This window comes from Misgurnus anguillicaudatus, chromosome 7 (assembly GCF_027580225.2).
Source record: "Misgurnus anguillicaudatus chromosome 7, ASM2758022v2, whole genome shotgun sequence".
Lineage (NCBI taxonomy): Eukaryota > Metazoa > Chordata > Actinopteri > Cypriniformes > Cobitidae > Misgurnus > Misgurnus anguillicaudatus.
This window is the reverse complement of record NC_073343.2, coordinates 34,507,688-34,613,681: the sequence shown is the minus strand read 5'-3', so window position 1 is coordinate 34,613,681 and position 105,994 is coordinate 34,507,688. Positions and strand designations below refer to the sequence as shown.

At 38.0% G+C, this 105,994-nt stretch overlaps 6 protein-coding genes across 17 annotated transcripts; 2 read left to right on the top strand and 4 right to left on the bottom strand.

Moving 5' to 3' along the window:
• The first annotated feature begins 2,005 nt into the window (after positions 1 to 2,005).
• Positions 2,006 to 51,655, top strand: numb (NUMB endocytic adaptor protein). 3 transcript variants are annotated; one of them, XM_055172811.2, is made up of 11 exons: positions 2,006 to 2,223; positions 22,278 to 22,417; positions 31,484 to 31,558; positions 38,811 to 38,843; positions 40,978 to 41,052; positions 43,285 to 43,425; positions 45,069 to 45,273; positions 45,591 to 45,884; positions 47,512 to 47,655; positions 49,535 to 49,678; positions 49,769 to 51,655. In XM_055172811.2, the coding sequence occupies exons 2-11, from the start codon at positions 22,292 to 22,294 to the stop codon at positions 50,512 to 50,514; spliced, it is 1,983 nt and encodes a 660-aa protein (XP_055028786.2). In that variant the 5' UTR covers positions 2,006 to 2,223; positions 22,278 to 22,291; the 3' UTR covers positions 50,515 to 51,655. The 3 variants fall into 3 exon arrangements, with proteins under 3 accessions (XP_055028786.2, XP_055028788.2, XP_055028787.2); XM_055172812.2 differs by lacking the exon at positions 2,006 to 2,223 and adding an exon at positions 2,309 to 2,454; XM_055172813.2 differs by lacking the exon at positions 38,811 to 38,843 and having other exon boundaries at positions 2,007 to 2,223.
• Positions 51,656 to 54,712: 3,057 nt separating this feature from the next.
• On the top strand, positions 54,713 to 61,832 carry exd2 (exonuclease 3'-5' domain containing 2). Of its 3 annotated transcripts, none has more exons than XM_055172817.2 (9): positions 54,713 to 54,867; positions 55,370 to 55,747; positions 55,846 to 56,102; positions 56,469 to 56,595; positions 57,443 to 57,741; positions 57,828 to 57,934; positions 59,998 to 60,133; positions 60,312 to 60,674; positions 60,750 to 61,832. In XM_055172817.2, exons 2-9 carry the CDS (start codon positions 55,394 to 55,396, stop codon positions 60,964 to 60,966), a joined length of 1,860 nt encoding a protein of 619 aa, XP_055028792.2. In that variant the 5' UTR covers positions 54,713 to 54,867; positions 55,370 to 55,393; the 3' UTR covers positions 60,967 to 61,832. The 3 variants fall into 3 exon arrangements, with proteins under 3 accessions (XP_055028792.2, XP_055028789.2, XP_055028790.2); XM_055172814.2 differs by having other exon boundaries at positions 55,370 to 55,762; XM_055172815.2 differs by having other exon boundaries at positions 54,736 to 54,824; positions 55,370 to 55,762.
• A 1,439-nt stretch (positions 61,833 to 63,271) lies between these two features.
• On the bottom strand, positions 63,272 to 72,343 carry LOC129417924 (uncharacterized). Of its 4 annotated transcripts, none has more exons than XM_055172807.2 (14): positions 72,211 to 72,343; positions 70,842 to 70,982; positions 70,657 to 70,702; positions 70,500 to 70,542; positions 70,150 to 70,215; positions 68,552 to 69,976; positions 68,209 to 68,424; positions 67,643 to 68,120; positions 67,293 to 67,432; positions 67,036 to 67,097; positions 66,791 to 66,939; positions 66,613 to 66,707; positions 66,253 to 66,355; positions 63,272 to 66,118 (listed from the first exon to the last, which is right to left on the bottom strand). In XM_055172807.2, exons 3-14 carry the CDS (start codon positions 70,695 to 70,697, stop codon positions 65,403 to 65,405), a joined length of 3,534 nt encoding a protein of 1,177 aa, XP_055028782.2. In that variant the 5' UTR covers positions 70,698 to 70,702; positions 70,842 to 70,982; positions 72,211 to 72,343; the 3' UTR covers positions 63,272 to 65,402. The 4 variants fall into 4 exon arrangements, with proteins under 4 accessions (XP_055028782.2, XP_055028783.2, XP_055028784.2 ...); XM_055172808.2 differs by having other exon boundaries at positions 63,272 to 66,115; XM_055172809.2 differs by having other exon boundaries at positions 66,253 to 66,352.
• A 2,666-nt stretch (positions 72,344 to 75,009) lies between these two features.
• On the bottom strand, positions 75,010 to 79,934 carry LOC129417930 (ornithine decarboxylase). Of its 2 annotated transcripts, none has more exons than XM_055172819.2 (11): positions 79,776 to 79,934; positions 78,293 to 78,427; positions 77,709 to 77,842; positions 77,392 to 77,565; positions 77,120 to 77,292; positions 76,821 to 77,037; positions 76,653 to 76,736; positions 76,407 to 76,569; positions 76,199 to 76,320; positions 75,895 to 76,109; positions 75,010 to 75,774 (listed from the first exon to the last, which is right to left on the bottom strand). In XM_055172819.2, exons 3-11 carry the CDS (start codon positions 77,808 to 77,810, stop codon positions 75,636 to 75,638), a joined length of 1,389 nt encoding a protein of 462 aa, XP_055028794.2. In that variant the 5' UTR covers positions 77,811 to 77,842; positions 78,293 to 78,427; positions 79,776 to 79,934; the 3' UTR covers positions 75,010 to 75,635. The 2 variants fall into 2 exon arrangements, with proteins under 2 accessions (XP_055028794.2, XP_055028795.2); XM_055172820.2 differs by having other exon boundaries at positions 76,199 to 76,317.
• A 3,748-nt stretch (positions 79,935 to 83,682) lies between these two features.
• On the bottom strand, positions 83,683 to 92,686 carry LOC129417974 (ornithine decarboxylase 1-like). Of its 2 annotated transcripts, XM_073869786.1 has the most exons (10): positions 87,199 to 89,460; positions 86,818 to 86,951; positions 85,910 to 86,083; positions 85,656 to 85,828; positions 85,360 to 85,576; positions 85,197 to 85,280; positions 84,951 to 85,113; positions 84,765 to 84,875; positions 84,464 to 84,680; positions 83,683 to 84,332 (listed from the first exon to the last, which is right to left on the bottom strand). In XM_073869786.1, the coding sequence occupies exons 2-10, from the start codon at positions 86,917 to 86,919 to the stop codon at positions 84,263 to 84,265; spliced, it is 1,311 nt and encodes a 436-aa protein (XP_073725887.1). In that variant the 5' UTR covers positions 86,920 to 86,951; positions 87,199 to 89,460; the 3' UTR covers positions 83,683 to 84,262. The 2 variants fall into 2 exon arrangements, with proteins under 2 accessions (XP_073725887.1, XP_073725886.1); XM_073869785.1 differs by lacking the exons at positions 85,910 to 86,083; positions 86,818 to 86,951; positions 87,199 to 89,460 and adding exons at positions 91,770 to 91,943; positions 92,361 to 92,686 and having other exon boundaries at positions 83,686 to 84,332.
• LOC129417972 (ornithine decarboxylase 1-like) lies at positions 90,296 to 91,706 on the bottom strand. Of its 3 annotated transcripts, none has more exons than XM_073869787.1 (6): positions 91,516 to 91,706; positions 91,217 to 91,433; positions 91,040 to 91,123; positions 90,800 to 90,962; positions 90,611 to 90,723; positions 90,296 to 90,541 (listed from the first exon to the last, which is right to left on the bottom strand). In XM_073869787.1, the coding sequence occupies exons 1-6, from the start codon at positions 91,575 to 91,577 to the stop codon at positions 90,311 to 90,313; spliced, it is 870 nt and encodes a 289-aa protein (XP_073725888.1). In that variant the 5' UTR covers positions 91,578 to 91,706; the 3' UTR covers positions 90,296 to 90,310. The 3 variants fall into 3 exon arrangements, with proteins under 3 accessions (XP_073725888.1, XP_073725889.1, XP_073725890.1); XM_073869788.1 differs by having other exon boundaries at positions 90,611 to 90,720; XM_073869789.1 differs by having other exon boundaries at positions 90,611 to 90,717.
• Positions 92,687 to 105,994: the final 13,308 nt, after the last annotated feature.

Below are 105,994 nucleotides of genomic sequence, written 5' to 3'. Positions count from 1 at the left end.
AGCTTTGGCCCTGGAAGTTATTTTTCACAATAAAGTAACTTTACATATAGCTAGACTTCAGTATTTATCATATCATAGAAAAGAACATATGCCATTGTGTGTAAATGTATGAATCCACTGGCAGTTAAATGTTTGCACACAATTGACTGAATTTATTTGTGTCATGCTCTTTAAAATATTTCTGGCTTCAGCCTTCATTGCTTCAAAATTGTTTGCAGACTCAAAAAATGTGCCTAGAAATTTGACAGACAGCATCCAGCACACATGGGAAAAGAACTCTTCAGCAGCATTCTGGGACCAGCAGTACTCCAGGATTAGCAGCATTCCAGGATCACAAACAGCAGCATTCCAAAATAGTATCTTTAACTTCAGAATCAGCAGCACTCAAAGATCAGCAGCGCTCCAGCATCAGTAAGACTTTAGGATTAGCAACATTCCAGAATCAGCAGCTCTCCAGGATCAGATGCACTTTAAAATCAGGACCAGCAGTGCTCCAGGATCAGCAGCATTCCAGGATCAGTGGCAATCCAGGAACAACGGCATTCTAGGAACAACAGCATTCCAGGATCAGCAGCATTCTAGGAACAACAGCATTCCAGGATCAGCGGCATTCCAGGATCAGCAGCGCTCCAGCATCAGTAACACTTCAGGATTAGCAACATTCCAGAATCATGAGCTCTCCACGATCAGGAGTACGGGATCAGCAGCACTGCAAAATCAGGATCAGCAGCGCTCCAGGATCAGCAGCATTCCAGGATCAGTGGCAATCCAGGAACAACGGCATTCTAGGAACAACAGCATTCCAGGATCAGCAGCATTCAAGGAACAACAGCATTCCAGGATCAGCAGCATTCCAGGATCAGCGGCATGCCAGGAACAGCAGCGCTCCAACATCAGTAACACTTCAGGATTAGCAACATTCCAGAATCAGCAGCTCTCCAGGATCAGCTCATTCCAGGATCAGCAGCATTCCAGGATCAGCGGCATTCCAGGATCAGCAGCATTCCAGGATCAGCGGCATTCCAGGATCAGCAGCGCTCCAGCATCAGTAACACTTCAGGATTAGCAACATTCCAGAATCAGCAGCTCTCCACGATCAGGAGCACGGGATCAGCAGCACTGCAAAATCAGGATCAGCAGCGCTCAAGGATCAGCAGCATTCCAGGATCAGCAGCACTCCAGGAACACGGGCCCTCCCGGATCAGCACCATTCCTGGATCAGCTCATTCCACGATCAGCAGCATTCCAGGATGAGTTGCATTCCAGGATCAGCATCATTCCAGGATCAGCAGCACTCCAGGATCAGCTCATTCCAGGATCAGCAGCATTCCAGGATCAGCTCATTCCAGGATCAGCAGCATTCCATGATCAGCAGCATTCCAGGATCAGCTCATTCCAGGATCAGCAGTATTCCAGGATCAGCGGCAATCCAGAAACAACGGCATTCCAGGAACAACGGCACAATGACACTCCAGGATCAGCAGCACTCCATAGCTGTTATTTTAGTGCTGGGCAAAGATTAATCGCATACAAAATAAAAGTGATTTTTTTGCATAATATACGTGTGTGTGCTGTGTGTTATTATTATGTATATTTAACCACACACACTCATATTCATTTCAGAATTGTTTTATTTATAATTTTTTATTTATAAAGAATATATAAAAATATAAATAAATATATATACACATTGAAATGTTTTTTAAATACATACATGAATGTGTGTGTGTATTTATAATAATTACACTCAGTACACACTCATGTATTATGCCAAAAATCACATTTATTTTGTATGCGATTAATCGCGATTAATCTTTGCCCAGCACTAGATTAATCCATCAGTGGTTCACCCAGTCGATACAAATCCGTGTTATTTAAGCAATGACACCGTCTGCAAGTACTGTACACAGTAACTCTAGTCTAGTATGCTGTTATTGATTGTATGGTATCGTGAAAGCTCCTCCCAGGCCTCGCGCTGATGTTGTGAATGATTCATCAGAGCTCGTGTCACAGTGTGACGCCGCCCAGCGCGAGCTCAGGGCGGGCTGAGGGTGAGAACTCAACCCGGCGAGTATCGACACACACGGACAGGAGGGCAGGGGGAGTGCTCCAGACCGACCCGAACGAGTCTTTGGGAATACAATATTTCATTTTATTGATCGTGGTAATCTGTGAATTCCTCTAATCGGATACGAGCCGTTCATCTGAGTCGCTACTGAACAGGTGAGTCGATTCATCTTTACCTCCGCATATTTGAACTGACACTGTGGTGTTGATGATGATGATCACCACCGTAGTTATGATCGTTTTAATGATGATGATGATAATGACGAAGACTTTGTGTAATGATAATGATGTTGTTAGCCAGCTAGCGAGCTAACTGACGGTTTGACTTTGACTTCATAACGTAGCATCCGGCTGCTACGAGTCAGCTGCTAACGAGCCTCGTCTGAGGTAAAAACGAGCAAAAGTCTTGTTTGGTGTTGAGAAAGCTGTCTGAATGTGTGTTTTTGTCGATGGTTTACCTTTATTTAATATGATCGTAGGTTTGGACTATTTGCTGAAGAGTTGCTAGCTTAGTTAGCCGGTTAGCAGCTCACCTGCCACTGAAACACTTCATATACATTAAAAGTCAACTTTACTCATCTCTCCTATTACAATGAAGCCTAAAGTACGAATTTTCCTGTTAGGATTTGTCTCAAAGTTTTATTATTGGGTTGTTGATATTTTGTACTAAACTAAAGCCATACATGCAGTTAAACCTGGTAAAGAAACTAATCATTGACATTTTTAATAGTCTTGTTATTACTTCTCATGTTAATGCTTGGTGGAGGCTTATGGAGATAAGGTGATCCAAATGATAAACTTGATGTTTTTTAAGGTTGCTTATACCTGTACAGGTTAATTAATTGACCCTAAACGACCCTTGTATGTGTCTGTCACAGGTTAAAATGGTGGTTTAGAGTAGATCTGGTTGTTGGTGGTTATGTGTTAGATTACATAAGACTAATGTATGCCATACTAACTGGTCTGTCAACCTGTCATTATGGCTTCTTATCACACCTGATTTGAGTCTTGGACTCTGATCTCACCTGCTTAGAAACTATTGCAGTTTTGAATATGGAAATGAAGTATGATCTGCTCACAAAGTTTTAACACTTTAAATGTCTGCCATCTCTGAATTGTGTGCAGATTGACGGGAATATTTGCTTTGTGTGAGGTCAGAAAGCTTTTGTTGTAGGCTACATATTCACCTGGATTGGTATGAGGGTTTGGCTTTCCTACGAATTGCGATGGCATCCGGAAACAACTACCTGTATGTCCAGACAATGAGTCATTAAACTGAACACTTACGAGATAAAGTCATGGCTTATTTTCTTATAGATGCTAGATTTACGAGATAGAAATCAATAGGCTCTTATTATCTGTTTATTCAGGTAGGGTGCGTTCTTGCAGTACTAGTCTGTCTAACCTAACGGTTAATCATTATCTCATCCTAAACTCTGTACCCTGACTGGTATGCTTCATTTTGTTGATATGGTCAGAATCATGTTTTCATATGGCTGTGGTTGAGATCGATTGATTTTAAGACATCGATTAATCAATAAACTCAATTATAAAGACTTTGTGGTGTTTTTTTAAAAGCAAATGGACTCCCGGTTCTGTGTGGATGGTTAGGTCTTCCCTCCATTCATGTTATTTATTAGGACTGTGTCGACTCTGGTTGTCTGTTTTATGTCAGTGTTGTAGTGAGAGGTTGAATGGCTGTGTTTCTTCACAGGGCTGCTGTGTGTCCTGCTCTCTGACATCACATTCAATGTCAATTCATTCATGAAGTGTTATCGGTAAATCTGGCCATTAAAGTCGTGCACTGAAATGATGCTGGAGAATGTGCTCGGCCAGTGCTTTGCGACTCTCACTCATAAACGTCCATATGAGCTGTTTTATTTTAAAATGATATTGTCACTTTCTATTATTTCATACTTAAACATAGTTAAGAGTGATATTTTACATTAATACACTTTTTACCATCCAAAGATATTGAATCAAAAGCACTACAAGCTTATTTGAATGTAGTTAGATGTCAGAAGGAATTAAAATTTCTGTGCCGATACTGATATTTGATTGTTTTGACTTCTACCGATATTTTTGCTTTTTAATCCTTATTTCAAATGATTATGTATGTTCTGATGCACCAACATGAATTTTTTTTTGGGCCAATACAGATTTTAACAAAGGACTATTGGCCGATAACGATATATTGAACACTTGTATGCAATGCTATACAGTTGGCCTATTAGCTAGTTTATTTCTGCATCAAATTATTTTTACTGAACATGGATTGGATCTGTTTAACATTCAACTGACAAACATAATTAAAAGTAATATAAAATGCAGCGATTTTTGGCCTTTTTTCGAGATTTTGAAAAAAGCCTGGACCACAGATATTTTCCCGAAATACTCTAACCGCATGGCTAATGTGAATGAGTAATCTCTCACCTGATTAACTACATGATTTACTATTGAATTATTTTAATAATAATTATTTAAATTGATGGATTATGCACCACAGACATGCCTTCACGCAGTTAATTAATAAACAACCGGCATCTGCCTTTCTCGTGCTATTGCCGATATGCTGATGGTTTCAAATTCATCAAAATCGGCCGATACATCAGTGCATCACACTAGTATGTTGTGAAATCCTAGAAGTGCAGAAAGTATTTACATCATACTGATTTTATGTGCATTTTGAAGCATCGCATAAGAAATGAGTAATGGAAATGCCAAATTTCGAATAAAAATCCCTTAATTCGCAAAAAGTTTTACGCTTGCTTGCGGTGGTTTTTGACTTATGCCAAAAAGAGTAAATGCGAATAATGGGAGATGGAAAGTGTTTGCTGAATAAATTCTGATTTAGCGAACATTAAACCCACATGACTGATCGTCTTGCTGTATCAGCTGATAATGTCTTTATCATATATGGTGCTTGACGTCGTCGGGATGCCCTTGCTCCTTGTGCCTGGGGCCAAGGGCGTGGCAATCAAAGGGGCGGGGCGTATGCGTCTGCGTCATGAGGAAAATTAAAATATTTTAATAAAATAAATAAATAAAATATTTATTTTTTAAAACACTCAAATAAAACTTAATTTTGAAAAAACTATGACAAAAAATGAACACGTACTAGATTATTAATGAATTAAATGTTTTTACCTCTAACAGGAATAGCTGCGTGATGAAGTGAAACTAAAAGGTTAATAAACACAAACTGAAGCAGATGTCTGGCGAACGATGATAGATGAATTGTAAAAACTGATTATTTACCACTATTAATTACATTATCTTAAAGGAGTGTAATTACTGTAGCATGTAAATAATGCACATAAATAAAGTGAGCAAGAGCGCTCAACAATTATATCTAATCAACAGGCACGTGAAACCCTAGCAGGTTGCTCAAACAACAAAATCACCAGCTAACTTACTTTAAAATTAGAAGAACTATAGACTAATACAATAACAGCCTTAAATAAACCCAAAACATAAGTCAACTTCCAGTTTTCACTGACACGCGTATTATCAACTGGCTATCCTTCAAACATGACGGACCACTTCTTTAGCTCATTTCGGCCGTGTGAAGCGCGTCTGCGATATTCTCCAAGATGTTTTATTAACTGGCTAGTTAGCCTCCAGACAGTGATGGTCCGGACCACGTCTTTCTCCTTTCGGCTGTGTGGCGCGCGTCCCCGCATGCGGTGTCATGCGCGTACGCGCTATTCTTCGAGATGCACTTGACGGCCTTTTGCGCAGCGATTTTTATTTATTTATTGACAACCTAGTTAAGGCGGTAGGGTTACCAAGCTTAGGCATGCCACCTTAACTGAAATATGCTGCAGGAAACCCTGCTAAAGGGGGTCGTACACCGGACGAGAAGTGCCGCATCGCACCATGAATCTAAAAGCATAATATTTGACCCAAATAGTTAACGATTAACATAGGCTGCTAATATTTGGCATCTTGAAGTAGACTTTGTCTGACTAATCTCGTGCTATTTAATGTACACATCAGGTGTGCGATGCCTGTGACTTGTTTTAAACGTGACGCGGCACATCTTGTCCGGTGTGCGACCTCTTAATTTGTGTTTGTTTGTTTTCTGTTTTTGCACATTTTGAAAAGATTCGCTTTACGTTTCGATGGAAACCCAGCTATTGTCACCCAATTTACAAATAATTTCTGAAAATTGGCGATACCAATTATAGGCCGATACATCTGTGGATTCCTAAATACCTTTTAAAGTATTGATATTTCTAAATAGATCTCTTATTCAGATGGAAAAAGTAGCTATTTTTAAAACTTTCATGTTTTTAAGAAGCATATCTTTCCCAGAAATGAGCAGGTTTAAGGAAGCAATGCTGTTGGATAAAAAAGGGCAATTTTATATTTAACATCACTTCTTTAAGCAGCTGTCATTGCCAGATATTTCTTCAGTTTTCCACCTGCTACTGGAGTTTGGCCTGGTTACTTTACTGTTTTCTGTGTAGGTCTAATTGAAAGACTCTGTCATCACCACTTTACATAAAGCCTTATGAACAAGCAGAGTTATGTGAATCATAGTCTCAGGTCTGATGCTGATGAATGTTTATGCTAATGGAGACATTTGTATCTTTACAAATGCATCTGCACTCAGACCCTGAGCCTCATTTAACAGAAAAACATTGATGATGCTGTCTGGTGTTAATGAAAACTCTTGACTTTAATAGTGTGTCAAGACCTGACAGAAAAACTCACCCTAATCTGCGTGTGTCGTAACAGGAAAAATTAGCCAATCGTACACTTAACATTTAATCACTGTGACATTCCTGTGAAACGTATCATTGCTGACGTTTTGCATGCAACCGCTTTACAATGAGCTCTTGACATCACAACTCTGGTTAAGGGCTGCCCGGCCCATCGTACAGTGAGTTGGGTTCACCAAAAATAACAAGTCTGTCACCATTTATCTCCCTCGGGTCAAAAATATAGGCTATGAGTTATTTTATCCACAGAAGCAAACACAGTTTGTGCACTTTACAGATCTTCTCATGCCAAGTGTGTAAGGAAGAGCTGAATGTAAGTTGTTGTTTACTGAAAGTCTAGATTTACCGATGTCAGATGTCACTGGGTCACTCGAGTCTTGTAACCTGACCGAGCTTGAACATGTGAATGTGTTGGTAACTACGACAAACGGTGGGTAAAAAAAATAAGTGGGGGATACTTCTTGTGCTTTTCTCTTTTATAGCATGGTCTATAGAAAAGAGCAGCATCTAACATCTCCTGCTTTGAAACATTTGTTTGGCTTAATGTAAAAATTACTCACACAATATGGAAATGCTTGGTTATCAGGATAATAATAATGTCAAGCAAGACTGTTGCAGTAGATGGAGTCTAAGTCTTCATGCATTCGATCTGTTTATCACAGCCATGTGCTAATCTGTAACCTGTGACACGATGTGATACAATATCTTCTCAACAACCTGCACACGTAACGTCCTGTGGCAAGGTTCTGCTTGCGTTACCTTTTATAACACCGATGACTTTGACTCTGATTTCCTGTAACATATGTGGTCGGTCGGAGGGGGAAATCAGGTTCTAGTCTTCAGCCGAGCATCGCTAGACCTTTTCAAACATTCGCCTGTGCTTTGTGACTTGGCTTGGTGTCATAAGTTGCCTCAATCATAGCTGAGCCAAGGGAACTTGCTAAAGGCACCTTGCTGTCATGAAATCTGTTCTTTCTGGCCTGGAATTTGAATGCCGCCTGTCGCAGGAAGCTCAGATTGAATTGTGCAATTGTGTAGCACACGTCCTGTGTTGCATTCGCTTTACAACAGTTTTGATGTGACTGCTTTGAGTGTTGTTTTTGTAAGTAAGGTGAAGCCAGGACGTTTACGCTGAGAGCGCTGCTGTTTGCAGGTTGTAACATAAGTGTCATCATAGGTTATTTGTGTTTAGTCATCCTAATTTTTGTCAAACGTGCATTTTGAAAAGCAGCCCAAGCCTGAACCTGCTTTGTCAGCTATAGATGATTCAAACATGAACACACATAAGCAGAAGAACGTGTTATGCTGTGTGAGAGAAGCCTCCCTCAGATAAGATGAGAGTAATGTGATGTGCATTCCTTTCCCGAGGAGGAGGGGACGGCGACGGAGAGCTTTTCCTACGGCTCTCATCTGCCCTCGCGCATTCCGGCTTTATCAGTGGTTTGGGCCGGAGAGATGAATCACATCGGACAGTCTGTGTCTGTCCGAATCTCTCTCACTCACGTCAGTACTGCGGTAAACCTCAGATTCAGCAAGCGTTTCCACTGGACGGGTGATGTCACTTTTTATGTTGCTACGTAAACTTCTGCAAACAAACATGGGGCAAGTCGATCCTAGTCATCGTTCCTAGAAAACATAAAAAAACTTTAATTCAAGGAATAAAATCTAGGGATGCTGAATGACCCAGCCGAATACCAAGCAACAGAACTTTTTTTCATTTTCATAATTATTGTGCCAATTTACTTGCCACTGCATAATTTTTACTAAATTTATTAGAGCCCGACTGTCCGATAACTTGAGATTTTTGTTACTAAACTGCACAGTATGCACTGCAAACGCTTTATGAAATGCTACCTCTGACTAAGAACGCATTATTTTACACTTGTATAATCTTTTTTTATTTTGAAATTTTAAGAGCAAGAAACATATATTGAAATGTTTCCATTCAGATTTGTAAATCAACATGTATAAATTGCTGTTAGTTAATTAATGGGGAGATCATCGAGAATCGAAGTCGAATCAGACTGATAAAATGAATCGTTATATTAACCGATGCATCGAAAAAATAATCGCTAGGTTAATCATTTAAAAATAATCGTTTATCCCAGCCCTAGTGCCAAGAGAGGTCACATAAAGAAGACGTTTAGTCCTGAAAATGTAAATGTTTATTTTTTGTACATATTTCCTGTATTTTCTGTTTGTATCTTAATAAAATAGATTGAAAAAGAAATATAGATGGGCATTAAAACTTCTAAAACAACAAGTCTGGTGGTGGTGGCCTAAGACTTTTGCATAGTACTGTACGTAACGTTTTTCTGCGTTATCATTTTAGCTTTTCTTGTGTTCCCCTTGTGGCCGTTTGGTTTACTGTGAGTGACGTCGCTTCCATATACAAACACGCCCTATACTATAACCACACCCCCAACACTGTGATTGAGTTTGTGTGTAGGCATTGGAAACGCAAATGCAAAGAGGATTGTAATTTCATTTCAGATTTGGCAGGATCCGTACGTGATGCCAAAATAAGTGAAATAGCAAATGGTTAATTGAAATATGGTCGTAACTCGAAAGACATAGGAAATTCAATGGCAAATGGACTTTGATTTTCCATTTGAAATTTGGCATATATTGTACTTTCGCGAAACGTAAATGCAAATGGTTTGCATTTGTGTTTGAATTATGTCACAGTTTTTACTAGGGCTGTGATGATGCATCGCGTTTCCCATTAAAAATATCTGTCTGAAATCGATTCTGAATCGCAAGGCTACGATTCTGTGTTTCATGCACAACTTGTGCGTGTACCCTGGCTCTGTGATCAGTAGGAAGTCCTTATCATTCTAAAATCACTGAGTTTGAGTCGTTTATAATGTGCATTTAAAAAAGCAACACTCGTCAAAGACAATCATTCAAAATATTCTTTATTATCATGAAAATACCTGAAACAATCTAAAGAACAGCGATATAAATATGCTTTAGACATTTTCTGGATTAGCGTTTGTAATGGTACTCCTTCTGTGGAACAAATGGCGTTTCTGCACGAGAGCGCCCTCTGGATTTTGGGTGTGGCGGCATTTCACCATAATTTATTCATTGGGAAAACACGTATTTGCGCGATTAATTGTCACAGCCCTAGTTTTTACAGCCACAAGTAGGAAACGCAATTGCAAATACAAATTGCAATTCCTTTTTAATATTGTCCACAAATCATTTCATTCCTTTGCAGCCCTAGCGCTGGTTGCTATTTGATTGTGTTATCAGTAAAATGTATTCATTCTTTTTTAGTTACTTGGGACAAAGACCGAAAATGCGTTTTTTTGCTATTTTTCCAACCCGAATAATTTTGATTGCCGAACGTTTGGTGCATCCCTAATAAAATCATCACTCCTGACAAGAGATTCTTGTGAATACTTTTATTTCAATCAGACACAAAAATAAGCTGTAGTGCTGTACATCACATCATAGAAATAGAAATGGGATGTTTATTAAATGAATGTGCATTAAGTCAAGCTATATGACCTTGTTGCTGTCTTTTCTCAACTGTGCTGCAAGCTCAGTGAGGGATTTAAGTCTGTTTGAAGCCTTGCTTGAAGTCTTCCCTTGAGAAGCAAACCGAGTCTTATTTGAGTTTCATTCAGCGGCCTTTACTCTGATAGAGCTGCTGTTTATAAGAACGTTTATCTTCTAAGCTATCAAAGCACCTGTACAGTCTGTGCCAGTGGTTATTCATCTTTTTTTGCTTAGCTGTGATCTTCTCATGCAATACAGTCGCCATTGTCTTGGGCGACAGACAAAGAGTCATTTTAAATTAAAGGTATGAGCCTACAGACCTACAATTGGTTGAGTCGAGTGTCACTCGTGATTTAGTGATTCGGGTTGAATGTTAAATACGCCGGGACTCATCGAGCGGTTGAACTGGTTAAGCAGGTTGTGATGAAATTCCCTGCGCAGGTTTCAGGTAAAACACTGTGAGTCACGTAAGCTCCTGTTACTCAGTATTGTCTTTCAGACAGGAAGAACGTCTTACACCCTCAAGCTTCTCTTTATCTGATTTTATTGAATTTGATTTGTTCCCTTTATATTACCTGAATGCTTGGAGAAAGGAAACAATTAGATTACTTCTTACACAAAACCTGACTTTCTGAACCTGCACGTATTCAGTTCTTTCTTGGGTCAAATTTCACCCTGAAGTCAACAGGATTGATTTGCATTATATTATTTTCATTACAAATATTTATAAAATATTTTGTTTCTTGTAATGCAGTGTGTATTTTTACTGTATCACAATACAATCTTTGTAACACAATGGTTGTTTTAATTAAATAAGCAAAGCCGGTAAAACTGTAAAAAATACTTTACCGTTTCCCACATTACAGTAGCCTACTTAAAAAGGGAAAATATGACAAATCAAAACAATTTTACAGTAAACAACAGAGTTATTTGTCTTTCAGAAAAGAAAGATGTTTGTGTGAAATATGATCCAGACACATTCACTTGTGTGTGTAATCAGAAAAATTGCTTTCTTCATTTGAGTGAATGGCCCATTGTAATATGAAAGGATTAGGTGGCCTGCTGGTTTCAGGGAGGGAGGTTCATGCTGGATGTGTCTGTGATTTTAGTCACAGGTTTCAGATGTTTGTTGCTGGACTATCAGTCTGAATAAAACATGAGCGGAGGAGCTCCGGTTTCAGCAGACTTCCAATAACTTTATAGTTGACTCTTACAGGACCTGCACTATCACTTTCTGAATTAAAGATAACCTCTAAGTGATATCAAACTAAGGGTCACTGACTTTTGATATATTTTTACAGCGGATAACAGGAACAAGTTTTGTTATCTGGTGTCACCTTTCCTCACTTCAGTTTAGAGGACAAATAATTGTATGCCATTTAAAAGTTGTCAGACAAACTCCCTTTCTTGTTCAAGGATTTGCAATGATGCACCTAATAGCATGTGAACTTTAAAAAGCTTTTAGTCTGTGTATAGAGTAGGGCTGCAAAACAATTAATCGCGACTAATCGTTCGCAGAATAAAAGTTTTTGTTTACACACACACATATATACGCATGCATGTATAATAAGAATCTAAGGATTTATAATTATATATACTATTATTTTGCAAAAGATTATTTGTGATTAATTGTTTTGCAGCCCTAGTATAAAGCATGAAAGTTAGTAGTATGCAAAGTCTATGTAGAGTCTATACCATTTATATATGATGTGATCATGTTTTTCCTCACATTATTGCATTAACACCTGTTTTTTTCAAGCAATGTCATTGCGATCCATTTATGATATACCCAGTTCTGATATTGTTATTATGGCTACAAAATAAATAAACTTAGAGTTTCGTTGCAAAATTAGAGAATTTTTCAGAAATCTTGATTTTTGGTTTTGCTTTCCAATTAATATCAATTCAACTGCAGTTGGTTTGTTTTGATTTAAACCTTCATAACTTAAAAAATACAGCTAAAAAGCAACATAAAACAAAATAATAACATGATAACATAAACATGTTTTGACAAAAATGTTCGATTTGCAACAAAACTCTTCAAATAGCTTTTATATAAATCATTTTTACAATTATTTTGAAAAATATATATTTTATTATATTTTCTTATAATAAAATACCTTAACCAGCGAATACAATTTGTGTACAGTTACAGTATATTTAAATAGCAGCATGTCATTGGATATACAAGTGTTTGTGAGAGATTGCACAAGTTGTTTGTGTAGTGTATAATATACAAAAAAGTTTCAAGTATCACAAAGTTCAGAAGCAGCCGGTATATCACGGCAAATATTGGTTGAAGGTCTTTCAGCATCAGCCTGTTTTAGTTGCATTTTATATGGTGTGTGAACAGCATCAGCAAACAGTATTTGTGATATACTCATTAATTCCTTAAAATATAATGATAAAAGCAAAAATATTCAGACACATGAGAGTTTGTGTGTGTAAAAGATGATTCGCTCTTAAAGTCTGTGTCAGCTTTTTAAAGCATCAGAGTAAGGAAACTGGGTCAGTGTGCGTCATTTAGCAGCTATAAATTGAATCCACTTTCTCATTCGTCCCTGAAGGTATAAGGATCAACCAAAGCTTTCTGTCATTATATTTCATTAGAATTTTTGCATCCGGTTAGAAAGATTTTCAGGCGTTCTCAAAGTCATCTATTTATTTTTGTGTATGTGTGTATCCAGTATGATATAATCATATATTGGCATGATTTACGTTTCAGGAACATATCATTATCTCATTTTTCATGGACGTGGTGTTTAGAGGCATTTGCATGTGAGCTCCTCAATTTAGTTCTTTTCAATTTTAATGTTGAGATGTTGAACAGGAACTGTCCTGTCTTATGTTAAAAGATGTGCAATAACTTCCGATTAATTCACATGAAGTCGTGAGTGTCATAGTGGATGTGTACAGACCTGCATGACACAGATAACAGTGATGGGCCATAAACATGCATTCACTTTCATTTAGATATGCAAATGTTTTTGTCTTTCAGAGCTTTTTAATCTGACTCATAAATGCTTTATCTGTTCTTCCATGTATCCATCTCTGTCCCCACAATAGTAGCGTAATGGTTGGCAAGGCCCATAATGACATTTTAGCCTGCCAGACAAAAAAGTGGTCATTGAGAAATTTGACTGGTAAACATTTCCATCTATCAGCCGGTCTGATTTCTTTCCCTTTGGCACTTGAAAAAGCTTGGATACGCACAAGATCCCTTATAAAGTGGTATGAAAAATTGGACTGGTAGCCCAGCCCAGAGGTTGTAAAATTGGATCTTGTTAGGGCTGATTTTTCACAAAAATCTTACACTGTAAAAAATATCTGTAGAAATTACATTATTACTGGGTATTACTGGGAACTAGCTGCCAGTAACTTAATGTAGATTTTACATTTATGTTACTTACTGGCAACAGTTTGTTCAAAGTTAAATGAACATGAAACATTTTCAGTCTTTATCTTCTACAGTAAGTTACTAGCAACCAGCTGTTGGATTTCCTGGTTTCTTTCCTGTAATAATTATGCTTTGCATAAAGAAGATATTTGTGAACAAAAAGCACCTTTTGCATAGACAGTTGCACTATTTTCAGCTTCGTTCTCGAGAGTTACTTGAAAAAAGAATAAAGCGGACTTGAGCTGTGATCCAGTGAACATGAGACTGTTGCCTTCAAAGATCGTCTGTTCTCTTGATCTTTAACACAGCACACATTCACAGGTGACTGCACACAGAGGCACAATTTGTTAATGTGAAGTGTCACTTGGTTTCTTTGGATTTGTGTGGATTTAGCTGATCATTAGTGGAATTAACACAGATGAAGACATGACAGACCCACTGAGAGCCTCTCTGAGTCTCTCTCTCTTTTTCTCTCTTTCAATTTAAAGTACTTTATTCATTGTGTTTAGTTATAATAATATTGCCAAAGCATTGTACATAAAACGGGTAATGACAAAAAAAGATTCAAAACATTACATAATAAATATTAAGAAAACATAAGAAAGATGAAAATTGAGATGCAGCAATATGAATAATTTCCACCGATAGCCGATTATTCATACTGATACTGATAGTTTAGTGGTTATATTAACTTGCATTAACTAAATTCTAAAGTTTAACTTATCTGAATGTTATTCATTTATTTAATGACAATTAATATTGAACATTAAACGAGTGATTTTTTTACATTTTCTATACACAGAGCTCAAATTTATTGCATTTTCCTGTTCTCCTTTTTATTGACGGAATATATCGGCCATGTCTACTGGCTGGATGCACCGATATATCAACCAATTATCGGCTTTGGCTGGCAAAAGCAATTTTTCTCACCAGTTATCGTTCGATATCGATTATTGATCGATATATTGCCACAGTTCTAGGTGAAAATGTGCTAAATGTGTAGATGGATTGGGTTTGATTTTGTACTTTTGAAGGCAGTGGTTTCGTTTGTTTCTAAGGATGATGAACAATACATTTGGCAGCTGATGGGTGACTGTTTTTGATTCCCTTTTGAAAAGCTGGAAAATTGTGGCATGAGGTTGAAGATTTCTTTTCTCTCTCGCTTCTTTATATTTACCACATTTACTCTCCCTTGCTTTCTGTATTGTGGAGTTTAAATCGATCTGACAGCAGATGTCTCATGAGCATTATTACTAAACTGCAGGAATCATTCTCTGTCAGACAGTCAGTAGATCATGTTGGTTATTCAACAAGTAGAGTAAGAATAGAAAAGATTTATTTGTATATGACTTGCAAATGAACACATTTTCCTTATACATTGCTGTTGAATCTAGCTGGCATAAGTAAGGGAAAACAATGGTTGTTATCACAGAAATAAACCCTGACAATGTGATCTGCGAAGTATCACACTGTCAGGGCTTATTTCACAATAACAACCGGCTGCCTGTACATTATCCCGCTTATAACACGGCTATTTACCTCTGAAGCCATTGAAACACAAACAACAGTGCTAAATGCACACGCTGTTTCTGTGTGAGTGGAGCGCGCAAGCTGCATTTCCGCTGCTCATTAAGCTCATGAACGTTTTGCTGGTTTTTGGCCTTAAATACACATATGTATCCTCATAAACACAACGATTTAGGTCTTAAGTGAAAGTAAACAGTTAAAAAAGCTAACGCACGTGTAACAGTATATTGGGTCCGGAGTGACTTTGGTGTTAAGGGGGAAGTTACCAAATTTTTCTCCTGTCTGTCACTCATGCTAATCAAACAGCATTGAGAGAAAATCTCACTGCTCTTGACTTGACTGCTCTTGACACTTTCTAACCTTTAATCAGATATATAATTATTTATTATCCTAATTTCATCACTGACTGATTATCTTCAGTGAGCTTGAGTTTTATTTGTTTTGTGCTTTCTTTTTTATGCTTGTATAAGTTTTTTATAGTGATGCACCGATGTATCGGCCGCCGATATTTATCGGCCGATTTTTGATGAATTTGAAACCATCAGCATATGGGCAATAGCACGAGAAAGGCCGATACCGATTGTTTATTAATTAACCACATAAAGGCAATGATTGCATGTCTGTTGTTCAATTAAAATTATTTAATGTTCTGTTGTGCACTATACTTAAGCACCGACAGAAAACCTTTGTTGAGCTGTCTCAAATGTCTTGAACAATAAAAGAAACAGACTGCACTTTAGTGGGGGGAAAGAAGTCCAACTTTTTTTTGAAGTAGCAATCGGTATCGGCCAGAAGTTGTCTGTTTAAATCGGTATCGGTCAAAAAAATCCTATCGGTGCATCCCTAGTTTTTTATGATAATTATGGAAATTCTATGGCATTAAAGATGTTAATAACATAAAAACCTTATAAACTTACTCTACCCTGATATATATCGTTACCATGATATAAAATGAATCCTATCGGGATATAAGATTTTGGTCATAAAAGACATATATTTATATTTCATTTTTGTGTAATATTTAACTGTACTCATTAAAATTATTTGCAGCATCCGGGTTACCATGTGTTATTTGTTTTGAGTGGTTATCTGGGAATTACAAATGGCCAATCAGAATCAAGCATTCCAACCAGCTGTGTAATAAGACATAATAATATTTATTTTTTTCTCATAATGTAGCCGATTACTTGCAATAGTTTTTGATGAATTGAAGTAGTTGTTTACAATTACAAATATTTGCAAGTCCTATTGTGTGGGGTTATATTTGCAAGTACCAAATGTGGGTTAATGCAGGTGCATTCATATGCTTGTACTTTCTTCATTGCCAGAAGCACCCAATGCAAATGCAATGATCATCAGCATATAAATGCTTAACACAAACCTCATTATAGCCTGGTAAGAAATCTGACGATAGGGTACAAGGATCATTTCAGAACCCTGGACTCATTTATGACTTGCATTGAGTGTGGCTGTGAAAATGTTTTGCATTTGCATTAATGATGTTCATAATAGTGTTAATGGTTTATAAATGGAGAAGTGTGAAATGCTCAGTGAAGATGCTAACTCTTTTTTGTGTGTGTTTGTTTGTGGATTTGCTCTGCTTGGCTGTAATTGTGTGTTTCTAAAAGCGGCTGTTTGTCAGGACTGGTAAAGAAATAGAGCAGCTCTTACACAACATTCAGCATTCAGGCCGGCTTCCCTCCTCCCATTCAACCCTTTTCACTTCATCTTTATCAGCTTCCTGTTACCTAATATAACACTTGATGATGGAACCAAAAGTGCTAAAATGCTAACTTGCTTCCGGGTTTTGCCAACAAAAATATGTCATCCTGCGGCACTCGATAAAAAATAAACAGGGTGTGACCAATTTAATTTAAATTCAATTCAATTGGATCAAATTCATAGATATTCATTTTCAACAATCTTGGTGTAAATATGAATGATTCAAGCATGGATAAGGTTAGTGCGCACTCATGCGAATAGACACAAACTCATGCGGGGCAATGTGAATTGGGTGGCACGGTTGCTGGGATAAAACTAGGGATGCACCGAAATGAAAATTCTTGGCCGAAAACCGAAAAAAGCAAACCAAGGCCGAAAAACCGAAACACTGAAATAAATTTTTGTGACAATTATTAGTACAACTGCATTTATGGCTATCACTGTGTACTTACTAGGGGTGTGTGACGATCAAAAAAACTCACAGTTCGAATCACATTACAGTTTTTGAGGCACAGATCAGATTATTTTTCCGACCATCAAAAAGCGGGTAGGAAAAATATAATAAACAATAAAGAAATTGCAAACATTTATAAAAAAGAACAAAGTTGTACATTTAATAAGGTCTGAAATTAGCATTAGGTACAGAAATCAAATTAAATGAATCATAACACAATAAATTAAATATATTATTATTTTTAGAGCTATTTGTCTCTTTGTCATGGAGACATAAAGAAATGTTTTTATTAGAAAAAGAATACTGTGGAGATCATGTTGTTTATATGTACCCTGTCAATAACAGAGAGATTTTATGTTTGCTTGTTTTTTTTTTTTGACGACTGATCACCGTGAGTAAACCGAAGTGCTAGTGCACAGATGGGAGGACGCGGTTGATATTCATTTTCGGAATGACGCGATATGGGTGGGGCGTTTGCCACAAAAACATGCGCTATTCGCCTTAAACGCATCTTTGCCCAAGCTGAAAATATTCAACTCGGGTGAAAAATTTGCATGACACGAAGTTTAATCCCACGAGTAATCTAGAGCAAGTAACGCGATGCCCCTCGTTTGGTGTGTACGTAGTATAAGAAATCTGGTGTGAAATCAAAATATATTCTTTTGTATCAGATAGCACATACATAAACAATATTGCACATAGCTACAAAAATGTTTTTTTCAAACTGTCAGTGAGCCTCTGTTCTTGTGGTATATAGCTTTAAATTAGTGAGTTTTACATTGTTTGGCGACAGTTTAACAAGTTGATGTTTGAAAGTGACTTGTAGTTCAGATAAGCCTCATCACATGATGACTCTGTTTTCCATACACACACATTTGCCTTTTTCATTTTTCTTTAAAGTTGCCCGTTTGCCACCAGTCTCACTTTCCCACGTACACTCCTCAGAGAGACAGAAACGTACAGACAGGTTTATTAGAATTAACACTGACTGTGGAACGACCAGACGTAATTTCTTCTTCAGTAAATAGTAAAAACAGAAGACGACACTAATGGTTGGGTGATCAGGATCATGTGATAAATGAATAACCCATGTGATGTACAGGACTCCAGAGCTCACTGTTCAATGTAAACAGGACTGAAGATTTAATGATGAGATTATGATGATGTCACTGAAGATGAGATGATGTGTGGAGGCAGAAGCCTGCAGAGATGTGTCCTCGAATGCATAAACCATCTGACCCAAATACAGACCAGCAGAGAAGACCTACTGAAGTTTTGTCTCTTTCTGTCTGTCTCTCTCTCTCTCTCTCTCTCTCTCTCTCTCTCTCTCTCTCTCTTTCTCATCTTCTGACAGTAGATGAACAGGATCATTGGCAGCAGCTCTGTCTTTTGATCTCAGATACACAAACAGTAATCTCTTGTGCCTATTAACAGTTTCCCCTTCATTTCCTCTGCCACTCTGAAGTTTTCTCACACTGAAAGTGAATGTTGGCCATCAAGATTGCATGCAAAACAATGCATTTGTATGAATCTGCTCGCTGGGAACAAATATTTATATGCAGTAGACAGAAAAATACTTTCTTCTGAGTTCATTTATAAGTGTTGGGTCAAGTGTCTGAGGTCAGGGTTTGGCTGGTTAGCATTAGCAAGGCCTCATTGAAGAGGTCTTATGCTATCACTTTTTAAGAACTACAGTAAACAGCTTGAAGGAACTACAAAGCACTTCCTTAGTAAATTTTACAAAATATGTAATTATTTAAATGTTTAAATATTTTGTTAAAGCATGCACACACACAGGAGATGAGGCCTGGTTGAGCTGCTTCAGAAAAGAAAAAGAAGAGTTGAATAAAACTGGAATCTATGAGCATTGCATTATTGTATTTTAATAGCGCACAAGTTTTAAAGGGATAGTTTACCCACCCTCATGTCGTTCCAAACTTGTAAGGCCTTCGTTCATCTGCGGAACACAGTTTAAGATGTTTTAGATTTAGTCAGAGAGCTTGTTGACCCTTCATTGAAAATCTATGCACGGTATACTGTCCATGTCCAGAAAGGTAATAAAAACATCTTCAAAGTAGTCCATGTGACATCAGTGGGTCAGATAGAATGTGCTAAAGCATCCAAAATACATTTTGGTCCAAAAATTTAAAATATTATGACTTTATTCAGCATTGCCTTCTTTTCCGCGTTTGTTGTGAAGCGCATGCGTGAGACTAAAGTCACGTGACTGCAGTGACGTGGATGACGTGTTATCCTCAGACATGTGTGCAAAGTTTTTATTTTCTTCAAATTACAGCATGCATCTCTCTTAGACTGTAAAAGAAGCCCAGGTGCACAAAAAAAAAACAGCTGGGGTGCACCAGATAACACGTCAGCCGTGTCATATATATAAGTATGATTTTACCCTGTGGTTAGTTTGGTGTATTTATCAGCATGTGCCTGGCAGGCAGTGGCACTGGGGTAAAATCTGTCTTTTAGTCTATTGGTCCGTGATGTGATGAACCTGAATTGTTTTTCACAGGGCAGCAATTCAAACAAGTGGTGTCCAGGGTCTTTTGGGATGTTTGCTGCCCTTCTGAGGTTTCTTTAGGGAAGGTAGAGGGCAGCCGATGATTAATCACTCCCTGGAGGGCTTTCTTCTCCACCACTGAGCTGCTGTTGTATCACATAAAGATGCAGTAGGTTATCTCACTCTCGATGGAGAAGTGATAGAAAGACACAAGCAGTTGCTCTTGCAGGTGGTTTTTCCTGAGGATCCTCATGAAGTACAGTCACTGCTGTGTCTTTTTGACTGCTGCCGACTGAGGGGTTATATATAAGTAAATGTCCTTGCTCTTGCAAGCTTTAGAATGTTAAAAACAGGGATCAGGGAACTTCTGACTTTAAACCACCAAAAAGTGATTAATAGATTAATAAGGGTCTTCTACAGGTAATTGAAATGATTTTGTAACAAATATGTCCATATTTTAAACTTTATAAGCTATAATAACTAGCTTTTGGTAACGGCACCATCTTATGCTACGTACACACCAAATGCGGGGCATTGCGTTACTTGCTCTAGATTACTTGCGGGATTTAACTTCGTGTCATGCAAATTTTTCGCTCGAGTTGAATATTTTCAATTTGGGTGAAGATACGTTTGAGGCGAATAGCGCGTGTTTGCGCGGCAAGTGCTCCACCCCCATTATAATGTTATTTGCATCGCCCCACGTGAGGACGCGTCTGGTGCATTGACTTTGTATGTAATCTGCTCGCGCAAATAGTTGAACTCGCGTCTGTTGTGAACCCACAGTTAGACTCAAACGAGAGTTTTTGCCTAGTGAACGTTCGTTGCCATGGGTACATTGAGCAGTGGCTCTTGTGAATCGCGTCCAAGATGGCGTAGTTACTGTAAGCTAGTTATTATAGTTTATAAAGTTTAAAACATGGATATTTTTCTAAAAATATCGCATTGATTACCCGCAAAAGACCTTTATTAACCCCATGGAGTCGTGTGGATTACCTCTGTAAAAGGATGGATGCACTTTTTTGGGATTCCTAAATTGGGATTTGGAAAGTCAGAAGTTTTCCTGATCCCTGATTTCTTCCATTGTAGGCTGGGAAAAGCAAGGACATTTACTAAAATAACTACAAATGTGTTGGTCTAAAAAACACAGACCCTGTTAATGTGCAGTGGTGTGTGATGCAGATCTGTGACCAACTGACCAATCAAATCAGTCTAAGCATTTTGGGGGAGATTTTGAAGGGACAGGAGCTCAAGAGAGACTGCAATAATTTCAAGTATGTGAAAAATTATGTTTAAAACGTGAAAACCAGTTCTAATACATGTTAAATGAGACTATTTTAAATATTTTAATTTCCACTTTTATTCTGTTGCCTTATGCAATCTTTAAACTAGTGTCATTCTTCTCTGCTGAAATGCAGATTTACTCTTTACTGTAAATGCACCTTTTTTTTTGTACACTAAACAGATATTTGTTTCACTGTCTGTGAGATAAGTTGTGTCTTTAGTTCTAGCCAAAGTCTCAGGTCTGGTGTTTTAGTAGTTTGTTTGTGTGTTTGTCTTTCAAAACACACATTATACACACAAGCTATATTTGGCCCAGGTTTAATGCTAATGTTGTATTGTGTTTGAGCAGTTTCTCATTGGCTGTGAGTGTGTTTGTGTCCTGACTCACTGATTCAAATGAGACTCATGTTGAAATCTGAGCTGATGTTAAGTTAAAATGAAAATTTTGTTGAGGTTTTTGTCTTTGGAGAATGTCCTGCATGGCTTTGATAAAACCTGTCTGCGGTCTGACACGGCAGGTGACTCGGTGTGCATGACCACTGTTTTTGTGTCAGCTATGATTGTATTTGTAAACAAAGTATAGGATTACTGATATGAACATGTACCAGGTCACAACACACTGATGTAAGCTTTGAGCCAATCATAAATATCTGACGGAGATAACGTGATTTTTCCATACTGTTAAAAGTCGTCTTCACTGCTTTTTACTACATAAACAAGTGCAAGTTAGACATCTTAGACTGTTGTTTGTTGGCAAGGTCCATATGATACATGGGTCACAATATGATATATCACAATATATTGTGCTACGGTACTACAATACATACCACTTGGTTTATTATGTATTGATATAATTTTTTGATATCTGTATTATATTGATATCACAGCAGACAAATAAAAACGTCCAATCTATTAGCTTTTTACACTGCTCTGTTATTGTAAGGTCACTAGTAGTTACATCATTAAAAATGTGATCATAGTCGGTTGCTTTACTTGGCAGTCAGATTTCTTCCTGTCCGTGTGGCTGCTTCTTATTTTCTGGCTGTTATCAAGCAATAACCTGTCCATATATTTCTCTGTGTGCAGGAGGAAGTGAAGCGATGAATAAGCTACGGCAGAGTTTCAGGAGAAAGAAAGACGTGTATGTGCCGGAGTCCAGCCGGCCGCACCAGTGGCAGACGGATGAGGAGGCCGTGCGAGTTGGAAAGTGTAGCTTCGCTGTCAAGGTAATAAACTCGCTCGCACCTGCAGCTGTCAGTCATCTTCACACTGCTAATGACAGACAGTACAGGAGCTTCTTGTTAAAGGTGTCAAAGAATGCATTGAAATAATATATTAAATTGTTTTCTGATATCTATAGAAGGTCTGTGACTTTATTAAGTGCAAATATGGCCCAGAGGATTTGTTTTGGAATGAAATGGTCTATTGTTGCCTTATTTGAGGGGGTCGTGGGTGATGGTGTTGGGCTCTGCTCTGATTGGCTGTTTCTCGGAGCAGCTGCTTTAGTGGCTCTCTGTGTGTGTGTGTGTGTAAACAGATCTTATGTTTGAGTCTGTATCAGATGAAGATACAGATTTTGAGGAATAATCAATTGTTTGGAGATTGTTAATGGACGTTTCTGAGTGGTAAGTTTGTTTGTGTTTTTTCAGTATGGACCTGCAAAACGTAACTGTGGCGTCAGCGGTGGAACTTCAGCCTAGGCGCTGGCGTGTGGCATTAACTAGTATATAGCGCTAATGCAGCAGTAATAACATTGTACATAATTGAGTGTTGGGGCATACATCTGGACTGTAACGTCACAGTTGGTGTTATATTGAGATTGGTCTGTTTTCCAGCGGTCTTTTGCATGTATGAGGTTTACATAACAAGGAGGAAACAATCGTGTTTGAGGCTCATGATATGTCATTACCATGTGCACAACTCTTATTATTCATCTATACCTACATAAATACAGTTTTAAATTCTACAGCACCTTTAAAACAATCTGTCTGTTACTAATTTGCTGACTACAGGATTTCATCACATTCAGGCAGATCTTATCTTTTGGAGTATGTTAGTGGTTTGATTTTGTTATCAAGCTGTAAATTGCAACTGACACACATGTATTTTATTTAACATATCAGTCATCTACCCACAATTCCACAGAGAGCGTCGCTAGAAACCACATACTGAGCATTAGGGCTTCACTTGTCTTATAAAGGAGGGGTTTCTTCAACTCCCTGTATTTAGTCTGTTTATTATTCTTTCACACTAAATTGATGGCCTGTGCTGAGTTAGGGAGGGATAGTTCACCCAATAATGAAAATTTTGTAATTAATTACCCTCATATCGTTCCACACCCTTAACACGTTGATTTTCAGAAGACAAATTAGGAAAAAAATCTTTGAAAAATCTTTGAATACATTTGAATATTTTTAATGAAGCGACAGGAATACTTTTGTGCGTAAAAACCCCTCTGCTTTATTCCATAATTTCTTCTGTTCTGTGTCAGTCTCCAACGAATGTTTACAAGAGCACCACACAGCATGAGGGTGGTGCTAACTATGATGCTTGCATATGTTGCTGATGCAGTATACGCTGTTTTGACGAAGAAGATTCACCTTGTAACCGCTCTTTTAAATGCATGTTGGAGACTGACACGGAGGAAAGAAATGATGGAAAAAGGTCATTTACATGGACTATATCAGGGTTTCCCGCAGAAAATGTGTTAGTTAAGGTGGTAGGGTTTGGCAGGTGTGCTGGGCCTGGGACGTGGCAATCAAAGAGGCGGGGCGTACGGGTCATGATGAAAATTTAAATTTTTTTATTTAAAACACTCAAAACTTAATTTTGAAGAAACTATGACAGAAAATGAATACATACTAGATTATTAATGAATTAAATGTTTTTACCTTTAACGGGAATAGCTGCGTGATAAAGTGAAACTAAAGGGTTAATAAACACAAACTGAAGCAGATGCTGTAGAACGTCAGTCGAACGATGATAGATGGCGCAAAAATGAAAAAAACTGATTCTTTCCCACTATTAATTACATTATCTTAAAGGAGTGTAACTACTGTAGCATGTAAATAATGCACATAATTAATGTGAGCAAGAGCGCTTAACAATTTGATGTAATCAACAGGCACGTGAAACCTAGCTAACAGGTTGCTCAAACAAGAAAATCACCAGCTAACTTATTTTAAATTTGCAAGAACTATAGACTAATACAATAACAGGCGTAAATAAACCCAAAACATAAGTCCACTTACAGGTCTCACGGACACACGTTTTATCAACTGGCTATTCTCCAGACATGACGGACCAGGTCTTTCTCATTTCGGCCATGTGGCGCGCGGGCCCGCTCGCGGTGTGAAGCGCGTCCGCACTATTCTACGAGATGCATTTGACGGCATTTTCTGCAGCATTTTTATTTATTTTTTTTGGACGGCCTAGTTAAAGGGCCATTTACCCGATAGGAACATTAATCTTTATGGAAAGTGAGTCATATTTGTAGTCAAAATGTAACATAAATGTAGAATTGTGTGCCTATTTGACCGAGAAAAGACAAAATGTGACTTTAGAGCACATTTGTATGAAAAACTACAACTCCCACTATGCACCACAATGCACAGCACTGCAAGCCACTCCCATTAATCGGAACACGGCTCAGATATGATATTGTGTACATAAATGCCACGTTAGTAAAACAAAGGAAATAGCCACCACCACTGTGTCTGACAGACACCAATCATGACTTACTTTTAAACGTGATGTTACATTGTGGTACACACAATAACACTCTGGCCTGGTGTGTAGCAAAGTCTTACTCAAACAGTAACGTGCGGTTTCAGATCCGCAGTACAAATGTCTTTTCAAGTAGTTAAAAAAGGGTATGCATTTAAAATGTTTATTTAGTTTTACCCATTTTCTTTTTGTCTCTTGTTTACTGTAATTACATCTGTGTAATATCAGCCTCACTGCTCTCACAATATAGACATATAAAACACCGCTCAGATATGCCATTGTGCATATAAATGCCACCTTAGTATAACAAAGAAAATAGAAGCACTCACTTTAGTCAGACGTCCGTTTTTACCATGCATCCTCCACACAAACGCGTCCCCTGCACAATATCTCCACAGACGCGCTGCCTCAGCTCTTGGAGCTTGTGCTCGTAAACCGAAACACGTCTTTGAAATAAGCACGCGACCAGAAACATTCACAAAACAAACGTTCATTTCCTTATCTGATCCAGAAATCTTAAACCGAAAGCACACAGCGCGAGTCTGTCCAAGCTCATATACTCCGCAGCGCGTTTGCTCGTCGAAGCCGAAGCAAACGCGTATGTGAAATAAACATGTCCAAGCGCGCAAAGTTGCTCTCTTGCCTCGAAACCTTCACCAAACGAACGTCAATATTCTTATCTGATGCAGAAATGTTATAAAGAAGCCACACAGCGAAAGAACAGGCAAGCTTCTCTACGCAGCAGAGGCCGATGGTTGCGGTGTCTTCCCCCGGCTCCTCTACCCAGCCGACGCCCAGGCTCCGGCTTCTCCTCGGGCTTCTGTTCCTGCATCTGCCTGAGCGCTTTGCTGTATTGTGGCTCATAAAGGTGCAATGAACAGCGGATTAGAGCATCACGCTTGCAAAATCACCCTCTTCTATATTATATTGATTAACTTCCACTGTTATTGTAACATGAAGTCTGACTCGCTCCACAACTTCTGTTTAGCTTAGCTTAGCATAAAGATGGCGGCTGATCGTTTTTTCCCGTCTGTGTTCGTATATTTTCGTAAGTCCCACCCACTGATCTGTAATTGGTCTGAAGCGTGAGTGGGTCCCACCCATAGCCCCCACCTTGGAAAAATGAGGAATGAGTGTCTGTAGTCTTTCACACTCAATAGAGATACAGGATTTCCTACTTTCAATGACGCAAAATGACGACTTTTACATCATTGAAAGAAGGAAGTGCCTCACTGAAATCAGTATTTCTCCCCTCTCAGGGGAAACTGAGGGAATGATGCACGACCATTCAAAAACATGACTGGGGTTCTAACGGTACAAAGCTTAATGCAAATGGGTGAAGTTTCCCTTTAAGGTGGTAGGGTTTCCCAGCTTAGGTGGGCCGCCTGAACTGAAAAGTGCTGCGGGAAACCCTGTATATTAATGATGTATTTTTTTACCTTTATGAGCCTTGAAAGTTGTGAGTTGTGTTGCTGTCAAATTAGGGGTCAGAAAGCTCTCAGATTTTATCAGAAATACTTTTATTTGTGTTCTGAAGATGAACAAAGGTCTTACAGAGACTTGTATTACATTTTGTAAAATAGGCATAATATATGCTCTTTAAGTAAAACTTCTACTTACTTTTACTTGAGTAAAAGCAAAAAAGCACTAGGTGTTTAATGTAATATATAATGGAATAAACATTAAAACTTTAAAAAAAAAACACTAATCAAGTATAGATTATTGATAAAATGTACTTGAATAGAGTAAAATTACTCGAGTACTGTTCACCTCAGTAACAATAAAGATTTGAAGATTTGATGCTAAGAATTGTTGCACATTTAAGATAATTAACAGGTTTTTTTTAGGAGAAGAGCTTTTTTCCAGCCGATGAACTATAAAGCATTGACAGGCAATTAAAATGAGCAACTTCACCGCACAAGATTAGACTTTACATAACATTATTGTCCATTGGTGTATCATTATAGCTGTCATTCATGATGTAAACAGCCATTTAGTGTTTTTGTATGTGTGTATTTCCCACATTCCCTTTCATGATCTGAGCTTTGGTTTTTCCACCTCCACCTCACGTGTGTGTGTGTGTGTGTGTGTGTGTGTGTGTGTGTGTGTGTGTGTGTGTGTGTTTGTGTGTGTTTGTGTGTGTGTATTTGTGCGCTCAGCAGTGAGTCGCTGTGTATTTCATGGTTCTTTTGTTTAGTTGAGGTGCTGGTGAGGACGGTGACAGCCAGTGAATCTTGTGTGTTTTGGTGCATAAAATCAGTGCAAGATAAACAACAGATCGTCGTCTCTATAGGCTTGGGAACCGAGCTCAAGTTCTCATTTAAATCTCGTTCCATTTAAAAAACACACAAAACCTCAAATACTTGGCCACAGTCAGTGTCTGCTTACAGGAGCCACTCCAGTACTGTCTGTATGATCGAAAACCAAAGTCAAACTCGATGTCAATGACTAAATATCAGAGATGGCCACTTCCACAAGACCGGAAAGTCTCATCACAATTGTCAGGAGATTATTTAATAAACAAGTCTAATTGAATTTTGAAGTCATATGTCATTTCCGAATCAATTTGGTTCACGTAAAGGTTAAGCTGTGCTGAGGACTTGCTTGTCAACGTGTAGGCAGTGGAGAATCTGCTAAAATGACTCGATGAATAACTTGTTGCCCATTTTCCTGCTAAATTATAGCTCTGTTTTTTATACAAAGAATGGAAAACTGCTCTCATGGTTATAGATGGCTGGTTTTCTCATTTATACTCAACACCTGGTTTAGTTCCAGGTTATAAACCCTGTCAGATGTAGACTACCTTAACTTCATTTTGCCATCTAAATGAAAAAAGTCTAAGCATCAGTCAATTATCTCACTATTGAACTCAAGGGGACAAAACTCCCTCCACACTTTGAGAATTTACCTCTCAATGTTTATAGAGGATTTCTCATTACTTGATGCATTACTTTGCATTAGACTTTAATTTATAGTTGTGCGAATGGTTTTACGCCATAGTAGGTTATGCATAGGCTGTGCATAGCCTTAAATTTTTTTAACAATGCATCCGTTCTATGTGTTCCGCAAGCACTGTGATTGATTCACTAGAACCCCTCCCGTCAATATCTGTGTCACATTTCTTCATAGGCATTTCAGCTTGTGACGGTAAGAACAAAGTGGGCCAAGTTGAGCAGTAATTTAACCCAAACTTTAACAAAAGTCGCTGTCTATTAACCTCCATCCCTGCTGGTCTTTTCAAATCATTCATGACAAGCTGCTGCTTCTTCGTTTGTGGGTTTACTGGCCAAGCTGCTTCTTCCTTGGCTGTTGCATTGCTATTGTGGGTTATATGCATTGATACTGCCTACTAGTGGTCTGCATGTGTAATTGCACATCAATGTGGACGACAATGCAGAAGCATATATAAAAACCGACGTGTAGCCTACAGCATTGAGGCTTCAGCGTAGGACATACACACAACTATAATGTGCCCTTACTTGACAATATTAAAAGACAAAAAAAATGTATATTGTATAAAAGGTCTCATTCACTAATAATTACGTACGTTTTTCGTATTAATACGCACACTTGAACTTCTCACAAAAAATTTCCGCATAATTCACAACATGTGCGTACGTACATGAATTTGTTCTTATAGTTGTTCTTAAGTGAATTTGGAGTGTTCTACATGAGCGGCTGCGTACACAAGGTTGGTAATTTGCATAAAACACACCCAAACCAGCTCCATATAAAGGCTTTTCGCAGCGCTAGTCCACAGAAAACTTTAGAGCAGTTTGTCATAGAAGCAAAAGGACTCGAAAAGAAATCCATGATCATATTTATTATCTGTAATGTTCCGTTTTGCTTTGCATTTTTTATTTGGGAGGTTTTGCTGTCGCTGGAGGAAGCCAGTGCTGTCCACCGACCGGAGTAACATTTAAATAAGTATTGGATGCGTTAACAAATATGACATTTAATTATATGACAGAGACGCGCATCTGTATCTAAAATAAAACAGACAGGAGATCAAGTGATTGACGTACTCATTACATTTACATGACGTTTACATGGGTGATTCTCACGAAAACTTGGTTTTAAAAATGTCAAGCATGATAATGTAAAAATTGCTTAAATATACTTTTTTTCCCACCAGACATTGAAAAACAAAGTCTGGAGGAAATGGGAACATTAATTTAAAAACTTTTACTTATCATTTAACACTTTTTGTAACATAATTTAAAAAATTTGTCCTAAAAAATCTCATTACCGCAACAGTCAGAAAACATCAACACTGACATATTTTCAAAATGACATGACAAACCTGAAAGAACATAATTTGGAGATTCTGCACATGCATTTAAAATCAAAGTATTATGCTTCTATTAATTAAATTAACATTTAATAAGCATCTGTTGCGGTAATGATAATCAAAATGTCGTGTAAGCATTCTGACAAGACAATATTTCAAATTAACTGTAAAAAAATGATCTTAACTGGTAGCCATCTAGAAGAAACTGAAAAATCAAAATTTATTAAAATTATGTATTTGTGCTTAAACTGTTCTAAAAAATTGTTGCGGAGGATGAGAACATCAGGCATGGACACATCATTTTCCTAATTTTTCTTCATTATTATTATACATGAATATTCAGTAAATATTTTTTCTGTCATCTAAAGTAGTCTAGCAAAACATCCATTTATTTTTTATAAATTACAACATAACGCATGTTCAAACCAGCCGGACACATTGCGGTAATGAGAATTTCAGCAGAAAATGAGATAAAATTTACAATTATAAATTCTTATGTTGAAATCACACATTGTGCAAGGTAGAACACAGTATTGTGTTAATTCTGAGGCTTTTTAATGTTACTATATTACACATTTTAAAGCTAAAATCATTAGTGCCGTGATGTTTCAATGGTTTCGTGAGAATCACCCACATAAGCCATTAAGCAGATGCTTTCAAATAGAGATTTAAAAAGTGAGGAAGGAAAGCGTGACTATTTGTCATTACATTGATCTTCTTTATATGTTTAGGAAAAATAAGTAGGCTATAGTAATGTATAATATAATGTATATAATAATAATATAGATCATGTATAATAATATGTAATACAGAAAATATTCTAATATCAAATATAATCATGTACAATTTATATATCAATTATCATACACATAATTGTAGCCTATATTTGATTATAGTGTACGTGATTATTGCGTATAAGTGGTTTTAGGTATTGTTGAATTTTTGTGTACCTTTAGAAGACATTTTGATTAAAAACTTTTTGTTAAATCACAATTTGTTCGTGAAAACATCCGTACGCACATCTCACGCACAAATTTGTGTGTACGCATGCTTAGTGAATGAGACCCAATAATTGGTAATACGGTGGATAGAGGAATGGTAATAAAATTAAAGAATATCAAAGTAGAACAAAGCACCTTAAAAGTCCCCACAACTTGAGTCTTCAGCATGTGATACAATTAGGGATGCTCCGATCGATCGGCCAATAATGCTTGCTATGTTTCTCAATGAATTACGGTGAAATGCTGCTACATCCAAAAGCCAGGGGGCGCTCTCGTGCAGAAACTCAAAATGCGCTGTAGACGAAGAACAATACACACGCAGCTGTGATGACACGCAGCTCCATGAAATGGCTGAAGGATATATTTATATTGCTGTTCTTCAAACCTTTTCAGGTATTTTCATGATAATAAAGAATATGTTTAATAATTATGTTTGACGAGTGTTGCTTTTTCAAATGCATGTTATAAACGACTCAAACTAACAGTGATTTTAGATCGATAAGGACTTACTGATCAAAAGCCGTAGTACATGAAATACCTGTAATAAGATCGGCTGTCCGATTCAGAATAGTGATCGGCCACGTATTATTAGTGGAGATCGGCATTGATCAGAGCATCCCTAGATACAATGAAAACTTGTTTTCGCCTGTCACATGACCGGTTGGGTTGTTTGAATAATTTATTAGTTAGCATTTTGATAACACAACACTGGAAAGAGCATCAAGAATAATCTCCTTTTTATAGAAAAGGCAAAGCCAACAAGGGGCAGTAAATGAAAAATTACTTTTATTAGTTTGGCTAATAGATCTCAATATAACCATCTGGTCAAAAACACTGTCGATTGCTGTATTTTCTAAAGCAGGTGTACATATGAACACCTTGTAACACAAGCCCGGCTCATATTTGCCTTTGCTAGTCACATGTTGACAATGGCTTAGGAGCTCTGGTGGTCTAAGACCAGTGTGTTTTACTGGGGGAAAGGGCAGGACTTCCTCTCCGCACAATAGCTGCCGCCTCCTCGCCTGACCTCGGCGCTCCCAGGAGGCTTTGAGGCGAGACACACTGATGTCTTCTGCGAGAGATGGGTGTTGTGGGTAGGGGAGGGCGCCGCTGTTTCCGCACATTGAGCGTTTGTGACCACTGGTCCGGTAGCTCCAACAGGAATAGTTGGGAGTGAGTGACCTCTTCCTGCTGGAACAGGAAAGAGATTGAGTCTCAATAGTCTGACAGTGTCAAACCTAATCCTGCTATGTCTCTGTTTGTTCTCTTTGCAGTATCTGGGACACGTGGAGGTGGAGGAGTCTCGTGGCATGCACGTCTGTGAAGAAGCCGTCAAGAGACTGAAAACGGTAGGTATCCCAACGGTCACCCTAGACTTCATTCATCTGTCACAGATCAAGTGCAGGGTCTTTTCTTTTGTACTGTTTTCATCTCTGAGCGTTCTCTTCCTCCACTGACGTCACATCTCTTGTTCCTACACGACACAGCGTGCGGTGGACAGTAAAGGATCTATTTAAAGTGTGCCTGTCTTTTCCTGCTGTTTTCTTCCTCTTCCGGTCATCTTTGAGCTTTACGACCTTTAACTGCCAAATTTGGGCTGGTTTTGGATGGTGGTGGTTTTGTTAATTTCTCTTACCATGGGTTCCCAGCAGGCGCATTTGAGGCGTCAAAATTGTATGTACCGCACCTAGTTTGCCGCTTGAACAGTTTGAGTTACTCGTTTCATTTGCGCATGAAAGCCGAGCGTGAAATTCTAGTTATCGAGACATTCATGCGGAAATTCGCGTCATGGGAGTGGCTTCTGCGACTCCTCTCGCTTTCTGTAATCACGTCACTACTAGAGCAAGCTCCTGATTGGTTAACGAGGCGCCTCTTTCCCCCAAAGTAAATATTTTTCAACTTGCGCGTTTGCCGCGGCAACGCTCAATTCGCTCCATTCGCATGAACTAGACGGGCAAATGAGGCAGAATCACGTCTACCTCGCCACGCGAAACATCTCATTCGCTCCGCGAGACCTCCAGACGCGGGTCAAATTACTCGCGTTTGACGCCTGTACCGCGGCTGGTGTAAACGCAGCATTAGGGACGGCCCTTTAAATAACAGATCATTTTTTTGTCTGCGCGTTTTTGAGTAAGAAACAACGTTATAGATGTGACATTTCTCTGCTATGGATGTGAGAATTCTGAAAGCTCCACTTATTTAACCATGAATATATTTTTTTAAGTTTTTGATAAAAAACTTAAACTGAGACATTGCACAGGGTTCCCACGGGTCCTTGAAATCCTTGAAAGTTTGTGAATCTGGGGGAAATAATTCAAGGCCCTGGGAAGTGTTTGAAAATATACATACATAGATACAGGTCATTGAAAGTACTTGAATCTATTTTATGCAAGAAGCTTTCTGGAAAAAATCCATATTATTCCCTGTGTAGTGTAGGATAATGTTAAAATTCTAGACTTTTAAGCACACATGCTAAACTGTTCACTTTAAATGTTTATATCTTCTGTATGTGAATGTTGATTCATATCAAAATGCTTTTTTGCATAGTTGTGTTTGACACATGAAAACGTCTCGGGTTATGTATGTAACTGTTGTTCCCAGAGAAGGGAACGAGACGCTGCATCTCCCTTTCCAGACTTCCTGCGTCCCTGTAACGCCGTCTTTGGCAATATTTCAGATAGCGATATACTTCCTGGCTCTTGCGTCACCCTGTCTTTGTCATTAAGTCTTACCATTGGTCGAATTTGATATACACATTCAGATGCACTTACCTCTGGAGGCCCCCAAGTGTCACCGCAATGACGCAGCACGAGTTCCCTTAAAAGGGAACTGTAACAATGTATCTTAAAAGGTAACACGGTGTAACCTTGCTCTCACTTGAAATGTGCCCCCACATTAAGTCCTTGAATTTGAGGGTATTGGACCTGGAAAGTCCTTGAAAGGTCCTTGAATTTGAAGTTAACTAAGGTGTGGGAACCCTGTTGCACTTTTAAATCACCAAATGTTGACATCTTGAAATATCAGTACGGTTAAAAACATTTGGTAGAAACGTTTTTAACCGGATGGAATTGCTCAGGAACCAATTGTTGTAATTCGTCACATCAGGTGTGTCAGACACTTTAAGAGAGAGACTCTAACGAACACAATGTAGTTACAGAGTAAAGTATTTTGCGTCAGTCTGGCAAACTGAGTTGTTGTACATGCCAGAGACGCCGCTCTCTGACGTTAGTGGTTGCTGACTCAATGATCTCAGCTTTAAGAGCTCGTTGCGCAGCCAGTTTTTCCAGCCCAGAACCAACTTCACTTTGGTTGAATTGTGTTGTTTTACTGGCACTGTGTTGGGGGAAAATGGGCAAAGATTTGTGACAAGACCTCAAGATCTGGACCTCTTCAATCATGTCCCCATCCCATCTACTTAAATGGACAGATGTTAGTTTCCTCTCTCGACAGGACAGAGGAAAGGCATTCCAGATTATTCGCACCTCCACCCGGGTTAAGAGCTGGGATGTTTGTCACTAGTGATGTCAAAACATGAGCTTTTGTTATTGACTAAAATCACACTTGCTCTTTGATTATATGCATTTTTTTATTATGGAACATTAAACCCCCAACAAGTATAACTTTTATTGCAGCATTGTTAACATGCATTCTTACTTTAAACTTAACATAAGCTAAAAGATTTAGGAAGGTTCTTGTATTTAAGTAGGTGCGATGAGTAGACACCAACGTTTTTGCCAAAAGTGTGTACACCATGTCAATACTTCCCAGTCATTTCTCAGATATACAAAATCAAATAGTGGATTTAATTTGCTTCTTCAGTAAACAGAAGTCCAGATGAATGCTTTATTCAGCAACCCTTCCTTTGTGAGATTAACTGAACTGAAAGTTCACGCTCGGCATGCATGCACCCCGCCTTACCTAGAAAATCACCTTGTGATCTTTGATGCCATAGTAACAACTTCACAGGAAGAGGGCAGGGCACACATGTGGCGTAAGCACTTAGACGTACATATTTTAAAATAAACACGTTCTTTTTTGTTGGGTTTTAAAGAGCACCTATTTTATTGTTTAAAAACCAAGTTATTTTGTGTATTTGGTGTAATACAATGTGTTTGCGTGGTTTATGGTTTAAAAAACACATTATTTACCACATGCCGTACATTTTTGTAGCTCCAGATTTCACTTAATTCCTGAAACACACAGATTTTGTACAAAACTCATCGATTTGAAAAGCGCTGTGTCCCTGATTGGCCAGATATTCTGTACGTTGTGATTAGCGTCAGCCGGAAATGTGACGCTCCTTACCATGTTTAAAAGATTTGGTCACAATGCAATGCTAAGAGGAGTTAACTTACAGGCTGTGAGTCTAAGCAGGAGGAATTAGGATAATGTCGGTCTTTACTACATCACCAATCCAAGAGAGTAAACTGTTGACTACAATCCGTGTGTTTGTTGTAGTCCAAGAAAATTGGAGATGATAACTCGCGTCATCGTTTACTTTGGCATTTGTACCTTTTGCATATTGTTAACATGAACTAATACACACTTACACACCAAAGGAAATGAAAATTCGTGAATCGGACAATAGGTGCTCTTTAATTCAAAGTCTTAGTTTAACAAGCGTGAACATTTCAATCGCATGTAATTGTAAAATCAATTGTGCTCGGTACATCACACATTAGATCAATAGACGGAGAGTAGGCGGTCTTTGTGGCTGCTGGAACACATTTGACCACATGAGCACCTACACAAAAAAGCAATCTTGTCGAATGTGTTTTCGACTACCTCTGAATGTGCTCGAAAGTGAAAGAGCTCAAAACATATAAGACCCAGTTTACACATTTATTTAGCTTCGTCCACTTCCGATCCGATCGACCAAAACATCACCAGGTTTAAACAGGGCCTTAGATAAAGCCAGGATTAGGCCTTAGTTAAATTGTGACATTTAAGTAGCTTTTATAATGTGATACTTATTTACTTATTGATACATAGCAGGCACATTCACTGTAACCAGCTCTCAGACTAACCTTATTATGTCCAAGACTAGTTATATTACCATTACTGTAAACTATGGCTGTCATTAATTAATCACGATTAATCGCATGCAAATAAAAAAGTTTGTTTTGCTTAATATATGTGTGTGCACTGTGTGTAATTATTTTATGTATATAAATACACAAACATTTACGTGTGTGTGTGTGTGTATTATTTATTTATTTAGATTTTGATTTATTATTTATACATAATATAAAATATAAAAAATATATATACCACAAACAAAAATAACTTTTTTTTTAAATGTATACATGTATGTTTGAATTTAAATACAGTATACCTAATAATTGCACACAATACACACATATAATGCGAATACACAAACTTTTATTTTGTTTGCAAAAAAGATTAATCTTTTGAGGGCTACTGTAAACTAAAGTAGTTTCAGGTCAAGAAGTAACTTGACTCCACTCTCTTTGGTCACTGTTAGATGAGATTTCCTCTCTCTCACCCGTGTGCATCTTTATTGACGTCATACACTTGAGTTTGTTGTTTATCATTAGTGTGTACACTGCACGTAATGTCCTCAAAGTTACCACAATGAAAAATTTATCACCACAATAATAAATGTAACTCACCTTCACATGCAAAGTGCTGTTTGAGGATCTAATGCCCTCGAACTTCCATGTCCATGTATTTGGGGAGAATTGCAAATATATACCCTGAGGCAACGTTTCAAATCTAGTGAGCTGCTTTGTTATCTACGGCCTTCACAGGCAGCATACTAACCAAACTGGATCCTGATCAAATAATCAGCAGTCATGGATCTTAGCGGTGATGAGGTCATGAATATTAATTAAAGGTAATGCATAAATCATGTTAAATACTATTGCATAGAATGTAAATTGACTTGAGGTTCTTTGATGTAAATTAAAAAGCCTAATAAATACCCAGTACACAAACATATTCAGTTTATTTTTAATGGGATTTTAATTGGAAACTGATTGAAATGATCCAAATCATAAATTGTTTCCATTCTTTATTACCTCTAGGTTTTTAACTAACCTTGTTATAGTGCATTCTAGGTTTGCATAAATTTGGGATAAATGTGCAGGATATATTATAATCTGGGCTGATATGTGGTACCTCATAGGCAATATAAAATTGTAAAGTCATGTTCATGTTGGTATCGCGCGGATGTTTTATTTAAATACTGTCTAGCTGGACAGTTTACTGGGTTTGGGAGCAGATCTCAACTCATCCTTTGAGTTTCTTAACTATCAGAGCAAATGCAGTTTATTTCCATAAACTGTGGATTTAAATGAAAATAATAATAAAAAACTGTGCTTTTTTCAGGGCTCGAAATTAACTTTTTTATTAGGTAGCAATAGCACTGGTGCTCCCAAATGTAAAAGTTAGGAGCACCAGCTAAAATTTAGGTGCATCCAGGAGCACCAGAACTTCATCATCTTGAAGATTAAAAGCTTAAACAATCAAACCTGTTCTTAAATTATTTGCCACACACTTGATTTACAATATGCTTGGCCCATTTAAACAAGTGCTTATGATAAAACGTGTAGATTCATGAGGCCTTATAATAAACATTTACTGTTATTTTAAATTATTTATTTTAAATTCAGTTATTGTAATATATTATAAATTATAGTTATAACAGTTATACATTTATTTTCAAAAATCAAACAGCATGTTTAATAAACTCAATGCATAAAATTTAATCATTTGTCTTTTCTAAAAAAATAAAAACAAAACAAATTACTTTTCTTAAAAAAACGTGGCAACTTTGTTTGAATTAAAAATTAAGTACAAATCTTTTGAGTGTAATTATATTACTTAAGATACATTTAAATAATATTTAAATACATTTAAATAATATATTTTATTTTTAAGATTTTAATATACAATAGTAATATACATTACATTCAACGGACTTTTATTTTGATGGGTCGTCAGTGTGTATTTGACGATCACATTTCTGATCGAACAATGAAACGGTGAAATCTTCGTGAACTTTGACAGCAGCTCTGAATATGAACAATTTTGTCGCGCCAACTAAATTTCAGGAGCATATGCGACCAAAATACGGTTTTACTAAATTTTAACATGTTGCGTTAAACGTTTGTTTAATGCATTAAACAACTGTTGGTGCCTTTGATTGAAATAAAGCCAAACAATTATATCGTGCAATCTTGGATCTCATATTTTGAGCTGTCTTGCCCAGCCCTACTGCCATATTTCTTTTTCCTTGTTTATTTCCTCTTTGGTTTCACTTCCTGTTATTTGTGTTCTTCCTGTTCTCTTCCTCGGTACTTGTAGCGTCAGCAGCTGTTTTTTATCTCCATGCAGCGCTCCTCTCATTGTTTACATTATGTACTGATGGTAATGCATTGTGATGTTTTCTTCTTTTAAGCAGGTTTGTTCACATGAGCGTCTCAATCCACTTTGACCCCTTAACCTGTGTTTCTAACCCAATGAGCATTGCTTTTATGACCTCTTGCTAACTCTGAACCTCTTAACTTCTGCTTGGTTCTGTGAAACACCTTTAACTGAAGTGATGTGGGCTCGGTGTATAATGGTTATGATTACATGAACTGAAAGCTGAACCTCATTTAAGAGGTTTGAGGTTGAGGTAGATGTGGGGAAATGAGCCTTCGGTTAATGTTACAGTGACCACATACACACCGCTTTAATAGTGAAGAGCGAGTCGTTACACACCATTATGTGCTTGTACGGAAAACCAGATTCACTCCCACTTCTCAAAAAAAATAGCGGCACTTTCTCAGCATCTCAGAAACACGATGCCAACAACTACAGATGCATTTCATTCAAACATTTCAGTTGCATATCATTGCATACAATAATAAACTGTTAGGGTTACGAGAGGATTATAAAGCTGTAGTGTGTATGTGGCCAGCGTGTTTCTGAACTCTTCACACACACATCTATCTCAGATTATGGTGTTGGATGCGTGTGGAAGGAGTTTTTGTTAATGACTCACTTTAGGAAGTCATGTGATGTCATCAGAACCAATGCTGCTAACCACCTCCTGCTTTCATCACTAACATATGATGATGACATGAAGCGGTTCATCTTAGTTCTGGTCCTGTGACCCACAGCACTGCACGTTTGGGCTTTAGCACACAAGATAATGCAGACTAAATAAAAACGTGCAGAGCTGTGAGTCCACCGGAACGGAGAACCGCTGGTTTAAAGGGACAGTTCAACTACAAAATAAAAGTCTGTCGTTATTTGATCACCCTCATGAAAATGATGACAGAGTGTGTATTTAGTGAACTGTTCCTTTAAGACTATCGTATGAATTAAACTCACATAGTAGAATAATAATAATACACCTAGAACATTAACAAACACAATGATGGCACAAGTGGTGAGTCTGATATCTGATTGGTGGGCTGGAGTTGTGATTTCCCCATTCATGTTTCACAACCCTGTCATTCCTAATCATTGAAACCTCGGAGACCAAAGTACACCATCACAAACTCACAAAACATTGTGCCTGAGTTAATCTGTAACCCTCTCCTGCGTTTTCCTCCCATCCCAACATCCCATATCAACCCTCCATTCCAGGACAGAAAGTTCTTCAAAGGCTTCTTTGCAAAAGTAAGTGCTGCAGCTGTGTGCATTTATGTGTGCAAAACATACTCTACGCAAGTACCTTCATATAGATTTTGGTTATTACCAAAATGTGTAGTACTGCAATTTCTAACAAGGATCCATTGCATTCTCAGTGTCGCCTCAAGAGGCGCTATAGCAGAGATTAGGTTAAGTGTAACTTTAAAGGTGCCATAGAATGAAAAACTATTTATGTAGGCATAGATGAATAATAAGAGTTGTGTACGTGGTAATGACATATCGTGAGCCTTAAACACTATTGTATGTAAATCTCGTGCATGCAAAAGGCCGCTTGAAAACAGACCAATCTCAACATAACACCAACTGTGACGGTACAGTCAAGATGTACAGCCCAACATTAAATTAAGTACAATGTTGTTACAATGCTAAAAACAAAGTTGTGACTGTTGAGTTAGTGCTATATGCTAGTTAATGCTATATGCTAGTGTTTAGGCTGAAGTTCTACTATTGACGTTAAAGTTATGTTTCACAGGTCCGTACTGAAAAAAAAACACTCAGAAACGTCTATTAACAATCTCCAAACAATAGATTATTCCTCAAAATCTGTATCTTCATCTGATACAGACTCAAACATAAGATCTGTTATATAAATGACTGGATTGGGCATAACGTCACAACTGTGAAGCTACCGTGCCGCCATGTTGGTATACCCAAACATTCTATTAATTCAATGGATGTGATCAGATTTTAATGATAAAACATCACTTTACTAGTCTTCGTTTTATATCTGAAGTTACCTTGTACATTATTACAACACAAACGTCCTAAGCTGTAAAGCGGGTGAATTTAAAACATGATTTTGAATGGAAGTCAATGACGCTCTCTGCCGGTTGGGTATACCAAGATGGCGGCTCGAACTCTGCGCTGGCTTCACCTCACGCTGTTACATTAAGCGTTCTATGCGCAATCTAGTCATTTATATAGATTAGTGGTTTACACACACACAGAGCTACTGAAGGAGCTGCTCTGGAAAACAGCCAATCAGAGCAGAGCTCAACATTATTATTCATGACCCTTTCAAATAAGTTAATAATAGACCATTTCATTCTTAAGACAAATCCTAGGGTTATAAATAGACATGTAAAACTGACTCTGGATCATTTCTGCACTTAATAAAGCCACAAACCTTGTCTCAGAGAACAATTGAACAGATTATTACAATGCATTCTTTGGCACCTTTAAAGTTTAAAATGAGTGTAAGTGTAAAATTCCTTTGTTGTCTCATGTCAATTACAAGGGAGAAAGGCATTATTTAAAATAAGAATTTCTCTGGATTTACAAATCCCTGGGAACTTTTGGGATAATGAAAGTTCACAACTGCATTAAATATATGTCAGACTATGCAATTTTATTACAAAAATTGTGGCTTTAAAAGATTAATTTTAGATTTTTCTTGTTAAATTCAAAAAACAAGAAATGATCTGTGATGATTTTATCTCTGCATGCAGACATGCTGAACACTGTTAACGGAAACGACTGAGCCGTATTGAGTAAAATGCAGAAGTAGTTTTGCAAGTAATCCATTGCTTCATTAAAGGTTAATTGTCGCAACAGGCTCACATGTCATGTATGGGATGCGTTTTTGTTAGCGTGCTTGCGTACAGTATGTTTGTGGCCTATACATGTGCAAATGTTTGTTTGCTTTCCTTCACACTAATAGCAGTTTGCTCTTAAAAAACTACTGAATCAACAGGAGACATGGAAAGACTGGACAACTTATTCCTTGGGTGTGTGTGTGTGTGTTTAGTGTTGTAGTTGAGTCGGAGTCAAGACCGCAGCTTTATCTGGCCTCGGCTTAGACTCGGACTCAACACTTGATCTCCGGTCTTGACTTGGGCTTGACTACAACGCGTGTGTGTGTGTTTGAGTGTTTTACTCTCTTCACTTTTTTATTACGGGTAAATCACTATACAGTATGAGGAATTGACACGTCTAATGTAAAGTTCTGCTCTAACAGATCAAACCTCAACATTTTTTGACTTTTATATTTTCAGGTGTTGTAGATGAAAATATTTTTGTCTGAGGGTAAATGGCATCAGCAGAGGACAGTCAGCTCTCTTTCTTTTTCACTATCTGATTGTCTTTCTATCTCTCATTACAGTCGGGTAAGAAGGCCATACGGGCGATGCTGATGGTGTCTGCGGATGGCTTGAGGGTCGTAGATGACAAGACGAAGGTATTGACCCCTGTCATCATCATGTCATTGTGTTTGCTGTAATCACAGACCTCTGACTGTCAGTACTGCAATGTTCATCAGTCTAAACTAAATCAGATTCTTAATATTAATGATCACTCATTGAATTTTAATATTGTAGTGGTTTGCTGCTGTTTGGTTAATCTCACAGAATCTGTTGAAACAGGGCTGTGATTTTACTTTTTGTACCAGGCTGTAAACATCAGTGTTGGCGAAAGTTACTTTTAAACGTAATGCATTACAATATTAAGGTACTCCCAAATAAAGTAACTCATTCCGTTACTTACTTATTACTTTTCATGGAAGGTAATGCTTACGTTACTTTTTAGATATTTTTGCGTTACTTTTTTGTGTCTGAGGCTTGATCACTTTCAGGCCTTGCAGGTGTTTTTATGACTGAAATGTTCTGCATTCAGAAATTGCATATTTCATTACAAAAATGTTGAGCTCTGGCCTGCCATCTCAGTTTCTGACTCAAACTGTTCCCACACAGGCATGTTTGATTCAGTACATAATTTTTTTAATCAAATTAATTAAACTGAAAAGTAACTTGCATTACTTTTTAAAAAAAGTAACTCAAATTTTAATGTGTACATTTAAAAAAATAATGCATTACTTTACTCAAAAAAGTAATATTATTACGTAATGGAAGTTACTTGTAATGCGTTACCCCAACACTGGTAAACACATTATTTTCTACTGTAAAGTTGGACATTTTAACATGAAGGTCTATGGGAATTGACTTCCTTTTGGAGCCTCAAGTGGCCAGTTGATGAATTGCAGTTTAAATCACTTCCGTATTGGCTTCATCAGAGAGATCGGAAGGTTGCCCCTCGGTTCTAACACAGTGATAAAAATGAACACAATGTATGCTGTCGCTTTGGATGAAAGCATCTGCCAAATATCTAAATGTAAACGAAAATCATGTATTGTATTATACTAATGAGAATTATCACTGAGAATAATCAGAATTACAAATATCCATGTATGAGAAATCAGCCTAATTAGCATATACATAATATCTTCTTTTGTGTTCATCAGAAAAAAGAGACTCATATAGGTTAAAAACAACATAAGGATGAGGAAATGATGACATAATTTGTATTTTTAGGTGAACTTTAACCCAGGCTTAGTAGGCGTTACACACATCCTGTGTTTTTAGGAGCAGGTGAATGAAGCTGAACTCATGTTCATTTTTTCTGCCCTCTGCTGGTCAGAGTCTCTTATTGCTCATCATATTGACACCAGGCTTTTGTGTCTCTGCCCTGTTATTTGTGTCATTAAAATCATCTTGCATAATATAAAGAACATCCTGTGAAATATAACATTGATATCTTTAATATTGACTAAGATGTCAATGATTGAAATCAAACATGAGCCTTCAAACAGACAGGGTCACATTTGCCTAAAAATGAATTGAGGACATTTTTATTTTATTTTTTGTGGCTCAATGTGAATCCTCCACATCACCACATGAGTGTGTATCCTGGATTATTACACGGCTCTCTGGAATGCTTGATTCTGATTGGTCAGTTGAGACATTTGCAGGTTCGTTCTTTTCAAATAATAACCGCTCCAAATTAATAACGCATAGCCGGACTACTTGCACGAATAAAATCGCTCCAATAGAGATTACTGTCTGTTTGGCGCCATCTTGTGACAAACACTCGACAACCACGACAAGACACAGACATCTTACTGAGACCGAACTTGACAAAATAGAGCATGACAGCTACGAAGCCAACACACAAAAAAATACAGAATGGGGATTAAAACTTCTCAAAGACTGGCTAAAAGAGAAAAAATGGAGACAGACAAGTATGAAGCAGCGGCTTCGCGTCGGGTCCTGATCACACTGTCGGGGCTTATTTCCCAATAACTACCGGCTGCCTCTACATTATCCCTTACTTAAGGTCTAATAATAACCTTTTCACTTTGTGAAGAGTTAAGTTGACTGAAAACCTGAGGGTGTTTGTGTGTGTTTTTTTAAATGTCACTCAACAGTGAAGAGTTTAACAGCAGAATGTTAGAAATCCTAAAGAAGTTACTGCCCAACTGTTGAGTATTTAAAGCCAGTTGTTACTCAGAAGTGTTAATTTTGGACTTTGTTGAGTCATTTTATTATGCTGTAAAATAAACTGACTTCACACAAACAAAATGAAGCAGAACCTCGTATGTTTTATGACGATAGTATTTGCTTGCTTGTGTTTTCAGGACCTCATTCTGGACCAGACAATAGAGAAGGTATCGTTCTGTGCACCGGACCGAAACTTCGAGCATGCTTTCTCCTACATCTGCAGAGACGGCACCACTCGCCGCTGGATCTGTCACTGTTTCATGGCCATCAAAGACTCGGTGAGAACTCTCATTAACTTCAATCCCAACAGCACCTGTAGAGAAAAGCTCGACTCTTACCAAACACCTCATCCAAACTTAGATCTTCTGAATCAGGTGTTTTTGATGGAGGTCTTCAGGAGCAGGATTGAAAACATCTGACGTATTCTGACCTCTGCTTGAACCCAAACCTGTTACTCTTGTCTGTGTGTTTTCTCTAAACATTGTAATAGGTGACCTTGTTAGCAGTAAACATTCAGATGTTTCTTGACAACCTAATGTTTCTTCAAAGCATGCTGATCTTTTTTGGCAAATTCAGTTGTGGCAAACCATCAGTAGCTGAATTAGGGTTGCAAAATTCCAGTATTTTCAGGGCTGGGAACTTTTCATGGGAATTAACGGGAATATATGGGAATTAATGGGAAAAAAACTGGGAATTAAAAAAAAATTGCAGAGTTGCCTATAACAGGGAACTTAAATTTAGTTTAAAAAATCTTGCAGCATAATTTTGTTTGAAACAACAAGATTTAATTGAATTTTAGTTTTTGATTTCTACCCTGTACATTTCTCGGTCACATGCACACAGCACACTGCATGTACTTACATTCTCCCATAACATGCACAGGTCATTTCTTGAATCCTACACACCAAATAATGTCAAAGGGTCCATTTCGCATGCATGCACATAAATAACATACATTTGTGCTGTGTGTAAGCTGTGTGCACAGCAGTTTTCTGTTATCATGCAGAGAATTACTGTGCCACCCAAAAGTTTGGACACATTACTTTTTTGTGTTTTTTTTTGTGTGAAGTCTCCTATGCTCATCAAGCCTGCATTTATTTGAGCAAAAATGATTTAACATTTGTATTACCTTGCATGCATGTTTGCTTATGACCAAACAACATTTTTATTTATGTTTGTATATGATACAATCTATGGAAATTTCCATAAATTCTCTTAAATTCTCGTTAAGTCTCCTATTTGGAATATTTCCAAAATTCCCCAGATTAGGTTTCCATGGAAAGTTTCAGAAGATTTACTGGAAAGTTTCCGCCCCTTCGCAACCCTAAATCTTTAATTGAATTCACTTCAGTCTAAAGTCCTGTTAGACTCATGACCTGGTTGTGACCGCCCCATTTCAAAGATATCCAGCTTTAAACAAACACACAAGCACAACTCCGCTGCTACCCGGATGAACAAACTATATCCATTGTTTCCATAATGCTGGGTTCTTTGGGAAGCAAAGAAGTCAGAATGCATGAAATACCGTTAGACGCCCCCCCCTTTAAGTGGGAAAAAACTGGGCCAGCAGTAATTATACTGTTTAGAGCTCATTATACACAAGTGTTTACTCACTGAATGTTGTTTTTGACCCATCAGAGTCAAGTATCCCAGAGAGCCGTATAACATTAATATCACACTCCAGCCGTATATCAGCACAGATGATGATCACAGTCATTCTCATGTATGGCCAAAAAGCACAATTACACAAGTATGACAACAGAAAGATTATAAAATAGGACATTAATACCAAGCAGTGTCCTACAAACCATGTGTGTGAAGCTTCTTTATGTCATGGATTAAAGATCTGCTAGTTTTCAAGATGATGTAAGTGTATTTAGATATTTGTGATAGAGTATTTACATTATGCTTTGTGTTTTAGGGCGAGCGTCTCAGTCACGCGGTGGGCTGCGCGTTTGCCGCGTGTTTGGAGAGGAAACAGAAGAGGGAAAAGGAGTGCGGGGTCACGGCCACCTTTGATGCCAACCGTACCACTTTCACACGGGAGGGCTCCTTCCGCGTTACCACGGCAACAGAGCAGGCGGAACGAGAGGAGGTCATGCGACAACTACAGGATGCCAAGAAAGGTGTGTGAGATAAGATGTGATATATATATATATATATAGGAAAATTGTTTTTATTTATATATATTTTTAATTTGTATATCTATATATAATATGAAATCAAAATCTAAATAGTTAAATATATAGACACATATTATCAACTTTTATTTTGTATGTGATTAATCGTGATTAATCTTTGGACAGCCCTAAAAAGAGATTTTCTTAATCAGGAACAAAAGTGTCACTAAATCACAGATGTTGTGTCCTGACAGACTCTTCCAAATTTAAATTTCGCATGCAAGAAATAATTTAAAACCTAACAGGCCATCTTTCTTTCCCAGACTCGGAGGTGATGTTGGGCAACTCTTCTGGCGGTGTGATTAACCCATCGGTCTCCCTCGTCGGATCCAACGGCTCGTCCTCGTCTCCTCCTCTGTCCACAGCGGGTCCTCAGGATAACAACCCTCACGCCATCCCTCGACGGCACGCCCCTGTGGAAGTGATGGCTCGCCAGGGCTCGTTCCGGGGTTTCCCGACGCTTAAAACCTCACCTTTTAAACGGCAGATGTCACTGCGCATGAATGAACTGCCATCCACTGTGCAGCGCAAGTCTGACTTCTCGATCAAAAACACTGGTGAGCGCTGATGTACACGCTGCAGAGGTCACATTATGTGGTTTGTTGTTATAGTCCTTGCTTGATATCTTATAGTCTTATGCAACTTTCTGCAATTATATCCACCTCGATTGTTTTGTAGATGATTGTTCAGATCAGTTTTATACTTTTATCTATGCAAGAAAAAAGATTGGTGAAATATTTGATTCCGAGTCCAGGGACACAGATCGCTCAATGCATCATTACGTTGGTAGATTGTTTGCCTGTGGCGGCCGGTGACTTCTTTTTCGAGGGTGCACGATGCAAATCTCGTCAAAAGATGTATTTAACCTGTCGTGTGTGGCTCGTCATCTCAAAATATGTGTTTGGCGCGTCATGTGAACCATGTGCAACATGCGTCGTGTCAAAAAACATGCCTGCTGCAGGTGCTTGGTAGGGTTTTTTGACAAAATAGACGCTCGCGTTTGCCAGATACTCACTTAATCCAGTCCCTCCAGAAAAACTTGATCGCATGATTTAACGTATAATGAGCCAAAGTCCGTATATTTGTGAGGGGGACTACCCGCACTTTCTCTACATAAATTGCTGATTTCCGTGCTCAAAATGTGCAGGGCTTGCATGAGTTCATAATCTCTGCATTTTTGTAGCAAAAATCACATATATCTTAGCAGAAAGTTAAAAATTGTTGCATTTACCTCACATGAGCGCAGCCATGTCTCCTGTTGCCATGGAAACGTTATGAAGTGACATGATTATGTGACGTGAACATCATTGAAAAGCAGCAAAAGCTGAAAACAGTTTCTGCACGTTCCCGCAGTTTCTGCACGTTGCAGCAGTTTCTGCACGTTCGCGCAGTTTCTGTTTCTGCACGTTCGCGCCGTTTCTGCACGTTCCCGCACGTTCCGGCAGTTCCCGCACATTCCGGCAGTTTCCTCAGGTTCCCGCACGTTCGCGCAGTTTCCGCACGTTCGCGCAGTTTCCGCACGTTCGCGCAGTTTCCGCACGTTCGCGCAGTTTCCGCACGTTCGCGCAGTTTCCGCACGTTCGCGCAGTTTCCGCACGTTCGCGCAGTTTCCGCACGTTCGCGCAGTTTCCGCACGTTCGCGCAGTTTCCGCACGTTCGCGCAGTTTCCGCACGTTTCCGCAGTTTTTTCACGTTCCCGCAGTTGTTGCACGTTCCCCCCATTTCATTGCATAAAATTGCATAAATATCCTGCATATTCCATTGCATTTTTTAAGAAAATGTGCTGCAAGATCAAGGATTTTTGCCCGCAACAATCACAAAAAAACTCTGCGTTTTTCTGGAAGGACTGATAATCTGTCTTAAGTGTTAAGTTAGTGTCTTTTTACACTAAAAATTTTTTTGTCTCTAGTAAACGTCACTTTTATCATAAACCCTTTTGACGCGTGTGTGGCAGGCTCATATTTTGACATGATTCATGATGCGCATAGGTTCACATGATGCAACTAACACATATCACCGGCCGCCACTGTTGTTTGTCATTATCAGACTCGCTTTAATGTCAATGTAATTCGTTATGTAATGTAGATTTTATCCTGAATAAACGTACTGTTTCTTGTTTACTGTATCTAACATTTTCACTGCTGGTTTCTTGAGTAAATGTGAATGTGTTGTTTGGTTTGTCAGTGATGGAGGTGGAGTGTGAAAGCGACAGCATCAGCTCTCTCTGCACTCAGATCACATCTACCTTCAGCAAACCCACAGAAGATCCCTTCTCATCCGCACCCATGCCTAAACCTGTGTCCTCACCGCAGTCGCCCTCTGTTCCAGGTCAGCTGCACTCTTACACTCATACTCAGTTTTAGCAGTCAGATGGATTCATGTTTTTTGGTATAATTGTGCAGATAGAATGTTAATCGAGAAGCAAATGCATTCATGACCTCATTATTAGTCTGAATATGATTTCACCAAGTATGACGTCATCCTGAATATCAATCAACAGCAGGATAGGTTAGAGGCTTGTATGCTATTCTTTTCAATCATCTGATTTTGGGGTTATGGTTTGGGTTGACAAAGATCCAGTTGATGACAGAGCTATTTAAAGGATTAGTCCATTTTCTTAAAAAAATAAAAAATTCAGATAATTTACTCGCCACCATGTCATCCAAAATGTTGATGTCTTTCTTTGTTCAGTCGAGAAGAAATTATGTTTTTTGAGGAAAACATTCCAGGATTTTTCTCATTTTGATGGACTTTAATGGACCCCAACACTTAACACTTTACTCAACACTTAACAGTTTTTTCAACGGAGTTTTAAATGACTCTAAACGATCCCAAACAAGGTATAGGGGTCTTGTCTAGCGAAACGATTGTCATTTTTGATGGGAGAAATGGAAGATGTGCACTTTTGAACCACAACTCCTCGTCTATCTCCGGTCCTGTGACGCGCCAGCGTGACCTCACGCAATACGTCATTACGCCAAGAGTTCACGGATGACGTATGTGAAAGTATGCCCCAGTGTTTACAAGTGTGGAGAAAGAGGACCGTTCCTACGTTGTTGTATGTCAAATGATAATAATTAATATCTTTGTGTCAGTTTATTGTTTAAAATGGTCCGCAAATGTGCATTTCATATATGTAACACGTGACCTTTCTACGTCACTACGCAATTAGGTAAGGTCGTGCTGGTGCGTCAGGACTGAAGATGGATGAGAAGTTGTGATTTGGAGATGCATGTTTTTTATTTTTTCTGGTCAAAAATGACAATCGTTTTGCTAGATAAGAGCCTTTTGCCTCGTTGGGATTGTTTATAATATAATGATTTTTAACTGAATTAAAACTGTTAAGTGTTGGGGTCCATTACAGTCCATTAAAGTGAGAAAAATCCTGATATGTTTTCCTCAAAAACATAATTTCTTCTCGACTGTGGTGAGTAAATTATCTGGATTTTTTTAAGAAAATGGACTAATCCTTTAACTAGTTAACCCAATTCACACGACACTTTGGTTCCAGAAAATTGTGAACAAGATGCAGAAACAATGCCGTAAGGGGCGTGCCGTAGTAAGGATGTGTGTGTCATTGCAACAAGAAGTTGTGGTTCAGCTCTTTGACACGGGGATTTAAACGCATTTAAATTTAATCAACATTCATGATGAGAAATGTCTGCAAACTTGACTAAAGAACAGAGATCAGGGAGCTCATCACTATCAACGCTGAAGTTGAGATCATTCACCAGCATGACAGAACAGCGCATCACGCGCTCATTATGATCATGTCATAAACAAACATGCACACGCAATGTTTCTCCAGAAATAAAAATCACGGATAATTACCAAACTTCAGACGCTGTGGAAAATCTACCAAGTGCAGGGCTTTAAACACGTCAAGTGTCTTAACAGGATCTTTACGGTACGTGTGTGAATGCACGCACAGATTTGGAAAATGATTGCCGGTGTAAAGAACCAAAAATCAAATGATCCCAGATGCATTTTCCATAATATCTGTGTGAAAAGGGCTATTCTTAAAAAAGCGGTTCTCATTTTTAATGCTGGGGACATGAACACTTCACATTTTGTATGTTATCCTTGTCCAAGGTGTGCAATGTTTTGCATCTCACTAGAACAAAAATAGTAAATAAATAAATGTGTGTGTGATTTCTGATCTCTGTTTTTTGTGTCTTTCTACACATGCTGTCATCTGTTGCTGTAGTGAATGGCACAGCTCCTGCCTTCCCGCCACCCAGCGTCACCGTAACGGTTGCTAACTCTCCCATCCTACCACCTCCTCTGCCGGTCCGAGAGACTAACCCCTGGGGCAAAACCCCAGCACCAGCCCCTACGACGGCACAGACGGGTGAGAGCTCGGAGCTTGCTAACATAGTTTTACAAATACGCTATTTTGGTGTTATCTTACAAAATAATCGTTTTAATGTTTTCTCCGTAGGGGTTGAATGGCCGAATGCCGCACCTGCAGTCAACTCCAATCTTTCCCCATCTGTGACCTCTCACAAGCGCACACCGTCTGAAGCAGACCGCTGGCTGGAGGAGGTGACAAAGTCTGTGAGAGCCCAACAACCTGCCGCCACCGAGACGCCTCCTGCCCCCGTGCCTGCTCCTATGGCATCAGGTCCTTCTGCACCCTTCATGTCCGCCTTACCTCCTGCGGTCCCCGTCGTGCCCCCGCGCCAACCCGCGTTTCACGCGCAGGCCCCGGCTTCTTTCCCGGTGTCCAACGGGCTCCCGTACGTCCAACCGAGCTTTCCGGTGGTCGGCATCACACCTTCGCAGATGGTGGCCCATGTGTTTGGTTCTGCCACACAAACTCAACCCATCGCGGCGATGCCCGTCCAAGTGCCCGTTCCAGTGCCCCAGACGCAGCCTCAGTCATCACCCTTTTCCACCCCGCCCTTAGCTCAGTTCGAAACCCAAAGCGCATGCAGTGCATTCGGCAAACCGTTCTTACCTCCGCCGTCAAACGCCACCGTGCTGCAGCCGCCCAAAGCGAGTGCCGCTATAAACGGCGCTAACAGCTGGCAGTCACCCGTGCAGTCTTCAGCGGCGCAGCAACCGGTCGATGCTTTTGAGGCCCAGTGGGCCGCCCTGGAGAGTCGATCGCAGCAGCGCACCGCTCCCTCCCCTACGAACCCCTTCTCCAGTGATCTTCACAAGACCTTTGAGATTCAACTTTAAGGACTAAGACTCACAAACCGACACTGAAGGACAACACGTTGGATGTTAGTGGAGGGACAACAAAAGGGGATCGGCCCTGCGAACCACTTCAGCTCCATATCTCCATATGTATGTTTTGTTTGCTTACCCGTGTCTGTTTTACATCCGTGATAGAGACGAGGGCGTGGATGGATGGATGTATGTTGAAACATTTTTAAAACAAATCTTTAAATGACCCGATATTGTTCAGTACTCCCTTTACACCACTAACTCGTCTCACAGCGCCCCCTAGCAGCAGGCTGGATGACTGCTCCCTACCTGAAGGACGAGGCACTGAGGATCTTCGAGGTTCTTGTAGAACTTCACAATTCGAAGAGGATGAATGCCAAAATCTTTATTTTTATGCATTAAGTATATTTTAAATAGCTTTGAAATTTAACAGAAGAGCTGTAAATAATCTTTCCAAAGGTGCAGGCTTATTTTGTGTGCATACTGGAAAAGAGCATATATATATATATATGTTTGTGTGAAGGGACATTTTTAATTTCTTGTCTCTTTTTCAGTTTTAGTCTTATGGCCATCTCACATAGTTTGGATGTTTTGTATGTAGATAATCAATATGGACCCAGCGCTGGGTTTAAAGACCTTTAAATCAAGCGGGTCCCAGACAATGTTGTTATTTTAATCTTTTTTGTTACTCATCAGTACTTTTATTTCTTTTACTCATATATATATATATATAATAATTTTTAGAAGGTTTTTTTAATGAATTTTAACACTATTTGACAGTGTCTGTCAAGCCACTTTAATTTGTATTTTATTTGGATAAAGAGAGATATCTATTCATGATAGCACAAGCACTGTACTCATTGATCATTTACCCACTTAATGTGGTCTTTGGCATTGATGAGCTTCAATCTCTGTCTGTAAATGACCTGTGGCTCCAGCCAAAAAATGGTTCCGGTTAGATTAACTATACCTTTTTTTATTTTTCGTTTTTTCACTCGTCCGATCAACCCTTTTGTTTAATCAGACATGAAGATGATTTGGTCCTGTTTTTAGGTTTTCATTCCATTTTGTAAGTATTGCATTGTATTCCAGTTCTTTACGGAAAAATTTAATCTCAAAGATTGAATAAAATGTTGGTGATAGAGGAAAACAATTCAGTGTGCTCAGTTAATGTACACTTTTTTTTTGTTTAAATTAAAATATGAAAATTATTTAGTCACCCTTATGTCAGATATATATCACTTTCGCAGATAAACATTTTATATCAAAATGCTGTAATGTGTAGGACTCTTTTAGCAATAAAGATATTGCACATCCATTTATCAGGGTTCCCACAAGGGTCAAGGAATTTCTGGATTATAATGGAGTTTTAAAAGGTCTTCCAGACATTGAAAGTTAAGGAATTTTATACTTTTTTGTTCAAGTCAAGGAATATCAGGGATGATTTTTTGTTGCTTTAAATGTTAAGTTTCCATTCATCAAAATGTAATCCGCTTGTTAACTTGTGACACAAGGAATATCATTTCTGGGTTCGAACCTTTGCTTATGTCTAGTGAGACTACAATTTAAACGGCTGTTTATTGGCATTGTTTATTAATCTTATGTATTTAAGCTACATTTTTATAAACTCATGGTCTACATTATCCAGGCTCACGGCATCCCGGACATAGTCATGGAAATTCAGCTTATTAGTTAGTGAGAATTCGAGGAATTTGACTTTGAACTTTGAATGGAAACCCTGATTTATCATACACATCAGCACGGTAAGTTTATAGACCTTAGGTGTCATACATAAGGTCTACCTATAGACCTTAGGTGTCATACATAAGGCAGTGTCCCAATTAGCCCCATGTGCTTTCCAGAGCTTTTTAACCCTGTATAAGATTATAAAAATATTAGTTTGTTTTCTGCTGAATAAATGAAGCCATATACATCTGAGATGACATGAGGGTGAGTCAATTATGAGGTAATTTTCATATTTGGGTGAACTATTTCTAAAACATTCATGTTTCATGACCTACAGAGCTGCTCACCTGTGTTCCTTATATAAATGCTGTGGTAACAAACAGTGGCTAAGACAACACTAAAAATGAGAAAAATTGCTTAAACCCTTAACTGGTGCTGTCACATGAGTGGGACACCAGAGTTTACTTTAATATTTTGCATGTAAATTTGAATCTATCACAACAAACTATATATCGTTGAAAAGGTCAAAGAATTTAGTTTTCATATTTCAAACCGTTTAAGCAGTAATAATAATGCAGTGACAGTAATTTATTAATTTGTGACAAGATTTTGCAGCTACCCGTTGACACCTAGTGGTCGTTGTTGTTAAAACCACTAAAAGTTTAACACAAACCTAATCATTTTATGTATAAAATATATACTTTATTGCATTATTTGTATTTATTAAAATAAATGTAAACTGCTATAACAATGTTCTATTTAATATTTTCACCTCCAGACACTTTTGTAAAAAAACCTTTAAAGTTTCTTCTTTGAAGACTAAGATTAGGCTTCTAGACAAAAAAATGCCAGTGTTATATTAGTTTGAATGTGTACATCATTTTTCACCCCCCACTAAAAAATGACTGCACCAGTTAAGGGATTAAAGTGTGAATTTGAGTTTCTCCCATTGATTTTTAATTATATTGGGCGGAGTACTGCAGGAAGTAATCTCTGACGTCACGCACACGTCACAGTCCGTTGGCTTCAGTATGAAAATGTGGCTAAGGTAAAAAAAAAATGTGGCTAAGGTGTGGCTAAGCGAGACTTCACTGGCACTGGAAGAAGCAACAGGGCTGCGTTCAGCCCCGACAAAACGTTGCACAACGTTTATTGAACTTAAACGGTGATGCATTGAACACCCTTTTGTGATGACGCAAGAGTTGCAACTACGGTAGCTGAGAGGCCATTCTTTGTGTTCTTTTTTAAATGTTTCTGAAGCCTGATGAAATCGTTATAAATGTGTGTTTAATACTGTAAAATACCCTCGATGTTACAGTCACTGACCTTGCCGTCCAGAATGAAAGACAACATTCCAACTTGAACCCATTGAGCGAGCTGTCTCTTTACTATCGCGTGGTTTTATACATCTTGCCGCTGATTGGGCTGACATTTCTGACACACCCACCAAACAAGAGAAAACGCTTCTAAAACCTGTTGCATTCCGTTGCACAACGTTTCAAGGAAACATGTCGTTCAACCCGGAAACCGTAGCAAAAAGATGCGCACCGTTGTGAGATTGAACGTGCCCCAGGATTCTCGTGAACGCGCTCTCTCAGTGTCAGTGATGATGAAAGCTGCTCATTTGAACCCGGAGTCAGCTGCGAAGGTTTACTGCTACCTTTAGAAATCCGACTCAGTCTTACTGAAATAAAACATAAAACTTATTCCCATTAAAGTCAAAATTTAGACGATAAAATTCACAGATAGATCTCTGTTAAGTACATTTGAATATTAAATCCATCAGTTATTTCTATTTATCTCTTTTATACGTTTATCCGTGACATTTAAGTTTTAATTGAATTATTATTCAAATGGCAACTATAATGTAAATAGCATTAATCTGAATGGCATATGTTTCCTTTCTCAGCACTGGGGAAAATTGACCAATCGCAGTCGTTGCTGTTTATTAAATGTTTATAGATTTTAGATAGAAGTCGTTTCATAGCAATTTCTGGAGATACCATTTGCAAATACCAATGGGACATGAGATTTGTATGCGGTTTTACGGGGAATGCGCCCTCTGGAGGATAGCATGTTTGTGTATGAGATGATAATAATATTGCTAATGTGTGCAATATATGATATTTTCTGAAGATGAAAGATATTATATACAGGAGAAAAATAGAAAATGCCTCATCAAACTTTTGTTAGATGTGTCTGCCTCAATCACATTTAAATTACATTACAGTCGGTGTTGTGTTAAGAATATTATTTATAGTAGTTAGTAGTGATATTGGGATACTTATGCAAACACTGATAGTTGACTTTACTCCGCTAAAGTTTGACCAAAATCCATATTTCTCAACGCAAGATCTTAAATGCGTTCATATGTCGTTGCGCAGTTTGATTTAATTATGACGTCAAAGCATCGCGAGAGCAAGTCCAAAGTTCTGATTTGAAATCGCTCTCGCGGTACTTTGATGTCATAACGCTATCAATCTACGCAGCGTGGCATGTAGTTACACGTCTCTTGTTGTTTCTGCGCATGCGTTCTTGCTCTGGTCCAGCAGGGGTCGCTGTAGCGTGTGCTAATGTTTATAAAACAGATGAAGCAGAAGCGCTGCAGCTGATCATCAGAAGCTCGTGCACAGCAGGTGTGTTTACTGATTTAACTGTCACATCAGCTGAGTGTCACAGGTATGTTTATTATAAACAACACGACACGATAGTTTAAAGATGTATTTAGACGCGTGAACGACAGAAATCCGCTATGAAACACCATTGATATGAACACAAACACGCTGTGATTTCATTCATCTGATTTCATCTTTATTTATTTCCCAACTTATTATGAACACGAGTATTTTTATGAATCAGTCATGGAGGAGTGATATTTAACGCATTTAAATCTGTACATTTGAACATAACTCAGAATAATAAGGATGTCTCCTCCATGAGATAACAGTGCTGACAGCAATGCTTATAACGATTTCTGTTTATAATGTGTTGAATTAAATATTTGTTTAATATAGTTACGTATAATTTGGCATCATCAAATGTTATAATATGTATTGGCCACACTACTTCCTAGATAGTGGTATTAGTATTAACCAATCAGAACAGCAATATGCCAATGTGCCATGTTTCATTTTGTACGGGCATCTCTGAAGTCACCTTAAATCCCTTGTTTTGTTTTTAGTGGGGAGGTGGTGCAGCTGCAAAGATGTCCAGACAGAGCACATTGACGGCAGCTGTGGCCACTATGTTAGGTGCCACGCTCGGTGGTTTGTTCCTATGGCGCAGTATTCGCTCTCAGAAGAGGAAAGCCCTGAAAGACCCCCCTACAGCCGAGCCCATTCAAGCCCAGCTGGAGCCGGACGTCACCCAATCAGAGCCTGCGAAACAACAGCGATCCGCGCCAACACAAACCCAAAAGCCTGTGCCACTGCCGCCCGTCGATGCCCTGTTACAGGTGCCACCTGTGATCGTGAGTTCCTCAGAAGAGTGGGAGACGCTTTGGCCTGCGTTCCAGAAAGACCTGTCAGTCTATCCGGTTCTGGGATTGGACTGTGAATGGGTAAAACGCATGCGTGTAAGAATGGGTCTGTAAGTGGTGAAATGAAACGGTCTCGTCTTAGTAACGCGTTCCTTCACAAGATGTTTTCTGACCCGCAGGTGTCCTTCAAAGGCAAAGCCTCCGCGGTCTCCTTACTCCAGTTGGCGACGTTCTCTGGCCGCTGCGTGCTGGTCAGACTGCTGACGTTTCGTGACGCACAGCTTCCTCTGCCCAAAAGTCTCGCCAGGGTCCTCTCAGACCCCCGTGTACTTAAAGTGGGGGTGGGATGTTTTGAGGATGGAAAGCGCCTGGCTAATGATCATGGCTTGGCTCTTGAATGCACAGTGGACCTTCGATATCTGGCTCTTAGACAGAGGTAATGATGCCGTTTGGGCAGGATGGTGTGACCGTATATACCTGGAGGGCAGGTGTCCTGCAGAGTTTAGCTCCAACTTGTTTCTAGTATGCATAGTAAGACCATAATTAAATACTTCAGGTATGATTGGAGCTAAACTAAAACAAAAAAGCAGGACACCGGACCTACAGGATTGAGTTTGGGCATCCCTGGTATATATACCAAACAAAAAGGTGATTTGTATTAAAGTTTATATTTCATATATCTACAGTAGTGATATACTGATATATACTGCAGTGGCCGATATATTTGATGTTTTTTTTATTATAAGCCAATAAATCATACAGTAAAATGACCAATCATTATTCACTTTTTAATGTGTTGAAGGCAAGCTGTTTTGAATAACGGACTGAGTCTGAAGTCTCTGGCCTCAGACCTGCTGAATATCACACTGGACAAATCCCACGAGCTGCGCTGCAGTGACTGGGAGGCAGACATACTGACCCAGGAACAGGTGAATAGTCGAACGAAGAAGTACATGTGGGTGATTCTCACGAAATCCAGATTTAGAAGGTGTCCAGCATCAGAATTTTTTAAAAGCCATTGAAGCCAATTTTTTTTGCACATATAAGATCAAGGTCTGAACTTACTATAAACATTATTTTTAGAGGATTTAAAAAATATTTCATATATAATTATTTAAATTTTTTAGATTATCATTATAAAGAAATTATCATTACCGCAACATTATATATATGCATTTACAAACTCATGTTTCGGTAATGAGAATTAAAAAGTTTTCTAGGTACTATGACAAACAAAATTTCAACTTTTATCTGGAGAGAAAAAATAAGAACTGCTTACCTGGTAGCCATCTTAAATGTTAGTTCTTTGAGGGCTTAAACAATGATTGAAAATTGTTGCGGAGGATGAGAAAATGTACACATTTATATTCCTTAATCATTGTCTCTACATTTACCAATAATCACCAAATAGCACATGTTTCTTTACTGTAAATGTTTATAGATTAACATGCACTGAAGCTTTTTATTTTTTAGATTTTTTAATTATAAATATTTCCATGTCAAATAACCCAAAATGCACTCATGGACACGTTGCGGTAATGAAAATTTTCTCCTTAAATGTGGAAAAAACTACAAAATTGGTTTGTATGATGTCATTTGAAATCATGTGCAAAATAGTACACGAAGAGATGTTTGTAACTGTTTGCTTCTTATTTTTGATAGCATTTACTTTTTTTCAAAATGTTTTATGACACCTCAAAAGTCTAATTTTGCGAGAATCACCCATGTGTGTTTTCTCTACCGTGTAAAGTAACTGTCCTGTACTGTATTCACCAGATGACCTATGCAGCCCGTGACGCGCAGATCTCCATTGCGATTTTCTTTCACCTGCTGCAGCTGACTGCCGAGCTCAGCCGTCCCGCTGAGGGTGAAAGCGTGTTTGTTCAGTTGGCATCACGGTGCCAGGGGCTGGTAGATTTGCCCTTTAGGGGGCACTGTGGAGGAGAGAGAGAAGACGGGGAAAGGAGGAGACGGAGCAGGAAGTCCACCGCGGACAGTCCTGAGTCTGGAGACCAGCAAGTTCCAGACCCGCGGAGGAACAAACGGAAACCACTGGGAGTGGGATATTCTGCCAGGTGATGATGCATTGTTGTTATTATTGTTGTTGCTGAAAGGTTTTCTGCGGTGAATGATGCTCACGTGTTTGTTTTTATTGACTCAGGAAATCTCCCCTTTATGATAACTGCTTCCTTCACGCACCCGACGGCCAGCCGCTCTGCACATGTGACAAAAAGAAAGCAAAGTGGTACCTGGAGAAGGGAATTGGAGGTACACGCTGTTCTTTATGCCTTTATTTTACTGTAGTGGACAGACGTTACAAGAAATGAGCAAATTGAGATGTATGACACATGCATGCAAATCTTTATTTCTTTGTTGTCTTTATTAAGCGATTTGATCATCATGACCACTGAAGAAACCAAATTATTTCAATCAATGGTATACTGGTTTATGAATATACTGTAGTTACAGCTAAATGGCATTTAAGCGTGACAAACAGATTAACAGAAGCCTTTTGGTAAGTTAAAAGTTTTAAATTTTATGCGTATTAATTACAGTAGGTGGCATCATTTAGCACTTGGCATCAAGTCACTGGCATATCCTATCGAAGGTTAATATTGTTCTATTGGTACTGTGCAATAAACTGTACCTTGGTCAGCATTAGTTTCATCTAAAGCCCAATTTAGACTTCTGCCCTGACACCCACCTGCCCAAAAATGTTACAACACGGACTGCAAATGCTGTGATTGGTCTGCTAGAACCCCTCCCTCAGGTCAAAAAAAGATATACACTTTCCGCTTGCGACTGTAAAAACAAAGATGGACCAAGTTGAGGAGCGATATTTAATGGTTCTGTAAAATGTAATGTAGGCATGCATGAATAATAAGAGTTGTGTACATGGTAATGAGATATCGTGAGCCTCAAACACAAATTGTTCCTCCTTATGTAAACCTCGTGCATGCAAAGGACCGCTGGAAAAACAGACCAATCTCAACATAACACCAACCATGACGTTACAGTCGAGATGTACTCCCCAACATTAAATTAAGTACAATGATATATGCTAGTTAATGCTATATGCTGATTAATGCTATATGCTAATGAATGCTATATGCTAGTTAGCGCTATATGCTAGCGTTTAGGCTGAAGTTGACGTTACACTTAAGTTTTGCAGGTCCATACTGAAAAAAACACAAACTTAACACTCAGAAACGTCCATTAACAATTAGGGCTGTCACAATGATTTAATTATTTTCACATCACAATGATTTCAGATCACCACAATGATTGCACATCTCTCTAAAAACACAAGGGGGAGCTGCAGCGCCTGTATAAATGAGACATTATCAGATTACTTTTAAATATGTGTTATGTGTATTGATATTTACTGCCAGGTATTGCAAATTTAATTTAAATAATCACAACAATGTATGAAAATGATTTCATAAACAAACCAAAAAAAGTATGATGATTAAATTTCAAAGCACTAAAACAGGCAATTAATCATCATAACCGTCACAGTTTATTCGACAATTAACCTTTTGCCAAATTTCATAACCGTGACAGCCCTATAGATGGTTTCAGCAGTAACAACATAAACAAGCGGCTGTCGTGGTCCGCACGTAACTTCCGGTAAACTCTGCTAAGAATAAATAACATCAAAGTTCTTTAAATGTAGTATATTTATATAACAAGCAAAAAACAACACAAAGATTACCTAGGAAACTAAAACATATTTGTTATTTTCAACAAGGCATTTGTTCAAGAGATCATTAAAGTCAGACCATTAAAAAAATGAAACCGAAAATAAAGTTCGGATCCAGACGTGTATCGCGTCAGTGCACGTGTGTCCGATGAAACCGTCCATTAACAATTGATTATTGCTCAAATCTGTCTCTTCATCTGATACAGACTCAAACATAAGATCTGTTTACACACACACACAGAGCTACTGAAGGAGCTGCTCTGAGAAACAGCCAATCAGAGCAGAGCTCAACATTATTATTCATGACTCTTTCATGTAAGGTAATAATAGACCATTTTATTATAAAGACAAATCATAGGGTTGTAAATGGACAAGAAAAACTGACTCTGGATCATTTGGCACTTATTAACAAAGTCACTGTCTATTTTCCACCATCACTGCAACAACCTGGTGCTTCTTCAGCTTTTGTCTGGATACTGTGAGTACGTCTGTGGTGAAGAGGGTATGGTGTAGGTCAGACGCAGAAGTATAAATCAGGCACATATAGACTGCTCTTCTGATCAGTCATTATCCAGAAACTACACATATTGTTTATTATGTAATAATGTGATGTATGTGTTTTCATCAGAGTTGGTCAGTGAAGACCCTTTTATTGTTCGGCTCCTGTTCGAGCCATCAGGCCGTCCAGACTCGCAGAAAGATTATTATCTTACGGCCAAAGAGAATCTGTGTGTGGTGTGTGGCAAACTGGAGTCTTACATCAGGTTTGTTTTCCTGTATCTTAATAACAATAAACTAGTAATAAAGAGAGCTCTTGTACTAAATAGTTAGTTAACGTGATATGGCTATTCACAATTGTAAAAGCTTGTATGTTGAGTAACTTATAGACATATCTGGCCAGTTTGCAAAATCTGTGGTGTCAACTGCCGATGTTTAATCTAGGAAGAACATTGTCCCACACGAGTACAGGCGTCACTTTCCATCCGAGATGAAGGACCACAACTCGCACGACATCCTGCTGTTGTGCACCGCCTGTCACGCGGCATCCAACGTGCACGACGGCGTCCTGAAGCAGCAGCTGGCCGAGGAACACTCGGCTCCGCAGGGGTGCGAGGAGGGCATGAGACTGCTCGAAGACGCAGACCGCCGGCGAGTACGCTCGGCCGCTCGCGCTCTTCTCAGCGCCGGTGACGGGATGCCGGAGTCCAGACGCGAGGAGCTTATGTCTGTCATCCAGAGTTTCTTTTGTGACGGTCAGCAAATCACACAAGAGATGCTTCAGATAGCTGCGGCGCTCGAGACCAGGTGAGACCTCGCTTCGTTTGAGTTCCGGTCTGTTGATCCGTCTGTCTATCGTTTTCATCTCCGCTTGTCTTTCAGGATCTTTAACGAGAGTTACGTGCCACACGGACTGAAGGTGGTGCGGGCGTATGCCGAGCGTGGTCTTTGTGGCCTGATGGAGTTGGAGAGCCGCTGGCGGCAGCACTTTTTGACGAGCATGCAGCCACGCTTTTTGCCCACACTTTGGGCTGTCAACCACAACCATGACAAATATCTGCGCAAGTACGGTGCAGACTTGAAAATCCTGCTCAACTGATGCCCTCGCCGGTCTTCGTGCTGGGATGGAAAGGTTTCCTTGTCTTATAAACCCTGTGTTGGTCATGAGATGAACTCTGATCACAGGCAAGTCCTGGTGACTAAATTGGGCCCCAAGGGACCAGATGGAGACTCTTGTGGGATCAGAAACCACTGCGGTGAATGAAAGGACACCTCATGCATTGTGCAATGGTGACAGGTACAATAACTGCGTTATGTGCACACTTTTTTAATGTTTAAAGCTGTGGAGATAAGCATTCAGATTTCTCTGTAAAACATCGACATTTTAACCAGCCCAAACCTGCTCTTAATTCTTAATCATAATGAATTAAATAAAATATTCATAACTTACAATTCTTGCAGGTTTGTGGCCATATTAAATATTTTGTTAAGTGTTAAATCAGTTTCTCCTGTGAGCTTGTTTTTTATTATGGAGCTTTACCATTTTTGGGAACAATGCAGGCTGGTTTTTGTTCAGTGGGTTTTGAGGAAAACTCAACTTAAAGTTTGATCAGATCTTCGTACAATACATCTGTTATATGTAAAGGATCATTCTCAGATGTCAGGACACATCAGCGCACATCTGATCATTGTTGTGTATAAACCCGACTGTACACAAACCTCACAGCTCATTGTTTTCAATCACTGATTCAGATTTCTGTAGCGCCAGTTTGTGTTACAGTCTGAGAGATTTCAGCTCCATTGATGATAAATGTAAACGCCGAGCTCAAGGACACTGAGAGTATTACACTTATTATTATTTAACTTAAGAAACATTACAGCTTTTCTTTTTATTTACATTTGTCCAGATGTAACCTATTTAAAGCTAATGTGTTTCCTTATTGTCAATAAAGATATTTAATGTCATATGTAAGGATATATATATATTTATCATTAGTAATGTGTCGCTATTGACTTTATTTGCACAACTTTAAAGGTGCAGTGTGTACATTTTAGTGGCATCTAGTGGTGAGGTTGCAAATTGCAACCAACGGCTCAGTCCACTGCTCACCCTCGCTTTTGAAACACATAGAGAAGCTACGGTAGCCACCACCAGACAAACATGTCATCGTTGGAGACAATTTTTTAAAAAAGTTTGTCCATTAAGGGCTTCTGTAGAAACATGGCTGCACAAAATGGCGACTTCCATGTAAGGGAACCCTCTTTGTATGTAGATAAAAATGTCTCGTTCTAAGGTAATAAACACATAACGGTTCATTATGAAAGTTCTTTATACACCCCTGATAATATAGTTTTGTATATTATTTTGCATTTCTGTCCAGAGATCCTTCTAAAATTTACACACTGCACCTTTAAAGGTGATTTTCTCAATATTTAAGTTTTTAGCACCCTCACAGGTTCCAGATTTTCAATTAGTTGTATCTCAACCAAATACTGTCCTATCCTAACAAACTATACATTAATGGAGATCTTATTTATTCAACTTTCAGGTGGGGCATAAATTTCAATTTCAAAACAATGGGTCTCATTCACCAAGCATGCTTGCACACAAATTTGTGCGTGAAATGTGCTTACAGACATTTTGGCGAACAAATAATGATTTAACAAGAACTTTCATGCTGGAGTCTCTTCTGGATGTTTGCAGGAATGTGGGAATGAATTGGACCACACGTACGCTATAATCATGAACAGTGTCGCGGGTAACTCATTACAAGTAATGTGCATTATGTAATAATATTACTTTTCTGAAGTAACGAGTTAAGTAACGCATTACTTTATAAATGTACATTAATATTTGAGTTACTTTTTTAAACAGTACTTTTTTAGTTTTATTTTTTTTACATCAAATTAATTAATGTACTGCATTAAATTGAACATATTAGCGTAGATTTACGCACTCTATTTGTGAGCACCTGAGCGGGAACAGTTTCAGTCAGAAACGGAGATGGCAGGCCAGAGCTCGACATTTTTAGTTACTTTCAATTAGTTACTTTTTTGAGGAGTAACTTAATATTGTAGTGCATTACTTTTAAAAGTAACTTTCCCCAACACTGCTCATGAACAAGAAAAAAGAACCCTATAATATAAATCTGTGTTATATATATATATTTTTTTTCTTGTTCATGATTATAGCGTACGTGTGGTCTAAGTTGTTCTTACATTTTTGCAAACATTTAAAAGAAATTTTAATATGAGAGTTTTTGTTGAATCATGAATTGTTTGTTAAAACGTCTGTAGGGCTTAGTGAATGAGACCCATTGTCCCTTATATCTTCATGATGCGTGAAGCGCACATTGCAAAATGACACAATTAAAAACAATGCATAAAAACACAGTAGTCATGCACACATTTTTGCTGTTTATTCTTTAAAAATCATGGTTTAGTAGTCTTTTGAATTGTTTTGGAAACCTTTTCATGTTCATCCAGTCTTTGATACTGGATCAGTATGGATTTTATTTCTAGTGAATCTTATAATGTGGTTCAGTGGGATTAAGGCCTCATGGATTGTGATGTTGAATACTTTGCATGTCAGATTGGCGTCAAACAGGCTACGTGTTTTACACGTTCAGATCAGAGATGATTTGGTCTCTTTTAGGACGTGTCACAGTACTCGGCTTGGGATACTGGCAGCGTCGGAGTAAAGTGTTAAAGATGAATGCATAGCGTCTGTCAGGAAGCGATACGAAAACAAAGTTTGCAGTCATGTAAACCGGAGCGCAATATTTGTAATGTACTAAATACTAAAAAGCTAACAAATACCATTATAAAACTACTACCATATGAAGTGTTTCTAAAGTGATCATCGATGATAACATGGAGAAGAAAAACATGCCGACAATGTGAATATCAATTTGGCACTGTCTGGATATCTGGTTTAGGCTTTGATTAAAAAAAAATAATTTTGAAAAATGGTCTGTATTTCTTGTTAATTATTAACAACAGTTTGTGATCTTTAACTGAGGCACAATTATTTTTGCTACCTGACCTATTGCTTTTGCATTGGAGTATTTAAAGGGGACATTTCACAAGACTTTCTTAAGATGTCAAATAAACCTTTGGTGTCCCCAGAGTACATTATGTTCAATTTTAGCTCAAAATACCATATAGATCATTTATTATAACAAGTTAAAAATTGTCACTTTGTAGGTGTGAGCAAATATGTGCCGTTTTTGGGTGTGTCCTTTAAAATGCAAATCTCTGCACTAAATGGCAGTGCTGTGGTTGCATAGTGCAGATTAAGGGGCGGTATTATTATAATAAGATCCCCTTCTGACATCACAGGGGAGCCAGATTTTAATGAGCTATTTTTTTACATACTTGTAGAGAATGGTTTACCAAAACTTAGTAACTGGGTTGGTATTTTTCACATTTTCTAGGTTGATAGAAGCACTGGGGACCCAATTATAGCACTTAAACATGGAAAAAGTCAGATTTTCATGATATGTCCCCTTTAAGGGGATCCTAAATTACAAGTAAACAGAAGTACACACATCAACCTCACATGGGTGCTCGACTATAAATCATATCATATAAAAGTAAAGCACAACAAAGCTCCAAAAAATATCAACAACAAAAAGACTTTCGAATGGCGAATTTCGAGCACTGCTCTGATGAAGAGCCTCCGTGTTGGAAACGTCACATGCCATTTAAAAGTCTTATTCAATACATTTTAGAGCTTTGGTGTGCAGACTTTACTTATGCTTCCTAAATCACAATTGGAATATCACAGTTGATGCAACGGCAAAGAAAAGCATACATTACATCTGCCAGTAGCTAAATGGTAATCCGATTATGTGGTTTACATTTTCATTTGGATTTGAGATGAGGAATTTCTACAATGGCAATGTCGCTGGTTTTGCTGGTGATTAGAAAAAGGAGAGCGCATGTTCTTTGGAGGTAAACAAGCTGGAACAGACATCATTTTGGAAGTCATACTGTATGCTGCTAAGAGCCCAAGAAGTCTGCTTGATATCAAATAGTGGTTGATTTAGTTTCTTTTCCTAACTCAGGATTGGATCATTCAAATTTGAAGTTTTCACAGGTTAGGGCTATTGAGCTGGTTGACACCTGAGTTTGGAAAATAACTTTAACAGCAATAAAACGACGTCAAACAGACTCGGATCTGCAGCAAAAGTGTGAAAGACACCATATATCACAAACATATAAAACATTCCTATCAAAATGCATATACATTCAATCTGCACTTGTGATTTTGAGGCCGTTTAAACTGAAGACTATAAATTATACATCTCCAAAAAAGACACACTAAATATCACAAATTCTCACTCAATTGACACAATAGTAATGATCATGTAGTTTACCTTAAAAAACTTTCAAATAAATAGTAATTTCAGAAATAAATAAAATTAGTCTTGCAGTACGTTCAAGTCTTATATTCAAAGGAAAGACATCACGCTTGTATCCTAAGGCTTTTCATTTTATTTAGTGCTTCAGACTGCTAATATCCTTTTTCTGTCATAGTTGTCTTTTCAGTATGCTGCTGACAGCCTGATCCATTGTACAGGACTGTTGAGTCTTTAGTTTAACTCCTGAAGCCGAACCCTGAAGCCTTTGTAGCTCCAGGATGCTGTCAATAGCACTTTGTAGATGTTCGCTGAGACCCCTGTCCTCCATGAATGCAGGTAAACCTGGACAATCTGCTTCTGAAGCATCCACCTTATTTCTTTTAAGAACTGGGGAGGATTGGTTTGAATATAAGCTGCTTTCAGCTGTGAATTCTGGCCTGACCAGAGGATTGGAGAGTACCTGCAAATCGCTATCTGTCCTGCATGTTTCCACGTCAGGGTGCAGTTTCACCTCGGGAAGCTGATCTGGCGTCAGATCATTTTTGTTCTGTGTGACATCCGATGTAGGAAGCTTGAGGGATTCTTCTTTTTCCTGCGTGTCTTGTCCGTTAGTTAACTGTCCGCTGTAGTTTCGTTTGTGGCCAGAGGTGGCGCACGAGAAATCACACGCAGAGTTGTGGATAATTTTGCGGCATCCTGATTCGTGTTTGATTGTAAGGCGTAGCGTTCCTTTGCTGCTGGATCGGTAAGTCTTGAGGCCGGGGGGTCTGTCAGATTGCAGTGGCCACGATGGTGGAGATGGAGGACGGTTGGAATGTCCTTTCTGAACTGACAACATGCTGTTTTGAGGTGAGTTTAAGTGCCAGGATTCCTGAAAGGACTCTACTTATCCCCAAAACAAGACAAGACGTTTTAGGTCAGGGTGCAGGTAATTGTGTAATGGTAAAATCTCTCAAGACTTTCACATAAGAATGCAACGTAAAAAGAAATTAGTGAGGCATGTGTTGAAGTCCTGTTACCTGGATCTCTCCTGGCCCGGCGTCTGTCTTCACCCAACGAGAGTCTCTCTGACTGAAGAAACAAACGCTCTAGCATCACCATCTCTGCTGATGGACTCTCCTGCTAAAGAAGAAAATATCTAATTGGACTTGGCTTCCCATAAATTGCAATGAACTAAAATAATGATGTGGGTTTCAGAACAATGACTGTTAGAATTCAGCATGAATTCACATATTCGCATAGTCATGTTGGTCACCAGCAAGAAACTGGTTGTCCAAGGAAAGTTTGCAGGAGAGATTAGAAGCCTTGTAGGGACACTAGCATACTAGCATTTAAAACCATATATGTTTGTGACAACAGAGATGAGAAATGCCAGTTACCTGGGCTTCACACAGAAGAAGCAACCTGTACTTGCTCAACATGTCCGTGATTCGTTTTAACAGCAGGGCTGAAATCCACTCAAACTGCTTGTCCACTGCAGAAAGAGCAAGAGTCCATTACGGGACAACAATTTTGCCAAATGTTACACCAAATGCAAGCTTGAGATATCTGTCTAACCTGAAATAAGGTCAGTCTGGCCGGGTATGGGTCTAGCGCAAGCATGGTAGGGCAACAAATGCCTCACAGCATCCTCCATTGAAACAAATGGAGCTGACGTATTTGGATTAAGGACAGAACTGTGGTCCAAAAACAGCTGCTGTTTCATCCTGAATTTATCACACAAATGAAAATCTTTATAAGTGCCAATTTCTGATTAAATGCAGAATACCATACTGTACAGCAAGTCTACTACTAGTACTCACATGTGTTGCTTCTCTTCTAGAGTAAGCCTCTCCTCTTTCTCATCTACACATACAGATGGTGTCTGTGGCATAGATGAGATGAAATGTTAATAAGTTATATAAAACAATGCTTAATGTAAAACATTTTAAAATAGTTCCTTTGAAATATCAAATCTGCCTGAGATCTAGCATTGTGTTTGCATAGTGCCCCAGGTTATGTTCACAACATATACCACACCCATTGGTATTGTTCTCTTTGAAGTTTAAAGTATTCTTACGTGGATTAACTTCTGAAGTGTTGAGCTGGTCTCTGTGCACTGAGAATGCAGCCTAGGTCCCATCATCTCCTGTAACTCATGCTGGTCCAAGCAAACTATTCCACTACAGTCTTTAGCACCGTAACTGTTGATTGTGAGCTCTAATCAAGAGAGGTATATATTGCAAAGAAGAGTCAAAAAATGAAAATGCTTAAAAAGATCCAACTGTTTTCTGCTATAGAAATATTATCTCTATCAAAGCTGATCAAACATTTCAGAGTTAAACTATTCTTAACTCTGGTCCTAGGGATCTACACCACTGACCATCTGATCAGCTACTTATTCTTACTGATGGCAAGTAAAACCTTTACCCTGGGGAAACCCTCTGTTTGGCTGATTGTACACCTGGGCTGTTGACTCTGAGGTTCTGCTGACGTTAGTAAATACAAGAGTCCTCTGCTGCTGAGATGCAAACACCTTCTCTGAAGAGAAGGAAGGACTCTTATTCATTATTGCCCCCTCATATCTCTGAAGGTCAGTACTAGAAGCAATTGACAGGCAGGACTTGAGACACTGCTCTTCTGAGGCCGATGGTGTAGGTCCCATGATGGAGGCTCCATACATTACAGAGTTCTGGTCAATAGGAGATGTCAACATTATATCAGTGTGCTCTGAATCAGGGTACACTGACATCTCTTCACACTCAGACAATGAAGAGAAAGTGTCAGATCCTACAAAAGATGCAAGGAAATCCTCCGCTTCATCCATGGCAGGAGAGATGTTGTTTTCTATTTTCAAGAGGAGAGCTTCTGCCAAGGACTCATGGGTGGCTGATGGTTTAAGTGCGTTCTGCAGGGAAAACATTTATTACAGTAAAAACCCCTAAAGTATTTGCAATAGTAGAATAATATTTGATTGAACACCTGTGGGGATTTACCTGTTGGGGAAGGTGTATTAAAGCCTGTGCATGAGGCAGTGGGTTGTGCTTTCCTTCAGTAAATTGTTGCTCTTCTGTTTGGTTGATCAGTCGTGGTGATAATGATAAAATTGGCTCAGGACTACAGCTAACATCTGGTGATGACTGTAGAGGTTCTGTCTCTCTGGAGGACTGAAGGGATGACTCCACTGAACCAGAGGGGTTTGATCTGACCTCCTGATGCATGAAGACACATGAACATCAATCTACAAATACACATGCTTTCAACTTGAACTATAGCAAGTATGTAAGAAAACAATTCTGTAATACGTAGTCCTTACATTAAGACTGAAAATGAACTCACTTGGGGCAGTTCATTGACACTTCCATCATCTGCTTTTGTTCTTTCAGGAAAGTGAAGCACTGAGGTCTGGGTAAGAGTCAGCTTCCCTTCAGGCCCCCCTCTTAAAACTCTATGCACTGGAGTTGCCAACTGACCATTCACTATAGGTATGGTGCTCATATCAGGGATGAGTATACTAGCATTGTTAATCAATGTAATTTGGTTTCCTACAGTGGGGCTTTGAACTACAGCACCCCGTTGCCCTTGCAGTTGGGATCCATAGGTCCCTGCTAGCTGTGCTGGTATCTGGAAGACTGTTGGAGTTGTTGACTGAATCTGGGACCCTGGCAGAAGAGTGCCTTGTTTGAGAGTGAGTTGTCCAGTTGGGGATGGCAAAATAGGACTGAAATTGACTTGCTTTGAGTGCACAGTCACAATTTGAGAACTATCAACTAGATCCCGCTCTTTGCTTTTGTTAGACACCTGATTGCTTGGTGTACTGAGAAGACACATCGGAGTGCTGGTAGACTGGGCCGTAGTTGCAGGGGTTTGGCTGGGGAGAAAAACATGTCTTTGAGGTTGAATGACAATGGGTCCTCCCTGACTAACCAGATGGAGACTAACAGGTTTGCTGACAGACTGTGGTGGTACGGACTTGTTTGAGCCTACAGAAGTGGACAACAAGACATTCTGGGATGTATTTGCTGGGATAAAGGCAAGTCCTGTCAAGGGTTTTTGTCCTCCTGGTTTAGGACTGATCTGTACAAGCCTTGGCTGAATGTTTACTGGTATCTTAGGCTGAATGGGTAAAAGTGTTTTCTGTAACATAACCCCTGCAGGAGCAATTGTTCTAATGGTGGAAGCCAACATCTGATGGCCCGTGTGGGTCTTCTGGATGATCATGCTCGAGCCGTTTGCCGAGTTAAGAGAAAAAGACGTCCCAAGCGGAGGTGCAGGGAAGACATTCCCAGGAAGCAGACTCATTAATTGGGTTCCTGTAGGTTTCAGTGAGGGGCAACCTGGGCCAACAGCTAACAGAGATGGCTGAGGAGGCTCCACTGCTATTTGAGTGTCCTTTGCTACAGATACAAAGCTGGGAACAGCTATTGGTTTGGAGAGATATTGCGCCGCAGACAAAGGTAGGGATGCGTCACACAGACTGAGCTGAAAAGTTTCTGCTGTCTGGGCCAGTTCTGCCTCTAGTGCTAGAGTATGCTCAGTGATGTCTGCTTCTTGAAGACTCTGCTGGAGGATATCACAGATCTCTTCAGACTCCTTCTGCTGTGGTTCCACCGCATGGACAACGGGATCTTTTTTATCCTCATCTGGACCTTCACTTATTGTTGGTGATGCCAACAGTGCTTCATCCAGAAAAGAGAGATCCACACCGCCAGAGACAGGTGTATCCTGGGAACTAGCATCATCTGCTAACAAAGACCCTGGACTCTAAAGATAAAGGTAAAAATCACAAGTTTGACACTCTGACATTCACCATTTAAAATTCTTCTTTGATAATAAAAATGAGTTTTGTTAGACAGACAGGTGTGTCATGCTAAGCTCTGGGAGGTCCCAGCTCTCTGTATTTTCAATTCTCCACAGGGAAAGAGATCTAGACTCACTGGAGTGTCTGTGAAGAGTGACGGTTCTCCAGAGGACGAACTAATGAGTAAGTCCCCACTCGGCAGCTGTTTGAACAGAAGGGTTAACGGACAATTATTTACATGAGGTAATTTTAAGGATCTTTTATCTGCACAAAAACAACACACAAATATAAAAGTGTTACAGACCCTTCAAAGTTTCTAAGTTAAAGACACTTCCTGCACAGTTTAGAGTGGCATGTGTGTAAATGCAACAGGTTTCATCATTTTTAACAGGTAGTATCATACAGGGTACTCGTTTTAATAACTGTTAGGATTACAGGTGCTCATAATCTCCCCTTTATAATCCATCAAAGTGACTGCCTTCATACCTCATTTGTCCCATGAAGAAAATCATGTAGGGCATCAGGGTCGCTGTATAACAATAAAATGCTTTGAGTTAAATGCTAATATATTTACAGATACAATAACTAAATTGAACGCATTAGACAACTGTAAAATCAAACTAGTAGATGCAGTAAGTCTTACCACAAAACATCCAGCAAACAGGTGCTATCATCATCCTCCATTTCAACTAAAAAGCAAGATGTTAGACTGGGATGACAAGGCAATACCTCACAATTCAAGTATGCTTCAAGGTAAAAAGACATGTATACAGTTAATATTCTTTTTATTTATAAACAGATTGTGTGAGTTTTGTTAAGTGGCCTGACCTTTTATAAGGGAGGCTCCATTCAGAGCAAAGAGAGAGAGTTTGGGAGCACTTCATTGACTTTAGAGATGAGATGTGGATGACTTCAGGCATCTGGACACAGTGGGGACATCATAGAGTCCTGTAAGATTTGGTGTAGGGCCTGAAAAAAGTAAACACTGATGCATCACCGAGATCATCTCATATAGATGTTATAGAAATGACATATTTGTACAAACAAGGAGCATTCTTAACACAATGTCTAAACATCATGATGCAATGATGTTTGGCATCAGCATGTACGTAGCCTGTCGTGTGTGGCTCATCATGTCAAAATATGTGTTTGGCGCGTCATGTGAACCTATGTACATCACGCGTCATGTCAAAATACTTGTCTGCTGCAAATGCTTCGAAGGGGTTTTTGATAAAAGAGACGCTCACGTTTGCCAGATACTCATTTAATCTCATGTTGTAATCAGAGTTTAGTGTTAAGAGAGTGTCTTGCGAGTATTTTGTGAACGTGAGTGTCTCTTTTATCATAAACCCTTTTGATGCGTGTGCAGTAGGCACGTATTTTGACAAGACGCATGATGCACATGGTTCAGAAGGCACTTGCGCCCCTCCGAAGAGAAGTCACCGGCCGCCACAGTTTGTACAAACAATGAGTATTCTCAATTCAACACAATGTCTAAACATCATCTGATGCAATGTTATGATGTTTGGCATCGTGAAGCAGCTTTATTTTTAAAAGTAAAATTGACAGAAAGTACATTGTAAAATGATCTGCTGCACAGGACAACAACAGGCCTGTACTTTATAAAAAACTATTGCGATCAGATGTTATGTATGGCACACTAACAATGACAGCAAATGTAAAAGTGTGACGCACGCATTATGAATTGATGTATTTGTGCACATCATGAAGCACGTGCAGGTTATGAAGGAGTTCGTTGCGCAGCGTGCAATGTTCAAACCTTTAGTTTCTACAGGCGACATTTTCTATTATTTCTGTCTCTATTTAATTTTAAAGATCGTACATCTCATATCTCCTCCAGAAACACAACAGTCTTATTCTTTAGGTACCATAAACGCGTTTTCTTACCGCAGCGCATTTTAAAACATGTTTATTCATTCATACTGTACGCTGTTTGAAATCACGACTCCGTTATTCAGGTGCGCGGCGCGCGTCCCAGACAGATGTGTGCTCATCTCTCCGTCTCGGGTTAAGGAGGCAGCGCAGGTCTGAGGTAAAGGATGGATGCTGCTGAAGACGCGGATCAGCGGAGATGTATACAGGCACAGATAAACACACAGCTGTCTGTCTATCACATCACACAGCGTTACAGCGCGCGTTTTCATTACGCGGAAGATGAGGATGAATTTTAACTCACCAGTGTCTTTGTGCTGTATTGTCCTTCAGACGCGGGCCTGTGCGCCATCCATCCCCGATCTCAGCAGCTCTTCACAGAGAGGAGGAGGAGGAGGGGCACGGGCTCACACACGGGGGGTGAGAAACAAACCGAGGGACCAGTGCGCCCTCACATCAGAAATATATCACCACCCAAAACGCTGTGACATCATGCAAATACTGAAACTCAGATAAAGAAAATGCACGATTGCGCTTTTATAAAAAAAATAACCATAAAATGTGCTATATATGGTAATGTAAAGGTTTTAGTCATTTAAATTAGATTTTTTTTGTAATAGCTGTTGGGTGAACAAGTTGACAACACATTAAAACACTGAAAGTTAGCCTTCCTACTAAAGGCAATTGAAAGCTGACGTCACATATGTCTCTCAGTTCAGTTGTCACACATCAGTAACAATTGTTCGGCAAATTTTCTACTTTTATTTGTGAATGTTCTCCTGAAGGTGATTGTATATTTCATCCAATTTCTTGAATAAAAAAATGAATGCAGGAGGAAACACACACACAAAAAAAACATCAGTTACAACTTCGACAAATTGTTATAAATTTACTTTTGTACCAGAAGCAATAATATTATATAACAAATGTAAGTGATTTGTACTGTTAGTTGTTTTTCCTCCTTTTTTCCTTTTCTTTTCTTTTCTTCTCTTTTTATTATTATTTTACTATCTTTTATTAGATGTTTAATGTGAAACATGTTTTGTTTGGGGCACTATGTAAGCTCAAACCAATTACCCCTCGGGGATTAATAAAGCTTTAAACTTATTCTGAACACACGCATAAAATTCCTAAAGGTAAAAGTATTATTGGGCATCTTTAATTGAATTAGATTGAAATGAATCCTGGCTGTTACCTCATGTAAGTACTGCTTTCCCAATAAGACAAAAAAGTTCATTTTAACATTAAATATATTCTGTGAATGATACTGTGGCAAAATCTACGGATGTTGAAAATTCTTGCTTATTTTGTGGGAATAAAGAGAAAACACTGGCCCAGTTATTTTTCCATTGTGACACAACATTTAGAAAAACATATTTTTAAGGTAAGCACCTTGATAATTCCAAATCTTTCAGTTAAAATACATAATTTGTTACTATAAAGGCACAACTAATATTTCACTAATTTTATTATTTTTTATTTTGTCTGGATTTTTTTATTCATAAACAAAAATTATCTCGCAGACTTTTCCACATTTCCTAATTGAAGTTGAAGCATTTCTCAAATCCCTTTGGTTGGTTCAAAACAAGAACAAGTGACAGATTTTTGAAATATTATTATGATTTTGTTTTAGTGATGCAAAAGATTTCCTCTGTATGTTTGTCTGTTTTTTATTTCTTGTATTTATCATTTCTCTTCCCTTATTTTATTTGTGAAACTTTACATGGATATTTATGTGATTTTATTCCTGTAGTGTTTTTTCTGTTTTGTTCATTCTGGTTTATCTTTTAATGTTTAACAAAACAAACATATCAGTTATACAACTTACAACTTGTTTATAATTCTATTGGCCACTTTATTTTCTTAATGGGCAATTGATCTAAACCCAGTATAAACCACTATGTGAATATGCCAGAGGAGACATGTCCTGGTTTATCATAGTTTTTTGGTACACATTTTAAAATGATGTGGACTCATCAAAATAAGTTAAGCAATTTCAATGTTATTTTTTATATTTTACAACAACTTATTAAAGATTGACAATACTGAGTTGAAATGACTTTGATTATAGGCTACTTGAAAATGTGTGCAGCAATTTGTTTACAATGCGCCTGACAAGATTTTGGATTCATTACCAAGTAAAAAAATATACTTGAATGTACTAAAATTAATATCAGAAGTACATTTGTAAAATAACAGCGTAAATGTTATACATTACAAATATATACTTAATAAAAGTATATTTCTGTTTCAGTAGTAATATCACTTAAACGTATTAGTGTATTAAAATAAATGGTGAGTATATGCTTAGAAGTTCTTGTAAATTTTTCTCAAGTACTAAAGACATATTTTTTTGTATAAAAAGTGTCTTTAACCCCTTCAGACCTGATTTTTCAGGTGTTTAATCAGTGTGCCATTTTGATTGGTTTGAACCACAAAACATTTGATGTCCATTTCAGTGCACACAGAGTCTGAAGGGGTTAAAGTGTATTTTAGTGCACTTTTTTCACCTGGGTTGAAAGTTATATCAATTTGACTGCACTGATGCTATTTATATAAGAACAAAACCTGAACTGAGATTTATTTTAAAGCAAATTTGTGTATTTTTATGAAGTTAAAGAACCATTTTTGGCTAAATGGGTCCATAAAGAATCTTTAAATGTTTCTTTGATGAACCTAAAATGTTATCGATGTGAAAAAACCTTTTAAGCAGCTTTATTTTTAAGAGTGTATCTTGTTCAATATTCTGCGTTTAATTTAATAAATGCTTAAAATGTTCACAAACACATTAAATTGATCAATCTAATTAATTTTGATCAAGCACAGTATAAAGGTGACTTGACTTAAAAAAAATATAATGCTGAGACTATTATTGCCAAGTGTTAAAGTAATAAAAAGTGAAATTGTAGATCATTAATATTTCCATCACCCAAAAGGGTTAAGTTTTAGTTTCGTAAAATGTTTAGAAAATCATAAAAACTCATAAATACATCTCTGATTTAAACATCACCACTAGATGGCGCAATTTTCTTAGAAAATGTACATACGTATCTACAATAGAGATCTTGAAGTCTGCCAAATTAAAGACAAACCACTCAACACATTTTGGCTACATTTTATTTATATAAAAAATACAAAAGTTTCCATAGGAAAGCAACATGAATGCAATCCCATCTCTTTCACGTCCATTTCTAATGCATCAATGCTATACAGGTCAATAATATTTTTAACTTACTAATCAAGTATTAATTGGAAATGATCATTTAGGAAGTAAAGGTGTATGTGCGTATGTGAAGGTTGACATCTCAAGGTTTTAAAAAAAACAACGGCAGCTTTTTCATAAAATATCCCCCCCAAAAACCTCAATGCTTCAATTTAAATGAAAGCAAGTTTAAGAACATACCGTCATCCAACACAAAGAGAGGTGGACATACATTTAACCCCCTTACATCCTCCAGTCAAGTATCTGGCATTGAAAAAAGTATATAAAAAAAGGAAATAAAAAACCTGGTGCCAAAATGTGCGTCTATCAGGTTTGAGCATCAGGCACACAGAATTGCATTATACAAGAAAACATGTAACAGTTGCCATCATTCAATAGCTCACAGTTTAACGTTTTGGACATCAAGACCAATGTTTTATTGTACATCACTGGAGAACTAAGACGAATAGCTGTCTGAATGAGAACTGAACAGGCTTTAGCTGCGCTAGCGTGCATACAGAAGATGCTCAGAGGACACGAGTAGGGCACGGCTTGGCTGGAACGTCTAAGCTGCTCTCACGCCCGCAGTGGGATGGCACCGGTCCAGTGCACTGCTCCTCAGTAAGAGCCGCCAATCCCTGCGCACAGATCTGCTGCATGCACTGCCTGAAGTCAAACAGAGTTCAGAAAGTCAAAATGAAAGAAACACTCAAATGCATTAAGACTTTGAGGTAAAGACTATTTGTTGGTAAATCAGACTACATTGTTTAATTACAAACTACTCACCAGGCTGCTCGGGACATGATGTAATGAATATCAGGTTTCTGGAAGCCATTGAAGGTTGAAGATGCGGCCACAGTGTAGGCCCCCATATTCTCAAACAACAGCCAGTCGCCCACCTGCATGTCTGGCAGGCCGCACTGCTCCACGATGCGGTCTAGACCGTCACATGTTGGACCCCAAATACTGCATTGGTACATGCGCTCATCAGGCTTGGGTTTCTATAAGAGTTTATGGGTCATGGGTTAATTTTAATGCACAGCAGTATCACATCAATCAGATTGATTTCTGTACAGGGTGATTTGATTACCTTGTGCAATGTTGGCATGACATGCGCATGATCGAACAGAATACAGTTGAAGGAACCATAGACGCCATCGTTCACGTAATACATCAAGGTTCTGTCATTGGCCCCATCATCATCCTCTTCTTCTGTGGAAGTGAATCAAATCAAGATTAAGAATTATGCAAGATTAAATGCATAATTCAAAATCAACATCATTGGCTTTAATTCTCACCATCAGAGGCTGACTGCTCCTTCATGATGACCTTTTTGGCAATAATGTTGACTGCCAGCGTGTACGCAGACGCCACGTAGTAGCGTCCAGGCTCAGCGATGACCCTCACACCGCAGTCAGCAGGGAAGTATTTATCCAGTGCAGAATTTACCACAGCAGCAATCTGCCAACACAAACGATAAACGTTAACATCTTGCATTACATATAAAATATTTATTTAAACTTAAAAGAGACGGAAAAAAATACCTCTTCAAACTTCAGTTTGGTATCATCAGAGCCTGGAAAACCTCCACCGATATCGAGCAGCGTCATGTTGTATCCCAGCTCCGCCTGGTGGATGACAATTTTTCATATGAGATCCGAATACATCCAAATGGGTTTCAGTTTTAATTTTGACAGTGAAAGGTCACTCACCCCCATGTCAAAGACATAGCGTGCATCAGAGATGGCCTGGGTGTACGTCTCAGGATCGGTACAGCCGCTGCCCACGTGGAAACTCACTCCGATCACATCTAACCCCAACTCCTTTGCCCTTTCCAGCAGCAGACGGCTGGTCTTTAACGTGGCTCCAAACTTCACACTTAACCTGCACACGGCCTTCGAATCATCAGTGGCGATACGGAGAACCAATCTACAAAAAAACCCAAATCAAGGTCAATAAACAGAAACACAAAGTTATTGCCTACAATTGTGATGCTAGTCAAGTTACTCACTTGGCATTGTCATGGCACCGTGCCACCTTCATGAGCTCTACTTCACTGTCAAAGGTCATCATTTGCACCCCATGGGCAGAGGCGTATTTGATCTGAGACACCTGCTTACAGGGGTTAGCGTAGATGATCCTGCTTGGCTCCACACCCACAGACTGAACTAGCTGAATCTCCGTCTGAGATCAGAGAGGTCAGGTTAATACGGTATTAAAGCAAACACACAGTTGGCGTGTTCACGTCATGTGCACAGAGATGCATAGAAAAGGCTCGCATACCTTGCTGGCACAGTCGAATCCAGCTCCCAGAGACGCCAATGTCGTGATGACAGCCCTGCTGTCATTGCACTTCACTGCGTAAAATGGCATGACGCGGGGTAAGATGCGTGCCCACCGCAGATGCTTCTTCAAAACGTCGCCCAGGTCTGCCACGTAGAAGGCATCTTTATCATCCTACAGGAATGAATCAGAAATCACCTCATGAGAGAACGACTGGAGATTATAATATAAGCAGCTCCCAAACATCTATTGGTGTCATTTCAGTATGGATATCTTGACTATTAAAATATTGTATGAATAAGTGTTTAATAACTTACAGATAATGATGATTCATTGATCTTTTGTTCCACTATATCTCGTGCACAGAAACCTTCCTCCAGGAAGGTGAAGTCAAAGTCTTCTCCAGTCAAAGTGGTCATAGTGATTGATCAAGTTTGGCTTGCAAAAGAAACTGAAAGAAAATGACGGCGGTGTTACAAAATGCAACCCAAGACAACACAAACGTGAGACTGTAGTCAAAGTAAAGCCTTATCTCACCAATAATGATATCTTAACCAGCGCACAAGGGCAACTCTCTGATAAAAGTCACCTGACGTCACACTAATGTGCTACTGTTGGATTCATTAAACCACCCATAAAACTCATTTCAATATATTGTTGAAGCCTGCTCATGTTTATAACATTACATTGAGTCATTGCAATTAACTTTTTAACATCAATAGCAGTTGGTGATCAAAAGTGCAAAGGGCAGCAGATCCTGCAAGGTTGGGCTTCAATATATTGACCTTTATTGATCAATCACGGCTCAATTCCAAATACAAAACCTTAACTGTGTGAACCTTCGTTCTCTATTGATTTATGCATCGCAAACAAGTTATAGATGTGTAAGTTTTATGCTCACCGGATCACAGGAAGAGATGGGATTATATGGCAGCTAGCAGTAGACTAGCAGCCAAGGCGGTTCACCGGTGAAATTGAATCCTTTCAGATAAGCCTCAAGGCCCGGGCCAGTGTGTACTTCTTCTGGGCAAGATTTCTTAAGGATTACAGCAAAATATATTGTGTGACAAACTAGAAAATTTTATTTAAAGTGCAGAATACAAAATACACATAGAAAATGCAAGATGTCGTAAATCAGATGTCTGCTGAAACAAAGTATGCATCAACGCTTTTATTTATTGCATTTTATCACTTCCTGTTAAATGAGGCAATGTTTTCTCAAGGCAACAGTGTAATTTTTTAATGATTACATAACACACAATACATTTTTCACATCTTACCACTAATATCCAACTAGTCAGGGTGCCGATCCTAACTTGCTTTCAAGTCCAAAGTTTTTATTGATTTAAATTTTTTTAGAGCATTCAACAGATTTAATACACATTTTCATATCAAGTTTAAATTTCAAAAACACTTGTTTTCTTTTAGAAAATGTACGTGTGTGGATATGAAAAACATTGTCAAATTAAAGTCGAAACTTATTTTATTAACCATTATATTATAAATAAAACATTCAATTCAAATCTTTTGTGATTCCCAATTTGGAAAAGTCAAATCACAAAAAGAATGTCATAGTGTAACGTTACGTAAAATCCCAAAATAAGAAGTTACATAATATGTTTCAGGTTCCTCTAAACAAAAAGACTAATTTGTATCAATATCATTCTTTAGACTTTTAAGAAAACATTTATCAGTATAAAATCTATTAATTGACTTGAAAGTACGTTTTTTCACTTTGTTATCAAGTATTTGTGAGGTAAAGTCCAAACTTTTTCCAAGAAAGCGGTGTCATTTTTGGGACAACACGCGCTGCCGGAGATTTACGCGAAGCCGGTAAAATTGGTCCCTCCCCTGAAAAGCGCGACTGCATCAGTTACCCAATAAGGAAAAGCCTTGTTTGAACGAACTATAAGTGGCATCCGTTTCAGCCAATCGTCGATCGCACTGAGCAGGCATGGCCGGTGAGCTCAACCAATAGAACGCGCTCATTCAACCAAGTCGGGCAAGACTTCATTCATTAATTTAACACCGAATAACTGTTTCGTTAATCAAACAAATTGAGTCGAGAATTTCCACCTCCACACACCCAAAAAAAGTTACTACACGAAATAACATTTATCCACTCGAAAGTAAAAAATATGCGTAGGAAAGCGTGTCGCACATACCGGCCACGTTGACTTAACGATACGCTGCTCCAGAGGCCCATCATGTTATAAAATACGACACATCTACACGAGCCAACTTAACATCAATAAAACTCAACTCAAAGAAACTGTTAACGTTAAGCAATAACAGTCTGATTGACTATTTTCTCTGTTCGTTTAAAAATTTATTCAAATGCAATAATGGTTACATATTACGTATAAAAATTTCAAATAACTCACCTTAAAACGCATTTACAAAGACTTTTCCCATTAGATCAGAGTGCTTGAAATTAAGGACACTACTTTCCTCTTATGTCTGCTGCTGATACGCGGTTCGGCTCGACTATAAAGCCCTCGCTGAAGTGCAGCACTATATATATACGTGACGTGGTTTCCAGGGTGACGCACTAGCTGGAACCGGCTTCCTCTGAACACGCGAACCGGTTTATTCTTGCCACTAGACTCGCGTGAGGAGTTGAATAAAGACATAACTGATCTGAACGAAACCAACCCAAACTGTCATTTTAAACATTACTCCAGTCAATTTTTATCAGGGCTGTAAACTTATCTGACAATGAGTTTCTATAAAAACTAAAGTTTTTCGTAATATAAAGTTTTTAAAGACGTAAAAATGGCTTTTCGTTATTGACCAATCATTGCCTACTGTAAACGTGTCACCTAAATTAACTCTAAATGAATTATACAAGTTTATAAACATACAAGTTTCAGCGATTATTAATATATTCCTGTGATAATAATAAGTAAATATATATAAATATATGTGTATGTATGTTTTTATAGTAGTAGCTATAAAAATATTAGTAATATGTTTTTAATGGTATGGATTAACTATAGTAACCATGTTTGTTTTAAGAGTATATTTGGATGTTTTTTTTTTACTTTTTGAGAACAGCAGGTTACAGAGTTCATAAATGACAATGTTCAGTTTTTAGGGCGTCTAGCTGGGCGAGTGCAGACACAATGATGTCACGTGTCTGAATGCAGTTATTTGGTACATGATCAATCATTTAAACCACTTATTATTATGGTTATTAAAATGTATAGTTTATTGGACAGTCAGTGAGGTTTTCCATTTGCATTTAACCATGCACCAATGATCTAAAGGGCAGAAAAATGCATATTGTAAATAATGTAAATGCAAAGTTAATAAATATAAAAAGCAATGTTTTAGCAGCTCCATTAATGGGTCACATTTACAGTTCAGTAGTTGCAGTATTACAGTGTTTAAACTGGTCAAATGCAGATAAAATGATTTCATGTTAGGAAGGGTTTCTGTACCTTTTGTAATATTTCCTTCCTTATGGTTTGGCCATCTGGTGTCATAATAGCAACATCCAAGCTACTGGAAGATCCTTAAGATGTTTCCTCACCTTCTGCACAAATGTTGTTTTGGACATCCTGCCAGATGTCATGAAATTAGGAGTGGACACTACAACACATACAGTAAATATATCAGCTATAAATGACCTCTAGATCAAAGAAATAAACAAGTCATGTTGATGATATCAAGAAATGCACAGAAACACATCTCAGGTGTTTATATAAACAGAGCACTAGTAGTGAGCCAGTCATAATACGGAGAATGCAAATGAGTCATTCTAGGAAACGGGTGCCATTTCAACATTGGAATTTTCTAAATGTTTATGAAGAACAAACTTTTTTAAATACCTTCAACTTGAATAATATGCTAATCCTCCAAGAAAACACATTTTACAAATAAAGAGAGCCTTTATACCACCCTGTTACGGACAATATGTATGCCATTATAGTAAAACAATAAATAGATTTTTAAAATCAAATCTTTTCCTAATCTCAATTTTTTTGAAAACAAACAATAGAAACTCTGTAATTTAATGGATTTTCTTAGATTTTTAATCTTAAAAAAATCAATTCAACATTTCAATGGCTATATGCTAGCACTGAAAAACTAATTTACTAAGAAACTATGGTAATGCAGGACTGTCATTCAGTGGACGTAGGCGGGGCTTTATCAGTGTGACATCACATTGGTAAGAAAATCAAAACAGCATGTCTTATGCGAGTGGGCAGATTTTTTTCATTGTATGTTGTTTGTGTTCATTATAAAATGTTACATTACGTGTGTAGGAAGGCAAGCGAGCATGTGAGGTAGGCATGAACAAAAAATACTGATTAAACTTTGATTAGCTTGAATTATTTTTTACACAAATTCTCACATTCAAATGGGATGCAGAACCACCCCATCACATCCCTTACCAACACCTAACAATAAAATGTGATGGGGTGGTAAATTTAATCTTCCATGTGGTCAAGTAGGCCTATAGCATGCATCCATTCAATCTGAAATATAACTTTCTTTGCATTAATAATGTAAAAGAAATCATAAAAAACAGTTTCCCCTATCTATTAAAAAAAAACTTTTTTTGGTGCCTACAAGGTTCAAATGATGTCACTTCCACTTTGTTATGTAATTTAAAGCAGCAGTGCATTATTTATATAGTAGTCAACATTTGAAGTGGATAAAATTTGTCCTAAAACAAGAACGGGTATTGGATATTGTTTTTAAGAAAACTTTAAAAAAAGGTTTTGATCCACTTCAAATGTTGACTAGTGTAGATTAAACAAGTTAGTGTGACGGAGTGGTAAGCCAAACTGAGGTTCACACACAATTCATGAAATATATATATAACACGGAAATGTGAAATTGCACTTGCATATTTTAAGATCTGTCAGTGCAAGTTATTTTTCGTTAAGAAGCTTTACATATTTTCCTAATTTAAACAAAAAAATCCATATATGTTTGTGTTTCCATTCAGACTGTCACACACACACTCGCTGTGGGTTTCTTCTAGATCGCTTGAACTTGGAAGACCCGAGGGTCCATGAAGACTACATTGCTGCGGTATAGTGGTGGAGAATATCTTTCCCAGATGCAAATGAGTCCAGACTTTTGCAAATTCCTTAATTTAACATTTTCCAAAACCCAGGTCTGTGACTTTTCCTAGAGGTCAACCAGAAGATGAGCTCATTGTTTATTATTAACCTTAAACACCACAGACCACAAATCACTTTTCATGACTGCAGTAATATTTGGGCTTCTCTGTCAGATTCATCCTGGAGTTTCCTTTCCAGGTTCCAGACATTTTCATCTGGACACATTTTCTTTCCTTATCAGACATTTAAGATTATACAGCATTCCCATTTTGATAATCCTATATTTTCCACGTAGAGAGATCATAAAATGGAAGTGCATAGCCTTGAAGGCTTCAAGTGTTTGCTGTTGACAAATTTTCAATACTCAAATTTCTGCATGTTTGTTTGGAAATGGTGCAGAATATCATCTCTGAATACAAGCCTTTTATTTTAGAAATTGATCATAGAATAAACATGACACACAGACCAGTAAGACACTTTGATGTACAGTATCCTTATACTTGGCATTATTTCTAATAAACATGATAGTTTTAAATCAAAGCACTTTTGAAAGATTTAATGAATCCAAACCCTGATATCATGCTGCTAAATAACTGAAGTCTCCAAGAGTTTTCCTATCATCTATAATATAAACATTAACTATAAAAAGGGTTTATTTACACATGAGATTATTTTGAAACAAACCCTAAAGGTATTAAACATCAGGGTGTAACTCGATGCTCTGCTGTTTGTGCATCATGCCATTATTGTTCTTATTAATCACACAAGTTGACAGCTGAAGGTTTTTAAAATACCCAACGTCAGCATTTTTATTTAATATTTAAAAATGTTTAATTAAACAACCTCAATGCTTCAATTTAAAATCCCCATATATCCCATATTCAAGTATCCGGCTTTAACATATTAAGTAAAACAATTTCAACTTATCACAAAATCCAGATAATTTACTCACCCCCATGTCATCCAAAATGCCAATGTCTGTCCCCGTTCAGTCGAGAAGAAATTAAGTTTTTCAAGAAAAACAGGATTTTTCTTAATTTAATAGACTTTATTGGAACTTAAAGGAATAGTCTACTCATTTTCAACACCAAAACATGTCACCACCTCAACCAAGAATCGCCGATACATCCCTCCATCATCTGTGTGCGTGCACGCAAGCGCCGGAGCGCGCCGCGACGCTTCGATAGCATTTAGCTTAGCCCCATTAATATTGAAAATGAGTAGACTATTCCTTTAACAGTTTAAAGTTTCAATGCAGTTTAAAATTGCAATTTTAACGCAACTTCAACAATCCCAACCAAGACATAAGGGTCTTATCTAGCAAACGATTGTCATTTTTGGGAAGAAAAATAATATGCACTTTTGAAGCACAACTTTTCATCTTGCACTAGCCGTGTGACGCGCCAAATCGGCCTTACGTATTGTGTAAACACATGGAAAGGTCACACGTTACATATGTGAAACACACCATTTTAAACAATAAACTGACACAAAGACATTTATTAATATAATTTCACATATAACTACGTCTGAACGCTCCTCTTTCTCCACATTTGTAAACACTGGAGGGGAGTTTTGCATACATCATGCTTGACCTTTCCATGTGATTACGTAATACGTAAGGTCACGCTGAAAACCACATTTCTTCTCAACTGAACAAAGAAAGACACAAACATTCTGGATGACATGGGGGTGAGTAAATTATCTGGACTTTTTTGGGAGTAATGATTTAAAATAGTATGTCGAATTGCCTTGCAAAACCAAGTTGTTTTAACTTAATGCTGCATTTTGTTTTAAAAGTGAGTGCACTGCTCCTCAGTATGAGCGGCCAATCCCTGCTCACAGATCTGCTGCATGCACTGCCTAAAGTTAAAGAGTTCAGAAAATCAAAAAGAGAGAAACACTCAAATGCATTAGACAATTACTTGTTTAAAAGACTACAACGGTACATTCAGAAGAACTGAGAAAGTGACGTTCAATTACAAACTACTCACCAGGCTGTTCGGGACATGATGTAATGAATATCAGGTTTCTTGAAGCCATTGAAGGTTGAAGATGCGGCCACGGTGTAGGCCCCCATATTCTCAAACAACAGCCAGTCGCCCACCTGCATGTCTGGCAGGCCGCACTGCTCCACCATCCAGTCTAGACCACAACACGTCGGACCCCAAATACTGCATTGGTACATGCGTTTGTCAGGCTTGGGTTTCTACAAGAGATTATGAGTCATGGGTTAATTTTAATTAACAGCAGCAACTTATCATTCTGACCGATTTAAGTATGGGGCGATTTCCTTGTGCAATGTTGGCAAGACAGGAAAGAACCGAGCAAAGCTGAAGGAACCAAAGATGCCATCGTTCACGTAATACATCAAGGTTCTGTCATTTGCCCAATCATCTTCTTTTTCTGTGGTAGTGAATCAAATCAAGATAAAGAGTTAGAATAAAGATGAAAATCAACATTGTTGGCTTTAATTCTCACCATCAGAGGCTGACTGCTCCTTCATGAGGACCTTTTTGGCAATAATGTTGACTGCCAGCGTGTACGCAGATGCCACATAGTAGCGTCCAGGTTCAGCGATGACCCTCACACCGCAGTCAGCAGGGAAGTATTTATCCAGTGCAGAATTTACCACAGCAGCAATCTGCCAACACAAACGATAAACGTTAACATCTTGCATTACATATAAAATATTTATTTAAACTTAAAAGAGACGGAAAAAAATACCTCTTCAAACTTCAGTTTGATGTCTTTAGAGCCTGGAAAACCTCCACCGATATCCAGCAGCTTCATGTTGTATCCCAGCTCCGCCTGGTGGATGACAATTTTGCATATGAGATCCGAATACATCCAAATGGGTTTCAGTTTTTGACAGTGAAAGGTCACTCACCCCCATGTCAAAGACATAGCGTGCATCAGAGATGGCCTGCGTGTACGTCTCAGGATCAGTACAGCCGCTGCCCACGTGGAAACTCACTCCGATCACATCTAACCCCAACTCCTTGGCCCTTTCCAGCAACAGACGGCTGGTCTTTAACGTGGCTCCAAACTTCATGCTTAACATGCACATGGCCTTTGAGTCATCAGTGGCGATACGGAGAACCAGTCTACAAAAAACAAATCTAGGTCAATAAACAGAAACTTGCTGTTATTAGCTACAATTGCGATGCAAGTCAAGTTACTCACTTGGCATTGTCATGGCATTGTGCCACCTTCATGAGCTCTACTTCACTGTCAAAGGTCATCATTTGCACCCCATGGGCAGAGGCGTATTTAATATGAGATACTTGCTTACAGGGGTTAGCGTAGATGATCCTGCTTGGCTCCACACCCACAGACTGAACTAGCTGAATCTCCGTCTGAGATCAGAGAGGTCAGGTTAATAAGGGATTAAAGCAAACACACTAATAGTTGGCATGCTTATGTCAAGTCTTGTATACCTTGCTTGCGCAGTCGAATCCAGCTCCCAGAGACGCCAAAGTGGTGATGACATTCCTGCTTTCATTGCACTTCACTGCGTAAAACGCCATGACGCGGGGCAAGATGCGTGCCCACCGCAGATGCTTCTTCAAAACGTCGCCCAGGTCTGCCACGTAGAAGGCATCTTTATCATCCCACAGGAATGAATCAGAAAACACCTCATATGAGAACGCCTCTGATTTCTTTAATCTTGCTTTGGTCATAACTCCCAAACATCCATCTAACAAGAGTCAGAAGAGCTTTTATTCATATGAGGAATTTGTTTTGAGCTCAAACAGAATGACAGTGACAAGGCACATATAAAAAAAAGACAAAAAATAAGCAAATAAGTAAAGAATAAAAATGAAATAAAATGTTATTTTAAAAATATACCTACTTGTATGTTGTGTATGTACAGACATGTTATTTACAAATGGAGGAAATGTAAAATAAGTATTGGGCTCAAATAATTGTGTATTGCACTTTTTTGCCAGTTGATGCATTAACTGTTCACGAGGTAAAGAAATGTGGTTTAAATAATATAATAACATAATAATGTTTAAATGTTGTGTCAAAATGACCATTTTGTATCTTTAATAACATGTATAGTTACTAAAATACCTCTTTTAGTAAAGTGACTTTTACTTGTAATACTTGACTATTGTGCTTCTATTTTTATTACTTTTCTTTAAACCAATTTTTCTCAAAATTCTGTTCATGCAAATCACAGTGAACAGCCAAAAACAGAAAGGGCTTAAACCCAGCTTTCATATGGCATCAAGACCAAAAATTCCTCTTCTCACTGATTGGTTGGATACATGACCATGCTCCTTTTAAACTTCTTCCCAAATACTGTAGTAAAAGAATGAATAAGTGTTTAATAACTTACAGATAATGATGATTCATTGATCTTTTGTTCCACTATATCTCGTGCACAGAAACCTTCCTCCAGGAAGGTGAAGTCAAAGTCTTCTCCAGTCAAAGTGGTCATTGCGATTGATCAAAATTGGATTGCAAAAGAAACTGGGAAGGAAAATAATAGTGGTTTTACAAAATGTAACCCAATACCAAATACTAGAACTGTTTGAACCCTCATTCTGCATTTATAGTTTACATGTCATGTATGAGTTACTGCATTGCAAATAAGTTGTAGATGAATAAGTTTTATGCAAATTGATGAAAAAGTAAAAGCTGTAATGAGTCACAGGATTACAATAAGAGATGAGATTATATGGCAGCTAATAGAAGTCAAGAAGCCAAGGCGGTTCACCTGTGAAATTGAATCCTTTCAGATAAGCCTTAAGGCCCGGGCCAGTGTATAACTCTTCTGGGCAAGATTTCTGGATTACAGTGTAAGGGTGGATTCACTACAGTGGTTCAGTCTGTAGGAACGCCAAAATGACTGAGAAATGTTAACAGCAAGATATTATAAAACTGTGTACTTCTGGTCAATTATCACCCTTCTGCAACCTATACCAACGACGGAAATAAGTGCAGTTATAATAGCAAAATATGTGGGAGAGCATTGCTAGAATATAAATATATTGAATTGCAATAGCTTTTAAGTATTAACATTAAATCAAAACTAAACAGATTTGTAAATGAAAGGTTTAATAACAGTAATGACTTAAAGTTACAATTGAAATGGTTACACTATAAATGCATGAAATGGTACTTAATACAAACAATTAACTGTTTCCAATGTATGTGAGATATTACCTGATAAGACAGAGAACAGAGAAAGAAAGAAAGAAAGTTTAGAAGAAAGAGAATCACCATTAAGAACTGGAATCTTGGCCTAATGGCCTAAACTCAAGAACTCAAGTAAAGATGAAAAGCAGAGGGCAGAAAGCAAAAGACAAAAGCCCAGAGCTCATGAAAACCAAGACCTTTATTCTCTATTCCTTGAGCATGTGACTAAACCTAACATGATACATTCAAATTGACCAATCAGAAAATTACCTTTAACCCCCACTGTACTGACCAAACCCAATATAATAGATTCAAAACTGACTAATCAGAAGACCACCTTTAACCCCCACTGTACTGGATAAACAGCTGTGACAATAGTCTTTGATCACTATCAGTAAGCACAGGAATGCAGATGGTACAGGATGGAAATGGGGCTTGTGAAAAGTTGTGACGAAGTAATAAATTCCTATATTTTTAATATTACAACAGCAAAGTATATTATGGGACAAACACAAACTAGAAAATTAATCATGAATTACAATGAAATAAACCAAAATACACATAGAAAAAAATTAAAGATCTCGTAATTCCAATTCTGGTGCCTATTTATTAAGAAATTTGAAAAGTTAGGTGTGTGGTTATCGAAAAATAATGCATACCCATGCCATGGAACATTTCTCACCCAATCAGAATACAGCATTCAACAGACCCGTGGTATAAATCAAATGAAATAACACACCCTCTGCTTTCAAACAACAACAAAAAATCCTGTTTCATCCTACCTTCATTGGAATGGGGTGTCAAGCATTCGGAGAACACGTCAATGGAACAGGCTAGCAAGTGCACGTCATTGCGCAAATGAAAGGTGTGCTTTCGGCCTTGCGCGCATAGGATTGTGGGTGATTTCAGCACACGAAGAGCACGAAGCATACACATATGCAATCCTTTCCTGTATATGCGATATTTATCGAACGAAAGATTCAATCCTTGGCTGAAAATCTGAGGATCCTCCACATTGGAACAGTCCTTTGACCGATATCAATGACGTAGCATCCTTGAAATTCCGGCTTCCGAGAATCCTAGTGTAGTAGTGTAGTTTCGGTATGTTTGATTGGAATTAGTGGACAGTATCATCTCTGAAGGTTTTTTATCATAGGATAAACATGACACACAGGCCTTTAACACACTCTGGGGCAGTTTCCCGGACAGGGTTTAGATCAGTCAAGGACTAGGCCTTAGTTATATTAGGACATTTAAGAAGTTCTTATAAACAAACTTTACAAAAAACAATAATGGTGTGCATCTTGAGACCAAACAATGGCACTGATATATTTTATGATATGGCAGTTCAAGGCATTTTTAAATGAAGGCAGCTCAAACATGCATTTTAGTCTGGGACTAGCATAAGCCCTGTCCAGGAAACCGCCCCTCTATCTACAGCAGTGGTTATCAAACTGGGGTCCGGGGCCCTCAGGGGGGCCGCGGGATGGTGCCAGGGGGGCCCCAGTTTTATGACATTTTATAAAATACATTAATTTATCATGAATTCTGTGAAATTAAACCTAAAAAAATAAGGCAGCACTACTTTGTATAATTTAATGTTTTGTTTAATTAAAATGTGAAGTTTTAGAACTGTTTTTGTCATAAATTTTCTTTGAGGGGGCCGTGAAGGAATGCACCATACACAAAGGGGGTCGCACGCTGAAAAAGTTATACTTTGATAGTTTTGAGTCAAAGCACTTTGGAAGGATTTAATGAATCCAAACCCTGATATCATGCTGGCTAAATAACTGAAAGTCACAAGTCTGAGTGACAATAAACTATATATAATGCTATAATAAATGATCTGTGGGGTATCAAACACAATGAGAGATGGACATACATTTGAACCCCCTTAAATCTGCCAGTCAAGTATCTGTCATAAAAAAATAAAATAGGAAATAAAAAACCTGGTGCCAAAATGTGTGTTGTCAGGTCCCAGTATCTGCAGCTTGCAGGTACACAGACCAAAGGGGTTGCATATTTACAATAAAACATCTAACCGTTGCCATCATTCAATAGCCCAGAGGACACGAGTAGGGCACGGTTTGGCTGGAACGTCTAAGCTGCTCTCACGCCTTTAGTCGGATGGCTTGTGTCCAGTGCACTGCTCCTCAGTATGAGCGGCCAATCCCTGTGCACAGATCTGGTGCATGCACCGCCTGAAGTCAAACAAAAGTCAAAAGAGTTCAAAAAAGTCAAAAAGAGCGAAAAATCATTAAAATGCATTAAGACTAAAGGCCAGATTTACTAAACGGGGCAAATTAGCGTGAGAACGCAATTCGAAAAAAGCATTGATGAAAGCGAAACCTCTAGAAATGCATATGCAATAAGATCAGTCACAAAAGTAACTAGACCACACCTTGACTAAGCATCATAAGTAAATCCTGACAGCCTTTATTGAATGCCCAAATAATGGTTTTGCGCTGGTGCAAGCTGTTAGTAAATCTGGCTCTTAACATCAACGGCAGAAAAGGGAACCTTTAACATTTACTTTTTTAAATTTATTTGACAAGGAAAGTGTACACTAATTAACATTACTGTAAATGCACCAGAATTAGCCAAAAGACTATTTTTCATCTGTTGTACCTGACTTATTCAACAGACTACAGCGGAACATTAGAAAAAACTGAGATAAAGTTAAGTGATGTTCAATTACAAGCTACTCGCCAGGCTGCTCGGGACATGATGTAATTAATATCAGGTTTCTGGAAGCCGTTGAAGGTGGAAGATGTGACCACGGTGTAGGCCCCCATATTCTCAAACAACAGCCAGTCGCCCACCTGCATGTCTGGCAGGCCGCACTGCTCCACGATGCGGTCTAGACCGTCACATGTCGGACCCCAAATACTGCATTGGTACATGCGCTCATCAGGCTTGGGCTGAGTTTATGGATCACAGGTTAATTTTAATGCACAGCAGTATCTTATCATTCTGACCGATTTCCTTACCTTGTACAAATTTGGCAAGACAGGAATGGTCCGAGAAGAGCTGAAGGTACCATAGATGCCATCGTTCACGTAATACATCAAGGTTCTGTCATTGGCCCCATCATCTTCTTCTTCTATGGAAGTAAATCAAGATTATGAATAAAGATTCAATGCGTATTTAAAATCAACATTGTTGGCTTTAATTCTCACCATCAGAGGCTGACTGCTCCTTCATGATGACCTTTTTGGCAATAATGTTGACTGCCAGCGTGTACGCCGAAGCCACGTAGTAGCGTCCAGGCTCAGCGATGACCCTCACACCGCAGTCAGCAGGGAAGTATTTATCCAGTGCAGAATTTACCACAACAGCAATCTGCCAACACAAATGTTAATATCTTGCATTACATATAAAATATTTATTTAACCATAAAAGAGAAGGGTGGAAGATGCCTCTTCAAACTTCAGTTTGGTATCATCAGAGCCTGGAAATCCTCCTCCGATATCGAGCAGCGTCATGTTGTATCCCAGCTCTGCCTGATGGATGACAATTTTTCACATTAGATCCAAAATGGCACCAGACACGTGAATGGTTTTCGGTTTAAATTTTGACAATGAAAGGTCACTCACCCCCATGTCAAAGACATAGCGTGCATCAGAGATGGCCTGCGTGTACGTCTCAGGATCGGTACAGCCGCTGCCCACGTGGAAACTCACTCCGATCACATCTAACCCCAACTCCTTTGCCCTTTCCAGCAGCAGACGGCTGGTCTTTAACGTGGCTCCAAACTTCACGCTTAACCTGACCATGGCCTTTGAGTCATCAGTGGTGATACGGAGAACCAGTCTACCAGAAAACACAAATCCAGCTCAATAAACAAAAAGATGTAGTTTTTACGTACAATTGTGACGCTAGTCAAGTTACTCACTTGGCATTGTCATGGCACCGTGCCACCTTCACAAGCTCTACTTCACTGTCAAAGGTCATCATTTGCACCCCATGGGCAGAGGCGTATTTAATATGAGACACCTGCTTACAGGGGTTAGCGTAGATGATCCTGCTTGGCTCCACACCCAAAGACTGAATAAGCTCAATCTCCGTCTGAGATCAGAGAGGTCAGGTTAATACGGGATTAAATCAAACTCACTAATAGTTGGCATGCTTATGTCAAGTCTTGTATACCTTGCTGGCACAGTCGAATCCAGCTCCCAGAGACGCCAATGTCATGATAACAGCCCTGCTTTCATTGCACTTCACTGCATAAAACGGCATGACGCGGGGTAAGATGCGTGCCCATTGCAGATGCTTCTTCAAAACGTCGCCCAGGTCTGCCACGTAGAAGGCATCTTTATCATCCTACAGGAATGAATCAGAAATCTCCTCATGAGAGAACGACTGGAGATTATAAAATAAGCAGCTCCCAAACATCTATTTGTGTAATTTGGGTTCTGATGACTATACTTTTACTCTAAATCTAGAAAATACTGTAGTAATAAAAAATGATTAAGGGGCGGTTTCCCGGACCAGGATTAGCTTAATCCAGGACTAGGCCTTAGTTTAATTAGGAAATATAACTAGTTTTAAACAACATGTCTTACTAAAAACATTACCTGTGTGCATCTTGAAGTAAAACAAAGGGCCCTGATGTATTTTAAGATCTGTAAGTAAAAGTTGTTTTCAGTTTGGAGAGCTCTTAAAAGTGTTTAAGTCTAGGACTAGTCTAATCCCTGTCCGGGAAACCGCCCCTAAGTGTTTAATAAAAACTAAACTTACAGATAATGATGATTCATTGATCTTTTGTTCCACTATATCTCGTGCACAGAAACCTTCCTCCAGGAAGGTGAAGTCAAAGTCTTCTCCAGTCAAAGTGGTCATAGCGATTGATCAAGTTTAGATATGGGACTGTAGTCAAAGTAGAGTCTTGTAAGGGTGGATTGCACTCCAGTTATCCACATCTCTTGCAAATAAAAAAAAATTAAATTCCCATCTCTTCCAAAAATACTTGACATAGATATTGATTACTATCTCTTCTCTCTTTTCAGTAGAAAAACACTTACTGTTTCTTTTTCTCTCAACAGGTATTGTTTTGGAATAGTGATAACTTGTATCTTGGTACAGTGTAAGCACATTTTATACTGTTGCCTCCTCGTAACAATTTGCATAAAAGCGCCTGCTCTGTTGAAGCTGTCAATGAAGCTGTCAGTAACTTCTGGGAACTTTTGGGGAGGCTTCATCATCCACCATTGATGTAAAAACCCCTGTCCTCGTGCAAAACAAACCGGCTATACAGAAAACTGCATTTACATGGGATTTGGATATTTGTTAGGTTTCTCACAGGCAGGGATGTCACCACCTATAGTTATACCTATAGTATACATATAGTTGTTCAAAAGCCACGTTGGCAACTCCGGAGGTCCATCATGTTATATCAGACGACACATTTACCCAACCTGCTATCAATTAAACTCAAAGAAACTGTTAACGTTAACTAATCAGTCTGATCAACTACTTTCTCTATTTAAAACAATGAGTTTATCTAAATACATTTAAAAATATTGAATAACTTACCTTAAAACGCATTTACAAAGACTTTCCCATTAGACCAGAGTGCTTGAAATAAAGGGCACTACTTTCCTCTTATGTCCGCTGCTGATACGCGGTTCGGCTCGACTATGAAGCCGACGCTGAAGTGCAGCACTATATATATACATGACGTGGTTTCCAAGGTGACGCACTAGCTGGAACCGGCTTCCTCTAAACATGCGAACGGGTTTATTCTTGCCACTAGACTTGCGTGAGGAGTTGAATAAAGCAGTGGTTTTCAAACTGGTGGGGGGGTGTGGCCCCCCGGGGACCCCGAGATGATGCCAGAGGGCCCCCAGTTTTATAAAAATATATGATATATGATAATATATTTATGGTCAATTCTGTGTGTAATTAAACCTCAGAATAATAAGGCTACTAACCAGCAGCACTACATTGTGTACATGGCCGTAGCCAGGGTTTGAAAATTACTGAGGTCTAGGGTGGGGTGTTAAGAGTTAACAAATGCTATCCCAGGTGAAAAAAGTGCACTTAAATAAAATACACTTTTTAAGTACACTTAGTAAATGTACTTTTTTCATGCACTCATTTTGTGGCTTTTATATCACATTTGTTTTTGGTACTTCTTAAAATTAAGTTAAGAACATCTAAGTGTTATTTTGAGAGATCATTTATTTCAATAATTACCAATAATCTAGTTGGTACTGGTGTTTTTACTTTTTCAGGTAAACTGAAGTACTGCTCAAGTAGAACTTTACTTTTGATAAGTACATTTTAGCATAACTTACAAATGTACTTGCTAGTATTTAAGTGGTTTAAGATGGTTTACATTGAAGCATACTTTATTTTTACCTGGGATCTCAAATTCTGTCTTAACCTTTTTACACTTTGGGTACACACTCTCTGTTTATTTTGTAATCATTTTAATAAGCAATATTATATAACAAAAACGTTACAAGATTTTAAACAAGAACTTGTTTACCCAGTAAACAATTACGGTCTTTCAACGTTGAAATATGGTTGAAAATAAGTCGGTCCGCCTTGGACTGGTTTACAAAGTGATTTCAACTAAGTAGTTTTGGCTGGACTGTTTGACTACGTATTTTCAACTGACCATGTTTTCAACTCATAATCTACCAGTAAACAATTACGGTCTTTCAACGTTGAAATATGGTTGAAAATAAGTCGGGCCGCCTTGGACTGGTTTACGACGTGATTTCAACTAAGTAGTTTTGGCTGGACTGTTTGACTACATGTTTTCAACTGACCATGTTTTCAACTCATAATCTACCAGCAAACAATTACGGTCTTTCAACGTTGAAATATGGTTGAAAATAAGTCGGTCCGCCTTGGACTGGTTTACGACGTGATTTCAACTAAGTAGTTTTGGCTGGACTGTTTGACTACGTGTTTTCAACTGACCACGTTTTCAACTCATAATCTAAGACAGCTAGATAATCTGTTATACATGCTAAAACAACGGAGAATACAAATTACCAAACCATGTTTATTATTGTAGATCATTCTTGTTAATGATTGCGCTTGCGTACTCTATGGACACTGAGAGACACCGTACTAGTGGAAGTGCGCATGAGTCCTGTTGGCGCTGTTTTATATTCCCCTGCCGGGTTGAAATGTTTAGTTTCGGTTTGTTGCCTGTGGCTTTGTAAGCTGTAAATTGAATATACACTACAGATGTTTATGTAATAAATACGGCTGGTTTGGATTTATCATGGACTCTTCACTCATTTCTACAATTATCTTAAGTAAATGTAAAGAGTTTTACATATTACGTCAAAGTTATAAAAAATTTGAAACTGCGATTGAGGTGCAATGAGGATTCATGATATAATTACCCCACCCCACCAGGTGGCGGTAATGCACCATTAAAGGTAGTTGCCAACCGCCATAAAACTTAAAGAAGAAGAAGCGAAGAGGCAGGTGAATGTGACGCGAATCTTCCACCCATCATCACAGAGAGAAGCCCAACCAACTGCCAGATTACAGAAAGCTCTGGACTGCTCATAGCAGGGATTTTCAAAGCTGTCCTGGAGGACCACTAGTACTGCACATTTTGCATGTTTCCCTTTTGTGACACACCTCATTCAGTTACCTTACACACCCAGTTCAAGTCTTGCAGTCTTTACTAATGAGCTGAAAATTTACACCAGGTGTGTCTAATGAGGGAGACATGCAAATTGTGCAGTACTAGTAGTCCTCCAGGACAGCTTCGAAAACCTCTGGCTCATTGCATTGGACTGACCTATGTTTACTGCGCTCTGAAATCTGTGTTGGTATATGTTTATTGCACTCTGTGTTGGTTACTGGACCGACCTGTTTATTGCAGACTGTGAAATCTGTTGGTTACTTGACTGTTTGCACTATTTAAAATGTGCTGTTTTTATTAAAGTTCTTATAACCCTTTAAAGCTTTGTTTCATTTTATAAAATGTTATTTGGTATGTTAATGTGGTCCTGTTTTCAACATTGAAAAGATGGATGAATATGGACCAAAATTAGACGTTGAAGATCGACCTGATTTGAACGTTGAAAAGATGGACGAATATGACGTCTTTTCAATTTTCATTTTCAACCTTCAATGGACCAAAATTAGACGTTGAAGATCGACCTGTTTTCAACGTTGAAAAGTTGGACAAATTTGACGTCTTTTCAATTTTCATTTTCAACATTCACTGGACCATAATTAGACGTTGAAGATCGACCTGTTTTTAACGTTGAAAAGTTGGACAAATTTGACGTCTTTTCAATTTTCATTTTCAACCTTCACTGGACCATAATTAGACGTTGAAGATCGACCTGTTTTTAACGTTGAAAAGTTGGACAAATTTGACGTCTTTTCAATTTTCATTTTCAACCTTCACTGGACCATAATTAGACGTTGAAGATCGACCTGTTTTTAACGTTGAAAAGTTGGACAAATTTGACGTCTTTTCAATTTTCATTTTCAACCTTCACTGGACCATAATTAGACGTTGAAGATTGACCTGTTTTCAACGTTGAAAAGTTGGACAAATTTGACGTCTTTTCAATTTTCATTTTCAACCTTCAGTGGACCAAAATTAGACGTTGAAGGTTTACGTCTACTCAACGTCCAATAGACGACTTTTTGCTAGCTGGGTAGTGCTCTTATTGCTTTCAATAATGACTTTGTTAAAGGTTAACTTCTAAATTAAATGAAATAACAGAATTCTTAATGCTTATGTTTTGTTGAGATTAGCTTTACCGTTTTACGCTACGTGTTTTAACATATTTGGCATATTTTATTTAAACCCAATTTTTCTACATCTTTGTACCAGAGTTATTTTCTGTTTTTCGATAGTGTTGTTGATACTCTTACAGACACAATTATGATCTTACCGAATGTAGTATCAGCAATAACCTGCTCGCGCTAAATGATGTCTTATTTGATAAAATTCCCATGTTGCCAGATATTAGTAAGAAAAACAAGCAAAAACAATTGGCCTTAAAAAACAAAGTTCGTCCAAACCTTGTATTTCATAAATAAAGAAATCGCTAATACTAACCTACACCTAACAATCACTTTATAGATAAAGTCAAAGTGTCACATTAATTGCTAAAACACTACGTCTAAAGAGGATTTTTAACAACGGGATCTGGCAACACTGCAAAATCTCTACCCGCGCCGTCTCAGCTTAAGCCAATCTTCGTCATTTTACACTAAACTATACAGTAAACTGTCCGAACTTAATTATATATGCGGATTCGTTTTGAAAAACTAATTAGTCATTCAGAGACCTTCAAATTATATTAATTAATATATGAAAAAAATACCGAGGTCCGGACCTCTGTGACCTCATAGCTGCCTACGGCCATGATTGTGTATTTTTATATTTTGGTTTAATAAAAATTTTAATTTTTAGGAAGGGGGCAGCATGCCGAAAAAGTTTGAGAACCACTGAAATAAAGAGATAACTGATCTGAATGAAACTAACCCAAACTGTCTGTTAACACATTACTCCAGTCAATACTTATCAGGGGTGTGTATACTTTTCTGAAAATTAATTTATAAAAAAAATGACCAATTATAGCCTACTGTAAACGTGTCTGCTAAATTTAACTCTAAACTAATTATAAAAATACATACACGCTTCAGCGATTATTAAAATATTCTTGTGATAAGTTTAAAAATTAGCAAAAGTGTTCAATTTAATGTTAGAATTTTGTTGTTTAAATGTTGATGTAATTCAGGACAGGTTTTTGAAACCACTGCTTAACACATCTGTGTAACTGAAATATATATGGATGTTTTTAACCTTTTGCATACACCATGTACACTTCATAATTGACTAAATGTTCAGTTTTCCATTTGCATTTAACCAAGCGTCAATGATCTAAAGGCCAATTTGAATTGTAAATAATGTAGGCTAAATGCAAAGTTAATAAATATTAAAATCAACGTTCTAGCATTTACCACACATGGATATAATGGATCACAGTTAGATTTACAGTTCAGTGTTTAAACTGGTCGTATGCAGATCAAATGATTTCATGTTAGGAAGGGTTTCTGTGTCTTTGTAATATTTCCTTCCTTATGATTTGGCCATCTGGTGTCATAATAACAACATCCAAGCTACTGGAAGATCCTAAACAATGTTTCCTCACCTTCTGCACGAACGTTGTTTTCACTTTGTGGACATCCTGCCAGATGTCATGAAATTAGGAGTGGACATTACTACACCTACAGTAAATATATCAGATGATATAAAATGACCTCTACATCCAGTGCGGGCCCGAGCCTCTTAGGGGCCCTAAACAGAATTTTTGGGGGGGCCACCCTCCCACCAATTTTTTAAATTAAAAACTAAAGAAATTACAAACATTTATAAAAAGAACAAAGTTGCACATTAGGTAAGGTCTAAAATTAGCATTAGGTTCAGAAATCAATAACACTGATGGTTTGTTTCAACATGGTTGATTAACAATAACTCAGCAGTTGGGTTAAAACAACCCATTATTTGGGCCATTTTAACCCAGAAATGTGTTCTGTCCTATAGTTACCCAACCCTGGGTTAAAAACAACCCAATATTTTTTAGAGTGTACATACTCAGATCTTATTTATGTTTAATTTGATATCTTTTCACAAGAGAATAAAAAAGTTAAATTTTATTTATATGAAATTTTAAAAGTCATTTAAATGGGAAAATCCATAAATGTTTGTGTTTCCATTCACACTGTCACACACACACTCGCTGTGGTTTTCTTCTAGATCGCTTGAACTTGAGAGACCTGATGATCCATGAAGACTACATTGCTGCGGTATAGTGGTGGAGAATATCTTTCCCAGATGCAAATGAGCCCAGACTTTTGCAAATTCCTTAATTTAACATTTTCCAAAACCCAGATCTGTGACTTTTCCTAGAGGTCAACCAGAAGATGAGCTCATTGTTTATTATTAACCTTAAACGCCACAGACCACAAATCACTTTTCATGACTGCAGTAATATTTCGCTTTCTCTGTCAGACTCATCCTCAGTTTCCTCTCCAGACATTTTCATCTGGACACATTTCCTTACCTTATCAGACATTTAAGATTACAGCATTCCCATTTTGAATATTTTTCCCATCACTACACAAAGAGATCATAAAATAGAAGTGCATAGCTTTAAGTGTTTGAAACTTTCATGTAATGCTGATTTTTTATACGTTTGGAAATGGTGCACAATATCATCTCTGAATACCAGCCCTGTATTACAAATTAATTAGGATACACATTACACACAGGCCCTTAACAAACTCTATGAGGTGGTTTCCCGGAGAGGGATTAGATTAGTCATAGGTTAAAATAAATGTAAGAGCTGTCCAAATTAAAAACAACATGCACTGACATATCTTAAAATACATCAGTGCCTTTAAAAAGCACACAAGTAATGTTTTTAGTAAGGCATGTTTGTTAAATCAAGTTATATTTCCTATTTAAACTAAAGCCTAGTCGGTTTAAGATAATACCTGTCCGGGAAACCACCTCTATATACAGTATCCTCATACTTAGCTTTATTTCTAACAACATGGAGAGTTTTAAGTCAAAGCACTTTTGAAGGATGTGCCTCATTTCGATGAATCCATGCTGGTTCAATAACTGTGAAAGTCACACAAGTCTGCAAGGGTTTACTTTCATCTATTAATATAAACAAAACCTTAAAGAATATTGGCATATTTACACATGAAATTATTTTTTGCAGTATGAAACTGCACTGTTTGTGCCTCATGTTTCTAAGTAATCATACTTCAGATTTTAACACCAGAATGCCTGCAGAAAATGTAAAAATGTAAGTTGACATTATTGACACATATTTGTCACAAAATTATTCACAAACACCAAACCGGTGTAGTGGAGTTAAGAGGGAGTTTGTGTGCATAAACAGGATTTGACCTCGTGAAGAGTGATGCATGATGGGTAAACTGACTTGAAATGCAAGTGTGGAGTAATCAGGGATTAAAGAAACGAGGTTTCTGTGTCACAGTCACCTATAAGTCTTCAATGTTTACTAGGACAGAGCAGGTGACTGTTTTCAAACACAGCATCTGTGATGTCTGACCTCAGGTGTGTGTCTTAACTTTAAGAGCATTATCTGAGAGATTCACTGTATGTGTATCAACACTACGTGCCTCCCCAGAGAACTGAACTCGTGAATCCCGTGTTGCTAGCGCCATGCTCTGCCAGTCTTTATTTACAGGAACATTTCACATGCATCAATGCATTTACAGGTAGATTAATAGGAAAACTTTATTTTTATCAGATGAAATGGTAATATAAGCATACAAGTCGAAACTGGAAGCTCCAATATGGCATTGATCATTTATTTTCAAGGTGAGAACCTGCTTTTAAATCACCCAATAGAAACATGGACCTGAGCCAATGCAGTTTCAATTAGTAATGCATTACAATGACAACGGGAACAGAACATGCCCAGTGCATTGTGAAAGACAATTATATGAAACTTTGTTGTCAAACCCTCATGAACTGTTGTGAAATATATGTCACAAACTCAGCCAAGGACATCATGACGGGCTTCTCTGAATGTTGGCAAATAACACAAAAAAGAGAACCAGTAAATGATATCTGGATCAATAAAGAGATTGAGATATCAGACCAGAACATATGACATTAGGTTTTAGTATATTGTCCATGCTGATGTTTCTCACAACAAAAACTTTCTAGGAAATGACATCACTAGATTATGTAATGTACTGCGTTCACATGGATATGTGGAAACATGTTGTGCAGGGTCGAGTAATGACGCCATGAAGTGGAATGAGTCACGTTTCAAGTTCTGGCACACATGAAATTCATTCATAGCTGCGAGATTAAAGAGAAAAATCTTTAAATCAAGCACCTTCTGCACTGAGATGAGAAAGATCAGAGAGCAAAAAGAAAATTTCAAACATTTGCCATCAGGATCAAGGGTTTGGTTTCACATCGTGTACCTGCCAGAAAGCTTGACTTAAAACTGATAAATCATTTTCAGGAAAACGTGAATATATTCAATGTCATCGGTGTCAGTATAAATGTAACGTGATCACGTGGGTTGCACAGGACCGAAAACAACGTTGTTTGGGAAACAAGCACAAACTGCTTCTTTCTGGCTGAAGGTTGATCAGACCACGGCCAGTGACGTTATAAGGGTGGATTTACTACAGTGGTTCAAATGCTGAAATGACTAAAGAAACATTAACAGCAAGATGGTGTAAACCTGTATATTTATACCCTTCTGCTGCTGATACACTGTAAACAAAAAAATTTTGGTTCAACTTAAAGAAGTTAATTACCTGCTTACCTTTAAATTTAGTTCATTCAACTTAAAAATATTAGTTGACTCAAAATATTTGTCAACTAATATTTTTAACTTGAATTAACTCAAAAATGTAAGGCACACTGTAAAAACACGCAGCATTTTTGTCAAATCAACATATATTTTAATTTATGTTATTTTAACTTTTTTAAGCCTAAACTTAAAATAGTAAGTTAAATTGACTTGCGAAAACAAGTTGTTTAAACTTCATGCTGCATTTTTTTTACAGTGCAATCAGGTAATTCAACCTACTATTTTAAATTATAACCTGTGAAAGTTAATATAACTTGTTGAAATTGTTGAAATTATTTTTTAAAGTTAAACTAACACAAAATGAATGTTGATTTGACAAAATGCTGCCTTTTCTACAGTGTATTTTTTGTAAATAACACATGATAGCAAAATATGTGGGAGAGCATTGCTAAAATATGAATATATTGTATTGCAATGGGTAGGGCTTAAATATTTTAATTAATACAAAATGAAGTCCGCACACTGAAAGATACTGCTCCATACAAATATTTATTTAATTAAAAGGCAACGTTTCGACCCTCAGGTCTTCATCAGATTAATTGATTGCATATCCAGTTGTCCTGCACCTGGCCCAAATTTGGGCTTATGTGATGTGCACACCACTTCTGTGTGTTCTGATTCTTAGGGCGTAAATATTAACATTAACTCAAAACTTAACAGATTTATAAATGCTAAAAACAGTGCTGACTTAAGGTTACAATTGAAATGGTTACACTTATGCATGAAACTGTATATAATGCAATTAACGGTTTCTAATCTGTATGAAATATAAGCTGAGACGTAAAGAATAAAAGATAGAAAGAAAGTTTAGAAGAAAGCATAAAGAAAAGTAAGGCAGAGCATTTTCAACCTTGCCTTTTTATCATTTCCTTGGCCATGTAACTTAACCTCAAACTGACCGGACAAAAGACCAACTTTATTGGACAAACAACTTTGCCAATAGTCTTTGATCACTATCAATACCCCTTTAGGCTTAGGAATGCATTTTTATGGTAGCTTATATCACACCCAGAACATAGTTTTTGAAGCTGAACTCTTTTTGTTTTTGTACATTAGCTGTTTTGTGAATTCTGGTAATATAATTCAAATGTTTGCTTTCTTTGCTGTGATATATTTCAATGTCATGGTCAGTCATTGCCATTCACTTCTTCTCATGTTGTCTAGACACAAATCTGGTGTCTATTATGTGTTGTTTGTTCATAAGGAGGTCTTGATAACAAATGGACCAGCCAAAAAAAAAAATGTTTTAAAGCAACACAGACAGTAATACGGATCTATGAATAAAAACAATAAAGTAATAAAAAACAACAGTTTAATTTATCATATCGTATACTAAAAAGACTGAAAACATGATGTCACATCCACTGCTTGTGTAATAAAATGCTCTTGTGTTTGGTGAAGTCTAGATTTTAACATCATCCCATCTGCTGCATATAACTATCAGAGGCTTTCAACAAAAAATACAGTATTTTTTATTATTTTAACATGACACTTTTGTGTCTTTGTTGCGTTAAGTCATTTAATAATAAAAAGTTTATGAAACGAACACATGCGATGCATTATTTATTAACTTCAGAAGAAAAGAACTAAAGGGATTTGTTTGGCTTTTCTCTCTATTACATCACGTCTCAAGTTAAGCACAAATCAAGACGTTTCTGACCACACTAGTCTGTGGTCACATTTATTTCATGCTTAAAGACAAAACACATTAGGTTACATAGTTTCCTTGTTTTAATCTTTTCGACTATGACTTTAGCAGTTGACCACAGAGAGCGTCCAAACGGTCAGGAAGTACAAATCTAATTTATCTTCTCCAGACAATTTGATTTGTGACTTTATAATGTATAAACGTTTTCAAGACAGACCTGCTGATCCCTAAGATTGTTGAGAGATGACACAAGCTTTCTGAAAAAGCATCATGTCAGCATTACTACACCAGTGGGTCTAAAGATGAAACCGCTTTCAATGCACTCTCATTAAGCATTGAGAATGACAAAATCTCTCCAGAACGCAGGCGACTCCGGGCCGGATCCCTGCCGAAGTATGCAGTTCCGGTGCGGATCCGGCCCGGAGTCATCTTAAAATTTTGTAACAAGCGTCCAATTTATGCATATTTTGCAGAAATTTGTAATTGACTTACATTACAATTCACTTGTATGAGTGTGATGAGAATCAAAGCTCTCTGGATGTTTCGGTTCATGGATGGATGGATGGTTTGGCTCATTACTCTTTATTGAAGTTTTCTGCATCGATATGGAGATAATGAATGAAAAGAATACTTCCAGATGCAATGCATGGGTAGACACTTATTTTAAGTAATAAAAAGCAATAAATTCTTGCATATTTTTGCTCATTTAAGCATGATTGACAGTATAGGTTGCTTAATGAATGGTGTCAAGATCATTTATGATCTGCTGGAGTTTCTGTACATACAGACATACATACAGGCAGATGAGCATCAGACCCAGCATTGATCTCAGTCTTTCTCAGCTCACAGTGCTTGAGTCAGCACATTACTCTCAACTCCTCCCACAGAGAAAGAGCCAGACAAAAGAGGAAGATCAGAAGGAGAGAGGGATCAGAAGAGGATAAATGAGGACACGACTGTTAAAAAAGAAATCAAAGCGAGAGCTCAAAGCCGTCTCGCATGCACAAACATTTACAGAGACTGTCAAAGAGCCAAAAACAGAGATGCAGTCATGTGCATGATGTCTGTGTAGCATTTAACATAATTCAGCAACAGATTTTTAACAAGAATAAAAATGGGGAAATTACTTTTTTACATCAATTTTGATTATGTCTGGCGTGATATAATTCAATTACATTTTAAGTGTGTTCAGGCACTTTTTGGGGCCACGCTATGTGAGATCATTGTTTTACATGCAACGTTCATCTAATTGAACATTTAATTGGTAAAGCATTGTGTTCATGCAGTAGCAGCACAAAAGTTCATGTTTGATTTCCATATTGAAAGTCATTTTGGATAAAAGTATCTGCAGCATAAATGTAAACATGTGCTATTCATCTCTGACATGCCTTCAGTCATGCAACCTATAAAACACAGACTTAATAAAAAGTGTGGTCAAGTGGATACACACATGTCCTCTTCTAAGAAATGTACTTAGGCCCTCAAATCCCATTGTTGCGGTCAGATTGTCAGGCTCAGACAGTGACGTATGAAGGGGCGGCTTTTAACTTTCATCATTGAGAGGGGAGATTACTCTGAATAAGCAGAACCTCTATTGTCTGACTGTGTGAAACTTAAAAACCATTTCACACACCTACTGAACATTGCTTAAGTGAAATTATTTCATGCCTTTTAGTTCAATCTACTATTTAGCTGTGTACGACTATCTGCAGATTTGCACATTTAATATTTATGATCTTAAAATATTTATGATATGTTGTTCATACTATCAAATATAAACTAAACCAGCCAATGGGTTACCTAGAATTTTAAAGGTTGATTTAACCCAACAGTTGGATTTGTTCATGGTTTTATACAACCCAGCACTTTAGTATATATATTTTATATATATTAATATTAGATGAACATTGCATGTGGCCCCAAAAAGTCTGAACACACTTAAAATGTAACTGAATTAGATTACAATTATATCACGCAAAACATAATCAAAACCACTAGCCCTTATATGTAAAAACGTATACAGCAAAAATATATTTTCAAATATAATTTTAAATATATTTCAAAATATACACAAAAAATGGCCAAAAATATATGTACTGAAATATATTTTTATTTTTTTAAATAAGCATTTACACTGTAAAAAGTGAAAAGTTGGATCAACTTACAAAATTACTTCAATTTTGTAACGCCTGAAAAATTTATTTCAATAAAATTTTTCCATTGAAAGTGTTTTTCACTAAAACATGTAAGTTAAAATAACTTTTTAGTTATTTTTTAGTTATTTTAACAACATTTTTTAAGTATTACCAATTATTTAAGTGTATATCATGACGCATTGAAAGAAAAACTTTGTAACCTGTAAACATAACCAGTTGGAAATATTAAAATTAAATATATTTTCAACTGCAAAAATATTATTTTATATTTTACACATACTTACACATTCATACTTATACTTTAAACATTTTGTAAAATAAAAGATGTATTTCTTGCTTCTGAAATACATTTTGAAGTATATGTTAATATATATATATATATATATATATATATATATATATACATCAGCATCGTCCTATCATCACATTATCCTATCATCATAAAGCTTGTATTGATTATGTACAAAGCTTTAAAAGTGCCTGAATGTTGTCCTAAAAGCCTTCTGCTGTCACAGCACACAAGACGACTCATATTACTGTACAACACTGCTGATGGATGGAGAAGATGTTGAGTCCTGCCAGCATATAGAAACAGACCTAATGTCAATATTTGAACCCAGACCCATTCCTGTTCAGCACCTGACTATAATATATACAGCATCATTTAATTTAATCTGAAGAAAATATGACAGAGAAAGTGCTATTTTATTGCATTATTAGAGTTTTATTCTTGTCGATTGGTATTTTATGATCTTTAGTTAGGTGAGAGGTTTATTAGTTAGGGTTATAGGTTATAAGAGGGATAAAAAGACAAAATCATACATTATTTAAGGACATGCATTATGACGGCTAAAATACTTCTTTCCTTCTGTGCAGATGATCAAAAGTCGTTCGTAAAGACAAATGAAAAGTCTGGAGGAAAGTTCTGCTGTATTGTTTATGAATGACATCATTTTGTTTATGAAGCAGTCATGTTGTGTCTCTGTCTTAAGGTGGAGGCCATACATCTGAAATTACTTCACCAACCACAATTAACATGATGAGCAATGACATCATACTGTAGAGATTCTCTTTAAATAAATCATAAAAGGATCAAAATGATTAAATCTGCTTTTGAGCAACACTTCAAACCTGACAGCTCTCAATCATTTTTATGTACTGAGCTCAAAGTTTTATTTTTGTAAAAACAAAAAA

What these genes read in the sequence shown, in the direction of transcription:
- numb (XM_055172811.2), top strand. Translation starts at nt 22,292, where the DNA reads ATGAATAAGCTACGGCAGAGTTTCAGGAGAAAGAAAGACGTGTATGTG. An exon ending in AGTGTAGCTTCGCTGTCAAG is followed by an intron (nt 22,418 to 31,483) that starts GTAATAAACTCG and finishes TTCTCTTTGCAG; the next exon opens with TATCTGGGACACGTGGAGGT. An exon ending in GCAGTCGCCCTCTGTTCCAG is followed by an intron (nt 47,656 to 49,534) that starts GTCAGCTGCACT and finishes CTGTTGCTGTAG; the next exon opens with TGAATGGCACAGCTCCTGCC.
- exd2 (XM_055172814.2), top strand. Translation starts at nt 55,394, where the DNA reads ATGTCCAGACAGAGCACATTGACGGCAGCTGTGGCCACTATGTTAGGT. An exon ending in TATCTGGCTCTTAGACAGAG is followed by an intron (nt 56,103 to 56,468) that starts GTAATGATGCCG and finishes AATGTGTTGAAG; the next exon opens with GCAAGCTGTTTTGAATAACG. An exon ending in ACATACTGACCCAGGAACAG is followed by an intron (nt 56,596 to 57,442) that starts GTGAATAGTCGA and finishes TGTATTCACCAG; the next exon opens with ATGACCTATGCAGCCCGTGA.
- LOC129417924 (XM_055172807.2), bottom strand. Translation starts at nt 70,697, where the DNA reads ATGGAGGATGATGATAGCACCTGTTTGCTGGATGTTTTGTG. An exon ending in TGTTTGCTGGATGTTTTGTG is followed by an intron (nt 70,543 to 70,656) that starts GTAAGACTTACT and finishes ATTGTTATACAG; the next exon opens with CGACCCTGATGCCCTACATG. An exon ending in TTCTTCATGGGACAAATGAG is followed by an intron (nt 70,216 to 70,499) that starts GTATGAAGGCAG and finishes CTGTTCAAACAG; the next exon opens with CTGCCGAGTGGGGACTTACT.
- LOC129417930 (XM_055172819.2), bottom strand. Translation starts at nt 77,810, where the DNA reads ATGACCACTTTGACTGGAGAAGACTTTGACTTCACCTTCCTGGAGGAA. An exon ending in CGGTGCCATGACAATGCCAA is followed by an intron (nt 77,038 to 77,119) that starts GTGAGTAACTTG and finishes GTTTTTTTGTAG; the next exon opens with ATTGGTTCTCCGTATCGCCA. An exon ending in CCAAACTGAAGTTTGAAGAG is followed by an intron (nt 76,570 to 76,652) that starts GTATTTTTTTCC and finishes TTGTGTTGGCAG; the next exon opens with ATTGCTGCTGTGGTAAATTC.
- LOC129417972 (XM_073869787.1), bottom strand. Translation starts at nt 91,577, where the DNA reads ATGATGACCTTTGACAGTGAAGTAGAGCTTGTGAAGGTGGCACGGTGC. An exon ending in CCAAACTGAAGTTTGAAGAG is followed by an intron (nt 90,963 to 91,039) that starts GCATCTTCCACC and finishes TTGTGTTGGCAG; the next exon opens with ATTGCTGTTGTGGTAAATTC. An exon ending in TCTTGCCAAATTTGTACAAG is followed by an intron (nt 90,542 to 90,610) that starts GTAAGGAAATCG and finishes CCATAAACTCAG; the next exon opens with CCCAAGCCTGATGAGCGCAT.
- LOC129417974 (XM_073869785.1), bottom strand. Translation starts at nt 92,462, where the DNA reads ATGACCACTTTGACTGGAGAAGACTTTGACTTCACCTTCCTGGAGGAA. An exon ending in GATTCGACTGTGCCAGCAAG is followed by an intron (nt 85,829 to 91,769) that starts GTATACAAGACT and finishes CTCTGATCTCAG; the next exon opens with ACGGAGATTCAGCTAGTTCA. An exon ending in ATCATGTCCCGAACAGCCTG is followed by an intron (nt 84,333 to 84,463) that starts GTGAGTAGTTTG and finishes CTTTAACTTTAG; the next exon opens with GCAGTGCATGCAGCAGATCT.